Source organism: Ahaetulla prasina, chromosome 4 (assembly GCF_028640845.1).
Source record: "Ahaetulla prasina isolate Xishuangbanna chromosome 4, ASM2864084v1, whole genome shotgun sequence".
Classification (NCBI taxonomy): Eukaryota; Metazoa; Chordata; class Lepidosauria; order Squamata; family Colubridae; genus Ahaetulla; species Ahaetulla prasina.
The window spans coordinates 3,026,182-3,168,482 of record NC_080542.1 but is presented as its reverse complement, the minus strand read 5'-3'; the positions used below and the strand labels follow the sequence as shown (position 1 = coordinate 3,168,482).

General features: G+C 45.5%; 4 protein-coding genes across 4 annotated transcripts in view; 2 read left to right on the top strand and 2 right to left on the bottom strand.

Moving 5' to 3' along the window:
* Nucleotides 1-15,283, bottom strand: part of GUCY2D (guanylate cyclase 2D, retinal) — a 58,648-nt gene extending 43,365 nt beyond the window's left edge. The window contains exons 1-3 of the mRNA XM_058179835.1: nt 13,863-15,283; nt 9,716-10,017; nt 1,414-1,768 (exon numbers count right to left, since the gene is read on the bottom strand). Coding sequence (XP_058035818.1) covers nt 1,414-1,768; nt 9,716-10,017; nt 13,863-14,571 — 1,366 coding nt within the window. The 5' untranslated portion in view covers nt 14,572-15,283. The remainder of the gene's footprint in view (nt 1-1,413; nt 1,769-9,715; nt 10,018-13,862) is intronic.
* A 23,981-nt stretch (nt 15,284-39,264) lies between these two features.
* Nucleotides 39,265-82,667, bottom strand: CNTROB (centrobin, centriole duplication and spindle assembly protein). The gene is made up of 20 exons (XM_058182173.1): nt 82,506-82,667; nt 79,765-80,241; nt 79,587-79,677; nt 79,264-79,345; nt 77,677-77,842; nt 70,712-70,828; nt 69,291-69,407; nt 68,678-68,776; nt 66,380-66,595; nt 58,989-59,135; nt 58,239-58,372; nt 52,325-52,450; nt 50,241-50,421; nt 47,442-47,796; nt 46,352-46,515; nt 45,491-45,584; nt 42,593-42,778; nt 42,055-42,190; nt 41,806-41,884; nt 39,265-40,258 (listed from the first exon to the last, which is right to left on the bottom strand). Exons 2-20 carry the CDS (start codon nt 80,104-80,106, stop codon nt 40,112-40,114), a joined length of 2,979 nt encoding a protein of 992 aa, XP_058038156.1. The 5' UTR covers nt 80,107-80,241; nt 82,506-82,667; the 3' UTR covers nt 39,265-40,111.
* A 51-nt stretch (nt 82,668-82,718) lies between these two features.
* On the top strand, nt 82,719-91,821 carry TRAPPC1 (trafficking protein particle complex subunit 1). Its single transcript, XM_058182171.1, has 5 exons — nt 82,719-82,848; nt 83,039-83,137; nt 89,807-89,877; nt 90,071-90,209; nt 91,418-91,821. Exons 2-5 carry the CDS (start codon nt 83,039-83,041, stop codon nt 91,544-91,546), a joined length of 438 nt encoding a protein of 145 aa, XP_058038154.1. The 5' UTR covers nt 82,719-82,848; the 3' UTR covers nt 91,547-91,821.
* A 16,916-nt stretch (nt 91,822-108,737) lies between these two features.
* Nucleotides 108,738-141,128, top strand: KCNAB3 (potassium voltage-gated channel subfamily A regulatory beta subunit 3). The gene is made up of 14 exons (XM_058183851.1): nt 108,738-109,000; nt 114,965-115,008; nt 115,526-115,563; nt 118,316-118,395; nt 124,193-124,237; nt 124,883-124,927; nt 125,387-125,430; nt 126,848-126,934; nt 134,809-134,894; nt 135,019-135,139; nt 136,088-136,182; nt 137,038-137,158; nt 140,469-140,557; nt 140,858-141,128. Exons 1-14 carry the CDS (start codon nt 108,738-108,740, stop codon nt 140,945-140,947), a joined length of 1,248 nt encoding a protein of 415 aa, XP_058039834.1. The 3' UTR covers nt 140,948-141,128.
* Nucleotides 141,129-142,301: the final 1,173 nt, after the last annotated feature.

The window sequence follows — 142,301 nt, the reverse complement described above, 5'->3', positions numbered from 1 at the left end:
AATTCCTTGTGTGTCCAATCAATAAAAAATTGGCCAATAAAAAATTCTATCTATCTGTGAATCTTTGCTTTTTTTTTTTTTGCTTTGACACCACAAACGATAAAATGTGCCTGTTTTGGGGTTACATTTCTAACATTTGCTAGACATATTTTAAAAACATTTTAGTTAGTCTAGCAGGTGGTGGATGCCATCTATAATCTACCCCAGGGGTGTCAAACTCAAGGGCCCGCAAGCCGGATCTGGCCCATGGGGTGCTTAAATCCAGCCCGTGGGGCCAGCCTGGAAATATCAAAGAACCAACCCATGGTGCCTTGTCTGGCCAAACTGGGCCATGTGCGGGCTGCCCCCACGGTCCGTTTTCAGCTTCCCCAACCTCCTGCAGCACTCTGCTGGCCAAAAATGGGCCGCGTAGAGCAAGGCCTCCGCGCGGGCTGTTTTTGGCCAGCAGAGTGCTGCTGGAACCTGGGAAGTGGGGCTCATGGAGCCTCCACACAGCCCATTTCTGACCAGCAGAGTGCTGCAGGAGATGATGGAGGTCAAAAACGGGCCATGAGGGACCTTGGGAGGCCTCTGTACGGCCCTTTTTTGGCTGGCAGAGTGCTGCTGGAGGCTGTGGAGGCCTAAAACAGGCTGTGTGGGGCCTCGTGAGGCCTCCATGCAGCCCGTTTTTGGTCAACAGTGCTGCTGGAGGCTGGGGAGGCCTAAAACAGGCTGTGTGGGGCCTCGTGAGGCCTCCATGCAGCCCGTTTTTGGTCAACAGTGCTGCTGGAGGCTGGGGAGGCCTAAAACAGGCTGTGTGGGGCCTCGTCAGGCCTCGATGCAGCCCGTTTTTGGTCAACAGTGCTGCTGGAGGCTGGGGAGGCCTAAAACAGGCTGTGTGGGGCCTCGCGAGGCCACTGTACAGCCTTTTTTGGCTGGCAGAGTGCTGCTAGAGGCTGTGGAGGCCTAAAACAGGCTGTGTGGGACCTCGTGAGGCCTCCATGCAGCCCATTTTTGCTCAACAGTGCTGCTGGAGGCTGGGGAGGTCTAAAACAGGCTGTGTGGGGCCTCGCGAGGCCACTATACAGCCCGTTTTTGGCTGGCAGAGTGCTGCTGGAGGCTGGGGAGGCCTAAAACAGGCTGTGTGGGGCCTCGCGAGGCCACTGTACAGCCCGTTTTTGGCTGGCAGAGTGCTGCTGGAAGCTGGGGAGGCCTAAAACGGGCTGTGTAGGGGCTTCATGTGGCTTCTGCGCAGCCCATTTTTGGCTGGCAGAGTGCTGCAGGAGGCATCTGTCCTGTCTTTCCCCCCACCCCCGCTTCCTGTCCCCCTCCCCCACCGGCCCACGGAGGAGAACGACAATGCTGATCCGGCCCTCAAAGAAATCCAGTTTGACATCCCTGATCTACCCTGTCTTGCTTGGCTTCCACACTTACCCCCGGCACAAAGGGTGCCACGGTCGAACCAACAACTGGGGTCCGAAGGCGGCTTGGTATTGTAAGGCCAATGGACGGTCCGTCCTATGAAACGCAGGATCCCAGAAGCCAAGTCGACTTTGTAAGCGGGGTAAAGACGGCTGCCTCTTCCATCCGTGTCCAAGATGATGTACGGGACCTCGGCGCCTCCCGTTTCGTCCGCTGATACCGGCTGGCTAAAGCCTTCCAGCTCAAAGCCCTTGGCGTGCTCGGCAATGGTCGTTCCTACCACCCTCTTCCCGGACAGGCGAGTGTTTTCCACAGCCTTGGCCAGGAAGTAGATGGAATTGAAAATGGTGCCGAACAAAGGATGGACCTGAAAGGAGAAGGAAAAAGAGCTAAGCCAAGATTGCACATTGCACTTTCGCGTCCGTGTACACCAAAGAAGCACGGTGGCGCGGTGGTTAGAAGCGCAGTACTGCAGGTTACTTCTGCGGACTTCTGCCGGCTGCCTGCAATTTGGCAGTTCAAATCTCACCAGGCTCAAGGCTGACTCAGCCTTCCCTCCTTCCGAGGTGGGTCAAATGAAAACCCAGATTGTTGAGGTGCAAGAGGCTGACTCTGTAAACCGCTTAGAGAGGGCTGGAAAGCGCTGTGCAGCGGTAGCTAAGTCCAACTGCTACTGCCAGCTGCTTGGTTTCCTCCACCCTTGCAAGCGTAGAGGTACCATTTGGGTAGGCAGGAATCTTGTGCCTGAAGGTCCCACGGGGCTCAGAGGTAGCTTTGAAGGCACACTCCCAAGACTACAGATAGTTCTCGACTTACAGATACAGGTTTATGCAGATTAACAGTGTTGGAAGGGACCTTGTAGGCAAATCTAGTCCAACCCCCGCCTGAGCAGGAGACCCTCCACCATTTCTGACAAGATGGCTGTCCACTCTCTTCTTGAAAGCTTCCAGGGATGAAGCTCCCACAACTTCTGAAGGCAACTTCTGTTCCATCGGTGGATGGTTCTCACTGTCAGAAAATTCCTCCTTATTTCCAGGTCGAATCTCTCCTTGTTTAGTTTCCATCCTTATTCCTTCATGCGCTTTGGAGAATAGCTTGACCCCCTTCCTCCTCTCTGGAGCAGCCTGTTGTGCCTCGTCCGCTTTCCCCGCAGCCGGGCCCGTCTTATCTGCTTCCGAACGCTGAGGAATGTCCTAGCATGCCTCCCGGCCCCAGCCCTGGTTCCATGCCCAGGCAAACGGAGCAGCTAGACCCCTCCCCCTCCTCCACAGCATGTGAGCTTGAGGAAGGTTTATTTCCAACAGCTGCTGATTGGACTGACCCTCGCGTCAGAAGACTGGATAGGCGGAGGCAACAGAAGGAAGGGAGGGGCAGGCCTGGATACGTGCTGAGTCATGGAGCCACACCCCATGGCCTATATAAAGGATCTGCTTTCTGGCATTCTCTGAGTCAGGCAAAGTCGAACTTATCTTGCTGAAGTCACTTACTGGTCTCCTGCCTGCCTTGAGAACTTTGCTAGGACTTTGGCAGAGCTGCAGAGGCACGCCTGATTCGGATTTCCCTGACCCGGCCGTCAGCGGAGGAGTGGGACACGACACAGCCCCCCCAAATATTGGAAGATGCTATCCTGTCGCCCTTGGTCCTTCTCTTCACTAGACTAGCCAGGCCCAGTTCCTGCAACCGTTCATCTTACCACAGACTTACCACGGAGCCTCACATTTGCGTCGCTAAGCGAGACAGCTGTGAAGTGAGCCTTGCCCCATTGTACGACCTTTCTTCCTACGGTTGTTAAGGGAGTCCGCGCAGTTCTTAAATTAGTCACCCAGTTGTCAAGGGAACCTGGCTTCCCCCACTGACTTTGCTTATGAGAAGGTCGCCCAAGAGGACCACATGATCCTGGAGATATTGCAACCGTCATAAATAGGAATTAGTTGCCAAGCATCTGGATTTTGATCAGGGGACCACGGGGATACTCGCAACGGTCGTAAGTGTGAAAAACGGTCATCAGTCCCTTTTTCCAGTGTTGTTGTGACTGTGAACGGTCACTAAGGGACTATCTGCACAGGCTAAAAAGCTATACTCTTTGTTTAGTTCTGTTGAAATAGTCAATCAATCAATCAATCAATCAATCAGTATAGAGCTGGAAGGGACCTCCGAGGTCGTCTAGTCCAAGGGTCTCCAACCTTGGCAACTTTAAGCCTGGAGGACTTCAACTCCTAGAATTCCCCAGCCAGCTTTGCTGGCTGGGGCATTCTGGGAGTTGAAGTCCTCCTGGCTTAAAGTTGCCAAAGTTGGAGAGCCCCCTGCTCAAGCAGGAAACCCTGGCTTATATACCATTCTCTTGTGACCCAGGCCCAAGTAGGCAGTAGGAAACTCAGTCAGTTTAAAAACAAACAGACTTTATTCGAACAGCTGAGAATTAAACTCATTCTCAGCGTCGTCCAAACTAAATCAAAGCAAATTCTTCCGAACACAATTCTTCAGTCTTATCACCAACCTTGGTCTTCATTAGGCTTAAAAAGCCAAAGGCTTTTCTTGGCAAAAGTTCAAAAGCAGAAGACGCCGATAAGAAATAAATGCAGCAAGACAAAGCTATCAGTGTTGTTTTCCGGCAAAGAGCCCAAATGTCGTTGCTGGTCTTTTAAGCCTTGTGGGAGGGGCCAATCATCTCCTGGCCTTACTCCTGAGTCGTCCTCTCTGCTTGAGCTTCTCTTGGCTTCTGGCAGCTCTTCTCATGCGTACATTAGGAACAGGCTCCTCCTGTTCCTCTGCCTCACTACTGTCAGCCTCTGGAGACTCTGGAGTCCACACCTCACTCCCCGATGGCCCGTCTCTGACGCAGAGCCCTCATCCGGGCCTTCCCCAGCCTCCAGGACTGGCCCATGTTCTTCCTCAGCCTCATCGCTGTCTGACTCTGTTGCCAGCTCCGCAGGCTGCTGGCAGACCACAACACATTCCAGACAAGTGGTTGTCCAGTCTCTTCTTAAAAACCTCTGGTATTGGAGCACTCACAACATCTAGTGGCGAGCAGTTCCCCTGGTTAATTGTCCTCACAGTTAGGAAGTTTCTCCTGAATTCCAGGTTGCTTCTCTCCTTAATGAGTTTCCATCCGTTTTTTCTTGTCCTGCCTTCGGATGCTTTGGAGAATAATTTGACCCCTTCTTCTTTAGGGCAGCCCCTCGAATATTGGAAGGCTGCTATCATGTCACCCCTAATTCTTCTTTTCTCTAGACTGGCCAAACCCAATTCCTGCAACCGTTCTTCGTATGTTTCAGTCTCCAGGCCTTCGTTCGTCTTAATTCCTCTTCTTTGAACTTTTTCCAAAAGTCTCAACATCTTTTTCGGTAACGTGCGGTCCAAAACTGGATGCAGAATATTCCAGGTGTGGAATTGATGTATACATTTTTTTTTTTAAATTTACATTTATATCCCGCCCTTCTCCGAAGACTCAGGGCGGCTTACAGTGTGTAAGGCAATGTATACATTTAAAGATTGCATAGGCAGCTGTGAGCAGGTACCAGTAGAAGAGAATATTTGTAGTTTAGGGGTTAAACTGTGGGCTCCTTGGTGTTTCTTCGTTTTCTTGCAGATGTTGACATGATAGCTGTCTTCCGGTATTTGAGGGGCTGCCCCAAAGAAGAGGGGGGGTGGGGTCAGCTTATTTTCCAAAGCACCCGAAGGCAGGACAAGAAACAACGGATGGAAACTCATCAAGAAAATCATATCTGATTTTACATCTATTGACTGCAGCTAGAATTGTATGTTAAAATGGATAAGTAAACAATTATTATTATTATTATTATTATTTTATTTACACAAAATAGGGCCGGAATAGTTCAGGCTGTTAGAAGCCTGTTATTAGAACACAGCAGCCTGCAATTACTGCAGGTTCAAGCCCGGCCCAAGGTTGACTCAGCCTTCCATCCTTTCTAAGGTAGGTAAAATGAGGACCCAGATTGTTGTTGGGGGCAATAAAAGTTGACTTTGTATATAAGATACAAATGGATGAAGACTATTGCTTGACATAGTGTAAGCCGCCCTGAGTCTTCGGAGAACGGCGGGATATAAATGCAAATAAAAAAAAAACACACATGAAACTCAGTCAACTGAACATTCAAAAATGCATCACAAATATCACTGACTGGTGACAATGGTCGATACGGGTTGCTGTCAGCATCCTAGGTATCAACCAAGTACCTTCTTGAGATGTACGATGTTCCAAGTAGCGCAGTTTTTTGCAGTTCGGCTGGTATTATTGCGGGAAGCTGCAATTTGTTGATGTATCTTATAAAATTCTTGGACATGGTACCAAGTGCCCCGATGACAGCGGCTATCACTGTTACATGTTTCATCCATCGCCGGGTAGTTTCGATGGCCAGGTCGCGATATTTCGTGATTTTTTTTTCCCAGTTCTTTTTCTTCGACTCTGGCGTCTTCTGGTATCGCGATGTCAATAAATTGTACGTTTCGGTTTTCGACAACTGTGATATCTTGCGTGTTGTGTTCCAAGTGACGATACGTCTGTATTCGAAAGTCCCACAAAATCTTCACCTTCTCATTTTCTATAACTTTTTCCACTTTATGTTCCCATGACTTTTGGGATAGCGGTAAGTCGTATTTTTTACATAATGACAGTGGATTAATGTTGTTGTTGTTGTTGTTGTTGCTGTTGTTGTTGTTGTAAGTCATATTTTTTACATAATGACCAGTGGATTAATGTTGTTGTTGTTGTTATTATTTTTATTTTTATTTTTATTTTTTATTATTATTATTATTATTATTATTATTATTATTATTATTATTATTATTATTATTATTATTATTATTATTATTATTATTATTATTATAGAGTCAATACTTTCTGCGCCAACTCAGTAAACTCAAACTGCCCAAGGAGCTGCTGATCCAATTCTACAGAGGAATTATTGAGTCTGTCATTTGGACCTCTATAACTGTCTGGTTCGGTTCTACAACCCAACAAGAAAAACACAGACTTCAGAGGATAATTAGAACTGCAGAAAAAATAATTGCTACCAACTTGCCTTCCATTGAGGACCTGTATACTGCACGAATCAAGAAGAGGGCCGTGAAAATATTTGCAGATCCCTCACATCCTGGACATAAACTATTTCAACTCCTACCCTCAAAATGACGCCAAATGCACACCAGAACAACTAGACACAAGAACAGTTTTTTCTCGAAGGCCATCACTCTGCTAAACCAATAATTCTCTCAACACTGTCAGACTATTTACTGAATCTGCACTACTATTAATCTTCTCATCGTTCCCACCACCAATCTCTTTCCACTTATGACTGTATGACTGTAACTTTGCTGCTGGCAATCCTTATGATTTTGATTATTTGTACCCTATGACTATCATTATGATTCTTGACGAATGTATCTTGTCTTTTTATGTACAATGAGAGCATATGCGCCAAAGACAAATTCCTTGTGTGTCCAATCACACTTGGCCAATAAAAAATTCTATTCTATTCTATTCTATTCTATTCTACTCTGTACCATTCCATTCCATATTTTCTATTCTATTCTATTCTATTCTATTCTATTCTATTCTATTCTATTCTATTCTATTCCATTCCATATTTTCTATTCTATTCTATTCTATTCCATATTTTCTATTCTATTCTATTCTATTCCATTCCATATTTTCTATTCTATTCTATTCTATTCTATTCTATTCTATTCTATTCCATTCCATATTTTCTATTCTATTCTATTCTATTCCATATTTTCTATTCTATTCTATTCTATTCCATTCCATATTTTCTATTCTATTCTATTCTATTCTATTCTATTCTATTCCATTCCATATTTTCTATTCTATTCTATTCTATTCCATTCCATTCCATATTTTCTATTCTATTCTATTCTATTCTATTCTATTCTATTCTATTCCATTCCATATTTTCTATTCTATTGTATTCCATATTTTCTATTCTATTCTATTCTATTCCATTCCATATTTTCTATTCTATTCTATTCTATTCTATTCCATTCCATTCCATTCCATATTTTCTATTCTATTCTATTCTATTCTATTCCATATTTTCTATTCTATTCTATTCTATTCCATATTTTCTATTCTATTCTATTCTATTCTATTCCATTCCATATTTTCTATTCTATTCTATTCTATTCCATATTTTCTATTCTATTCTATTCTATTCTATTCCATTCCATATTTTCTATTCTATTCTATTCTATTCTATTCTATTCCATTCCATATTTTCTATTCTATTCTATTCTATTCTATTCTATTCCATTCCATTCCATTCCATTCCATATTTTCTATTCTATTCTATTCCATATTTTCTATTCTATTCTATTCTATTCTATTCTATTCTATTCTATTCTATTCCATTCCATTCCATATTTTCTATTCTATTCTATTCTATTCTATTCTATTCCATTCTATTCCATTCCATTCCATTCCATTCCATATTTTCTATTCTATTCTATTCTATTCTATTCTATTCTATTCTATTCTATTCTATTCTATTCTATTCTATTCCATTCCATTCCATTCCATTCCATTCCATATTTTCTTTTCTTTTCTATTCTATTCTATTCTATTCTATTCTATTCTATTCTATTCTATTCTATTCTATTCTATTCTATTCTATTCTATTCTATTCCACCCCACTCACAGGTCACTACTACCGGTTCACCTGAACTGGTCCAAATATCATCAGTGAAGAAAACAACCAACCTCAGGGAACATCAAGGACCCAATATTCCTCCTCCTCCACCACCTCCTCATCCTCTTTTTCCTCCTCCTCCTCCTCCTCCTCCTCCTCCATTCCACAAACCCCACTCCCTTCTAACACTGATGACGTTATGTAGTTGGGTCATGAAACGTCTGCAAGAAAACAACCCTCAGAGAGCACTAAGAAACCCCGCAGTCTTCCTCCTTTTCCTCTTCCTCCTCCTCTTCCTCCTGCTCCTGCTCCTCATCCAATCTACAAACCCCTCTCCATTCCGGCACTGATGATGTTCCCTAGTTGGGTTATGAAACGTCTGTAAGGAAACCACCCAGCTCAGAGGGCACCAAGAACTCCACTGTAAACAGGTAGTCACCAGTGGACCTTAGAAATGCCATTGTAGAAAATCTGGCTTCTCCATCAGAGAGCCATCGCATAGCAAAATCCATGCATACCGTAGGAGGAGGAGTTGGAGAAGGCAGAGTTAAAAGAGGCCTCGACCTAGAATCTCTACGCCGCCACCAGCAGACCAAGTCGAACCCCCTCTTGAATTCTCATTGACCTTTATCTCCAGTCGTGGCCAAAATTGTGGAAACCTTTTGGGGAAAAGTGTATTTTTGAGGTTTGATGGGTAATAAATAACACCACATTTTTGGGGGGGTGTTTCAAGAGAATCCTATTCCACTGCTGGAATGGCCTGGGAATAGCTCAGACCTTCACCCAATTCAAAATCTAGGGAGCCGACTCAAGAAACTGGTTAGTCAGAAGCGACCCAGCAATAAAACCCAGTTAATCGAAGCCATCCTTCAATCTTGGTTTCACGTGAGAACAGCTGCAGAACTCAAAGGCTCGGTTCACTCCATGGGAAGACGTTGTAAGGCCGTCATTCATGCTAAAGGTGACCCAACAAAAATATTAACCGACATGGGGATCATTTTTGTAGATCTCGTTTTTTCTACGGTGATCATTTTTGTAGATCTCGTTTTTTTAATGGTGATAATTTTTGTATATCTCGTTTTTTCTATGGTGACAATTTTGGTATATCTTGTGTTTTCTATGGTGATAATTTATGTATATATCTCGTTTTTTTTCCTACATGTTTCGCTTTTCTTCTTTCTACTGTAACTGCTACTTGAATAGCAAATCCTTCATCAAAGTGATTGTGTTACAGTCTCGATTAAATGATCTTTCCGTCGATATATAATTTTATGGCACTGCTCCCCCCCCCAAAAAAAGTGGTCTTATTAGCTAGTTTTAAGAAAATACCCTTTTTCCAAAAAGGTTTCCACAATTCTGGCCACCGCTGTAAATCCTGAGAAGTGCTAGCCATTAGTTGAATAGATTCCTGTACATCAGGCATGGGTAGCAATCAATTAAATTTAACTGGCCCTTCAGGTGGGGACCTGATCTTTCATCCCCCGACATAACCTTTTGCGACCTTCTGACAAGCAAAGTCTCACTTTAACGACACTGTTAGGAGCTCAACAACTTCAGCAGCGGAAATGTGGGATTCAATTGTGGTCGTAAGTCGAGGTCTACGTTTAGGATCCAGATTCCCACCCCATCTCAAACCCCTGTCAGTCGGGCACCTTCTCCGCGCTGAGTTGTCCGGGAATCTCTTTCGTCTTCTGAGCCTCTTCAAAGGCCTCCCGGAAGGAATATTCCGGAGAATCGATGGTGACAGTGAGCACAGCATCGTACGCCTGGCGTAACTTGAGGTTGTCTTCCAGAGCTGCGTAGACCTCCCCCTGGTAGGGGAGGCTGTAAGTCAGGGCATCGTAGGGGATGAAAATGTAGCTTCCTCGGGTCATGGCCATCTCTTCGGCCTTCTCCAACAGGAGGCCCTGCTCCTCCCCACCCAGCAGGACGGAATGCATACACATGATGACCACTGCAGAGGGAAGGGAGGAGGAATGATGGAGGAGGAGGAGGAATGAAGGAGAAGGAGGAAGAATGAAGGGGGAATGGAGGAGGAGGAGGAGGAGACATGAACAAGGAGGAGGAATGAAGGAGGAGGAGGAAGAATGAAGGAGGAGGAGGAATGGAGGGGGAATGGAGGAGGAGGGGAAGGCATGAACAAGGAGGAGGAATGAAGGAGAAGGAGAAGGAATGAAGGAGAAGGAGGAAGAATGAAGGGGGAATGGAGGAGGAGGAGAAGAAGACACGAACAAGGAGGAGGAATGAAGGAGGAGGAATAAAGGAGGAGGAGGAATGAAGGAGAAGGAGAAAGAATGAAGGGGGAAGAGGAGGAGGAGAAGAAGACACGAACAAGGAGGAGGAATGAAGGAGGAGGAGGAAGAATGAAGGAGAAGGAGGAAGAATGAAGGGGGAATGGAGGAGGAGGAGAAGAAGACATGAACAAGGAAGAGGAATGAAGGAGGAGGTGGAAGAATGGAGGAGAAGGCATGAACAAGGAGGAGGAATGAAGGAGAAGGAGGAAGAATGAAGGAGAAGGAGGAAGAATGAAGGAGAAGGAGGAAGAATGGAGGGGGAATGGAGGAGGAGAAGAAGACATGAACAAGGAGGAGGAATGAAGGAGGAGGAGGAATGGAGGGGGAATGAAGGAGGAGGAGAAGACATGAACAAGGAGGAGGAAGGAAGGAGGGGAAGGAAGGGAGGGGGGATGGAGGAGGAGGAGAAGGCATGAACAAGGAGGAGGAATGAAGGAGGAGGAGGAAGAATGAAGGAGAAGGAGGAAGAATGAAGGGGGAATGGAGGAGGAGGAGAAGAAGACACGAACAAGGAGGAGGAATGAAGGAGGAGGAATGGAGTGGGAATGGAGGAGGAGGAGAAGGCATGAACAAGGAGGAGGAATGAAGGAGAAGGAATGAAGGAGAAGGAGGAAGAATGAAGGAGAAGGAGGAAGAATGAAGGAGAAGGAGGAAGAATGGAGGGGGAATGGAGGAGGAGGAGAAGAAGACATGAACAAGGAGGAGGAATGAAGGAGGAGGAGGAGGAATGGAGGGGGAATGAAGGAGGAGGAGAAGACATGAACAAGGAGGAGGAATGAAGGAGGAGGAGGAGGAATGGAGGGGGAATGGAGGAGGAGGAGAAGACATGAACAAGGAGGAGGAATGAAGGAGGAGGAGGAGGAATGGAGGGGAATGGAGGAGGAGGAGAAGGCATGAACAAGGAGGAGGAATGAAGGAGAAGGAGGAAGAATGAAGGAGAAGGAGGAAGAATGAAGGGGGAATGGAGGAGGAGGAGAAGAAGACATGAACAAGGAAGAGGAATGAAGGAGGAGGTGGAAGAATGGAGGAGAAGGCATGAACAAGGAGGAGGAATGAAGGAGAAGGAGGAGGAATGAAGAATGAAGGGAGAATGGAGGAGGAGGAGTAGAAGACATGAACAAGGAGGAGGAATGAAGGAGGAGGAGGAGGAATGAAGGAGGAGAAGGAGGAATGGAGGAAGGGGAGATGGAGGAAGAGGAGGAGGAGAAAGAAGAATGGATAAGGAAGGAGAGGAATGAAAGAGAAGGCGGAAGAAGGAAGAAATTGAAGAAGGAAGAGGAGAGGGGAGGAGGAGGAGGAAGGTGGAGGAGGAAGCATGAAAGAGGAGAAATGAAGGAGGAGAGGAGGAGGCAGGGAGGAGGTGGAAAAGGAGAATGAAGGAGGAGGAGGAAGAGGAATGAAGGAGGAGGAGGAATGAAAAAGAAGGAGAAATGAAGGCGAATGAGGAGGAATGAATGAACGCTCCTCTTTTTCTCTTTGCTGCTACAGCAATTAAAAAGGAGAGATTGGACAAACGGTTTGTCGGAAATGTTTTCAGGATCTTCTGCTTGGTCAAGGGGTTGGACCATCTTAATAGCAAGCCAGGTTAGCATATGGGACCGGAGTGGGGTGATATCTCCCCTTTAGTGGGTGGAGTTGAGATATTTTGGCTGCTCAACCACCTCTCGGAGATCAGTTCCCCTGACCAAGAAAGAAGCCGCTTAAACATTTGGCTGAGTCACACGGCATGCTCCTCGTCTTATAAATTTATAAGACATTTATAAAATCCCAGAGGCAGGCGGGAGCTCTGCAGCCACCGTGTTCAACCCCATCAATCCTGAAATTCAAATCATACTTTCGTTCTATCTTTGAAGCAGGGGTGGGATTCAAAAATTTTAACAATTGGTTCTTTGTCCAGTTGCTGAGTGGGCGTGGCCTACACAGGTGGGAGGGGGGTTGGTTTTTGCCCTCCCTAAGCTCCAGAGGCTTTTCTTGAGCTTCCGGGAGGGCGTAAACAGCCTCTGGAGGCCCTCCGGAGTCCAGAAACGGGCTCGTTTCCAAACTTCCGGAACATCCGGGAGGCCCGTTTTTTTCGCCCTCCCAGAGCCTCCGTGGGGCGCTGCACTTACCTGGCATCCGAAACGGGCCACGTGGAGATTCCTGGGAGGGGCGGGGAGGGGTGAGTGGGGCCGGCAGTCCTTGCAACTACCGGTGCGGCAAACCAGATGTAAAGTTAGCATCCGGTTCGCCGGAAACAGTCCGAACCGGCTGAATCCTACCCCTGCTTTGAAGGCTTCCAATCCAGGGGTGAACTCCAAAATTTTTCCCTACTGATTCTGTGGGCGTGGCTTGGCGAGCGTGGCAGGGGAAGGATATTGCAAAATCTCTGTTCCCGCCCTACTTTGGAGCCAGCCAGAGGTGGTATTTGCCGGTTCTCTGAACTACTCAAAATTTCCGCTACCGGTTCTCCAGAACCTGTCGGAACCTGCTGGATTTCAGCCATGCTTCCAACCCAGGGGAAGTGACCTCTTCCTGGCTCAGTGGCTCCATTGTCCAACTTCTCCTACTACAAAGAAGGTCTTTTTCCCCTCATGGTCTCCTAGGATCAGCTTCGGTTCTAAGAAAAGAGTGCTTCAATCTTTTGTGTGTGTGTGTGTGTGTGGTGATCATTTTTGGAGCAAATGAGAAAGCTGAACTGTCCAACCCAAGCAAGAAGCGAAGAAGCCATCATGGTGGACTTCTTCGCCTCAGAAGGAAGAACGAAAGATAGGTTTCAATCTTCTTCCTGCTGTTGTGTCTCATCCGATCTCACCACAGCCGGGGCCTTCTTATCTGCTTCCGAACACGGAGGAATGCCCTAGTATGCCTCCCGGCCCCAGCCCTGGCTCCATGCCCAGACAGGCTGAAGAGGAGGAAATACCTCCAGCCCCCAGCTCTGGTTCCATGCCCAGGCAAACGGAGCAACTAGACCCCCCCTCCTCCACAGCATGTGAGCCTGAGGGAGTTCAATTGCCAACAGCTGCCGACTGGAGTGACCCTCGCGTCAGAAGACTTGATAGGCGGAGGCAACAGAAGGAAGGGAGGGGCAGGCCTGGATAAGTGCTGAATCATGGAGCCACACCCCATGGCCTATATAAAGAACCTGCTTTCTGGCATTCTCTGAGTCAGGCAAAGTCTAAACATATCTTGCTGAAGTCACTTTCTGGTCTCCTGCCTGCCCTGAGGACTTTGCTAGGACTTTGGCAGAGCTGCAGAGGCACGCCTGATTCGGATTTCCCTGACCCGGCCGTCAGCGGAGGAGTGGGACACGACACCTGCGATTGTTTTTGGAGTAAATTTTGGATTGTTTTCTTCACTTCTTGAACCACCCAAGAAGTGAAGAAACCGCCATTCTACATCTCAGAAGGAACCATAAGGTGACCTGCAGCCCTTTCTCCTATGACAAGACTCCATATCTTTCAAAGCTAAGGTTGAAGACACTTCCGTGAGGTCTCATATGAGGAACATCTACCCACTGCAACCATACCTCGTACATTGTTGGCCTTCTCGATCTTTCGGAGGGCGTCCTCCACCCCACTTGGTTCATCTTTCATGGTGGCCAGTACGGTGACGGGCAGGCCAAAGTTCCTCAGCGCGTCGGCCAACCCTTGTCCCACTTGGACCCAGAGATCTTCTTTAGACGTGATCACGGCCAGTTGGGCCCACTGGAAGTGCTTAAGTACAGTGTAGAGCACAGAGGCGGCGTGAGGTAACGGCCGCACAAAAGTCCTAAAACGGCCAACCTCCGCGTCATCCGTCAAGCAAGCCCAGGAGACGATGGGCTTGTTCCAAGTTTTGCTCAGCATCCCAGCTGCCAGACAGGCCGTCGGGTTAACCGGCCCTACGAAACCAGAGGCGTAATATTCTGCGTTGACTAAGGCCACGAGGGCCTTGGAGGTCTGGCAGTCCTCATTGACGAGGACGTAATCAAACCAGTACCCCTTGTTCAAGGTTGGGTCCTTGTTGATCCGACTAACAGCCAACTTGGCCGCCGCGTCAGGGTAGGCTTGGGCGTAGATGGAGTCACACTTCCAGGGACCTATCACCCCAACTTTGAAGGTAGTTGCGTGGATGGCGAGAGGAAGGCGAAGAAGCAGAGGCCAGAAGAGAAGGGGCCACCAAGGAGGCCTTCTACAGTCGGCCCACCTCGGATGGTTGGCGAGCCAAAGCAGGAAACCCATCCAAATTCGGATCATGTCGTCGTGGTGGACGTAGCAAGCGATCTGGCCGAGTGGCAAGAAAGGGAAACTGGAGAAGGCACAGAACTTCAGTTCCTCAGGGACCAAATCCAGAAATCTTTGGGTCCGTCTCCTGCCATCAACTCGATCCAGGGTGGCTCTTCACCATCAAAAGAGGGTGAGAGGAAGGAAGGAAGGAAGGAAGGGAAGAATGAACGGAGAAGGAGGAAAAGAAAGAGAAAAGGAACGTGAGAGCAGGCTAGAGAAGAATTCAGAGTCCCTCCTGGTTTTTTTCCTACCCTTGCAACTAATCTGATGATATTGGAAGAGAGGATTTTACTTACGGGAAGATGGATAGAGTGGAAAATATGAAATTGCAGTGACCCACCATCTCAATGATGACACGGTACTTAGATTATTGGTAGACAAGAAGATATCGGATCGGTAGCATTAGCTCCATAATAGGTATAACCCTAACCCCAAAAATAGTTGGTCCTCCAAAGATTGACCCTCGTCTACTCCAGGTTTCGACTCCTGCTTTGAATGTTCCTTTAACTCGGCTCTTTGAAGTGATGGGTAACTCAACAAATCTTGACACGGAAATCTATAATGGATCGTGACCCAGAGCTGTGGTCCAAAGGAAAAGACTGGCTTCAAGACTGGTGGATTAGCAAGAAAGCAATGAGGCTCAGAGAACATCAAGGATCCCACAGTCTTTCTCCTTCCCCTTTTCCTTCTCCTTCTCCTCTTCCTTTTCCCCCTCCTCCTCCCTCTCCAACCCCACTCTTTTCTAGCACTGATGATGTTACCTAGTTGGGTCACAAAACGTCTGCAACAAAACAACCAAGCTCAGAGAGGACCAAGGATCCCCCATTCCTCCTCCTCCTCCCCCTCCTCCTCCTTCCCCCTTCTTCTCCATTCCCCAAAACCCCCTCCTTTCCAGCACTGACGTTAGTTACCTAGCTGGACCACCAAACATCTGCAAGTAAACCACCACGCTCAAAGACCACCAGAATCCCCAAGCTTATACCCGGGCACAATTCTTTGGGAGAATTTTCTATACCAATTCCAGGGTGGGTCGAGACAGCTTCAATTCAGAGAGCACCAAACAGGCTTCTAACTACCCTGTTTCTCCTAAAATAAGCCCTCCCCAAAAATATTTAACCGCATGCGTAGCCGGTCCCCGCCCTTACCTCTGGTTAGTGTTAGGGAGACAGAGCTGGAAATCAGGTAAGACGGCAAGAGGAGCCCCCGTCTTGCTCCACATGCCCCCAAATAATAAGACCTCCTCGAAAATAAGGCCAAGCGCTTATTTCAGGGTTCAAAAAAAATATAAGACAAGGTCTTATTTTCGGGGAAATATGGTATGCTACAACGAACTCTTCTCAAACTAGCAGCCTTCAGAAAAATCTGGTACCTGCCAAGACCCACCTGTTGTGGTTCACCAGCAGCCTGGGGAGCTGGCAGCGGAGTCAGACAGTGAGGAGGCTAAGGTGGGCAATGGGCCAGTCCTGAAGTCAGGGGAAGGCCATGCGAGGGCTCTACGTCGGAGGCAGAGATGGGGCTGGGGCCATCAGGGAGCAATGCGTGGACTCCAGAGCCTCCAGTTGGACAGCAGAGAGGCAGAGGAACAGGAGGAGCCTGTTCCTAGTGCACGCATGAGAAGAGCTGCCGAAAGGCAAGAGCAGCTGAAGCAAAAAGGACAGCTCGGGAGTAAGGCCAGGAGATGATTGGCCATTCCAAAGAGCAGCAACAAGCCGTTGGGTTCTTTGTAGAAAAGCAACGTTGATTCCCGTGCTTCTTGTCAGCGTCCCTTGAACTCTGTGGAGTTTTTGCCAAGAAAAGCTTTTGGCAGGTTGCCAAAGACATCAAAGGTTGGTGATAAGGCCTACGGACTGGTTATTAAGAATTTTGTTTTGGACAAAGCTGAGAATGAATGAATTCTCAGCTGTTTTAATAAAATAAGTTTGTTGAGGACTGAATTGTGTTTAGTAACCTGGCTGGGCACGGAAGGGGGCGTGCCCCTTGTTGAGATGTGCCCGCCGGGTTTCCGTGCATTCCATCAGCCGAGGGCTCAGGGTAGGGGTGGGGGGGTGGCGGTTGTGATTAGAGAGAGTCTAGAGCCGAGGGAGACCACTGTACCTCAGATTGCCGGGTGCGAATCCCTCTTTGTGAGATGGGGTCATAGGTGTCAGATGGGTTTGCTGATCACGTACCTGGCTCCTTGCTGCGTGACAGCTGCCCTGCCCGAGCTCCTGGAGGTGCTGGCTGGGGTGGCAGTTGAGACCCCCAGACTTTTAGTCATGGGGGACTTTAACTTGCCATCTTCCGGCTCGTCATCGATGGCAGCTCGGGAGTTCACGGCCTCCATGACGGCCTTGGACCTGACCCAAGTAGTTGATGGCCCTACTCACATTGGGGGTGGCACTCTGGACCTGATTTTTGTCTCTGGTCAGTGGTCGAGAGATCTGGACTTGAAGGAAATAGTCATTGAACCTTTGTCATGGTCAGATCACTCTCTTCTTCGCCTGGACTTTCTGACCGCCATTCACCACCGCAGGGAGACGGAGCCGACACGTTGGTTCCGTCCCAGGCGCCTGATGGACCCGGAGGGGTTCCAGACGGAGCTTGGGCCATTCCCTGAGGGTCTGGCTCACGGCTCGGCTGAGGAACTTGTTGCGGCCTGGGAACGGGCTGCGGCGGGGGCCTTAGACCGTGTCGTGCCTTTGCGGCCTCTGACCCGGCGCAGGTCCCAACCGGCTCCTTGGTTCTCTGAGGAGCTGAGAGGGATGAAGCGCCGGAGAAGACGCCTAGAGAGTTCCTGGAGGTCTAGCCGTTCGGAAGCTGATCGGACACTAGTGAAGTCCTATACTAGGGCTTACCTAGTGGCATTGAGGGAAGCGAGGCGTAGCTACGCCTCCTCCCTCACTGCATCGGCAGATAACCGCCCAGCCGCCCTGTTTCGGGTGACTCGCTCCCTCCTACACCAGGGGGAGCGGGATGACGGGTTGCAGGGACGTGCTGAGGAGTTTAACGGTTATCTATACGATAAAATCGTTCAGCTTCGGGATGGTCTGGACCAAAATTGCGGTGACGCGGGTGAGACAGCTGAGGGTGGTCTTGGTGACATTTTATGGGATGAGTTTGACCCTGTGGCTCCCGAGGACATGGACAGGTTGTTGGGTAGGTTGAATGCCACCACATGTTTACTGGACCCGTGCCCCTCCTGGTTGGTGCTGGCCACTCAGGAGGTGACACGAGGCTGGCTCCAGGCAATTACGAGCGCTTCCTTGGTGGAGGGAGTCTTCCCGGCCGCCTTGAAAGAGGCGGTGGTGAGACCCCTCCTCAAGAAGCCTTCCCTGGACCCGGCTGTTTTAGGTAATTATCGTCCGGTCTCCAACCTTCGCTTCGCGGCGAAGGTTGTAGAGAGTATGGTGGCATATCAGCTTCCCTTACACCTGGATGAAACTGTCTATCTAGACCCGTTCCAGTCCGGCTTCCGGCCCGGTTACAGAACTGAGACGGCTTTGGTCGCGTTGGTGGATGATCTCTGGAGGGCCAGGGATAGGGGATGTTCCTCTGCCCTGGTCCTATTAGACCTCTCAGCGGCTTTCGATACCATCGACCATGGTATCCTGCTGCGCCGGTTGGGGGGATTGGGAGTGGGAGGCACCGTTTATCGGTGGTTCTCCTCCTATCTCTCCGATCGGTCGCAGACGGTGTTGACAGGGGGGCAGAGGTCGGCTCCGAGGCGCCTCACTTGTGGGGTGCTGCAGGGGTCGATCCTCTCGCCCCTTCTGTTCAACATCTATATGAAGCCGCTGGGTGAGATCATCAGTGGCTTCGGTGTGAGGTACCAGCTGTATGCTGATGACACCCAGCTGTACTTTTCCACACCGGGCCACCCCAACGAAGCTATTGAAGTGTTGTCCCGGTGCTTGGAGGCCGTACGGGTCTGGATGGGGAGAAATAGGCTCAAGCTCAATCCCTCCAAGACTGAGTGGCTGTGGATGCCGGCATCCCGGTACAGTCAGCTGAGTCCTCGGCTGACTGTTGGGGGCGAGTCATTGGCCCCGATGGAAGGGGTGCGCAACTTGGGCGTCCTCCTGGATGAACGGCTGTCTTTTGAAGATCATTTGACGGCCGTCTCCAGGAGAGCTTTTTACCAGGTCCGCCTGGTGCGCCAGTTGCGCCCCTTTCTAGACCGGGATGCCCTATGCACAGTCACTCACGCCCTCGTGACGTCCCGCCTGGATTACTGCAATGCTCTCTACATGGGGCTCCCCTTGAAGGGCATCCGGAGGCTGCAGTTAGTTCAGAATGCAGCTGCGTGGGTTATAGAGGGAGCCCCTCGTGGCTCCCGTATGACACCAATCCTGCGCAGACTGCACTGGCTACCTGTGGCCTTCCGGGTGCGCTTCAAGGTTTTGGTGACCACCTTCAAAGCGCTCCATGGCATAGGGCCGGGTTATCTACGGGACCGCCTACTGCTACCTAATACCTCTCACCGTCCCGTGCGCTCTCACAGAGAGGGACTCCTCAGGGTGCCGTCAGCTAGGCAATGCCGTCTGGCGACGCCCAGGGGAAGGGCCTTCTCTGTGGGGGCTCCCACCCTCTGGAACGAACTCCCCCCAGGACTCCGTCAACTTCCGGACCTCCGAACCTTCCGTCGCGAGCTCAAGACACATTTATTCATCTGTGCAGGACTGGCCTAGATTTTAAATTTATAGGGGTTTTAAATTGGTTTTAATATTTATATTTATATTTTAAAATTTGGCACTAGAATAAGTTTTTTAATGGTTATTTTAATGTGTATATAAATGTTTTATTTGCCTGTGAACCGCCCTGAGTCCTTCGGGAGATAGGGCGGTATACAAATATGAATAATAAATAAATAAATAAATAAATAAGTAATCGCTACTTGGTCACAACACTACCACACACACACATACACACACACGGAAAAATATCACAAAACAGGAATCTGTAAAGATTTCCAGCTCACACCCTTTCCGGTTTGATAACCTTTAAGATTCTTTTGGTTCCTGCTTCTTATTAAAGGCTATTTCGCTTTTAAATAGAGCCTGACCCATCTTCTAAATGAGCTTGGAGACATAAGAACCCGGTCGGGGAGATTTAAGGAGTTAATCTGTCCCTTCAGGTCTTATTTGACATCATCAAGCCTTGATAACCAACGAGACTAAAATAACTCGTGCGGGCGGTAAAAGGTTCTATTCTATTCCATTCCATTTTATTCCATTCCATATTTTCTATTCTATTCTATTCTATTCTATTCTATTCTATTCTATTCCATTCCATTTCATTCCATTCCATATTTTCTATTCTTTTATTCTATTCTATTCTATTCCATTCCATTCCATTCCATTCCATTCCATTCCATTCCATTCCATTTCATTCCATTCCATCCATATTTTCTATTCCATTCCATTCCATTCCATTCCATTCCATTCCATTCCATTCCATATTTTATTTTCTATTCTATTCCATTCCATTCCATATTTTCTATTCTATTCTATTCTATTCCATTCCATTCCATATTTTTATTCTATTCCATTCCATTCCATATTTTCTGTTCTATTCCATTCCATTTTATTCCATTCCATACTTTCTATTCTATTCTATTCTATTCTATTCTATTCTATTCTATTCTATTCCATTCCATTCCATTCCATTCCATATTTTATTTTCTATTCTATTCTATTCTATTCCATTCCATATTTTCTATTCTATTCTATTCTATTCTATTCTATTCTATTCTATTCTATTCCATTCCATTCCATTCCATTCCATTCCATTCCATTCCATATTTTCTATTCTATTCCATTCCACTCCCTTTCATTTCATTTCATTTCATTTCATTTCATTTCATTTCATTCCATATTTTTATTTTCTATTCTATTCCATTCCATTCCATTTTATTCCATTCCATTCTATTCTATTTTATTCTATTCTATTCTATTCTATTCCTTTCCATTCCATTCCATTTCATTTCATATTTTATTTTATTTTATTTTCTATTCTATTTTATTCTATTCTATTCTATTCTATTCTATTCTATTCTTTTCCATTCCATTCCATTCCATTCCATTCCATTCCATATTTTCTATTCTATTCCATTCCATTCCATTCCATGCCATATTTTCTATTCTATTCTATTCTATTCTATTCTATTCTATTCTATTCTATTCTATTCTAATTCTAATTCTATTCTATTCTATTCTATTCTATTCTAATTCTATTCTATTCTATTCTATTCCATTCCATTCCATTCCATATTTTCTATTCTATTCCATTCCATTTCATTCCATTCCATATTTTCTATTCTTTTATTCTATTCTATTCCATTCCATTCCATTCCATTCCATTCCATTCCATTCCATATTTTATTTTCTATTCTATTCCATTCCATTCCATATTTTCTATTCTATTCTATTCTATTCCATTCCATTCCATATTTTTATTCTATTCCATTCCATTCCATATTTTCTGTTCTATTCCATTCCATTTTATTCCATTCCATACTTTCTATTCTATTCTATTCTATTCTATTCTATTCTATTCTATTCTATTCTATTCTATTCTATTCTATTCTATTCTATTCTATTCTATTCTATTCTATTCTATTCCATTCCATTCCATTCCATTCCATATTTTATTTTCTATTCTATTCTATTCTATTCCATTCCATATTTTCTATTCTATTCTATTCTATTCTATTCTATTCTATTCTATTCTATTCTATTCTATTCCATTCCATTCCATTCCATTCCATTCCATTCCATATTTTCTATTCTATTCCATTCCACTCCCTTTCATTTCATTTCATTTCATTTCATTTCATTTCATTTCATTCCATATTTTTATTTTCTATTCTATTCCATTCCATTCCATTTTATTCCATTCCATATTTTATTTTCTATTCTATTCTATTCCATTCTATTCCTTTCCATTCCATTCCATTTCATTTCATATTTTATTTTATTTTATTTTCTATTCTATTTTATTCTATTCTATTCTATTCTATTCTATTCTATTCTTTTCCATTCCATTCCATTCCATTCCATTCCATTCCATATTTTCTATTCTATTCCATTCCATTCCATTCCATGCCATATTTTCTATTCTATTCTATTCTATTCTATTCTATTCTATTCTATTCTATTCTATTCTATTCTAATTCTAATTCTATTCTATTCTATTCTATTCTATTCTATTCTATTCTATTCTATTCTATTCTATTCTATTCCATTCCATTCCATTCCATATTTTCTATTCTATTCCATTCCATTCCATTCCATTCCATATTTTCTATTCCATTCCATTCCATTCCATTCCATTCCATTCCATATTTTCTATTCCATTCCATTCCATTCCATTCCATTATTTTCTATTCTATTCTATTCCATTCCATTCCATTCCATTCCATTATTTTTTATTCTATTCCATTCCATTCCATATTTTCTATTCTATTCCATTCCATTCCATTCCATTCCATTCCATTATTTTCTATTCTATTCCATTTCATTCCATTCCATATTTTCTATTCCATTCCATTCCATTCCATTCCATTATTTTCTATTCCATTCCATTCCATTCCATAACTTTATTCTATTCCATTCCATTCCATATTTTCTGTTCTATTCCATTCCATTTTATTCCATTCCATACTTTCTATTCTATTCTATTCTATTCTATTCTATTCTATTCTATTCTATTCTATTCTATTCCATATTTTATTTTCTATTCTATTCTATTCCATTCCATTCCATATTTTCTATTCTATTCTATTCTATTCCATTCCATTCCATTCCATTCCATTCCATTCCATGTTTTCTATTCTATTCCATTCCATTCCCTTTCATTTCATTTCATTTCATTTCATTTCATTTCATTTCATTCCATATTTTTATTTTCTATTCTATTCTATTCTATTCTATTCTATTCTAATTCTATTCTATTCTATTCTATTCTATTCTATTCCATTCCATTCCATATTTTCTATTCTATTCTATTCCATTCCATTCCATTTCATTTCATATTTTATTTTATTTTATTTTCTATTCTATTCTATTCTATTCTATTCTTTTCCATTCCATTCCATTCCATTCCATTCCATATTTTCTATTCTATTCCATTCCATTTCATTCCATTCCATATTTTCTATTCTATTCTTTTATTCTATTCTATTCTATTCTATTCTATTCTATTCTATTCTATTCTATTCTATTCCATTCCATTCCATTCCATTCCATTCCATATTTTCTATTCCATTCCATTCCATTCCATTTCATTCCATTCCATATTTTCTATTCTTTTATTCTATTCTATTCTATTCTATTCTATTCTATTCCATTCCATTCCATTCCATTCCATATTTTATTTTCTATTCTATTCCATTCCATTCCATATTTTCTATTCTATTCTATTCCATTCCATTCCATTCCATATTTTCTATTCTATTCTATTCTATTCTATTCTATTCTATTCTATTCTATTCTATTCTATTCTATTCTATTCTATTCCATTCCATTCTATTCTATTCTATTCCATTCCATATTTTCTATTCCATTCCATTTTATTCCATTCCATATTTTATTTTCTATTCTATTCTATTCCATTCTAATTCTATTCTATTCTATTCTATTTTATTCTAGTCCATATTTTCTATTCCATTCCATTCCATTCCATTCCATATTTTTATTCTATTCCATTCCATTCCATTCCATATTTTCTGTTCTATTCCATTCCATTTTATTCCATTCCATATTTTCTATTCTATTCTATTCTATTCTATTCTATTCTATTCTATTCTATTCCATTCCATTCCATTCCATATTTTATTTTCTATTCTATTCCATTCCATTGCATATTTTCTATTCTATTCTATTCTATTCTATTCCATTCCATTTCATTTCATTTCATTTCATTCCATATTTTTATTTTCTATTCTATTCTGTTCTATTCTATTCTATTCTATTCTATTCCATTCTATTCCATTCCATTCCATTTCATTCCACATTTTCTGTCCCATTCCATTCCATATTTTCTATTCTATTCTATTCCATTCCATTCCATTCCATTCCATTCATATTTTATTTTATTTTCTATTCTATTCTATTCTATTCTATTCTATTCTAATTCTATTCTATTCTATTCTATTCCATTTCATTCCATTCCATATTTTCTATTCTATTCTATTCCATTCCATTCCATTCCATTTCATTTCATTTCATATTTTATTTTATTTTCTATTCTATTCTATTCTATTCTATTCTATTCTATTCTATTCTATTCTATTCTATTCTTTTCCATTCCATTCCATTCCATATTTTCTATTCTATTCCATTCCATTTCATTCCATTCCATATTTTCTATTCTTTTATTCTATTCTATTCCATTCCATTCCATTCCATATTTTATTTTCTATTCTATTCCATTCCATTCCATATTTTCTATTCTATTCTATTCCATTCCATTCCATATTTTTATTGTATTCCATTCCATTCCATATTTTCTGTTCTATTCCATTCCATTTTATTCCATTCCATACTTTCTATTCTATTCTATTCTATTCTATTCTATTCTATTCTATTCTATTCTATTCTATTCCATTCCATTCCATATTTTATTTTCTATTCTATTCTATTTCATTCCATTCCATATTTTCTATTCTATTCTATTCTATTCTAATTCTATTCTATTCTTTCTATTCTATTCCATTTCATTTCATATTTTATTTTATTTTATTTTCTATTCTATTTTATTCTATTCTATTCTTTTCCATTCCATTCCATTCCATTCCATTCCATATTTTCTATTCTATTCCATTCCATTTCATTCCATTCCATATTTTCTATTCTTTTATTCTATTCTATTCCATTCCATTCCATTCCATTCCATTCCATATTTTATTTTCTATTCTATTCCATTCCATTCCATATTTTCTATTCTATTCTATTCTATTCCATTCCATTCCATATTTTTATTCTATTCCATTCCATTCCATATTTTCTGTTCTATTCCATTCCATTTTATTCCATTCCATACTTTCTATTCTATTCTATTCTATTCTATTCTATTCTATTCTATTCTATTCTATTCTATTCTATTCTATTCTATTCTATTCCATTCCATTCCATTCCATTCCATATTTTATTTTCTATTCTATTCTATTCTATTCCATTCCATATTTTCTATTCTATTCTATTCTATTCTATTCTATTCTATTCTATTCTATTCTATTCTATTCTATTCCATTCCATTCCATTCCATTCCATTCCATTCCATTCCATATTTTCTATTCTATTCCATTCCACTCCCTTTCATTTCATTTCATTTCATTTCATTTCATTTCATTCCATATTTTTATTTTCTATTCTATTCCATTCCATTCCATTTTATTCCATTCCATATTTTATTTTCTATTCTATTCTATTCCATTCTATTCCATTCCATTCCATTCCATTTCATTTCATATTTTATTTTATTTTATTTTCTATTCTATTTTATTCTATTCTATTCTATTCTATTCTATTCTATTCTATTCTTTTCCATTCCATTCCATTCCATTCCATTCCATTCCATTCCATTCCATATTTTCTATTCTATTCCATTCCATTCCATTCCATGCCATATTTTCTATTCTATTCTATTCTATTCTATTCTATTCTATTCTATTCTATTCTATTCTATTCTAATTCTAATTCTATTCTATTCTATTCTATTCTATTCTATTCTAATTCTATTCTATTCTATTCTATTCCATTCCATTCCATTCCATATTTTCTATTCTATTCCATTCCATTTCATTCCATTCATTCTATTCCATTCCATTCTATTCCATTCCATTCCATTCTATTCTCTATTCTATTCTCATTCTATTCTATTCTATTCTATTCATTCTATTCTATTCTATTCTATTCTATTCCATTCCATTCCATTTCATTTCATTTCATTCATTCCATATTTTATTTTCTATTCTATTCCATTCCATTCATTCCATTTTATTCCATTCCATATTTTATTCTATTCATTCTATTCCATTCTATTCCTTTCCATTCCATTCCATTCATATTTTATTTTATTTTATTTTCTATTCCATATTTTATTCTATTCTATTCTATTCTATTCTATTCTATTCTTCCATTCCATTCCATTCCATTCCATTCCATTCCATATTTTCTATTCTATTCCATTCCATTCCATTCCATGCCATATTTTCTATTCTATTCTATTCTATTCTATTCTATTCTATTCTATTCTATTCTATTCTATTCTAATTCTAATTCTATTCTATTCTATTCTATTCTATTCTATTCTAATTCTATTCTATTCTATTCTATTCCATTCCATTCCATTCCATATTTTCTATTCTATTCCATTCCATTTCATTCCATTCCATATTTTCTATTCTTTTATTCTATTCTATTCCATTCCATTCCATTCCATTCCATTCCATATTTTATTTTATTTTCTATTCTATTCTATTCTATTCTATTCTATTCTAATTCTATTCTATTCTATTCTATTCCATTTCATTCCATTCCATATTTTCTATTCTATTCTATTCCATTCCATTCCATTCCATTTCATTTCATTTCATATTTTATTTTATTTTCTATTCTATTCTATTCTATTCTATTCTATTCTATTCTATTCTATTCTATTCTATTCTATTCTATTCTTTTCCATTCCATTCCATTCCATATTTTCTATTCTATTCCATTCCATTTCATTCCATTCCATATTTTCTATTCTTTTATTCTATTCTATTCATTCCATTCCATTCCATTTTCTATTCTATTCCATTCCATATTTTCTATTCTATTCTATTCCATTCCATTCCATATTTTATTGTATTCCATTCCATTCCATATTTTCTGTTCTATTCTATTCCATTCCATTCCATTCCATATTTTCTATTCTATTCTATTCTATTCTATTCTATTCTATTCTATTCTATTCTATTCATTCTATTCTATTCTATTCTAATCTATTCTATTCTATTCTATTCTATTCTATTCTATTCATTCATTCCATTCCATTCCATTTTATTCCATTCCATTCATTCATTCCATTCTATTCTGTTCTATTCTATTCTGTTCTATTCTATTCCATTCTATTCCATTCTATTCCATTCTATTCTTCTATTCTATTCCATTCTATTCCATATTTTCTATTCTATTCTATTCTATTCATTCTATTCTTTCTATTCTTTTCCATTCCATTCCATATTTTCTATTCTATTCCATTCCATTTTATTCCATTCATTCTATTCTATTCTATTCTATTCTGTTCTATTCTATTCTATTCTATTCTATTCTATTTCTATTCTATTCTATTCATTCATTCCATTCATTCCATTCCATTCCATATTTTATTTTCTATTCTATTCTGTTCTATTCCATTCATATTTTCTATTCTATTCTATTCTATTCTATTCTATTCTATTCTATTCTATTCTATTCTATTCTATTCTATTCCATTCCATTCCATTCATTCCATTTCATTCTATTTCTATTCTATTCCATTCCATTTCATTTCATTTCATTTCATTTCATTTCATTAGATTTCATTCCATATTTTTATTTTCTATTCTATTGGATTCCATTCCATTTTGTTCCATTCCATATTTTATTTTCTATTCTATTCTATTCCATTCTATTCCATTCCATTCCATTCCATTTCATTTCATATTTTATTTTATTTTATTTTCTATTCTATTCTATTCTATTCTATTCTATTCTATTCTATTCTATTCTTTTCCATTCCATTCCATTCCATTCCATTCCATTCCATTCCATATTTTCTATTCTATTCCATTCCATTCCATTCCATGCCATATTTTCTATTCTATTCTATTCTATTCTATTCTATTCTATTCTATTCTATTCTATTCTAATTCTATTCTATTCTATTCTATTCTATTCTATTCTAATTCTATTCTATTCTATTCTATTCCATTCCATTCCATTCCATATTTTCTATTCTATTCCATTCCATTTCATTCCATTCCATATTTTCTATTCTTTTATTCTATTCTATTCCATTCCATTCCATTCCATTCCATTCCATATTTTATTTTCTATTCTATTCCATTCCATTCCATATTTTCTATTCTATTCTATTCTATTCCATTCCATTCCATATTTTTATTCTATTCCATTCCATTCCATATTTTCTGTTCTATTCCATTCCATTTTATTCCATTCCATACTTTCTATTCTATTCTATTCTATTCTATTCTATTCTATTCTATTCTATTCTATTCTATTCTATTCTATTCTATTCTATTCTATTCCATTCCATTCCATTCCATTCCATATTTTATTTTCTATTCTATTCTATTCTATTCCATTCCATATTTTCTATTCTATTCTATTCTATTCTATTCTATTCTATTCTATTCTATTCTATTCTATTCTATTCCATTCCATTCCATTCCATTCCATTCCATTCCATATTTTCTATTCTATTCCATTCCACTCCCTTTCATTTCATTTCATTTCATTTCATTTCATTTCATTTCATTCCATATTTTTATTTTCTATTCTATTCCATTCCATTCCATTTTATTCCATTCCATATTTTATTTTCTATTCTATTCTATTCCATTCTATTCCTTTCCATTCCATTCCATTCCATTTCATATTTTATTTTATTTTATTTTCTATTCTATTTTATTCTATTCTATTCTATTCTATTCTATTCTATTCTATTCTTTTCCATTCCATTCCATTCCATTCCATTCCATATTTTCTATTCTATTCCATTCCATTCCATTCCATGCCATATTTTCTATTCTATTCTATTCTAATTCTAATTCTATTCTATTCTATTCTATTCTATTCTATTCTAATTCTATTCTATTCTATTCTATTCCATTCCATTCCATTCCATATTTTCTATTCTATTCCATTCCATTTCATTCCATTCCATATTTTCTATTCTTTTATTCTATTCTATTCCATTCCATTCCATTCCATTCCATTCCATATTTTATTTTCTATTCTATTCCATTCCATTCCATATTTTCTATTCTATTCTATTCCATTCCATTCCATTCCATTCCATAACTTTATTCTATTCCATTCCATTCCATATTTTCTGTTCTATTCCATTCCATTTTATTCCATTCCATACTTTCTATTCTATTCTATTCTATTCTATTCTATTCTATTCTATTCTATTCCATATTTTATTTTCTATTCTATTCTATTCCATTCCATTCCATATTTTCTATTCTATTCTATTCTATTCCATTCCATTCCATTCCATTCCATTCCATGTTTTCTATTCTATTCCATTCCATTCCCTTTCATTTCATTTCATTTCATTTCATTTCATTTCATTTCATTCCATATTTTTATTTTCTATTCTATTCTATTCTATTCTATTCTAATTCTATTCTATTCTATTCTATTCTATTCTATTCCATTCCATTCCATATTTTCTATTCTATTCTATTCCATTCCATTCCATTTCATTTCATATTTTATTTTATTTTATTTTCTATTCTATTCTATTCTATTCTATTCTATTCTTTTCCATTCCATTCCATTCCATTCCATTCCATATTTTCTATTCTATTCCATTCCATTTCATTCCATTCCATATTTTCTATTCTATTCTTTTATTCTATTCTATTCTATTCTATTCTATTCTATTCTATTCTATTCCATTCCATTCCATTCCATTCCATATTTTCTATTCCATTCCATTCCATTCCATTTCATTCCATTCCATATTTTCTATTCTTTTATTCTATTCTATTCTATTCTATTCTATTCCATTCCATTCCATTCCATTCCATATTTTATTTTCTATTCTATTCCATTCCATTCCATATTTTCTATTCTATTCTATTCCATTCCATTCCATTCCATTTCATTTCATTTCATATTTTCTATTCTATTCTATTCTATTCTATTCTATTCTATTCTATTCTATTCTATTCTGTTCTGTTCTATTCTATTCCATTCCATTCTATTCTATTCTATTCCATTCCATATTTTCTATTCTATTCCATTCCATTCCATTTTATTCCATTCCATATTTTATTTTCTATTCTATTCTATTCCATTCTAATTCTATTCTATTCTATTCTATTTTATTCTAGTCCATATTTTCTATTCCATTCCATTCCATTCCATTCCATATTTTTATTCTATTCCATTCCATTCCATTCCATATTTTCTGTTCTATTCCATTCCATTTTATTCCATTCCATATTTTCTATTCTATTCTATTCTATTCTATTCTATTCTATTCTATTCTATTCCATTCCATTCCATTCCATATTTTATTTTCTATTCTATTCCATTCCATTGCATATTTTCTATTCTATTCTATTCTATTCTATTCCATTCCCTTTCATTTCATTTCATTTCATTTCATTCCATATTTTTATTTTCTATTCTATTCTATTCTATTCTATTCTATTCTATTCTATTCCATTCCATTCCATTTCATTCCATTCCATATTTTCTATTTTTTTATTCTATTCTATTCCATTCCATTCCATTCCATTCCATTCCATATTTTATTTTATTTTCTATTCTATTCTATTCTATTCTATTCTATTCTAATTCTATTCTATTCTATTCTATTCCATTTCATTCCATTCCATATTTTCTATTCTATTCTATTCCATTCCATTCCATTCCATTTCATTTCATATTTTATTTTATTTTCTATTCTATTCTATTCTATTCTATTCTATTCTATTCTATTCTATTCTATTCTATTCTATTCTATTCTTTTCCATTCCATTCCATTCCATATTTTCTATTCTATTCCATTCCATTTCATTCCATTCCATATTTTCTATTCTTTTATTCTATTCTATTCCATTCCATTCCATTCCATATTTTATTTTCTATTCTATTCCATTCCATTCCATATTTTCTATTCTATTCTATTCCATTCCATTCCATATTTTTATTGTATTCCATTCCATTCCATATTTTCTGTTCTATTCCATTCCATTTTATTCCATTCCATACTTTCTATTCTATTCTATTCTATTCTATTCTATTCTATTCTATTCTATTCTATTCTATTCCATTCCATTCCATATTTTATTTTCTATTCTATTCTATTTCATTCCATTCCATATTTTCTATTCTATTCTATTCTATTCTATTCTAATTCTATTCTATTCTTTCTATTCTATTCCATTTCATTTCATATTTTATTTTATTTTATTTTCTATTCTATTTTATTCTATTCTATTCTTTTCCATTCCATTCCATTCCATTCCATTCCATATTTTCTATTCTATTCCATTCCATTTCATTCCATTCCATATTTTCTATTCTTTTATTCTATTCTATTCTATTCCATATATTCTATTCTATTCTATTCTATTCTATTCTATTCTATTCTATTCTATTCCATTCCATTCCATTCCATATTTTCTATTCCATTCCATTCCATTTCATTCCATTCTATATTTTCTATTCTTCTATTCTATTCTATTCTATTCTATTCTATTCTATTCTATTCTATTCCATTCCATTCCATTCCATTCCATATTTTATTTTCTATTCTATTCCATTCCATTCCATTCCATTTCATTTCATTTCATATTTTCTATTCTATTCTATTCTATTCTATTCTGTTCTATTCTATTCCATTCCATTCCATTCCATTCCATATTTTCTATTCTATTCCATTCCATTTCATTTCATTCCATTCCATATTTTATATTCTTCTATTCTATTCTATTCTATTCTATTCTATTCTATTCTATTCTATTCTATTCCATATATTCTATTCTATTCTATTCCATTCCATTCCATTCCATTTCATTCCATTCCATTCCATATTTTATTTTCTATTCTATTCCATTCCATTCCATTCCATTCCATTCTATTCTATTCCATTTCATTCCATTCCATATTTTCTATTCTATTCTATTCCATTCCATTCCATATTTTCTGTTCTGTTCCATTCCATTCCATTCTATTCTATTCCATTCCATTCCATATTTTCTGTTCTGTTCCATTCCATTCCATTCTATTCTATTCCATATTTTCTATTCTATTCTATTCCATTCCATATTTTCTGTTCTGTTCCATTCCATTCCATTCCATTGTTCTATTCTATTCTATTCTATTCTATTCTAATCCATTCCATTCCATTCTATTCTATTCCATTCCATATTTTCTTTATCCTGTCCTGTCCTGTCCTGTCCTGCCCTACCCTACCCTACCCTACCCTACCCTACCCTACCCTACCCTACCCTATCCTATAATTTTCTCTATTCTACTCTACATTGACTCCAGGATCATTCCAACATTTTGGTGAGGGGAAAGAAGAGAAGACGACACCATCGTGGGTATTCAATCATTATCAAGCGCCAAGTCACAAGAGGACAAAACTCCAGCTCCTGCAGAGCGAGCTGGGATCAAGCTGCGTTCTTAACAACCAGGCTCCCTTCTCCATTGCTTGTGTCTTTTTTCTTTTTTTCTTTTCATAAGCCAGGCACTCTAGCCAGGCAATCTTCTGGCCCTACTTAACTCACTCGGATCAGCCGGAGTCATCTAAGTACATCTGCTATAACTTTCAACTCCTTTTGACCTCGGAGACGCAGCCACACCCCTTCTTGGTCGCCCCTGGGAAGCGATTCATCGTTATTTATTCTTCAGCGTTTCGGTTTTCAAGATCTCAGTCTTGGGTTTGACTGGACGCCCCAAGTCCAACTTGGCCAAATCCCAATAGCTGTTGAACGTCCCACCGATACCCATTGCCAATCCGCTAGATGAGATATTCTCGATCTTGGGGACTTGAAGATGGGTAGGTGGACGTCAGCTCCCGGAATCCCCCAGCCAGCTTGAGAAACATTGGTCTACAGGATTAGCAATGGATATCGGTGGGAAGCTGAGTAGGGGATTCTGGGAATTGAAGTCCGCCCATCGTCATGTTCCCAAGGTTGGAAAACACTGCCATAGAGTATACAAATTGGATCGAAGCAACCTGTAAACTGTGCCAATTGCTTGTTGTGTAACTGCGGGTGGTTGCGTAAACTGTCTCGATGCTTCTCCAGCTGGCTTCCTTATCCCAGAGTCGGAAGACACGTGAGAGGGTCAGGTGGAGTGTATCATAGCCGCACAGATAACACCTGGTGAATGTATTGACGGGCATGGAAGCCCACCAGAGAATCACAGAGATGGAAATTGGACAATCGAAGAAAATCCCCAAACTGGATAGCCTGGCAAATGATTTCTAGAGATTTGTCACGAAAACTACAGGGAACGTTCTCAATGTAATAGGAATTAGGACAAAACGGAGTGCATCGTAAGATCATTGTTTCTTGATAAATCAGCTGCTAAGATCATTGTTTCTTGATAATGATTGGTCTCATTCAAGACAATGATGAATCCGCATATAGACGAGAGGTCGAACGACTAGCCTTATGGTGCAACCAAAACAATCTGGAACTGAACACACTCAAAACCGTAGAAATGGTGGTAGACTTTAGGAGAAACCCTTCCATACTTCCACCTCTCACAATACTAGACAACACAGTATCAACAGTAGAAACCTTCAAATTTCTAGGTTCTATCATATCGCAAGATCTAAAATGGACAGCTAACATCAAAAACATCATTAAAAAAGGACAGCAAAGAATGTTCTTTCTGCGCCAACTCAGTAACCTCAAACTGCCCAAGGAGCTGCTGATCCAATTCTACAGAGGAATGATTGAGTCTGTCATTTGCACCTCTATAACTGTCTGGTTCGGTTCTGCAACCCAACAAGAAAAACACAGACTTCAGAGGATTATTAGAACTGCAGAAAAAATAATTGCTACCAACCTGCCTTCTCCATTGAGGACCTGTATACTGCACGAATCAAGAAGAGGGCCGTGAAAATATTTACAGACCCCTCACATCCTGGACATAAACTGTTTCAACTCCTACCCTCAAAACGATGCTATAGAGCACTGCCCACCAGAACAACTAGACACAAGAACAGTTTTTCCCCGAAGGCCATCACTCTGCTAAACAAATAATTCCATCAACACTGTCAGACTATTTACTGAATCTGCACTACTATTAATCTTCTCATAGTTCCCATCACCAATCTCTTTCCATTTATGACTGTATGACTATAAATTGTTGCTGGCAATCCTTGATTTATATTGATATATTGACCATCAATTGTGTTGTAAATGTTGTACCTTGATGAACGTATCTTTTCTTTTATGTACACTGAGAGCATATGCACCAAGACAAATTCCTTGTGTGTCCAATCACACTTGGCCAATAAAAATTCTATTCTATTCTATTCTATTCTATTCTATTCTATTCTATCAGCTGCTTTCTACATTAACCCTATTTTTTGGCAACCTCAAAAACCGCGGAAAATAAAACAGCCATCCCAGTTTCTCTGATTTTGTAACAATTCTGGCACATGTCACATTTAATAAAACCATGACCAAGTGCAGGCCTGGGAGATATTTTGCCTGGAAGCATTCCTCTCTCTGGGGGTCTTCGAGATATCATTCCCACCCAACGGGCACCTGAGAAGATGCCAGGTGTTCTCGGAGACGAATAAAAAGAAATAAAATAGAAGGGTTTTGGGGTTTTTTTGTTCCCACCGTTTGCTAAGACGTAAAGTGGTTTGCTCGGGCGTAGTAGCGAAATGCCAGCGGTTAATCAACCAGCTAAGATTAAAAAGCATGATGTAACATAATGTGTGAACAGGTCAAGGGGTAAGATTAACCTCTACGGAAGAAGAAAAAAAAGATAGATTTGTAAAGCAGAGGAGGCGACCGCAAGACCTGAAGGTCTGGGAAGGTCTCCGCGGTGAAGGTGAAGGTCGCATTTCAATACCAACACTTCTACTCACACACCCGCTAAGTCAGGTGGGAACAAGGCTGAAGACAGCACAGGAAAAAGAGGGAGAGAAAACCTGGAAGGAAGGAAGGTTTGGTCGATTTAAGAGTTGCAAAAATAAAAACAGTCGGGGAAAGCATTCGCAGACCAACAAATATACGTTTATAAAAAGCTGAAATTTCACAAAGTACCACCTTGGGCCCTGCTTGAAAAGGAACAAATTGCTCGCTCCTGTTAAGTCAACATAAGTTAGAGTCAGGTCGGATGTTGTATTTTTCAATTGAATGCCTCGTTCTAGATGTTTGGGGCGTTGCCTCCCAAAACTGTGGGTGCCCAGTTGGTTTCTTGCAGATGTTTTCATTCCCAAAGCAGGTGACATCATCAGTGTGATGATATGATAGCACTGATGATATTCCCTAGTTGGGTCGTGAAACGTCTCCAAGAAACCCGCCAAGGTCAGAGAGCACCAAAGACCACCACCCCCAATTCAATCCCGCGCTACAATTTTTCTCTTCTATTCCTCCTTCAAGTGTTAGAGAACTTTGCAATCTATAGTTTGAAAGGTAAATCGTTTTTTATCCCAAAAGCAGAAAAGGGATATACACTGCATAACCTCCTTATTTTGCCTCTGGGCTTTGAAGAACGTCAGAATATCCCCAACTTTTGGAAAGAAAACCTACCTTCACCCTCACCATATTCTTATCCTCCTAGGATCACCAGGTTATGTGTCCTGCACGATGTCATTTTTCCTTCTGTTATGGCCAACATTCCTGGTTTACTGCCGTAATAGGCCCTCAAATCCACAAATATTCTCCCTTTTAAAAAACCCGTTCTTCTCAAATCTATTCCCCTTCGGTTCCATCATCACATCCCCCCAAGCTCATTTCCCAACAGTCACACACAATTGAATTTTTCGTAACCCCAAACGTAACCCAGATGTCTGAATTGACAAAGAAATTGCCTTCCATGGAGGACCTGTAGACAGCACGAATCAAGAAGAGGGCTGTGAAAATATTTACAGACTCCTCGCATCCAGGACATAAAGTGTTTCAACTCCTACCCTCAAAACGACGCTACAGAGCACTGCACACCAGAACAACAAGACACAAGAACAGTTTTTCCCCGAACGCCATCACTCTGCTAAACAAATAATTCCCTCAACACCCTAAACTATTGACTAAATCTGCACTACTATTAATCTTCTCATCGTTCCCATCACCCATCTCCTTCCACTTATGACTGTAACTTTGTTGCTTGTATCCTTACAATTTATACTGATATTGTTTCCTGATTGCTTAATTGTAGCCTATGACTGTCATTAAGTGTTGTATCATTAAGAGTTCAATTTGTACCCTATGACTATCATTAAGCGTTGTAAATGTTGTACCTTGATGAACGTATCTCGTCTTTTATGTACACTGAGAGCATATGCACCAAAACAAATTCCTTGTGTGTCCAATCACACTTGGCCAATAAAAATTCTATTCTATTCTATTCTAAAACGGAGCAAAGGTGGATAAACCTTGGAGAATATACAATAAAGACATTCACTGCCCATTCTGTTTGTCCATTCTACGCAAGAAATTGAAAATGATCCCAGTTTATCCCTCTAAGGTTTTTTTTTTTTTGCTGGCATAAGCCACCATTCCTAGTTCCCAGCTCCATCCTGATGCTAATCTAGAGCCAAACTAACAGGCTTGTTATGCTACACATCACAAAGTCTTACCAAATCGGAACGATTCCAAAAAAAAACACAAAAAAACACCAAGCCCCAAAAATATAAATAAATAGAGATAATCAATCCACTTGCTAAAATCCAAAAGGATCCTTCGGGAAACCAAAGTTAGAAATAACGGTAAGGAAAGAAGGCAGCGACGCCGAAAGGAGAAAAAAACAAAACCCAAAATCAATTCCGGCCTTCATCCCCAGTTAAGGGGGAGATGAGCTTGGAGAAAAGGGGGTTTGCTGAGCATTTTCTAAGCTTCGTCCGACCTCCTTGCGGGTGGGTGGGGGTTGTCCAGGGAATGGGCCCAGTGGTGACCCATAGGAGCTGGTCTTCCTTGGATCCAAGGAGAGAAAGTGGAGCAGAAGACTTGGGGGCTTAGAAGCTTCCCGGCTGGTGTTTATGGAGGAGGGGAACGAGTTTTTTTAAACCCATAATCCATGTTCAACGGTCTCTTAATAGCTAATCAGATTAGGTACTCGGGGAGGGGGAGGGGAGGCCGGACTGGCAAATTGGGGGTGGGCAGGAGAGATGCCATAACCTCACGGCCAAGGTGATGGAACGAAGGCCAGTCTAGATGAAGCAGAGAGACAAGAGAGCAGAGGTCGGTGCTGCTGGAAGTGGTCGACCCTTGCAATGCGGTGGGGTTTGCAGAGAAAGGGACGGAGAGCGTGAGAAACGAAGGGCGAAGAAGTTGGAAGAGAATCCAGGAGAGGGAAGAGAAATTTCTACAAGGGGCAGTGGGGGGAAATGGAGCCATGAGCTAAGAGGCAACCCACTGATTTGAAAGATAACCCGTTTGAGAGGAAAATGCTGGTTAGATGTTGGGCAGATCAGCAGGCCACAAACAGAAGGTTTGAAAGAGAAAGCGGCAAGCTGACTTGGAAAGGGATTGAAGTCACCCGCTGTGAGTCCAAAATGCTCTTTTCTTTCTTTTTCTTTCCTCTTTCTTTCCTTTTCTTCCTTTTTCCTTCCATCATTTCCCTTCCTTTCCTCCCTTTTTTTCCCTTTCATTCCTTGCTTCCCCTTCCTTCATCCTTTTCCTTCCTTCCTCTTTCTTCGTTCCATTATTTTCCTTCATTCCCTCCATTTTTTCCTTTCTTCGTTCCTTTCTTTCATCCTTTTCCTTCCACCCTTTTCCTTTGTTCCTTCCTTTCCTCCCTCATTTCTTTCCTTTTTCCTTCCTTCCTCTTCCCTTCCATTATTTTCCTTTGTTCACTCCATTTTTTCTTTCCTTTCTTCGTTCCTTCCTTTCATCCTTTTCCTTCCTTCCACCCTTTTCCTTCCTTCCTTTCTCCCTTTCCTTTTTCCTTCCTTCCCTTTCCTTCCTTTTTTCATTCCTTCCTCTTCCCTCCTTCCATTATTTTCCTTCGTTCCCTCCCTCCATTTTTTCTTTCCTTTCTTCATTCTTGCCTTCCACCCTTTTCCTTCCTTCCTTCCTTTCCTCCCTCATTTCTTTCCTTTCTTTTTCCTTCCTTTTCTTTTCTCCCTTCTTTTTCCTGTTTCTCTTTTCTTTTCTTTTTTTTGCAGGATTGCTAGATAACCAAGAGGCAACGTGAGAAGTAGACCAAACTGAGCCAGCAGAAGGACTTCGGCAGGAGTCAAAATCAAGCCGGCTCTTTCTCTTTTGCACCTAACCCAGCTTCGTTTGCAAAAGGATGTTTGCAACTGAAAAGATCTGCAGACGGGGGAAATTCATCGTCCGCGGAAGAGTTCAGATGACAAAAGGTGGGTGGGGGGAACCCCAAAGTTTTTATTTCGATCTCCGAGATTCTGTGCCTCTTACTATTTTTGAGGGGTGGGGGGAGCACAGAAGGAAGTGAAAGAAACAGAGAAGAAAAATTGCACAGCGGAGCAAGTTTTCAGCCAAAAAAATAAAAAATAAAAAAATGGGTCGCCTCTCCGCTAATACGGAGAATCAGTCCTAGGGACAAGCAATGTTTAAGGGCTGTAAACCTGGTTAATGAGAATAAAGCCTAACATTGTTTTAACGTGTGCTTGAAGTGGTGCGATGGCCTAGAGTTGGAGCTCTCGACTCACAATAAGGAGGCTGGGAGTTCGATCCTAGGTAGAGGCAGATATTTCTCTCTCTGGGCACAACCGAGAATATATCTGCTGAATAAAACTCCGCCCTGGCAACAGGAAAGGCATCCGGCCAGTAAAAAACTCAGCTCCATTCAGCTGCCCAGACTCCATCCCGCAAGGGATTATGGGGTGGTTAAAAGAAGATGATTGTTTAATGTGTGCTTGTCTAATGGAAAGGTGTACTGATTCACATACACGCCTTGTTAAAAGTTGAGCACATTTGCTCCATTGTGTCGTGCAAAGCAATTTCAGATATACCGAAAGCATGCGATCCGGTTTTTGCAACCGTGAAAATAACGGAGTGTGTGCATCTTGCAAATGCTTGTCGGTTGCAGGGGCGCCCAACTACATATTACAGGCAGCCCTCCACTTACAGCGGATCGTTTAGAGACCGTTTGACGATACGACGGCACTGAAAAAAGTGACTTGCGACCGGTCTTTCGCAGTTATGACCGTCGCAACAGCCAGGGCAACAACGGTCGTAAAATCCCTCATGACTCGCTTAGCAAGTGCCCACATAGCAACAGGAATTCTGCTCCCAACTGTGGCCATAACTCGAGGACTAGCTGTATGTACAAAACGCTGAAAAACATTTAAGGATTTAAAACTCAGCAGGACTGTGCCAGTAAGAGAGATTAACTATTTAACTAAAAGGAAGTTAACAGATCTCATCTCTATTCCCCCTCCCCGCCCGCTATCCCTGTATCTGACTCCTTTCTTCGCCATTATATTAATGATTTAATTTTATTTGCTAGTTATCTTACAACTGATTTTTTTAAATGTTTTTATGCTGTAAGCTGTAACTCGGAGTCATTTTGATGCAGGACGGACGGCAGCTAAGTTTCACAATGAATAAATAAAATGAATAAAAACTACTTCCACTTCTCACAACTATTTTCCCTCAAATCCCCAATTTTGACAGACCAGTTTTGAAACAAATTGTTTGGTCCTTCACAGACGTAGAAATTTAACACATTTGTGACGAAAGAACCGCAATGCCAGCGACAAGGAAGAGGAGGGGGGCGGCGGGGGGGGTTGCCCTTTGCTTAAAAACAACTCACAATGTCATTTATTTAAAAAATAACCTTTTTACAAAAATAATGAACTCTGCAAAAAAGAGCAAACGTATAAAGCCAAGCCGGGCGTTCCTAAAACTGCGGTGCATCCAGAAGTAAACACGGCAAATTCAGGTTTAGGATGCGCTTGAAATAAGCCGGGAAAGAAACGCAGGTTGGTTATGGAGAAGGTTGCAAAGGCATCCTTGTAACCTGACACTAAGAAAAAGCTGTGAAACGGAAGACTCCAAATTTAAGACTTCCGGGACTTCAACTTCCCAGAATTCCCCAGCCAGCCTTTTACCAGAATTCAGCATGGATAAGAAACAAATGTGGCTACTAAACTGCCTTTATTGTGGGATTTTTTTTGCCCATGGGATAATTTTCTTAATAGATAGCGGGTATGCGGTCGATGTTATATATCTTGATTTCAGCAAAGGGGGGGGAGAGCTGGCTGGGGGGAATTCTGGGAGTTGGAGTCCACAAGTCTTAAGTGGCTACGTTTGGAGACTTCGGCCAGATTCCTTCTGCAAATGGAGAGCAGAGATGGACCTCAAGAAGAGAAATCCCGACGGATGAGAGTCAGAGATCCCGAGAAGTGGGTGTCCCAAGGGTCTGGCAGCATCTGTTCTCCGTTATCCAGAAAATGACCCCTCCGTTTCTGAATTCTTTGCCAGAGCGAAGGCTTCAAACAACACGAACTTCCGTTCTCGGCAGTATTTTAGATTCCTAGCTGCAGTAGAAAGCAAAACCGGGGCCGTCGTCCACCTGCGTCGATTCAGCGGACAAAAGAGGAAAGAGGGACGGAGAGAAATGGCCCAGTTGCCAAGATGCTATCTCCACACGCTTCCTCCCCGGCTGCTACTGCTGCTGCGAGAGTGGGAGGCCAGCGACCCGGAGAGCTTCTTCCCCGTCTTCCCAGGACCATGGGACTTCTCCCGACCAGGCCCTGAGCTGGCTGACCGCCGGCTGGGAGGGCCCTGAGAAGGAAACAAGGACAGATACTGAAGGAGTATCCTGGGGCGGGATTTCCGTGTCCTGCCTTGCTTTGGGGTTAGGACTCCCCAAGACTAAGCAGGGGGTTGGACTAGAAGACCTCCAAGGTCCCTTCCAACGCTGTTATTCTATTCGATTTCTATTTCTAATTAATTCTATTTCTAATTAACTCTAATTCTAATTCTAAAATTCTAATTCTAATAATTCTAATTCTAATTCTAAAATTCTAATTGTAAAATTCTAATTCTAATTCTGAAATTCTAATTCTAATAATTTTAATTCTAATTCTAAAATTCTAATTCTAATAATTCTAATTCTAAAATTCTAATTCTAAAATTCTAATTGTAAAATTCTAATTCTAATAATTCTAATTCTAATTCTAAAATTCTAATTGTAAAATTCTAATTCTAATAATTCTAATTCTAATTGTAAAATTCTAATTCTAATAATTCTAATTCTAAAATTCTAATTCTAAAATTCTAATTCTAATAATTCTAATTCTAATTCTAAAATTCTAATTGTAAAATTCTAATTCTAATTCTGAAATTCTAATTCTAATAATTTTAATTCTAATTAAAAAATTCTAATTCTAATAATTCTAATTCTAAAATTCTAATTCTAATTCTAAAATTCTAATTGTAAAATTCTAATTCTAATAATTCTAATTCTAATTCTAAAATTCTAATTGTAAAATTCTAATTCTAATAATTCTAATTCTAATTGTAAAATTCTAATTCTAATAATTCTAATTCTAAAATTCTAATTCTAAAATTCTAATTCTAATAATTCTAATTCTAATTCTAAAATTCTAATTGTAAAATTCTAATTGTAAAATTCTAATTCTAATTCTAATAATTTTAATTCTAATTCTAAAATTCTAATTCTAATAATTCTAATTCTAAAATTCTAATTCTAATAATTCTGATTCTAAAATTCTAATTCTAATTCTAATAATTCTAAAATTCTAATTCTAAAATTCTAATTCTAATACTAATAATTCTAATTCTAAAATTTTAATTCTAATAATTCTAATTCTAAAATTCTAATTCTAATTCTAATAATTCTAATTCTAAAATTCTAATTCTAATTCTAATCCTAGCTCGTCCCTGGCTCCAGAAATACAGGTAGTCCTTGACTTACAACCATTTGTTTAGTGACCGTTGGAAGTTACAACGGCAGCAAAAAAGGGGATTTACAAACGGTTTTCACATTTACGACCGTGGCCGCATCCCTGTGATCAACATTCAAACCCTTGGCGACTGGCTCGTATTTATGACGGTCGCGGTGTCCCGGGGTTCCCCTTTTGCGACCTTCTGAACAGGGAAGAGTTGACAAGGAAGCCCGATTCGCTTAACAACCGTGTTGCTAACTTAACAACGGCAGTGCTTTGCTTCACGACCGTGACAAGAAAAGTCGTAAAACAGGGCAAAGCTCACTTAACGAGTGTCTCGCTTAGCAGCAGGGACTCTTTGGGCTCACTGGAGGTCGTAAGTCGAGGACTGCCTGTACGCATCTCGCAATTTGCACCTACCTCTTTCCTCATCGATTCGGACAATTTAGGATCCAGGTTCCGGCGGGCTGGCAGGTTCCCGTCCCCTTTGGTTTCTGGCCTGGATGCAAAAATCCCAAAATACAGAAGGAGGAGCTGTTAGAGCAAAACCCAGCACACACATACACACACACGCTCTCTGGCCCTGGAGAAGTTGGGGCTGTCTCTTCCCTCTGCCCCACGGAGCCCAGAGGCAGGAGGGGGGCGGTCACCCGGAGCGGAGAACCTTACCCGTTCTGCCCTATCCTGTGCAAGTATTTATACAGCTCTTCGGTGGAGGGGACGGGTCTCCCCTTGGCCTGGTACTGCTTCAGCAGAAGGGAGACGGCTGCCACATGGTTGGGAGACAGGATGCCTTCCTCGTGGGCTGGGGGAGAAAGGAGAGGAGAGGGGGGTGAAGAGGGGAGAAGGAGGGAGAGGGACAGAGGGGAAGAGAGGAGAGAAGAAGAGGAGGAAGAGAGGAGGTGAGGAGGAAAAGAGGAGGAGAGAGGAGGAAGAGGAAAAGAGGAGAGGAGGAGAGAGGAGGAGAGAGGAAGAGGAAGAGGAAAAGAGGAGAAGAGGAAAGGAGGTGAAGGAGGAGGAGGAGAAAGAGAGAGGAGGAATCAAAAGAGGAGGAGAAAGAAGAGGAAGGAGAAGAAGGGGCAGGAAGGGGAGAGGGAGGAAACGGAAGAAAAAGCAGCCAAGAGGGGGGGGAAATCAATCGGGGGGGGGCTCCAAGCAGGGCCAACTGGACCCCTAACTCGAGGCCCCACCAGGGATGAGCACGCACCAACATTTTGCTGTTTGGAGGGGCTGACCGGTTCCAGGCTTAAGCAGACAGGTCCAGATTTGGGCAGAGGGACTTTGGTTTTGTGGACGGCGGCGCTGCTGGGCGGCTGGATGCGGATGGTGCTGAAAGAGGGCTGGGCCGGGTCCCAGAGGGCCGTGGACCGTTCGTGGTAAGACTGGGCGTTGCCTGGGGAAGAGAGCCGGGACATCGTCAGCTGAGAAGGAGCAGCGGCCTCAATGGCATCGTGAGTTTGGCGCAGCCACAAAGAGCAGGGATTTCCAACTTGGCGACTTTTAAAGCCTTGGGGACTTCAGCTCCCAGAATTCCCCAGCCAGGAGGGTTTCCCAGAATGCAGCATGGATAGGACAAAAACAAATGTACCTTTTTTTTTAAAAAAATTGGGAAACTTTAGATCGTGGGAACGCGGCAGATGTAACATACCTTGATTTCGGCAAAGCGGGCAGGGGGGTGGGGAAACAACCCATGACAAGTTAAATTAATTATTATTATTATTATTATTATTATTATTATTATTTATTTGATTTTTATACCGCCCTTCTCCCGAAGGACTCAGGGCGGTGTACAGGCAACAATAAAATACAGACACTACAGTATACAAATTTAAAATGCAAGTTAAAAAACTTATTATAATTAGCCTAGAACTTTAAGAATTTATAAAAACCAAAACCCCATTTAAAATTAGTAAAAAATTTAAAATCGATAAAATTTATGTAATTTAAAATTTAAAATTTAAGATTTAAGAAAGCCCCGCGCGAACAAACAAATATGTTTTCAGTTCGCGGCGAAAGGTCCGAAGGTCAGGTATTTGGCGTAAACCCGGGGGAAGTTCGTTCCAGAGTGTGGGAGCCCCCACAGAGAAGGATCTTCCCCTGGGGGCCGCCAGCCGACACTGTTTGGCGGACGGCACCCTGAGAAGGCCCTCTCTGTGAGAGCGTACGGGTCGGTGGGAGGCATGTGGTAACAGCAGGCGGTCCCGTAAGTACCCAGGCCCTAAGCCATGGAGCGCTTTAAAGGTCGTAACCAATAAACGAGTTAGAAGGTGGGACAATTATTAAATGGGAAAGTAATGTGCTGGCTGGGGAATTCTGGGAGTTGCCGAGGCTGGGCATCCCTGCGTCGCTTTTCGCACGGGCTGTTCTCCAAATTCACACACTTCTCACCCTGCCAAGAATTCTGATCCATTAGCACTTGCTTCCTCGTTATTTAATCTTCATCCATTTAAACACAGGTAGTCCTTGACTTACAACCGCTCATTTAGTGACCGCACACTGGGACTGAAAAAGTGACTTATGAAGAGTCCTCGCATTTGCAACCAAGGCAGCCTCCTTGTGGGTCACTTGATCAAAACTCGGGCATTTGGCCACTGGCATGAATTTATGACGGCTGCCCTATCCTGGGATCATGTGATCCCCACTGGCGACCTTCCCAGGTGGCTTCTGACCGGCAAAGAGAATGTGGGGGAAGCCAGATTCGTTCAATCGATCTATCAGAATAGAGCTGGGAGGGGCTTTGGAGGTCTTCTAGTCCAACCCCTTGCTCAAGCAGGTGACTCTGGGACAAATGGCTGCCCTGGCTCTTCTTAAAAACCTCCAGTGAGGAAGCACCCACAATGTCCGGTGGCCATCGGTTCCACTGGTTAATTGCCCTCACGGTTAGGAAGTTTCTCCTCAATTCTGGAATAATTTTACTTACTTTCATGTATTATATCTTTAATTGATAAATGATGAATTCCTCAATGATTTCTGATTAACTCCTTAACAGCCACATGATTCGCTTAAGAACGGCAGTGATTCCCTTAACCCATCGAGGCAGAAAATCAGGTACGCCTCATCTTGCTGAGCGGTAGAAATTCTGGTCACAAGTCGAGGATTTCCTGTATTTAATGTTTTCACCGAGTCCTTTTGCTTTTGCGATGTGGCAAAAGAGGTGGAATACAGCCGGTTCGGGCGAACCCGTAGCTCCGACGATCAGCTGGCCCCGCCCACCTGCCCCCTCCCTATCCTGTCCTTTGTTTCCTGCTTTCTAGCTCATCTTAATCGCGTGGCACAGCTGATTCCCCCCCCCTCGCTGTTCTACCTACCGTTGCTGCCTTGGAAGGTGAGCAGCTGTTCTGTTTCCCTCCCCCAATACTCCCAACAAAGAGTCAGTCAAAGGCCTCCTCTTCTACTTTATTTACATAGATAAATGTCCTGGCCACGTCTACCCACGGGCCTGCCAAGTTTCTGGAGATAACGAGGAAATTATAGATAAGGCCAGAATTACTCACGAATATATTCTTCCCTCCATTGATACAGTTTGCCTGCGCAAATTCATTGCTTTGTCCAAGACAAAAAACCAGGAAGTCCTGCCTCCTATTTATAGTCTCTGCAGATGTCACTGCATGACCATCATTCCTTGGCTTTATCCCAACGCTGCTTCTGCTGCGCGCGCCGGTCACATCTGCGCAGTCTTGCATCACTCCAAAACTGTTCTTGGGGCGTTGCCAAATCAGAAGAAGGCTCGAGAGAATCAGGCCTTGCCGGCCCCTCTTCCTCCCTTTGAGTGGGTGCCAGGGAGGGAGAGGGCCCAAGAGAAGCAGGGCTTGCCAGGTCTTCTCCCGTCCAGGAGTCCGGGTCCAGGAACCTGGGTCACAAAAGCAGCTGAGCTTCTAAATCCTCCATTTTCAGCGTGAATGGCATGCTCACTGAACCAGCTGTTAAACCGGCAGCGTCCCGCCACTGCGTTGGCAAGCTGCCCAGAGGCGCTCGACCGTGAGACGGGTGACATATAAATGTAATAAATACAGAAATATACAAGCAAAGGTCGGAGGAGAACCAGAAGCTGCTGGGAGAGAATGGTCTTGGAAAAGTGGAGGAGGGAGGCTGGCCCAGGGCTTACCGGTTTGTGTCCGATTCGTGGCACGGGGTGGGCTGTCCGTGGCACACAACTCCTGCTGCGGGGCGCTTCTTTCAAAGTCCGAGTGGCTCAGAAGCTGGTGGGGTGGAAAAGGGTGGAAAAGGGGTTAAAACACGAAAGCTTCGCTTCACATACCCCACTCCGGGTCAACAATCAGACAAAAAAAAAGACAAAAAGCCAACATGGTATATAATAAGGTAAATAAACATTGAGGAGAGTTTTTAAGGGAGAAAAGATAAGCGTTTTTAAGCTTTGAAAACTTGCTTTAGTAAGAAAGTGGAGTCACATTAAAGCTACCCTTACATATCACTATTTCTCAGTCTTGGCAACTTTTAAGATGGATGGACTTCTTAAAAGTTGTATCCTGACTGAGGAATTCTGGGAGATGAAGTCGCACACGCCTTAAAGTTGTATCCTGACTGGGGAATTCTGGGATTTGAAGTCCCACACGCCTTAAAAGTTGTATCCTGACTGGGGAATTCTGGGATTTGAAGTCCCATACACCTTAAAATTTGTATCCTGACTGGGGAATTCTGGGATTTGAAGTCCCACATGCCTTAAAAGTTGTATCCTGACTGGGGAATTCTGGGAGATGAAGTCCCACATATGGTATCTTGAAGTTGGATCCTGACTGGGGAATTCTGGGAGATGAAATCCACATATTTTACAAGGCGCTGGGATTTGGGATGTCCCACAAATTTTAACACGCACATCGCCAAGGTTGAGAAACACTGATCTCGATTCTGCTACAATTCCAACCAGCTGACCATATACATACAGACACACACACACACATACGCAACATACACACGTTTTCCCGCAGTCTACACAATGGCTCCTTACCAGGCGCATGTAGTAGTTTAAGTCCGGCTGGAGCCCCTGCACCCCACCCTCCCCGGAGCTGGGCTGAGTGACCTCGCTTTCGTTCCCTGCCAACTCGGGGCTGGAGTCGTCCCTCTCATCCGCAAAGGGGTGTTCGGCCAGGTTTTCCGGGTGGAAATTCAAACCTGAGAAAAGGAGAATGGAAAGAAGGAAGGAAAAAAGGGAAAAAAGAGAAGATGCAGATCTCAATCTTGGTTCAGACAAAAAATCCATCCGTCTTTCTATCCTCAATCTCTATCATATCCATCCATCACATCTATCCATCCATCCATCCTGTGTCTGTCCTATCTCTTTCCTTCTCCCTCCCCCCCCCCGTCATCCATCCATCCATCCATCCATCATCTCTACAGAGGTGGTATTCAGCTGGTTCCCGACGGTTCGTGCGAACTGGTAGCGGCGATTCTGGGTGGGTGGGCCCGCCCACTTGCCCAGACGTAATGCCGTCCTATTTAGCCATGTTTTCAAGGCAGGGCGCATGGGCGGAAGGCACACATGCAAGCAAAGCCCATGCGCAGAAGGCTGGGCACATGCACGGAAGGCAAATGTGCAAAGCATGCGTGCGTGTGGTGAACCAGTAGTAAGAATATGTGAAACCCACCACTGCATCTCTACCTATCTACGTATGTATGTATGTATGTATGTATGTATGTATGTATGTATGTATCTATCTATCTATCTATCTATCTATCTATCTATCTATCTATCTATCTTCTTTTGTTCTTTCTATCTCCATCATTCATCCATCCATCCATCATCTCTACCTATCATCCATTTATCCATCCATCCATTCATCCATCCATCTCTTGCCTTTATTATTTTTACAAAAACAGCAAACAAAAACCTAATATTCCTTCCGCCTTTTCCTATTTTCCCCACCACAAGAAGAAGAGAAATGAAGGGAAGGGAAGGGAAGGGAATGAAGGAGAGGAGAGGAGAGGAGAGGAGAGGAGAAGTAGAAATGAAGGGAAGGGGAGGGGAGGGGAGGCGGGACTAGAACTCAGAGCCTCCTTGTGCAGACACCCTGCAAGGACGGCCTCGGTGCGCCACGTACCTGATCCGGCGATGGTGGTGTCCACCTGGGGGTCCAGCTGCTGGAAGCCCTGCTGGCTGAGGAGGCTGGAGTTGAGAATGTGGCTGAATTCGGAGGAGAGGCGCCCCACGTCCGGCACTAGAGGCAGAAACTGCCGGGGAGGCTCCCGGAGACATTTTTCGGGTCCTTCCGAGCCCCCCTGCAATTTGATCTGCTGATGGAGGATGGGCTGCAGCGGCCCCACCTTGTCCCACGCCGGCTCCTTGCAGTCGCCCATGCGGGCATTGCCGCAGAGAGTCTCCCCTTTTAGGGTCTTCTTGTGCGGGTCGGAGGGGGGCAGAAATCCCGACTCAGAGTCGGGGTCTACTTCAGCCTCCTAACAAGGTCAAGGGGGAGAAGAAAAATGTGTTTAAAGCAGAGGCTTTTTTTTATTGGGTATTTTCCCGGAGAGGTATAGCAAAGAAGACACGTATTTAATCATACACATAATAACAGCAGCAAGAACTGTATTTGCGCAAAATTGGAAGGTAGGGGGAAAAAAAATCCCGTCAGAAGATGGAGTAATAAAGAAGATTCTGGATTGCGCGGAAATGAACAGATTAACCTTGAGAATCAAAGATGAAGAGGAATCGGCGTATTTCAAGACGTGGGGACGATTTTATGCACAGTTAGAAAAGAATTACGAATATAAGATGACAGATTAATGAATCAGACAAGGTAAAGGTAAATGAGAGAGAAGACAAAAGGAAATAGAAACTCAGAGGACACCAGTGTAAATGGAAAAGGGGGACGGGGGAGTGAAAGAAAGAATGTTGTTATATAAATGTGCAATTATGATGATAGATGTGTAATTTATTTATTTATTTATTTATTTTGTCACAACAATATATGTAGGTATCATACAAAAAGATTATATAGTAAATAAACACATATATGAGTAAATATAAGGAGGTATAAGCATATATATATATATGAAGAAGAAAAGAAAAACAATAGGACAGGAACGGTAGGCACGTTTGTGCGCTTATGCACGCCCCTTATGGTCCTCTTAGGAATGGGGTGAGGTCAATAGTAGAAAGTTTTTGGTTAAAGCTTTCAGGATTATGAAAAGAGACCACAGAGTCAGGTAAAGTATTCCAAGCACTGATGATTCTGTTACAGAAGTCATATTTTCTGCAATCTAGATTAAAGCGGTTGACATTAAGTTTAAATCTGTTGGTTGCTCTTGTATTATTGCAATTAAAGCTGAAGTAGTCTTTGACAGGAAGGACATTACAATAGATGATTCTGTGAGTTAAACTTAGGTCTTGTCGAAGGCGACGGAGTTCCAAGTTTTCTAAGCCTAGGATTTCAAGTCTGGTGGGATAAGGTATTTTGTTGTTTTCAGAGGAGTGGAGAACTCTTCTTGTAAAATATTTCTGGGCACATTCAATTGTATTGATGTCAGAGATATGGTGAGGGTTCCAGACAGGCGAGCTGTATTCTAGAATTGGTCTAGCAAATGTTTTATATACTCTGGTTAGTAGTGTGGTGTTTTTGGAAAAGAAGCTACGCAAGATTAGGTTTACAACTCTTAGAGCTTTTTTTGCTATGTAGTTGCAATGGGCTTTGGCACTTAGATCATTTGATATGAAAACTCCAAGGTCTTTAACAGGGTGGGGATTATCTGTAAGGTAATGCCCATCAAATATGTACTTAGTGTTTGGGTTCTTTTTTCCTATATGTAAGACTGAGCATTTGCTGGTTGAGATTTGGAGCTGCCAAGTTTTAGACCAAGCGGTTAGATGATCAAGGTCATTTTGAATGATAGATGTATTGTCTGTGGTGTTAAATAGTTTGACATCGTCAGCAAAGAGAATGGTAATGGTAATGGTAATGGTAATGGGTAAAATTGAAATGAAACTGAAAAGAAAGTATATGTTAATAGAAAATTGGGGCTGCTCGGATACCAAATAGGGGAAATATTGGACAACAAAGGAGAAAGAAAGGAGAGGAGTAGAGGGTAAGATAGGAGAGGAGAAGGAGAGAGAGAGGAATGGAAGAAAGGGAAAAGGAGAGGAAGAAAGGATAGGGGAAAAGAATAGGAGAGAAGGTTAGAAAGGGGGAGAAGAAGGGAGGAGTGGGGGAAAGGAGGGGGAAGGAGGGAAGAGGAAGGAGAGGAGGAAAGAAGAAAGTAGGAGAGGAGAGGTAGGGAAGGAAAAGAAAGACAGAAGGAGAAGAAGGTTTGTTGTAAAATGAGGGAGAAGAAAGGGTAGAAGAGCAACCCCAAATGTAGTTTAAATTTTTTTTCCTTTCTTTAGAAAGTATATGTATAAGTGTGGTTAACTGTGACTAAGAGAATGTACATTTACAATATATTTATAAGAAATAAAATAAAAAAACTTTAAAATAAAAAAATAAAGCAGAAGCATCCAACCTTGAAACACTTTAAACCTGTGGACTGCAACTCCCAGAATTCCCCAGCCAGCTCTTTCCCTCCCCACCCCCCCACTTTGCTGAAATCAAGATATATTACATCGACCGCATATCCGCTATCTATTAAGAAAATTATCCCATGGGGGAAAAAAAACGCAATAAAGGCAGTTTAGTAGCCACATTTGTTTCTTATCCATACTGAATTCTGGTAAAAGGCTGGCTGGGGAATTCTGGGAAGTTGAAGTCCACTAGAACAGGGGTCTCCAACCTTGGCAACTTTAAGACTTGTGGCCTTCAACTCCCAGAATTCCTCAATCTTAAAGCTGCCAAGGTTGGAGACCCCTGCAGTAGAAGACCTCCAAGGTCTCTTCTAGCCCTCCCCTCCCGCCTATCCTATTCTCTCACCTGGTGCGGGGCTTTCGGCGAGGGCTGGAGGGAAGGGCGGCCGATGGCGAAGAGCCGGAGGGCCTCGTTCCAGTGGGATTGCATCATGGCCTGGAACTGGCTGACCATCTCGGCCCGCTGAGCCTCCAGGCGCCGGTACCTGGCCTTGAACTCCCGCAGGTCTTCCCGCTGCTTGGAGAGCCTGAAAGGGGGAAAAAAGAGGCGAGGGGAAATCAACCGGTCAGAAGCACCGAAGGCGATGGGCCGCAGCCCTTTTCTTTGTCAAATCCTCGACTCACGAATGTTCATTTAGTGAACAGTTCAAACTTACGATGACACTGGAAAAAGGGACTCGGAACCATTTTTCACACTTCACGGCCGTTGGATCCAGGGACTGAGGGACCTGCCTTGGGAATACAGGCAGCCCTTGACTTGCGAACATTTGCTAACTGGCCCTCATTTGATCTTATTCCAGGATTCTCAGATCAGGGCCACTATATTATTTGGGCATATATTCCAAGGCCTCTGATAACCACTAGGCTTCATTTCCAAGATGGCGGATCGCAGCAGATCTCTTTCCCGGGCTTCTGCCTCGCCCTCCCAAGGACACCTTACTAGCGTGGCTCCTCCCTCTCACAAGAGCAGATCCAAATCAAGGGCCTCTGCCACCAAATCCAAGTCTTCTACTTCTCTCCAAACCTCTGCTGCTGCAGAGAGAGATGCCTCCAGAAGACAACGGGCCTTGGATAGGCAATTTGATAAAGCAAAACAAAGATGAGCAGAGGAAGGCAGGGAAACTTCTGTTCCACTAACTGAAGATTCTCCTCTATTAAATCAGCCTGGATGGTCTCCCACTATCCCTAGTGGTTCAGGAGAAAACCAGGAAACAATCTGTACAGTTTTTGGAGATTCTTCTAGAGCCATGCCTGAGCCTCCACATCAGGCACCTTCTGCCACCTTCACTCCCACAGCAGCGGGAGTCTCCCATAGAGAAGACAGTAATCCTGCCATTGAGTCCTTCGGGAGATAGGGCGGTATATAAATATGATTAAATAAATAAATAAATTTCTCAGGATATACGTCATCTTATTATGCAAACCATTTCTCAAGGCATTGACAACGCTTTCACTCAGAGAGGTTTCCCAGCTCCATCTCCTTCGGGCAGCTCTGACCAAAGACCCCATTCTGAGAGCCACCCACCCAGACTATGCGCGCTGCGCACACACTCTCCAACCCCTTCACACCATAGTGAGGACTCCTTTAGGGACCATTCAAAGTTACGACAGCACTGAGGGACTCGGGACTGTTTTTCACACTTAATGACTGTTGGATGCAAGGGCTGATGAATCTGCCTGGCTGTCCTCGGCTTAAGACCATTCGTCTAGGGACCATTCGAAGTTACAACGGCCCTGAATAGCTAAGGACCGTTTTTCACACTCATGACCGTTGCAGCATCTCTGCGGTCAGGCGATCAAAATTGAGATCCTTGATAACTGGCTCGCATTTATGACGGGACGGTCAGAGTGCCCGTTTGATTGCCTTTTGCAACCTTCTGATGAGCAAAGCCAATGGGGAAGCCGGATTCACTTAACAACAGTGTGGCTAACCACTGCAGTGATTCACTTAACGACTGCGGCCAAAGGTCGCCAAATGGGGCAAAATGGCGCTTAACAAATGTTTCACTTAACAGAAAAGTTGGGCTCAGTTGCGGTCGTAAGTCGAGGACTACCTGTGGTACCACGGCCAAGCCTTTAAAAACCACCCCATTGTGAGCTTTGCCCCCATTTTACGACTTTTCTTGCCACTGTTGTAAAATGAATCACTCAGGTTAAGTTACTAAGACGGTCGTTAAGTGAAGCAAGGTTTCCCCACCGGCAGAAGGATGCAAAAAGGGATCAGGTGACCCCAGAGAACTGCGACCAGTGAGTCAGTTGCCAAGCGTCTGAATTTTGATCACGCGACCACAGGGTCGTAAGTGTGAAACACGGTCGTAAGTCACTTTTCCCCCCGATGCCGCTGTAACTTCGGTCACTGTGTGAACTGTTAGACGCCGAGGACCACCCGCGAAGAGATTTCGGTGGCACCGCAAACTTTGGGAAGGCTACCTATGTTCGTAGTCCTCAGTGAGGTGCTTCTGCTGCGCCTCCTTCTCAGCTAGATCTAATTTGAACTGAGCCAGCTGTTTCGCCAACTCTTTCTCGTGGTGGCTGCTTAGGTCCAGCAACTGCTTCCTGCAAAAAAAAAAAAGGGGGAAATAAAAATGAACATAAAAGGTCTTTTCCACCAAGAAAATAAAAGATATCTTTGCAAATTCCAGAAAGTAGCCGGCAAGAAACTGGCTTATTGCAATCATCACCTTCTTTTAACGACTTGCGGGGTGGAGTCTGGCCGACTGAATGGAGCGGAGTGTTTTAATGGCCGGATGCCCTTCCCGTTGACAGTGCGGTATTTTGTTCAGCAGATTATATTCTCACTGTGCCCAGAGAGAGAAATATCTGCCCCTACTGTTAAGCTACTGAAGTTCGCAGACCAACAGTGATTGGTCTCATTCCAGACAATGACGAATCCGCATATAGACGGGAGGTCGAACGACTAGCCTTGTGGTGCAACCAAAACAATCTGGAACTGAACACACTCAAAACCGTAGAAATGGTGGTAGACTTTAGGAAAAACCCTTCCATACTTCCACCTCTCACAATACTAGACAACACAGTATCAACAGTAGAAACCTTCAAATTTCTGGGTTCTATCATATCGCAAGATCTAAAATGGACAGCTAACATCAAAAACATCATTAAAAAAGGACAACAAAGAATGTTCTTTCTGCGCCAACTCAGTAAGCTCAAACTGCCCAAGGAGCTGCTGATTCAGTTCTACAGAGGAATTATTGAGTCTGTCATTTGCACCTCTATAACTGTCTGGTTCGGTTCTGCAACCCAACAAGAAAGACACAGACTTCAGAGGATAATTAGAACTGCAGAAAAAATAATTGCTACCAACCTGCCTTCCATTGAGGACCTGTATACTGCACGAATCAAGAAGAGGGCCGTGAAAATATTTGCAGATCCCTCGCATCCTGGACATAAACTGTTTCAACTCCTACCCTCAAAACGACGCTATAGAGCACTGCACACCAGAACAACTAGACACAAGAACAGTTTTTTCCCGAAGGCCATCACTCTGCTAAACAAATAATTCCCTCAACACTGTCAGACTATTTACTGAATCTGCACTACTATTAATCGTTTCATAGTTCCCATCACCAATCTCTTTCCACTTATGACTGTATGACTATAACTTGTTGCTGGCAATCCTTATGATTTATATTGATATATTGACCATCATTTGTGTTGTAAATGTTGTACCTTGATGAACGTATCTTTTCTTTTATGTACACTACTTGGTGTAGTATGTGCATATGCACCAAGACAAATTCCTTGTGTGTCCAATCACACTTGGCCAATAAAAATTCTATTCTATTCTATTCTATACCTAGGATCGAACTCACAGCCTCTTGATTGTGAGGCGAGAGCTCCACCTCTGGGCCGCCGCGCCCCTCCCCTTGGAGAATCAATCTAAAAGAGAGAATCTACTTCTAAAAGTAGTAGAAAAATGTTTATATGTAAAAATAAGGATTGTTTATCCCTCACTCAAAAGGAGATCCTGTCTTGCAGCCCATCTTGGATTGCCCACCGGTATTTTCTGCATTTTAGAACAAAATAGAATAGAATAGAATTTTTTATTGGCCAAGTGTGATTGGACACACAAGGAATTTTATTGTCCAAGATAAAGATTTTAAAAAAAAATAAAAAAAATAAAGGCGCTTTAGCAGGAATTAACAAGGAACAAAGGTGCCTTGTTAATTCTCAAATTGCTTTTTGTATCTCCTTAAAGCTATAAACCACAAAGCGTGGAATTCTTGTTTTTACGGATGTTTCCCCATCTCTCCAAATCCTTCTGGGTAGATTAGAGAATAAATACTGTAAATAAAGTTTTGAATGGATCTCGGCTCTTGTCTAAAGCCGTTTGGATTAACAAATCAAACCAACAGCAACAGACGGATGAATCCGTGCAGCGAAACGGCATTAAGAGCATTATTCTGAATTTTGATATTTTGAGCAACATTCTGAGGATTTTCTCCTTGAGTTGTTAGATAACTCCCCAAAAACAGGGACGATTTAAGAATATTGGAGTGATAAGAGAATAGGGAGAAAATAATGAATCATCAATTAATTTTGATGAAGGAGAATAAGACATTTCAAACTCTGTTTTGGGAAATAAAAGGTTTTGGCTCTGAAGGAAGAGACTGGCCAAACATTTGAATTTTGGAAAAAAGACTTCTCTTTAAAATTCCTCAACTGGACTTTCAAGAAAAGTCATAATTGGCCGGGGGGGGGAGGGGGGGAGGGAATAAGCGTTCCCTTTTTAATGTCACACCCTGTGCGATGCTAGTCCTCACTGGGGAATATTTCTATGCCACAACTATTTATTATTTATTTATTTATTTGATTTTTATACCGCCCTTCTCCCGAAGGACTCAGGGCGGTGTACAGGCAAGATAAAACAATACAATATACAGATTAAAATACCATTTAAAAAATTTATTTAAATTAGCCTAAAATTAAAAAATTTCCATACTAAAAACCCCGTTTAAAAATTGATAAAAGATAAAATTCAATTTAAGACAGCCCCACGCAAATAAAAAGATGCGTCTTCAGTTCGCGACGGAATGTCCGAAGGTCAGGTATTTGGCGTAAACCCGGGGGAAGCTTGTTCCAGAGTGTGGGAGCCCCCACAGAGAAGGACCTTCCCCTGGGGGCCGCCAGCCGACATTGTTTGGCGGACGGCACCCTGAGAAGTCCCTCTCTGTGAGAGCGTACGGGTCGGTGGGAGGCATAGGGTAACAGCAGGCGGTCCCGTAAGTACCCAGGCCCTAAGCCATGGAGCGCTTTAAAGGTCGTAACCAACACCTTAAAGCGCACTCGAAAGGCCACAGGCAGCCAGTGCAGTCTGCGCAGGAGCGGTGTTACATGGGAGCTACGCGGAGCTCCCTCTATCACCCGCGCAGCTGCATTCTGGACTAACTGAAGCCTCCGAGTGCACTTCAAGGGGAGCCCCATGTAGAGAGCATTACAATAATCCAGGCGAGAGGTAACGAGCGCATGAGTGACCGTGCACAAGGCATCCCGATCAAGGAAGGGGCGCAACTGCCGAACCAGGCGAACCTGGTGGAAGGCCCCCCTGGAGACGGCCGTCAAATGATCTTCAAACGACAGCCGTTCATCCAGGAGGTCACCTAAGTTGCGCACCCTGTCCTTTGGGGCCAATAACTCGCCTCCAACAGTCAGCCGCGGCTGCAGCTGACTGAATCGGGGTGCCGGCATCCACAGCCACTCTGTCTTGGAGGGATTAAGCTTGAGCCTGTTTCTCCCCATCCAGACCCGTACGGCTTCCACGCACCGGGACAGCACTTCAACAGCTTCATTGGGGTGGCCTGGGGTGGAGAAGTACAGCTGGGTGTCATCAGCGTACAGCTGGTATCTCACCCCAAAGCCAAAGCCAAACTAAAATGCCAGTCTGCCACTTGGCTGTTGTACAAGTCATAAAAGGGGGATTAAGTTAGAAGGGAACGGCAGTCATAGAAGTTATAAGGCTGGAAGGGACCTTGGAGGTCTTCTAGTCCAACCCCCAGGGCCCCAAGGCAGGAGTCTCTCATCATACCAACTGTCCAATCTTTTCTTGAAAATAGATAGATAGATATAGATAGGTGATTAATAGAGACGACAGATAAATAATAGGAGATAGATGATAGGAGATGGATATAGAGAGATGATAAATAGAAGAGATGGATGGATGGATGGATGGATGATATAGATGATAGACAGACAGACAGATGATATAGATGATGATGATAGATAGATAGACAGACAGATAGATAGATAGATAGATAGATAGATAGATAGATAGATAGATAGATAGATAGATATAAGAGATAGATAGATAGATAGATAGATAGATAGATAGATAGATAGATAGATAGATAGATAGATAGATAGATGATAGACAGACAGAGATGATATAGATGATGATGATAGATAGATAGATAGATAGACAGACAGATAGATAGATAGATAGATATAAGAGATAGATAGATAGATAGATAGATAGATAGATAGATAGATAGATAGATAGATAGATAGATAGATGATAGACAGACAGATGATATAATGATAGAAGATAGATAGATAGATAGATAGATAGATAGATAGATAGATAGATAGATAGATAGATAGATAGATAGATAGATGATAGACAGACAGATGATATAATGATAGAAGATAGATAGATAGATAGATAGATAGATAGATAGATAGATAGATAGATAGATAGATAGATAGATAGATGATAGAGGGAGCACCGCGTTGCTCCCATATAACACCTATCCTGCGCGGCCTGCACTGGCTGCCGGTAGCCTTCTGGGTGCAATTCAAGGTGCTGGTTACCACCTTTAAAGCGCTCCATGGCTTAGGACTGGGGTATTTGCGAGACCACCTTCTGCCACCGATAGCCTCCCAACGACCTGTGTGCTCCCACAGAGAGGGACTCCTCAGGGTGCCTTCGACCAAACAATGTCAGTTGGCGACCCCCAGGGGGAGGGCCTTCTCTGTGGCGGCACCAGCCCTTTGGAATGAGCTTCCTCCGGGGTTACGCCAACTCCCCGACCTCCGGACCTTCAAACGGGAATTGAAGACTTTATTATTTCATCGTGCGGGACTAGCCTAAGTATAATTTTAATTGTAATTTTAAATGGGTTTTATTGTAGGTCTTTGACCGTTTTAGTTGATCTGGCCTATAAATATGTGGTTTTAATTCGCTTTTAAAATTGTTATTTGTACTTGGTGTTTTAATATGGCTGTAAACCGCCCTGAGTCCTTTGGGAGAAGGGCGGTATAGAAATTAAATTATAAATAAATAAATAAATAAATATAGACGATAGATATGGATAGATAGAAAGAAAGATAGATAGATAGATGAGAGAGAGAGGGAGAGATGATAGATTGATGAGAGAGAGATAAGAGAGAGAGATGAAAGATAGATAGATAGATAGATAGATAGATAGATAGATAGATAGATAGATAGATAGATAGATAGATAGACAGACAGACAGACAAACAGATAGATAGATATGGACAGACAGATAAGACAGACAGACAGACAATAGATTAATGGATAGATGGATGGATGGATGCGGACAGACAAGCAGATAGATCATAGAATCATAGGACTGGAAGGGAGGACTTGGAGGTCTTCTAGCCCAACCCCCAGGACCCCAAGGCAAGGATCCTTATGCCCTCCTGAACAAATGGTGGTCCAATCTTTCCCTCAAGTCCACCTTCTGCCATTTTTATGTAGGGCTTCCCCAAGCCCCGAAAATTATTGCAAGGTTTCCTCTCCAGGTTGAGAAACACTACTTTATAGAGAGTAATCTTATTAACTGCCTTTGCAAAAAAACACATTTCTACGCCCCCTGTAGCTAAGGAGGGAAAGAGGAGAATTGTGGCTTTGCGAGTCGCGGAACCACAACTCGCAAGCCCTCTAGCCAACCGAGAGCGAGAGACACACCCCGCAATGGTGCCTGGACAGACAGACCCTTTGAATTTTGAACGGGGGGGGTGGGGGGAATGGCAAAATGTAACTTCCATCATTTGAAAGAAGAACTGCAGGCAGAAGGGAAGGAAAGGAGGACCAGATAACCCCACCTACTCAATTCACAAATGGGAGGAACTCGGATTCAAGGACCTGGACTTTTGAAACAGAAATAAAAGGAAGATATTTTTTTTCTTTAACCAGAAAGTAAAAATAAAGAGTTAAGATTTGAGCTCTCGGGAGCTCTTTCCTAGAAGGGACTTCCAAATTCCAAAACGATGTCAACTGCCAATCAAAGCAAAGAAGGCCAGGAAAGAAATGGGGGGGGGAGGGTGAAACGGAGGGAGATGGGCCGCCACCACGTCCTCCCACCTGTGTTGTTCTCGCACAGCGGTCATTTGGCGCAAGCTGTCCTCGTGAACCTCGGCCAGCCGCTCCGTCACCCGCTGTTCTAAGGCCACCTTCAGCTCCGACTCCAGCTTGGCCTTCTGGGTCTCGAAACGGGCCTGCAAAGAGAAAGGAGGAAGACCGACATTGGGGGGGAGGGGGGTTTGTCCTTGGTGCTCTCTGAGCTTGGTGGTTTTCTTGCAGACGTCTCATGGCCCAGCTAGGGAATGTCATCAGTGCTAGAAGGGAGTTGGTGGAGGACTGTGGAGTCCTTGGTTGCTTTCTTGCAGACGTTTCATGATTAATGACCCAACTAGGGAATGTCAACAGTGCTGGCAGGAGGAGGAGGAAGTGGGGAGGAAGAGGAGGAGGAAAGGACTGTGGCGTTCTTTGTGCTCTCCGAATTTGGTTGCTTTTTTGCAGACATTTGATGACCCAGCTAGGGAATTTCATCAGTGCTAGAAAGGAGGAAGAGGAGGAAGAGGAGGAGGAGGAGGACGACGACTGTGGGGTTCTTGGCACTCTCTGAGCTACGTATCTCTTGAAGACCTTTCATGACCTTACTAGGTAACATCATCAATGCAACTGTGGGGATTCGCTCCTTGTCTTGCCAGTGGTGGTGAGGATGTGCTCTACATTGAATTTCATTGTTAGTTAGATTTCATTTCGTTAGTTAAATTTCATTTTTTGAACTAGTTAATTCAAAAAGGTTGCGCCCCCCCCCCACCGTTTTACCTTCAGCAAGCTCATCTCCATCTTCAAGGTGTCTCTCTCGCGCCGCACGGCCTCCAGGTCGGCCTGCAGGCCTTGCATTTCTGCCTGCGCCGTAGACAGGACCTGTTGGGCATCCAGGGCCTTCTGAGCTTCCCGCTGGGCCACCATCTAGACGGGGGACCGAGAAAAAGCGGAGTGTCAACCCTGAGGTTGGCCAAACTGTGGCCGTTTTTTTTCAAAATTTTGGTAGTTTTATCTCTTCCCGCAGCTTCAGGGCTGAGACCGCTGGGGTGTCGTAGCCTAAATAAAATTCTTTCCCCTGGGAGTCAAGGACGTTGGCAGAGGGGGTCCGAGAGGTGGAGACCGAGGTCACCTAGCAACCGGACCGCATGCTGATTGGACCGGGTGACTGGTGACTTGGGGAAGGGGGTGGGACGAAGTTTGACTTTTAATCGGGTGTAAAACTGACGGAACCCCAAATCCGGCTTTGTGCCGATTTTGATACGGCCCAATAAAATATATGCCCTTTGAGGAATTTGCCTGCCTCGGAATTCTCATTGAAGGAGGAAGTATTATTTGGAATCCTGACATTAAACCGGCTCGGGGTTCCTGCCGGTTTTGGACGCTTGGCTCGTGTTTATGACGGCTGTTGTAGTGTCCAGTGATTTCTTGCCCCCGCCCCCCTTTTGCGACCTTCTGATGAGTAAAGTCAATGGGGAAGACAGACTCGCATGATTCACTTAACAACTGCAGGGGAAAGGTCGTAAAAGACGGGTGACACTCACTTAAGGACTGCCTTGCTTGGGCTCTATGGCGGTCGTTAGTCGAAGGCTACCTAATATACACGCCATTTGGAGAAAGAAAAGCCATTTTCATTAGCTATCTCCATTTAACAGATGAACAGAGTTGGAAGGGACCTATCTATCTAGACCCGTTCCAGTCCGGCTTCCGACCCGGGTACAGCACTGAGACAGCTTTGGTCGCGTTGGTGGATGATCTCTGGAGGGCCAGGGACAGGGGTTATTCCTCTGCCCTGGTCCTATTAGACCTCTCAGCGGCTTTTGATACCATCGACCATGGTATCCTGCTGCGCCGGTTGGGGGGATTGGGAGTGGGAGGCACCGTATATCGGTGGTTCTCCTCCTATCTCTCTGACCGGTCGCAGACGGTGTTGACAGGGGGGCAGAGGTCGACCCCGAGGCGCCTCACTTGTGGGGTGCCGCAGGGGTCGATTCTCTCGCCTCTCCTGTTCAACATCTACATGAAGCCGTTGGGTGAGATCATCAGTGGCTTTGGGGTGAGATACCAGCTGTACGCGGATGACACCCAGCTGTACTTTTCCACCCCAGGCCACCCCAATGAAGCTGTTGAAGTGCTGTCCCGGTGCGTGGAAGCCGTACGGGTCTGGATGGGGAGAAACAGGCTCAAGCTTAATCCCTCCAAGACGGAGTGGCTGTGGATGCCGGCACCCCGATTCAGTCAGCTGCAGCCGCGGCTGACTGTTGGGGGCGAGTCATTGGCCCCAATGGAGAGGGTGCGCAACTTGGCCGTTCTCCTGTACGATCGGCTGTCGTTTGAAGACCATTTGACGGCCGTCTCCAGGGGCGCCTTCCACCAGGTTCGCCTGGTTCGGCAGTTGCGCCCCTTCCTTGATCGGGATGCCTTGTGCACGGTCACTCATGCGCTCGTTACCTCTCGCCTGGATTATTGTAATGCTCTCTACATGGGGCTCCCCTTGAAGTGCACTCGGAGGCTTCAGTTAGTCCAGAATGCAGCTGCGCGGGTGATAGAGGGAGCCTCGCATAGCTCCCATGTAACACCGCTCCTGCGCAGACTGCACTGGCTGCCTGTGGCCTTCCGGGTGCACTTTAAGGTGTTGGTTATGACCTTTAAAGCGCTCCATGGCTTAGGGCCTGGGTACTTACGGGACCGCCTGCTGTTACCTTATGCCTCCCACCGACCCGTACGCTCTCACAGAGAGGGACTTCTCAGGGTGCCGTCCGCCAAGCAATGTCGGCTGGCGGCCCCCAGGGGAAGGGCCTTCTCTGTGGGGGCTCCCACACTCTGGAACGAGCTTCCCCCGGGTTTACGCCAAATACCTGACCTTCGGACATTTCATCGCGAACTCAAGACTCATCTTTTTATCCGCGCGGGGCTGGCTTAAATTGGGATTTTAATGTTAAATTTATTAATTTTAAACGGGGTTTTTTAGTATGGTAAATTTTAATCACTGGGCTAATTTAAATAAGTTTTTTAAATCGTATTTTAAACTTGTATATTGTATTGTCGGTTTTATTATGCCTGTAAACCGCCCTGAGTCCTTCGGGAGAAGGGCGGTATAAAAATCAAATCAAATAAATAAATAAATAAATAAATAATAGTCAAACCCCCCAAGGACGTTGGCGGAGGGCGTCCGAGAGGTGGAGACCGAGGTCACCTAGCAACCGTACCGCGTGCTGATTGGACTGGGTGACTGGTGACTCGGGGAAGGGGGTGGGGGGGAGGGACGAAGTTTGACTTTTAATCGGGTGTAAAACCGACGGAAACCCAAATCCGGCTTGGTGCCAATTTTGATACGTCCCAATAAAATATATGCCCTTTGAGGAATTTGCCTGCCTCGGAATTCTCATTGAAGGAGGAAGTATTATTTGGAATCCTGACATTAAACCGGCTCGAGGTTCCCGCCGGTTTTGGACGCTTGGCTCGTGTTTATGACGGCTGTTGTAGTGTCCAGTGATCTCCCGTCCCCCCCCCTTTTGCGACTGCATGATTCACTTAACAACTGCAGGGGAAAGGTCATAAAAGACGGGTGACACTCACTTAAGGACTGCCTTGCTTGGGCTCTATGGCGGTCGTAAGTGTAAGGCTCCCTAATATACACGCCATTTGGAGAAAGAAAAGCCATTTTCATTAGCTATCTCCATTTAACAGATGAACAGAGTTGGAAGGGACCTTGGAGGTCATCTAGTCAAACCCCTCCCCCCTCACCCGCCCAAGCAGGAGACCATGAGGGACAACGCCTCACAAAATTCATTAATAAGCCTTAAAAAAAGGCATAAAAGATTTCTTTCCATCCCTACCTCCGTGAGGGACACATGAATGAGGACTCCTGGGTTTATCAACCTGGCATTTCATGCCACTGAAATTCCATCTGCAGGGTAGGTGTGCATGAAGTCCTCGATTTACGACCACAGTCGGGACTAGGATTTATGCTGCTAAGCCAAGAGGTTGTTAAGGGAGTCACATGCAATTCTGCGACATTTTTGGCTCCGACTGCTAAGCAAATTACTTGAATCGCTTGTTACGTGAATCGTCAGGTGACTTTGGATCAATCACCAGGAGACGGTGAGTTCTAGTCCTGCCTGAGGCATGGAAGGCGGCTGGGTGACTTTGGATCAATCACCAGGAGACGGTGAGTTCTAGTCCTGCCTGAGGCATGGAAGGCGGCTGGGTGACTTTGGATCAATCACCAGGAGACGGTGAGTTCTAGTCCTGCCTGAGGCATGGAAGGCGGCTGGGTGACTTTGGACCAATCTCCAGGAGACGATGAATTCTAGTCCTGCTTTAGGCAGGAAAGAAAGTTAATGACTTTGAACCAATCACCAGGAGACTGGGAGTTCTAGTTTCACCTTACAGATGAAAGCCAGCCAGGTGAGTTTAAGCCAGTCCCTCTCTCTTAGCCCTACCCACCTCACAGGGTTGTTTTGAGGAAATTAGGAGGAGGAAGGCGTATTAAGTACGTTTACCACCTTGGCTTATTTCTAAAAATAATGAAGGTGGGGTTGTAAAGAAATGAATAAAAATTAAAACAAGCCAAGGTTTGTGGCAACAACGGTTACCACAAACTGGTATAAAATACAACAAAAGTATTGTATAAAACAGGGATCTCCAACCTTGGCAACTTTGAAGTCCACAAGTCTTAAAGTTGCCAAGGTTGGAAACCCCTGGTATAAAATACATTTTATAGAAAACATTGCCCCTTCCCGAAGGGCTAGACTACAGTCCCCAGTATCCCCAGCCAGCCCATTTCCAGGAGCGTTGAGGGTGATGGTAAGTACAGGTAGTCCTTGCCTTATGACAGTTCATTTAGTGACCGTCCAAAGAGATCACAGCAATGCAAAAAGGGACTTGCGACCCTCTTGCACGCTTAGGCCCGTCGGAGCATCCCGTGAGTTACGTTCGGATGCTCGGCAGCCAACTCACGTTTACGACGGTTGCTGTGTCCTAAGGTCACGTGATCCTCTTTTGCGGACTTCTGACAAGCCAAGTCGGGGGGGGGGGTGAGGGGGGAACCAGATTCATCTGGGAACCAGATTCACTTCCAGACCTCCGAACCTTCCGTCGCGAGCTTAAAACACACCTATTTATCTGCGCGGGACTGGACTAGTTTTTAAATTTTATAGGGGTTTTAATTGGTTTTAATATTTATACTATTTTTAATAATTTGGCTTTTGAATAAGTTTCTTAATGGTTTTCTTAATTTGTATATATATGTTTTTTTATTTGCCTGTGAACCGCCCTGAGTCCTTCGGGAGATAGGGCGGTATACAAATACGAATAATAAATAAACAAATAAATAAATAAATGTGTGACTAACTTAACAACTTCAGTCATTCAATTAACAACTGTGGCCAGAAAAGTCGTAACATGGGGCAAAACTCACTCAATGAATTTCTCACTTAACAACGTAAAATTTTGGGCTCCACAGTGGCCGTAAGTCGAGGACTATCTAGCCATATTCACATTCAGACCCACAATCTGGCATTATATCTTTTTTAGGCCCTCCAGAAACCAGCTGAGCCAATAAAGCAATGTTCCTCCATTGTGGCAGTTTGAAGATGTGTAGACTTCAACTCCCAGAATTCCTCAGCCAGCCAGCCCCACCCCACTCCAGTATTCCCAGCCGGCTCTGCTGAGGAATTCTGGGAATTGAAGTCCCACTGCCAAAGTTGAGAAACACAGCAAATAAAGAACGTTGCTCCCTTTAAGAAACTTCTTAAAAGCTCTCAGGAAGCAGTTTAAAGCTACACGTCCTTATTTTCAACACCTTTATTTTTTTTTCCCCCATCATCCTGCCTTTCCTCTGAAGCTCAAATCACTGAGGACTAGAAACTTCCCAGAGCAAAACCTGAAAGGCAGGTAAGGCACACACACACACAATATCACTCTATTTATCCAGACTTGGGTTTATTAGTATGCATTAGGTTTTTTTATCCTGTCTTTACAAGTAACTCAAGATGGTGAATATACTTGCTCTCCTGCTCCTATTTTCCCCACAACAACCCTGTGAGGTGGGTTGGGCTCAGCGAGTGTCACCCAGCCAGCTTTCACACCTAAGATAGGACTAGAATTCATCCTCCCCTGGTCACCTAAGTCACTTAGCCAGCTTTCATGGCTAAAGCGGGACTAGAACTTCCATCTCCTGGTGATTGGCCCAAAGTCACCTAGCCAGCTTTCATGGCTAAGGCAGGACTAGAACTCCTGTCTCCTGGTGACTGGCCCAAAGTCACCTAGCCAGCTTTCATGGGTAAAGCAGGACTAGAACTCCCATCTCCTGCTGATTAGCCCAAAGTCACCTAGCCAGGATTCATGGCTAAGGCAGGACTAGAACTCCCGTCTCCTGGTGACTGGCCCAAAGTCACCTAGCCAGCTTTCATGGCTAAAGTGTGACTAGAACTCCCAATCTCCTGGTTTCTAGCCTAGTGCCTTTATCACTATACCACATTGGCCCTTCGCTGTTGCTGGGACTCTAACTTCACTTCCAAACCTGTTATCCTCGGCTTAATGACGGGTGAGCGGTTTGACCAACCGGCCTCTTTACCTCCAGTTTGCGAGCTGGACCGATTCCAAAGGGGAGACCTGGTCACCACCGCCACCACTTACGGTTTGGGAAGGCCGCCGTTTTTCCACCTCGCAGCGGGGCCCAATCAGCTGCAATTCCTCCCAGACCTGATGCTCCATTGCAAAGCCAAGCCTTCCCTGGGACAGCAGTCCCAGGAATGGAGTTTTTCAAGGTGGGGGTCAAGGGGTAGCCCGGCCAGGAAAGGCCATCACCGTGCCAAATTGGATGGGTGTGGCTCCTTTTCTCCTCTGGGGAGCCAGCTATCTATCCCCAGCTGCTAGGATACAGGAAGTCAAAAAAAAAAAGAAAAGAAAGAAAAGAAAAGAAAGAAGGGAAGAAGGAATTTAGGGAGTCTGCAACCAGCTCAGGAAGATTGGGATAACAAGGGGTGAGTGAGAAAGCTGATGGGTTGACAATAAGAATATATATTGTAAGAGTGCAGGAAAAAGATGCTAATCTGATGGGCTGGCTCTCGTGCAATTCATTCTCCAATTTCCTTATTTGTCTCCTGCCTTCCTTATTTTCACGAATAACTCAAGGTGAGGAACATAGCCAACAACCCTGTGAGGTAGGTGGGGCTTAGAGAAGAGGGAATGGCCCAAGGTCACTAAGCCAGCTTTCATAGCTAAGGTGGGAGTAGAATTCACCGTCTCCTGGTGATTAGCTCAAAGTCACCCAGCCGGCTTTTGGGAATAATGCGGGACTCGTAGTCTCCCGGTTTCTAACCTGGTGCCTTAACCCCTCGACAAAACTGGCTCTGATAGAAGAGGATATTTGTAGCTCAGGGTTGGACTGTGGGGTCCTCGGTGCTCTCTGAGCTTGGTGGTTTTCCTGAAGACATTTCATGACCAGACTAGGTAACATCATCAGCGCTAGAAGGGAGTGGAGAGGGAGGGGGAGGAGGAAGAGGAGGAGGAGGAAGGGGGGGAGGAGGGGGAGGAAGAAGACTGTGGGGTCCTTGGTGTTCTCTGAGCTTGGTTGTTTTCTTGCAAATATTTCATGACCCGACTAGGTAAGGAAGGGATGAAGAGGAGGAGGAGGAGGGAGGAGGAAAAGGAGGAGGGGGAGGAAGAGGAGGAGGGGGAGGAAGAAGAGGAGGAGGGGGGAGGAGGAAGAGGAGGGGGAGGAAGAAGACTGTGGGGTCCTTGGTGCTCTTTGAGCTTGGTGGTTTTCCTGAAGACATTTCATGACCCAACTAGGTAACAACATCAGTGCTAAAAGGGAGTGAAGTTTGCAGAAAGGAACAGCAGGAGGACGGTGGGGTCCTGGGCGCTCTCTGAGTTTGATTGGTTGCCTGCAGACGTTTCATGACCCAACTAGGTAACATCATCAGTGCTCAAACTGGCCTCTTAGCTTTACGCTGTGGTCTTTCGCTTTACCAAAAAAAAACACCAACCAAGCGGCCTTCTTGGACGTCAACCTTAAGAGGGGCTAACTCTCTACTCCCTCCTTCCGCAAAGATGGATGCAAAGATGGTAACTCCTTGGGCCGTGTTCAAATTGCGCTTTTGGCTGCCGAGAGCCACACGCCACCCCGACAAGGCGGGCCGAGAAGAGGCTGTCGCCCTCACCTTCTCCTTCTCGAGGTGAAGCCGGCTCTCCTCCTGCAGGGTCTGGTGCCGCTCTTCCAGCTCTTTCTCCCGCTGGGCCCAGCTCCTCTGCTGCTCCTCCAGGGTGGCCCGCAGGACGTCCTGCTGGCGCCGTTCCAGATCCCACTCGGCCTCCAGGTTCTGCACCCGGACACGTTCGGCCTCTAAGCTGTAGGACAGGGTGGTCTTTTCCTTCTCCTGGGGGTGGGGGGGGGTGGGTCGGGGGAGGGAAGAGAAGTGGGGTGGGAAAATGAGAGAGGGAAGAAGAATAAGGCTCAGCTTCGGGCAGCTGGTTTGCAGACCTCAAGACTTATTCTTAGCTCTCTTTTTTTTTAGGTTTAACCCTGGTTTACCGAGTAACAAGAATTGGAAGGGACCTTGGAGGTCTTCTAGTCCAACCCCCTTCTCAAGCAGGAAACCACTGTGCCGTTCCAGACAAACGGCTGTCCCGTCTCTTCTTTAAAAACCTCCAGTGTTGGGGCGCTCACAATTTCCGGAGACAAGTCGTTCCACTGATTAATAATAATCAGGGAATTAGCAGTGAATTCCTGTTAGTAATCACTTATTATTAAAGAGTGGGTAAACCTCCATTTTTTACAACAGGGTTCTCCAAACTCAGCAACTTTGAAGACTCGTGGACTTCAACTCCCAGAATTCCCCAGCCAGCTCTCTTTTTTTCCTCACTTTGCTGAAGTCAAGATATATTACGCTTACTGCATACCCACCCTCTATGAAGAAAGATACTCTACGTGGTTGGCTGGGGAATTCTGGGAACTGAAGTCCACCCGGCTTAAAGGGGCCAAGGTTGGAGACCCCCGGATTACAGATTGCAAGGTTGGGCTCTACCTGTCAGGTGAAATCTTTAATGCAAGGTCAGCCTCAAAATCAGCCCACCCACCCACCCTCCCTCCCTCCCTCCCTCCCTCTCTCTCTCTTTCTCTCCCCTTCTCTCTCTCTCCCCCTCTCTCTTCTTCCCTTTTTTTTCTCTCTTTCCCACACTTTCTGTTTCTCTCTCTTTTTCTCTTTCCGTCTCTCTCTCTCTCTCCCCCGTCTCTTTGTCTCTTTGTTTCTTTCTCTCTCTCTCTTTCCCACACACTGTTCTCTGTTTCTCTCTTCCTCTTTCTCTCTTTTTTTCCTCTCTGTCCCCCGCTCTCTGTCCCTCTCTCTCTCCCTCCATCCCTCCCTCTTTGTCCCTGTTTTTCTCTTCCTCGCTCGCTCTCTGTCCCTCTGTCTCTCTCCTTCTCTCTCTCTCTCTGTCCCTCTGGTTTTTTTTCTCTCTCTCCCTCCATCCCTCCCTCTCTGTCTCTGTTTTTCTCTTCCTCACTCTCTCTCTGTCCCTCTCTTTCTTTCTCTCTCCCTCCCTCTTTGTCCCTGTTTTTCTCTTCCTTGCTCTCTCTTTCTGTCCCTCTCTCTTTCTCTTTCTCTCTCTCCTCTCTCTGTCCCTCTGTTTTTCTCTTTCCCCTCCATCTCTTCCTCTCTTTGTCCCTCTCTGTTTTTCTCTTTCTTTCTCTCTCTTCCTCCCTTTCTCTCTGTCCCTCTCTCTTTCTCTCTCTCTCTCTCTCTCTCTCTCTCTCTCCCCTCTCTTTCCCTTTTTCCTATCTTTCCCACACTTTCTGTTTCTCTCTCTTTTTCTCTCTTTCTTTCTCTCTCTCTCTCCCCCATCTCTTTTTCTCTTTGTTTCTCTCTTTCCCACACTCTTTCTGTTTCTGTTTCTCTCTTCCTCTTCCTCTTTGTTTTTTTCCCTCTCTCTGTCCCCCGCTCTCTGTCCCTCTCTCTCTGTTTTTTTCTCTCTCTCTCCCTCCATCCCTCCCTCTCTTTGTCCGTTTTTCTCTTCCTCGCTCGCTCTCTGTCCCTCTGTCTCTCTTTCTCTCTCTCTCTCTGTCCCTGTTTTTCTCTCTCTCCCTCCATCCCTCCCTCTCTTTGTCTCTCTGTTTTTCTCTTCCTCACTCTCTCTCTGTTCCTCTCTTTCTTTCTCTCTCCCTCTCTCTCTGTCCCTCTGTTTTTTCTCTCCCTTCACCCCTCTCTCTTTGTCCGTTTTTCTCTTCCTCGCTCTCGCTCTCTGTCCATCTCTCTTTCTCTCTCCCCCTCTCTCTCTGTCCCTCTCTGTTTTTTCTCTCTCCCCCTCCATCTCTTCCTCTCTTTGTCCCTCTCTCTGTTTTTCTCTTTCTTTCTCTCTCTTCCTCCCTTTCTCTCTGTCCCTCTCTCTTTCTCTCTCCCCCCTCCCTCCCTCCCTCCCTCTCTCTCTCTCTCTCACACACACACACACATATCAGCTCTTACCAAGATCTCTTTCTCCCTGCAGTACTGGCTGGCCAGCTGCTGATCCCGGTTGAGGGAGGACAAGGCCTGCTGGAGTCGCCCTTCCAGCTCCGACATTTTCTAAAGAAGAACAAAACCAACATGGAAGATCCTTCAGGACAGATCCAACCTGGAAGCACAGGTAGTCCTCCATTTACGACAACAATCGAGGCAAACATTTATGTCACAAAGCGAGACATTTGCCCCCGTTTTACAACCTTTCTTGCCGTGGTTGTTAACTTAGTAAGTTGATCGTTAAAGTGACTCTGGCTTCCCCCATGATGACTTTGCTGGTCAGAAGGTCGCAAAAGGGGACTCAGGTGACAAAGGGACGTGGCGACCGTCATAAATACGAGTCGGTTGCCAAGCGTCTGAATTATAATCATGTGATCGGGGAAGGGGGCGCTGCAATGGTCGTAAGTGTGAAACATGGTCCTAAGCCACTTTTAAGTTCAAACGGTCACTAAACGGACGATTGTAAGTCAAAGACTACCTGGAAATAAAGGTCAGCTACTGTGAAGAAGAGAGGAGGGGAGGAGGGGTTCTCCCGTGCGCAAGGGCAGGGGATGATGGAGCCCTGCCCCAAAAGACCCACCTCCTTCTGCCTCCCCAGCCCCTGCTCGGCAGCCTCCTTCTCGGTCTGCAGCCTCCGCAGGGACACCGTCCGCTCGGCCTGCTGCTGGTTCCAGCCTTCCACAACTTTAGCCAAAGTCTGGCGAGAAAAAGGAAAGGAGAATCGGTTTAAAAAGAAACCACGTTTCTCGTCACCTAGAAAACCTTTTTTTTTTTTCTTCCTTCCTCCAGGGAAGAGAGACTACTACGCCATCCATGCTCCCCAGATAGCCCAACCATGATTGGGGTGGATGGGAGATGGAACCTGAAAGATTTTGCAGAAGGTTTTTGGACTAGGAAGGTTCTCTGACTCAGGAAGACAGAAGAGAGGGTGAGGTTCTGGCATTGAGAGACAGTTTGGTCTAGTGGTTAAAGCATCAGGCTGAAAAAAAATGGGAGTTCATGAGTTCTAGTCCTGCCTCAGGCATGAAAACCGACTGGGTGACTTTGGGCCAATCACTAGGAGACGGTGAGTTCTAGTCCCACTTTAGGCATGAAAACCAGCTGGCTGACTTTAGGCCAATCACTAGGAGACGGTGAGTTCTAGTCCCACCTTAGGCATGAAAACCAGTTGGCTGACTTTGGGCCAATCACTAAGAGACGGTGAGTTCTAGTCCCGTCTTAGGCATGAAAGCCACTGGGTGACTTTGGGCCAATCACTAGGAGACAGTGAGTTCTAGTCTTGCCTCAGGCATGAAAACCAGCTGGCTGACTTTGGGCAAATCACCAGAAGACAATGAGTTCTAGTCCCACCTTAGGCATGAAAGCCAGCTGATTGACTTTGGCCCAATCACCAGAAGATGGTGAGTTTGAGTCCTGCCTTAGGCATGGAAGCTGGCTGGATGACATTGGGTCAATCCATAGGAGACGGGGAATTCTAATTCTGCCTTAGGCATAAAAAAAACAAAGGGATTGGGCGAGGAGGAGGAGGAGGAGGAGGAGGAGGAGGAGGAGGAGGAGGAGGAGAACGAAACGACTGTAAGGTCCTTATTGCTCTCTGAGCTGGGTGGTTCTCTTGCAGATGCTTCATGACCCAACTAGGTAATATCATCAGTGCTGGTTAACCCCACTTCCTTCCGGCACTGATGTGTCATCTAGCTGCAAAAGTCTGCAAATAAACAAAGGAGCTCAGAGATCACCCAGGAGGCCACATTCCTCCTCCTCCTCCACCCCCTCTCCTTCTCCTCCACATTGCAAACCCTTCCAGCACTGATGATGTTACCTAGTTGGGTCACGAAATCCCTGGAAGAAAACAACCCAGCTCAGAGAGCCCCAAGGACTCCCCAATCCACTAAGCGTAACCTCCTGCGGAGACCCAGCCGAGCCTGCCCCCCCCCCCTTGCAGAAATTCTTCTCCCCTTGTCTCCTCCTGCCCCCGGCCCCCACCGTCCAGCCGAGGCTCACCTTATCCAGCTGCTCGATCATGCCGTCTTTCCTCTTGTCGGCCGAGATGGCCACCGCCAGCTGTTGCTGCAGTTCCAGGATGCGGTTCTGGAGGACCTGGATGTGCCGCTCGCAATGCTGAGAAAAGACGGGAATAGATTAGAATAGAATAACTGAGTTGGAAGGGACCTTGGAGGTCGTCTAGTCCAAACCCCTGCAGAATAGGATAGGATAGGAAAGGATAGGATAGGATAGAAAAATAGAACAGAATAAAATAGAGAATAGAATAGAATAGAATAGAATAGAATAGAATGGAATGGAATGGAATGGAATGGAATGGAATGGAATAGAATAGAATAGAATAGAATAGAATAGAATAGAATAGAATAGATGGAATAGAATAGATGGAATAGAATAGAATAGAATAGAATAGAATAGAATAGGATGGAATGGAATGGAATGGAATAGAATAGAATAGAATAGAATAGATGGAATAGAATAGAATAGAATAGAATAGAATAGAATAGAATAGAATGGAATGGAATGGAATGGAATGGAATGGAATAGAATAGAATAGAATAGAATAGATGGAATAGAATAGAATAGAATAGAATAGAATAGAATAGAATAGAATAGAATAGGATGGAATAGATGGAATAGAATAGAATAGAATAGAATAGAATAGAATAGAATAGAATAGATGGAATAGAATAGAATAGAATAGAATAGAATAGAATAGAATAGAATAGAATAGAATAGAATAGAATAGAATAGATGGAATAGAATAGAATAGAATAGAATAGAATAGAATAGAATAGAATAGAATAGAATAGAATAGGGCTAATGAATGGAACGGAACGGAACAGAACAGAACGTAACGTAACAGAACGGAACAGAATAGAAAATATGGAATGGAATGGAATGGAATGGAATGGAATGGAATGGAATAGAATAGAATAGAATAGAATAGAATAACAGAGTTGGAAGGGACCATGGAGGTCCTCTAGTCCACCCCCTGCTGACTAGACTAGACTAGACTAGACTAGACTAGACCAGATTAAACTAGAGTAGAATAACAGAGTTGGAAGGAATCTTGGAGGTCTTCTAGTCCAGGGGTCTCCAACCTTGATAACTAAGAATTGTGGACTTCAACTCCCAGAGTTCCTCAGCCAGCTGTGCTGGCTGAGGACCTCTGGGAATTGAAGTCCACAAGTCTTAAAGTTGTCAAGGTTGGAGACCCCTGGACTAGTCCACCCCCTGCTGAATAGAATAGAATAGAATAGAATAGAATAGAATAGAATAGAATAGAATAGAATAGAATAGAATAGAATAGAACAGAACAGAACAGAATAGAAGCAGAGCCGAGCAGAATAGAATAGAATAGAATACAAATAGAAAAACAGAGTTGGAAGGGACCTTGGAGGTCTTCTAGTCCAACCCCCTGCTCAGGCAGCAAATGGTTATCCAATCTCTTCTTAAAAACCTCCAGTGTTGTGGCATTTACAACTTCTGGAGGTGAGGGAGGGGGGAGGGGCTTGGATTGGGGGCAGCAGGAGGGAGGCAGGGAGGAATGAAAGTGGGGGATGCTGCGGGACACCCCTTCCTCAATTAATCCCTCTGTATACCGCCCGTTTATATCTCTCGGCCCTGCACTGAACAGAGGATGCAATGAAGGGTCTGGATTGAGTTCAACAGATAGTCCTTGATTTACAACCGTTGGTTTAGCGTCAGTTGGAAGTTACAACGGCACTGAAAAAGTGACATGGGATCGTTTTTCACCCTTACGACCAACTGTTGCAGCATTTTCCCCTTATGGTCATGCGATCCAAATTCACATGCTTGGCAACCGGCACGTATTTTACGACAGTTGCAATGTCATATAAAGGTCATACGTGATCCCCGTTTAGGGGAAAGCCAGATTCCCATTTAACAACCGTGTGACTAAGTGAACAACCGCAGGGCTTCACTTAACAACGGTGGGAAGGAAGAGTCGAAAAATGGGGGCAAAACTCACTTCACTGTCTCGCTTAGCAACGGAAATGTTGGCCTCCATTGTGGCCATAAGTTGAGGGCTCCCTGGAAACACCTGTCTATCCATTTATTAATATCCCACATCTAATATTTTTATAAGCAACTCAAGGCGGTGAATACACATCATACTCCTTCTTCTTCTTTGGAAGAAGTTTGGTCACTAAACAAACTGTTGTAAGTCAAGGACTTCAACAGTTCGAAGTCATTTAGTGACCAAAGTTACGACGTCCCTGATCACAGGCTCGGCAACTGACTCGTGTTTATGACGGTCGCAGTTTCATGTGATCGGTTTTGGCGGCTTTCTGGGGAGCAAAGTCTAACTTAACAACTAAACTGGGGCAGAAGTCCCTTCTCAAGTGTTTCACTTAGCGGCAGGAATTTGGGGCTCACCTGTCGTAAGTCGAGAGGCAGGAAAACACTGAAAAATGGGGCAGAACTCCTTTCCAAAGTGTTTCATTTAGCGGGCAGGAATTTGGGGCTCAATTGTGGTTGTAAGTTGAGGGGCAGGAAAACGCCGTAAAATGGGGCAGAACTCCCTTCCCAAGTGTTTCACTTAGCGGCAGGAATTTGGGGCTCAATCGTAAGTTGAGGGGCAGGAAAATGCTGTAAAATGGGGCAGAACTCTTTTCCAAAGTGTTTCATTTAGCGGGCAGGAATTTGGGGCTCAATCGTAAGTTGAGGGGCAGGAAAATGCTGTAAAATGGGGCAGAACTCTCTTCCAAAACGTTCCACTTAGCAGCAGGAATTTGGGGCTCGATTGTGGGTCATAAGTTGAGGGCTACCTATATCCTCATTGGCCACAGGGCGATTCTTCCCCTATGGCAAGTGGACGTGGGCAGGTAAGGGGCGGTGAACCAGGTGCACAAGGACCGCCGGAAAGGTCACCGGAGGCCACACGAGCCGGCTGAGCCGAGGAGCTTTGCTTAATGTCCTAACACCACCTGACCTCCCCTAAGCCAGGCCTGCCTGTGGCTGCAAGAAAGCACCCGGCTGGTAACGCCAAGCAATCGCTTGTCCCGTTTCGAAGCCGCTCCGGGGGGGGGGGAACGTCTGCCGGAACCCCCTGTAGAGGCCGTGTGGAAGACCGTCGTTGTTGCGAGGAATCGGTGACCTTAAGCCTTTGGGAGGAGTTCAGAGATGAGCAACTAAGATGATTAAAGGCCCGGAGACTAAAACCTAGGAAGAACGGCTGCAGGATTTGGGTTTGGCCAGTCTAGAGAAAAGTGGGGGACATGATAGGAGTCTTCCAGTATTTGAGGGGCTGCCCCTCAAAGAAGAGGAAGGGGTCCACCTATTCTCCAAAGCCCCGGAAGGCAGGAGAAGAAACAACAGATGGAAACTCAGCAAGGAGAGAAGCAATTTGGAATTGAGGAGAAACTTCCTAACAGTGAGGACAATTAACCAGTGAAACTGCTTGCCACCAGAAGTTGCGGGTGCTTCTTCATTGCAGGCTTTTAAGAAAAGACTGGACAGTCACTTGTCTGAAATGGCACAGGGTCTCCTGGCTGAGCAGGGGACTGGACTAGAAAACCTCCAAGATCCCTTCCAGTTCTTTTTTTTCCTTCCCTTTCCTTCCTTTCCCTCTTCCTTTCCTTTCCTTTCCTCTCCTCTCCTCTCCTCTATCTTTCTTTCCTTTCCTTCCCTTCCCTTCCCTCTATCTTCCTTTCCTTTCCTTTCCTTCCTTTCCTTTCCGTTCCTTTCCTTTCCTTTCCTTTCCTTTCCTTTCCTTCCCTCTTCCTTTCCTTCCCTCTTCCTTTCCTTCCCTTTTCCTTTCCTTTCCTTTCCTTTCCTTTCCTTTCCTTTCCTTTCCTTTCCTTTCCTTTCCTTTCCTTTCCTTTCCTTCCCTCTTCCTTTCCTTTCCTTTCCTCTCTATCTTCCTTTCCTTTCCTTTCCTCTCCTCTCCTCCTCTCCTCTATCTTCCTTTCCTTTCCTTTCCTTCCTTCCCTCTATCTTCCTTTCCTTTCCTCTCCTCATCTTCCTTTCCTTCCCTTTCCTTCCTTTCTCTCTATCTTCCTTTCCTTTCCTTCCTTCCCTTCCTTTCCTCTCCTCATCTTCCTTCCTTCCTCTATCTTCCTTTCCTTTCCTTTCCTTCCCTTCCTCTATCTTCCTTTCCTTTCCTCTCCTCATCTTCCTTTCCTTCCTTTCCTTCCTTTCCTCCTCTTCCTTTCCTTTCCTCTCCTCTATCTTCCTTTCCTTTCCTTTCCTTCCTTTCCTTTCCTTCCTTCCTTCCTCTTCCTTTCCTTTCCTTCCTCTCCTCATCTTCCTTTCCTTTCCTCTCCTTTCCTTTCCTTCCCTTCCCTCTATCTTCCTTCCTTTCCTCTCCTATCTTCCTTTCCTTCCCTTTCCTTCCTTTCTCTCTATCTTCCTTTCCTTTCCTCTCCTCTATCTTCCTTCCTTCCTCTCCTCTCTCTCCTCTCCTCTATCTTCCTTTCCTTTCCTTTCCTTCCTTTCCTCTCCTCTCCTCCTCTCCTCTATCTTCCTTTCCTTTCCTTCCCTTCCCTCTATCTTCCTTTCCTTTCCTCTCCTCTATCTTCCTTTCCTTCCCTTTCCTTCCTTTCTCTCTATCTTCCTTTCCTTTCCTTTCTCTCATCTTCCTTTCCTTTCCTCTCCTCTCCTCTCCTCTATCTTCCTTTCCTTTCCTTTCCTTCCCTTCCCTCTATCTTCCTTTCCTTTCCTCTCCTCTATCTTCCTTTCCTTCCCTTTCCTTCCTTTCCCTCTATCTTCCTTTCCTTTCCTCTCCTCTATCTTCCTTTCCTTTCCTCTCCTCTCCTCTCCTCTATCTTCCTTTCCTTTCCTTTCCTTCCCTTCCCTCTATCTTCCTTTCCTTTCCTCTCCTCTATCTTCCTCTCCTTCCCCTTCCTTCCCTTCCCTCTATCTTCCTTTCCTTTCCTCTCCCCATCTTCCTTTCCTTCCCTTCCTTCCTTTCCCTCTATCTTCCTTTCCTTTCCTCTCCTCTATCTTCCTTTCCTTTCCTCTCCTCTCCTCTCCTCTCCTCTATCTTCCTTTCCTTTCCTTTCCTTCCCTTCCCTCTATCTTCCTTTCCTTTCCTCTCCTCTATCTTCCTTTCCTTTCCTCTCCTCTATCTTCCTTTCCTTTCCTTTCCTTCCCTTCCCTCTATCTTCCTTTCCTTTCCTCTCCTCTATCTTCCTTTCCTTCCCTTTCCTTCCTTTCTCTCTATCTTCCTTTCCTTTCCTCTCCTCTATCTTCCTTTCCTTTCCTCTCCTCTCCTCTCCTCTCCTCTATCTTCCTTTCCTTTCCTTTCCTTCCCTTCCCTCTATCTTCCTTTCCTTTCCTCTCCTCTATCTTCCTTTCCTTCCCTTTCCTTCCTTTCCCTCTATCTTCCTTTCCTCTCTCTCCTCTATCTTCCTTTCCTCCTCCTCCTCTCTCCTCTCTCCTCTCCTCTATCTTCCTTTCCTTTCCTTTCCTTCCCTTCCCTCTATCTTCCTTTCCTTTCCTCTCCTCTATCTTCCTTTCCTTTCCTTTCCTTCCCTTCCCTCTATCTTCCTTTCCTTTCCTCTCCTCTATCTTCCTTTCCTTTCCTCTCCTCTCCTCTCCTCTCCTCTATCTTCCTTTCCTTTCCTTTCCTTCCCTTCCCTCTATCTTCCTTTCCTTTCCTCTCCTCTATCTTCCTTTCCTTCCCTTTCCTTCCTTTCCCTCTATCTTCCTTTCCTTTCCTTTCCTTTCCTCTCCTCTATCTTCCTTTCCTTTCCTTCCCTTCCCTTCCCTCTATCTTCCTTTCCGTCCCTTCCCTTTTTTCCCCTTCCTTTCCTTTCCTTTCCTTTCCCTTCCCTTCCCCTAATTCTAATTCTACTTCTAATTCTACTTCTGTTCTGATTTTTTCCTCCACTTGAAGGAAAGTCTAGATATTAACTTGTTTTCGGGGTAAAGAAAAGGGGAGTTGAAATATTCACATACTTGAATCGAATTGAATGCTTCATTTGTCCAAGTGTGCTTTAGGAACACACAAGGAATTTATCTCCGGTACAGACAGTCCTCGACTGACAACAGTTCATTTAGTGACCGTTTGAAGGTACAAAAAATGACTTATGACCACCATTCACACTTACGACTGTGGCAGGATCCCATGGTCATGGGATTTACATTCGAATGCTCGTCGACTGACTCACATTTATGACGGTCGCAGTGTCTCGGGGGCCACGTGATCCCCTTTTGCGACCTTCCGACCAGCAAAGTCAGTGAAGAAACTCGATTCACTTAACAACCGTGTAGGATAAATTTAAGAACCGCAGTGATTTGCTTAACAACTGTGGTGAGAAAAATCGTAAAATGGGGGCAAAACTCAACTGAACAAATGTCTCGCTTAGCAACGTACGTTTGGGGCTCAATTGTGGTTGTAGGTTGAGGACTGAGAACTAACGGTCTGGGCACCCAATCGCTGCCCTGGATCCTTGGCCAAATGCCCTCCACCTGAAAACGACTTTAGGGTAGGAGTGCCAGTCTTGGAACATTTAAGACCTGTGGATTCAACTCCCAGAATTCCCCAGCCAGCCATATGGGGTAACTTTCTTAATAGATGGTGGATATGCAGTAAGTGTAATATATCTTGACTTCAGCAAAGTGGAAAAAAAGAGAGCTGGCTGGGGAATTCTGGGAGTTGAAGTCCACGAGTCTTAAATCAGGGCTCTCCAACCTTGGCCACTTTAAGACTCGTGGACTTCAAGACTCCCAGTATTCCCCAACCAGCCACATAGGGTAATTTTCTTAATAGATGGTGGGTATGCAGTTAAGCGTAATATATCTTGTTAAAGTCCACAGGTCTTAAGAGTTGCCAAAATTGGACACTCTGTCTCATGGGGTTACGGTTTAGGACAAACAAGGCGCCCCGAACTAGCATTCTCAATCCCAGTTAGGAAAGCACTTAGTTCAGGTCAATGTGGCCTCGCTTACCCACGATCCTTTGCAACCCCGCGGTGATCCCCCCCAGTCCAACTCACTTTCCGCCGGGCCTGTTCTTTCTCCAAAGCGTCTTTTAGCAAGCGGGGATCCAGTTGGGAGACTTGATCGTGGAAGTGACCCAGGCGCAGGCTGGTGTAGCGGGGGAAGAGATCCTCGAAGCTGGCCAGGGATCCCGGAGGGGAGACTTCGTGCAGAGGACGGGCGCTAAACGAAGCCAAGGGAAGCAAATTTAGCAAGGAGAAAAAGGCCAAAGGCAACAAGGAATCCAGCAGGAAGTTGCAAATTGTGGTTGTTTCCTTAATGGACAAAGCGGAAGTGATATAAACTGAACACCTCCACATGACATTTCCCATCGTACTACTTAGCGACTGATTTGCTACTGGTTGTTACGTGAAGACTACCTGTAACGGAATCTTGTAAGAACTGGTAAGTCCTCAATTAACAACCCTTTAGTGACCATTCAAAGTTACAACGGCACTTATGACCGATTTTCACACTTACGACCATTGCAGCATGCACGTGGTTACGTGATCAAAATGCAGACCCTAGGCAACGGACTCGTATTTATGATGGCTGCAGCGTCCTGGGGTCACGTGGTCCCCTTTTGCGACCGTCGGATGAGCAAAGTCAATGGGGAAGCCAGATTCACTTAATAACAGTGTTATTAATTTAACAACTGAGGCAATTCACTTAACAAACATGGCAAGAAAAGTCGTAAAATGGGGCAAAGCTCATTTAACAAATGTCTCACTGAGCAACGTACGTTTTGGGCTCAATTGTGGTCGTAAGTCGAGACTACCTGTATTGTTTCTCTGGGCTTTAAAAAATTGGTTAGGGAACACTTCCTGCCTATTTGCCTTAAGGTTATAAATTTAAATAAATAAGTAAATAAATTTGGTATTTATTTACTTATTTCTTTTGTGGTGTATATTGGAGGTGGTGACCCTTTGAAAGCTGCGTGCAATGAAATTTGATTTTAATGTATGCTGATTAGTGTACATTCTACTGAATCTATTCTATTCTACTCTACTCTAATTCTAAATTGTGTTCTGTTCTGTTCTATTCTAATTCTAAATTGTATTCTATTCTACTCTACTCCTGTTGTTCTGGTTCCGTTCCGTTCCGTTCCGTTCCGTTCCGTTCCGTTCCGTTCCGTTCCGTTCCATTCCATTCCATTCCCTTCCCTTCCCTTCCATTCCATTCCCATTCCATCCCCATCCCCATCCCCATCCCCATCCAATTCCATCCCATCTCCATCTCCATCTCCATCTCCATCATCTCCATCTCCATCTCCATCTCCATCTCCATCTCCATCTCCATCTCCATCTCCATCTCCATCCAATTCCAATTCCAATTCCAATTCCAATTCCAATTCCATTCCATTCCATTCCATTCCATTCCATTCCATTCCATTCCATTCCATTCTAATTCTATTCTATTCTATTCTATTCTATTCTATTCTATTCTATTCTATTCTATTCTATTCTATTCTATTCTATTCTACTCTACTCTACTCTATTCCTTTCTGTTCTCTATTGTATTGTATTGTATTGTATTCTTTTCTTTTCTATCTTCCTTACTTTCTGCACTTAAAGAGACCACTGACTCGGCTAAGGCCGTCTTACTTGAGCAAGGCACTCGTGCTGTCACTCTCAAAGGAATCGTCATCTTTGCGTTCCAAGGACTCGAGCGTGATCGCCGGACCCCCTGCAAGGAGACAGCACAAAAAGGACAGCTGAAAGCAGGCACGGCTTTCAGGGGTACTTCTATAGGGGAAGAAGTGGCAGAAGGCTGGGCGGGGTCAAAAAAGGGCTAACTGTTAGTTAGAAGATTCCCGGGCAGAGGCTTTCAGCAATAAAGCAGTTTAGTTAGTCGGAATAAGAAAAAGGTTTTATTTATCCCTCCATTTCCCATCCCATCCAGGCCATTCCCCTTTCCCCACTCTCACCAGGCCCATCTCTGGATCCCCGCAGCATACTCTGCAGGTGGCACCGGACGTTCTCCATCTCCGAAATGTGGCGGGACTCGGCCACGGCGGCCTACAAGAAACAGAGAGGCTTAGCCACCGAACATTTACTGCAATCTGGGGGTGGGGGTGGGGGTTGTCCTAGAAGTCACTTTCTTACCTGCCTAAATGTGCTGGCCTCCACGCCGGCGGAAAGCCGATGGCTTAGCTCTTCCGCCAGAGTGTCGAGATCAACGTCGGCCTCCATGGCTTTCCTAGCCAGGGCCGAGCCGTGCTGTCCCTCGAGCCGAGAAGAGGCCAGAGCCTCGGCTTGCCGGCTCTGGTGAAGAGAGGCGTAGAGCTGGGTGGTGACTTTGGAGGTATAAGGGGTGGCCAGCTGAGAAGAGGGCACCTGCTGCCCAGGGGTGGGGGGGTCCGAGGCTGGCAGCAGCTCCATGTCGCTTAAGAGATCATCGCTGTGGAGGGAAGAGCTCAGTGCTCTCCTGAGGCCCTTCTCAGCCATGGTCCCGGGGTCCGAAGCGAGGGGCTGCAGTCAGCACAAGCATTCTGAGCTCACAAGGCTGGAACTTTTGTCATAATGGAGCCCCAAACGCCGGCAGCAGGAGGCTGGAACCACCACCAGGAAAGCAGCTGGTCCCTGGAAAATAATAATAAGAATAATAATTTTAAAAAAGCAGTTTAAATTCAGAACACAAAGGAAGAAAGCAAGGGGGACAAGTCCTGCCTTTCCCTGGATGTTTTTAAAATGATCTGTCAGGATGGATTTTGGTAGTTTTGTCTAACTATCCAGCCCTGCCCAATGATCTGGAATAGCCAGATGTGGGTGTTTTGACGGCATCAGGGGAGCTCTCGCCTCACAATCGGGAAGCTGTGAGTTCAATCCTTGGTAGAGGCAGATTATTTCCCTCTCTCTCTGGGCACACCGAGAATATATCTGCTGGGGGGGAAAAAAACCACCACATTGGCGACAGGAAGGGCATCCGGCCAGTAAAACGCTCAGCTTCATTCAGTTGTTGAAGATTCCACCTCGCACGGGATGACGGGGTCATTCAAAGATGATGATGAGTTGCAGGATGTCAGCGGTTTCAAGCCAAGCTGCCTTGTGTAATTGACTAATGGGGATTTTTGTCAATGCCGACGGTGTTCCAGTGGCTGGCTCCGGATGTTTTGGGGAATCGCCTCCAAGGCCCTTGTGAGCAGTGGCGCTCCCTTGTTTGCTTCCTTGCGCCACCGTCATTCCGCTGCTCTTGGCGTTTTCACGATCAGACTATTTACTGAATCTGCACTACTATTAATCGTCTCATAGTTCCCATCGCCAATCTCCTTCCACTTATGACTGTATGACTATAACTTGTTGCTGGCAATCCTTATGATTTATATTGATATATTGATCATCAATTGTGTTGTAAATGTTGTACCTTGATGAACGTATCTTTTCTTTTATGTACACTGAGAGCATATGCACCAAGACAAATTCCTTGTGTGTCCAATCACACTTGGCCAATAAAATTCTATCTATCTATCTATCTATCTATCTATCTATCTATCTATCTATCTATCTTCTCCTCTTCTTTCTCCTCTCTCCTGCCGACTCTTCCGCCGCCTCCGCTCTCCAAGATTTTTTCGGTTTCATTCAAATTGTCGGGAAGAAATGTCCCTGCGTCGGTTCCCCAGCTGGGAAGCAGAGAAGAAACAGACACGGAAGCCAGCTGCCGGAAAAGGGGATCCTTTAATTTCAGGAAGGCAAGAAAAATAAGCGATGCAGCTCGAGCGTTGCTGGATTGCGCGGAGGTTGAAATAATGGGCGTCTTCATCTTCTTCTTTTTTCTTCGTCTCTGGTTTCCTCCTCAGCCCGGCCCAGAATCAGCCACCCAGCTTTTGAGAAAGCTCCTCCATTGGGGAGGGAGAGGGGATGGGGGACCACCAGGTAATCCCAGGACGGGCTGAGAAGACGAGGGGAGCAGCGAAAGCTCCCCCAACCCCCTATATTGTGCCCTGGGCTCCAAAATGGCTTCCTGAGGATGGACCCCTCTCCCCTCAGGACCACCCCCCCAACCCACCTTCCCCTTGAACCTCCTCTGCTCACCCCCCCGCCCTGCCTTGGACTCCATCTCCCATCATCCTCAGCGAGCTCACCCAGACTCCCCCAGGGAGGACAATCATGGGAGTTGGAGTCCTGCACATTTGGGAGGGGGGAGGAAAGGGGCACCCCTCCCCCACTCCTGAGGTAAACCGTGTCCCCCCTCCCCCACTCCTGAGGTAAACCTTGTCCCCCTCCCCACTCCTGAGGTAAACAGTGACCCCTCCCCACTCCTGAGGTAAACAGTGACCCCTCCCCACTCCTGAGGTAAACCGTATCCCCCTCCCCACTCCTGAGGTAAACCTTGTCCCCCTCCCCACTCCTGAGGTAAACCGTGTCCCCCTCCCCCACTCCTGAGGTAAACCGTGTCCCCTTCCCCATTCCTGACATAAACAGTGACTCCCTCCCCACTCCTGAGGTAAACAGTGACTCCCTCCCCACTCCTGAGGTAAACAGTGATCCCTTCCCCACTCCTGAGGTAAACCGTGTCCCCCTCCCCACTCCTGAGGTAAACCGTGTCCCCCTCCCCACTCCTGAGATAAACAGTGATCCCTTCCCCATTCCTGACATAAACAGTGACTCCCTCCCCACTCCTGAGGTAAACAGTGACTCCCTCCCCACTCCTGAGGTAAACAGTGATCCCTTCCCCACTCCTGAGGTAAACCGTGTCCCCCTCCCCACTCCTGAGGTAAACCGTGTCCCCCTCCCCCACTCCTGAGATAAACAGTGATCCTCCCCCACTCCTGAGGTAAACAGTGTCCACCCCCCCCTCCCCGTCATTTTAGCGGGCCCCGCTTCGGGTCCTCGCTTTTGAGACCCACTCTGCTGCCCCGCCAGGCCTCTAGGCCGCCATCCCCGCCGTTCCGGTCCTCGCCGGGGGCCCCGCTCGGCTTCTTTCGCCCCCCGCGCACCGCCAGGCAAAGCCTCGGGGGCGGGAGTGGGGTGAAGCCGACGCCGCCATTTTCCTTCCGGGCAAGTGTTTTTTGTTTTTTTTACCTCCCCCCCCCCGGTCGTACGGGCACGGGCGCGCGCGACGGCGCATGCTCGGGGAGAAAAAGGCGGGCTGAAAGCGAGACGGGCCCAATCAGCGATCGGCGTCGCATAGGCGGAAGCGGAGGACGTCGGGCCTGCAGGTTGTCATAGAGACGGGGAGCGGCGGCTGAGGTAAATATTTGAGGGGGGGGTGTGCCTCGAAAAATCTGGGGTAGTGGATGATGGGCGGCGTTATCCTCAGGACGGGTGTATTGAGCTCCCTCTGCGTTGTGGGGAGGGGGCTCTCCCGCAGCCTGGCTCTAACTTGGGGGTCTCCTGCCCCCCGCCCCACTTTGTCTCTCTCTCCCCCCGCCACCCCCAGATGACGGTGCACAACCTCTACCTCTTCGACCGCAACGGCGTCTGCCTGCACTACAGCGAGTGGAACCGCAAGAAGCAGGCCGGCATTTCCAAGGAGGAGGTGAGACCCCCCCCCACATGGGCCCCTCATGGGATGGGGGGCGGAGGGGGGGGAGAACTGCCCTCTGCACGCGCTCAGAGGCCTCGGCCAGGCTCTTTTGCCCGCGTGGGGGGAGAGGGGGTTGTTCTCTTGGGCGCCAATAATAATAATAATTATTATTATTATTGTTATTATTATTATTATTATTATTAGAGTATACACAGCAAACGAGATAACTATGCTGGATTTCGTATTATTATTATTATTAATAATTATTATTATTATTAGTTTTCTGAGGTTTTCGCGGGTGTTTGTATGTAGGTCTTTGGTTATTCGGGTTTTCTCCCGCGTAAAATTGGAAGTGTCTTGGCGACGTTTCGACGAAGTCTCATTCGTCATCTTCAGGCTTCAGCTTCGTGCTCCCGGAAGCACGAAGCTGAAGCCTGAAGATGACGAATGAGACTTCGTCGAAACGTCGCCAAGACACTTCCAATTTTACGCGGGAGAAAACCCGAATAACCAAAGACCTAATAATTATTATTATATACTTTATTCATTAAACATGAAACTATTATTATTATCTCTTTCAGTCATTAAATATTAAACTCAGTCAACTGAACATTCAAAAATGCACACGCAAACACCATTGACTGGTGGTATTATTATTATTATTATCATTATTATTACCATTATTATCTCTTTTATTCATTAAATATGAAACTCACTCACCTAAACATTCGAAAATGCATCACAAATACCATTGACTGGTATTATTATTATTGTTATTATTATTATTGTTTATATACTTTATTCATTAAACATGAAACTCAGTCAACTGAACATTCAAAAATACATCACAAATACCATTCACTGTATTATTATTATTATTATTATTATTATTATTATTATCTCTTTTATTCATTAAATATGAAACTCAGTCAACGGAACATGTAAAAATGTGTCACAAATACCATTGACTGGTATTTTTTTTTATTATTATTAATATAAACTTTTATTCATTAAACATGAAACTCAGTCAACTGAACATTCAAAAATACATCACAAATACCATTCACTGGTATTACTATTATTATTATTATTATTATTATTATTATTATTATTATTATTATTATTATTATTATCTCTTTTATTCATTAAATATGAAACTCAGTCAACTGAACATGTAAAAATGCGTCACAAATACCATTGACTTGGTATTTTTTATTATTATTATTAATATAAACTTTTATTCATTAAACATGAAACTCAGTCAACTAATCATTCAAAAATGCATCACAAATACTATTCACTGGTATTAGTATTATATTGACTGGTATTTATTATTACTATTATTATTATTATTATTATTATTATTATTATTATTATTATTATTATTATTATATACTTTATTCATTAAACATGAAACTCAGTCAACTGAACATGTAAAAATGCGTCACAAATACCATTGACTGGTGCTGATGGTTGATATGGGTTGCTGCCAGCATCCTAGGTATCAACCAAGTACCTTCTTAAAATATATATTTTAATCACTTATTATTATTATATTGTTATAGAGCAGATGGTTATAATTCATTTGTTATCATTATAATGATAAGGAATTAATATTATTAATTAACCTTAGAAAATCACAACAGAAGCCCAGGGTAGTAGTCCTCAACTTACGGCCACAATGGACCCCTCACCCTCCCAACATTTCTGTTGTTAAGTTAGGCACTTGTTAAGTGAGTTTGGCTCCATTTTATTACCTTCCTTCCTACAGTTGTTAAGCAAATTGTTGCAGTTGTTAATAATAATAGAACTTAGCAATAGCATTTTTAGACCTAAATGCTGCTTTATAGTGCTTTTACAACCCTCTTAGAGCAGTTTAGAGTCAGCCTCTTGCCCCCAACAATTTCGGGTCCTCATTTGACCCATCTCAGAAGGATGGAAGGCCAAGTCAGCCTTGAGCCTGGTGAGATTCGAACTGCTGGCTGCGGGCAGGGTCAGCCTGCAATACTGCACTCTAATCACTGCACCAAGATGACTTCCTTCCTTCCCCTTACCGTCCTGTCCTTCTCATCTTCCTTCCTCCCTTCCTTCCTTCCTCAGCAATAGCACTTAAGACTTATATACCGCTTTACGGCCCTCTCTAAGCGGTTTACAGAGTCAGCCAATTGCCCTCAACAATTTGGGTCCTCATTTTACCGACCTCGGAAGAATAGAAGGCTGAGTCAACCTTGAGCCTGGTGAGATTCGATCTGCCAAATTGCAGGCAGCCCGCTGTCAGCAGAAGCAGCCCATGGTACTGCACTCTAACCACTGCACCTCCGCGGCTCATATAAGTTGTTAAGTTAGTGACACGGTCGTTCAGTGAATCTGGCTTCAGACTTTGCTCTTCAGAAGGTCACAAAAGGGGGATCCCATGATCCACTGCAACCATCATAAATATAAATCACTTGCCAAGCCTCTAAATTTTGACCACAGATGCTGCAGCGGTCATTAAGTGTGAAAAATGGTCATAAATCAGGTTTTTTTTGATGCCACTGTCACTAAGTGAACTGTTGCAAATCGAGGACTACCTCTATTCAGATTATTCAATCATTTAAATAATTTAATGTATTGGCCGCCCGTCTTGCGAAAGGATAACTTTGGGTGGCTTAACAACATTGAAAAGGTAAAACTCTACAAAACCTTCAGGCAAGGTAAACACAGGTAGCCGTCGACTTAGAACCGCAATGGAGGCCAAAATTTACGTGGTTAAGTGACACGTTTGCTAAGTGAGTTTTGCCCTGTTTTACGACCTTCCTTGCCTCAATTGTTAAGTGAATCACTGCAGTTAATAAGTTAGTATGTCTGGTTGTTAAGTGAATCTGGCTCCCCCCCCCCCCGATTGACTTCGCTTGTCAGAGTGTCACTAAAGGGGATCACATGACTTTGGGACACAGCAGCGGTCGTAAGTACGAGCCAGTTGCCCAGCAGCTGAATTTGGATCGCGTGACCCCAGGGATGCTGCAAAGGTCGTAAGTGTGAAAACAGCCCAAGTCACTTTTTTTCGGTGCCGTTGTAACTTCTAACGGTCGCTAAGCAAACTGTCGTAAGTCGAGGTCTATCTGCGATTTTAACTTGCTGTAAACCCACCTGGGGTCTTTTTGAGTTGAGTGGGCTATTAAAATTGTGCTAGAAATAAATAAAACTCCCAACTTGTAGTTAGAGGACTTGCATCCCGTTAAAGCCACGGAAGCTTTCCAGAAAACCCAGTTTGCACTTTTCTAGCCGCGGAATGTGGGAGGATGGGAGTTATAGCTCCATTACCCCTAGGAACAAAACCCATGTCGTGAAGTAGATGGACCGTTTAAAAAAATCTGCTGACTAAATCGATTAAAAACAAAACAAAACACCTCACTTGGGAAACGGCCTTTGATGCGACATCCCCAAAAACTGATTTCAGCTTCAACGCTTGCCGATAAAGTGTTATTTCAGTTTGACCGGGGTTTTAAACAAACGCCTCTTTCTGATTGGGTGGCCTCAGTCGCCGCTAATCTCGCCCGATATGAATCTTTCAAAAATTTGGTGGGGCTCCAAGGGAGCAGGGCTTAGCCGTTAATGGATTAAAAAAAAACACACAACCCTTTAAGCTGATTGAATGCCATGCTTACATGTGCTTCTGCAGCTGCCGCTGGCCGCAGAGAGGCAAAAGGAGCGGAGGGGCTAAGCTTTGTACTTCTGCTTTTAGCCAGGTATCAGAGCTTCTTTAACTACTGCTCTTTATCCTGTGTGTAGAGGGCAGAGGAAAAGCAGGCGGGAGTAGGAACAGAAATCCAGAACTGGATAGGATGGTATGGCCCAGGAATCCACCGTCTTGCCCGGTGCAGGAATCTCAATCCAACGTCCCACGGCTGGCTGGCCAACCCCAGCTGGACACATCCAGTGAAGAGGACGGGTCATTGGTTTCACCCTTGAACCGCTCTGAATTGTGAAGGAAGTATCGGGGGACATGATACAAATGAGACGCGGTGGCTCGGGGGCTAAGACGCCAAGCTTGTCGATCGAAAGGTCGGCCGTTCAGCGGTTCGAATCCCTAGCACCATGTCACGGGGTGAGCTCCCATTACTTGTCCCAGCTTCTGCCAACCTAGCACGTTAAAAAATGCAAGTAGAAAAATAGGAACCACCTTTGATGGGAAGGGAACAGCATTCCATGCCTTGAGTCATGCCGGCCACATGACCACGGAGACGTCTTTGGACAGCACTGGCTCTTCGGCTTTGAAACGGAGATGAGCACCGCCCCCTAGAGTCGGGAACGACTAGCACATATGTGTGAGGGGAACCTTTATCTGTTTTCAGGGGTGAAGAACCAGACCCACCCATCTAAGGTTCAAGCCAACTACTTTGTTGTTCTCCGCCTATAGCACAGGAATCTTCCCCAGACCGGCAGCGTTCGCGTGGGAATGGCCAGATAAGGCTCTAAGATGAGTCCAATGTTGGAAACTTTTAAGACTTGTGGACTTCAGCTCCCAGAATTCCCCAGCCAGGAGGGTTTACCAGAATGCAGCATGGATAGGATAAGAACAAATGTACCTGTTTGTTTGTTTTTTTTAAATTGGGAAATTTTCTTAGTAAATAGATGTGATGTACCTTGATTTCAGCAAAGTGGGGAAAAAAATAGCTCAGGACAAATTAGATTAATAAACGAATTAGAGGTGGGCTAGATGGTGTGACAATTTAAAGGGTGTGAAAATAATGCACTGGTTGAGGAATTCTGGGAGTTGAAGTCCACAGGTCTTAAAAGTTGCCGAAGTTGGACACACACATGCACGTGCGCGCGCACACACAAACATCTACCTACCTCTCTAAGGCATTCATGGGAACTTAGACCTAACCAGTGGTGGGATTCAAATAATTTAACAACCGGTTCTCTGCCCTAGTGACTGGGTGGGTGGGTGTGGCCAGATGGTGTGTGACAGGCAACACTCGGCTTCCTGCACACCCCTGGGAGCAAAAATGGGCCACGGGGGGGGGGGGCACACCGCACCCTCCCATGCCCCGTTTTGGGCCTAGAGGCCTCCCTGAAGCACCGAAATGGGACAAGTGGGGGGCTCATGAAAGGGGCGGGGCAGGAAGGGGCAGAGCCAGCCAGCGATTTAACTACCGGTTCTCCCGAACTAGCTGAATCCCATCACTGGACCTAACCCTCTTGTGTTTACATAGTGAGTCCAGGCTAATTCCCCACTTGACCCCCTCCTCCCCTCTGGGATTCTAGCTCTCCAGCAGAACATTTGGGGTGGGATCTGCCGTCCCCTAATTTTAATTCACAATTCTGGGTCCTGCACCCCATTCAAGACCTAGATCTATATGCAGGAAGGTTTTAATAGGGTTGCCCCATGGTGCTCAGCAAGGGAAGGGTTAACCTTGACAGACAGTCTCTCAGGTCTCCTTTTAAGACTTTCTAGAGCCCCCACTGGGCCCTGCCTGCCGTCTCTGGAGCTGTGTGTTTTTTGGATGGAAGCCTTTAATGCTTGGATAAAGAGAAACAGCACAATGTTCCCTTGTCTTGAATTGCCTTCATTTGCATAAACTTGGTGCAGTGTGGTGCCAGAGTATTACGAATCGGCTGAAAAAGCCTGGCCTCTCGCCCCTTCCCGGACTTAGCATTTTAAAATTAGAATTTAACTGAGAATTAAGGAGAAAATCCCTATCAGCGAGAATAATTGCAGGCAGTCCTGGATTTAAAAACCACCACCCTTGAGCTCCAACATTTCCCTGGCGATGCGAGGCAGTTCTTCAGTGAGTTTTGCTTGCCCCGTTTTACGACTTTTATCTTGCCATCGCCGCAGTTGATAAGTTACTAACATGGTTGTTAAGTGAATCTGGTTTCTCCCCACCCCCACCCCTTGACTTTGCTGGTCAGAAGATCGCAAAAGCAGATCACGTGACCTTGGGACACCGTGACAGTCCAAAATACAAACCAATGGCCAAGCCTCTGAATTTTGATTGCTAGACCCTGGGGATGCCTTGACGTTCGTAACTCTGAAATACGGTCCTAAGTCACATTTTCCAATGCCATTGTAGCTTTGAATGTCACTAAACAAACTCTTGTAAGCCGGGGACCACCTCTATTAAGGCTTAGAACTTTTAGAATAACTTTATTGTTGCTCTGAATGTACACTCATCAGCATACATTAAAATGAAATTTCGTTGCATGCAGCTCTCGAAGGGTCACCCCCTTGGATATGCATTACATAACCATGACAGAAAGAAAGAAAAAGAGAGGGAGGGAGGGAGGGAGGAAAGGAAGGAAGAAAGAAAAAGAGAAAGAAGGGAGGGAGGAAGAAAAAAGAAAAGAGAAAGGGAGGGAGGGAGGAACAGAGGAAGGAAAAGAGGGAAGAAACTGGAGGGAGGGAGGAAAGAAGAGAAAAAAAAGGAGAAAGAAGGGAGGGAGGGGACGAAGGAAGGGAGAAAGGGAGGGAAGGAAGAGAGAAAGAAAGGGACGGAAGAACTGAGGAAGGAAGAGAAAAAGAGAGAGAGAAAGGAGGGAGGAAAGGAAGGGAGGGATGGAGGAAGGAAGAGAAAGAAAGAAAGTTAATACAAAATTATGCATATGCCCACCTGTGTTATAGGACCCAGAGCGACCTGTTTTCTGTATCCCATAACCGCCTCTCATCCCTTCTCTCTCTCTCTCTCTCTCCCCCAGGAGTTCAAGCTGATGTATGGGATGCTCTTCTCCATCCGCTCCTTCGTTAGCAAAATGAGCCCTGTGGATATGTATCCTTTTCCTCCTCCTCCTCCACCCCTCACTGGACAATCAAAGGGGAGGGGTGGGAGTAGGGAAAGAAAAGGACCCCACGGGGGGTTTTTCTTCCTAATGCACCCCTAAAGCTGCACTTTGCAGGACTTGACACCTGGCAGGAGGGCGAAGAGGGCCGTTTGTTTCCCTTAACGTCCCGCTCCATCGCAGGAAGGACGGCTTCCTCTCCTTCCAGACCAGCAAGTACAAGCTGCACTACTACGAGACGCCCAGCGGACTCAAGGTGGTGATGAACACCGACCTGGGAGTGGGCAACATCCAGGACATCCTGCACCAGATCTACAGCTATGTGAGGATTTGTGGGTTGCTGTGTCCCGCTTACTCTACAAGTGGTCCTCGTCTTACGACTTGGAACCGGGCCCCCGAATGGTCTACCGCTAAGCAAGCCGGCCGCTTGTTAAAATGGAGCCGTGCCCAACAGAATGGCCGAGTTATTTAAGGCTTGGAAGAACCAAGAAAAAGAAAAATTTTGCTCGGCGGTCGCTTCCAGTTTTCCTGCGGAAATTGGAAAAGGCCTCTTTTTTTAAAAAAAAAAAAAAAAAGAAGTCTCAGCAAGTTTAGGAAATCTTTTTGCACAGTCATCTAAACTGACCAGGGAATCTTAATAAGCGGAATGAAAAATGTTCCGGCAATAGAAGAAAAATATTTGTAGCTCAGGGTTAAACTGAGGTCCTTGGGGGCTCTTTGAGCTTGGTGGTTTTCTTGTGGAGAGGAGGAAGACGACGACTGCGGGCTACTTGGTGGTTTCTGAGCTTGGTGGTTTTCTTGCAGACGTTTCATGACCCACCTAGGGAACGACATCGGCGCTAGAAGGGAGTGAGATTTGCAAAGAGGGGGAAGTAGAGGAGGAATGTGAGGCCCTTAGTACTCTCTGAGCTTGAGACGTTTCATGACCCACCTAGGTAATGTGATCAGTGCTAGAAGGGAGTGGGGTTTGCAGAGAGGAGGAGGAGGAAGAGCAGAGTGAAGAAGAGGAGGATAAGAAGGAAAAGAGGAGGAGGAGGACTGTGGGCTCCTTGGTGCTCTCTGGGCTGGGTGGTTTTTCTTGCAGACGTTTCATGACCCGCCTAGGTAACGTCATCAATGCTAGAAGGGAGTTGGGGGGCTTGCAGAGCCGAGGAGTGGGAGGACGGTGGGCTCCTTGGTGCTCTCTGAGCTTGCCGGTTTTGCATGCCGACAATTCACTACCCTAGCAGGTAACAACATCAGTGCTGGAAGGAAGCGGGATTTGCTCCCTTAACGGAGGAAACTGATGAGGTTATCTAGTCAGGTGATGAAACGTCCAGCAGTTAAAATTATTTCATTCCTGCCGGGAAGATTCTACACTATCAAATGCCTTCTTCATGGGGGAAAAAAATAAATAAAAAGACCAACTGGGCCCTTTGAAGGCCCCATTTTTCCTCTCTCGGGGATTGGGGGGGCGCATTAGGTGGGCTCGGGGAGGGGGAAGGACTCCCAGCTTACCGCCCCACCTCTGTTTCTCCCCTCTTCTCTTAGATTTATGTGGAGTACGTGGTCAAAAACCCCCTCTGCAGCTTAAACGAGAGCATCCAGAGTGAGCTTTTCCGGAACAAGCTGGACAGCTTCATCCGGGCTTTGCCCTTTTTCTCGGCTCGTGCTGGCTAGGTCTCTCTCTTTTTGGGTGGGTGGGGGGGCACTCCCCCCCCCCAAGGACTCCGTGGAGCATCCAGAAATAGCAAGCCATCCACCATTTCCCATGATGCTGGGCATTTGCACCTTTTCCCCGAGGAATTGTACCTCTGGCGGGAGCCGTTTTTCCCTCCGAAGAACCAGATCTGGATGGTGCTCCATCGCCGGGTATCGCTCTTATTTATAGTGGAATCTTCTGATTTATTTTATTTTTTAAAAAATAAATTGGATCTCAGTCGTTTCGGGATATTCGGACCCGTTTTCTCTCTCGGGATTGGGGGCGATTAGGTGGGCTCGGGAGGGGAAGGACTCCCAGCTTACCGCCCACCTCTGTTTCTCCCCTCTTCTCTTAGATTTATGTGGAGTACGTGGTCAAAAACCCCCTCTGCAGCTTAAACGAGAGCATCCAGAGTGAGCTTTTCCGGAACAAGCTGGACAGCTTCATCCGGGCTTTGCCCTTTTTCTCGGCTCGTGCTGGCTAGGTCTCTCTCTTTTTGGGTGGGTGGGGGGGCACTCCCCCCCCCCAAGGACTCCGTGGAGCATCCAGAAATAGCAAGCCATCCACCATTTCCCATGATGCTGGGCATTTGCACCTTTTCCCCGAGGAATTGTACCTCTGGCGGGAGCCGTTTTTCCCTCCGAAGAACCAGATCTGGATGGTGCTCCATCGCCGGGTATCGCTCTTATTTATAGTGGAATCTTCTGATTTATTTTATTTTTTAAAAAATAAATTGGATCTCAGTCGTTTCGGGATATTCGGACCCCGTTTTTCTCTCTCTGCACCATCTTGGCCCGTTCGGGACTTGCCTTTTGGGGTTTGTCTTTGAGGAGCCGGTCGTCAGTCTCTTCGTTCGACTTTTAAAACCGTCGCTGAACGGGACGGCCGTGGGGCTGCGTCGAAGGAGGTTGGGAGTTTTTACGCGGCTTTTTTATTATTATTTTTCTTCTCCTGCTTGTTGATTTTCTTGGGCTTCGAGGCCCAGAAACGGAAAGAAAAAAGATTGAAGCATTTCAGTAGCAGAAGGAAATGCAGTCTCGCATCTTCGCTCAGAAAAATAAATATATAGCTGGGTGACTCCTTTGTGTGTATCTTTTTATTCCGTGTATTTTTCGCTCTGGGGATTCGGAGCCAGGCTTATTATTCCCTGTGTCTTGAATACGGGTGCTCCTCGACTTAATGACAGTTCATTTAGTGACCGAAGTTACAACAGCGCCGAAAAGAGTGAAACGACAACCGTTTTTCATCCTTAACAGCAGCATTAATTGCGGCATCCCCAGGGTCAGGGGATGAAAAGTCAGGCGCTTGGCAACCGACTCATATTTATGACGGTCGCAGTATCCCGGGGGGGAGGGGGGTCACACGATCCCCTTTGGCGACCACCTCGCCAGCAAAACCCATGGGGAAATCAGATCCACTTAACGACCGTGTTTGTAACTTTTTAATGTTACTGCAGCGATTTGACTTTGCTGCCGTGGCGAGGAAGGTCGTTACCACTCGCGCCGCTGTCTCACTTAACCACAGCAACGTTGGGCTCGGGTGTGGTCGTAAGCCGAGGACTCCCTGTCCCCTTGGCCCATCTGAGAGAGAACGGATGGCAGCCTTCGGAGGTTCCACGTGGGGCAGTTGCCAGCAGGATGGGAATGGGGCAATGCCCCAGGAAGCTCCCCACACGAAATACCGTACCATGGTTCTTGAAATCTCTGCTTTTGTATTTTTCGGCCGTTGTTTTTCTCCCTGCGGTACATTGGTTGAGCCTCTGCAGGTGATAGAAGAAACTCGCAGAATAATAACACAGTCGAAAGAGACCTTGGAGGTCTTCTAGTCAAACCACATAGCAGTGATGATGGGTAACCTTGTAGGCACAGGGTGCCCAAACCAAAAGGCTCACAAGCCAGAGTGCTGGGAACTTCACCAGCTGGCCGGGACTCGTGCGCCTCGGAAACCCAACGACCAGCTGACTGAGCTGGGGGGCGACGACGTGCACCATAGGTTCACCTTTGCGGCCATGTACCATTTGGAGCAAGTGGCTGTCCAGACTCTTCTTCAAAACCTCCAGTGATTGTGGAGCACCCACAGCTTCTGGTGGCGAGGAGTTCCACTGGTTAATTGTCCTCACTCTCAGGAAGTTTCTCCTTCGTTCCAGGTTGTTTCTCTCCTGGATTAGTTTCCACCCATTGCTTCTTGTTCTACCCTCAGGTGCTTTGGAGAATAGCTTGACCCCCAAATCTTCTTTGGGGAGCCCCTGAGATATTGGAAGACTGCTATCGTGTCTCCCCTAGTCCTTCTTTTCATTAAACTAGATATTCCCAATTCCAGCGACCGTTCTTCATACATTTTAGCCTTCCGTCCCCTAATCATCTTGGTTGCTCTTCTCTGCACGCTTTCCATTTAAAAAAAAAAAATGCATCTAGAAATGTCTTTCTGAGTTCCGGCAATGCATAATTCAGGCTTAATCTCTTCTCGCTTCTTCTTTGAAATCTGCAGGATGTTTTAATGCGAGCTGGGCCTTTTGATCTCCCGTCGGCCTATTTCCCGTATTTTATTTTGTCAGAAATTTCTTGACACGCCCTGCAAAGGAGATTATGCAAGAGTTACAGCTGTGGCCAAAATTGTGGAAACCCCTTTGGGGAAAAGTGTTATTTTCTTAAAACTAGCTAATAACATCACTTTTTGGGGGAGCAGTACCATAAAACTATCTTATCAATGGAAAGGTAATTTAATCAAAGGTAATTTACATAATTTAATCATGTAATGCAATCACTTTGAGGAAGGATTTGCTATTAGAATAGCAGTTACGGTATAAAGAACAAAATGAAACACGTAGAAAAAACGAGATAGACAAAAATGATCAGTTTAATCCTTCATTGGGCAACCTTTAGCATGAATGACGGCCTTACAACGTCTTCCCACGGAGTGAACCGAGCCTTTGAGTTCTGCAGCTGTTTTCACATGAAACCAAGATGGAATGACGGCTTCTATTAACTGGGTTTCATTGCTGGGTCGCTTCTGACTAACCAGTTTCTTGAGTGGGCTCCCTAGATTTTCCATTGGGTGAAGATCTGGGCTGTTCCCAGGCCATTCCAGCAGTGGAATAGGATTATTCCATAATAGAACTTCCCCCCAAAAAAGTGGTGTTATTAGCCATCAAACCCCAAAAATACACTTTTTCCCCCGAAAGGTTTCCACAATTTTGGCCACGGCTGTAGGTTTAAGGCCACCCAGGTTGATTTACGGCCTCAATTGACTCCCACAAAAATAATTTTGTTGCTAAGCGAGACATTTGTGATGGGAGTTTTGCCCCGTTTTACGACCTGCCTTCCTTGCCCCGTTTGTCAATTTGCCCCCACTGCGACCCGTCATAAGTACGAATCATTTGCCCAGCGTCTGAATTTTGATCGCATGAGCATGGGGATGCCACAATGGCCGTAAGCGTGAAAAACGGTCATAAGTCACTTTTTCCAATGCCGTTCTAACAATAGAATAGAATAGAATAGAATAGAATAGAATAGAATAGAATAGAATAGAATAGAATAGAAAATATGGAATGGAATAGAATAGAATAGAATAGAATAGAATAGAATAGAATAGAATAGAATAGAATAGAATAGAAAATGTGGAATGGAATGGAATAGAATAGAATAGAATAGAAAATATGGAATGGAATAGAATAGAATAGAATAGAATAGAATAGAATAGAATAGAATAGAATAGAATAGAATAGAAAATATGGAATGGAATAGAATAGAATAGAAAATAAGGAATGGAATAGAATAGAATAGAAAATATGGAATGGAATAGAATAGAATAGAATAGAATAGAATAAAAAATATGGAATGGAATAGAATAGAATAGAAAATATAGAATAGAATAGAATAGAATAGAATAGAAAATGAATGGAATAGAATAGAATAGAAAATATGGAATAGAATAGAATAGAATAGAAAATATGGAATAGAATAGAATAGAATAGAATAGAAAATATGGAATGGAATAGAATAGAATAGAATAGAAAATATGGAATAGAATAGAATAGAAAATATGGAATAGAATAGAATAGAATAGAATAGAATAGAATAGAATAGAATAGAATAGAAAATATGGAATGGAATGGAATAGAGTAGAATAGAATATGGACAGAGTTGGAAGGGACCTTGGAGGTCTTCTAGTCCAACCCCCCTGCTCAGCCAGCCCTCTACCATTCCAGACAAGGGGCTGCTCAGATTCTTCTTAAAAGCCTCCAGTGATAAGAGCACCCACAACCTCTGGTGGTATTCAACCGGTTCGGCCAAACTGGTAGCAGAAATCGCGGGTGATCCCGGCCACCCGCCGTAGCTCTATGCCATCCTATTTAGGCATGTTTTTGAGGCCGAGTACATGCGCAGAAGGCGCGCGAGAGACCAAAGCCATGCGTGGAAGGCCGGCACGTGTGCTCACACGGGGCAAACATAATGTGAAACCCGTGGCTAACCGTGTTACTAACTTAATAAGTGCGGCAATTCACTTAACAACTGTGGCAAGGAAGGCTGTAAAATGGGGCCCAAAGTCCCATTTTGCCCCTGGCCCAAAGTCAGTTCGCCGCTGTCTCACTTAACCACCAAAAAAACAAAATGTGGGGCTCCATCGCCGTTCTAAATCGAGGACTCCCCGGCCATTCCGAGACGAGCAGCCGGCGTGTCCGGCGAGATTTTGCCCCTGGGACATAGCTGCTTTCAAAAGCTGAGCTCAAGGCAAAGAGTTTGCCTTGAGAGCGAAAACCGACCCCTTTCTCACTTCCCCCCCCCCCGGTGAAAAAAACGGGGCGCTCCAATCGCGTCGTCGGACCCCTTTGCTGACCTGCATGCAAAAGGACCTTCCCCCCCCCCCACAAGAAAAAAAAAATCCCGAGGAAATTAATCACAACCGCCCCCACCCCCAGGAAAAAGGGATTAGACACCAACCGGGCGATCAAAAGGCTGCGAGACCAGGGGAGGGGAAAGCAGGAGGACCCGATGGACAACACCCGCACAGAGACCACACTCAACAGCTGCTAGCCGTACAAATCCCCCCACGTGTTTCTCCCCCACCCCACCCTGCAGCCCAGAAAAGCCACTCTGTGGTTGTTCCACCCAGGCTGCTGTCCTCCGTAGGGTGCTGGTTTTCCCCCCCACTCCGCCTCCCACTCATGTTTGCTAGTTCTTCCCGTGGGGGTCCGGCCCCCATGGGACGGGGGTCTACCGGAGCGGGAGGTAAGTTCAGCCTGGAGGAACTCTACGGCCTGAATAAGAAGAGCAAGACGCGAGGCGGGGACGGCGGACAGCGGCGAAGCCCCAAGAGACAAGGGGTCCCTCTGGGCTCAGATGCGGAGGCCCTGAATTCTCTCCAGGGAGCGGAGGCCACCAGGTGCTGCATGGAGAAACGGCGGATGGAGAGCTACCTTATGGAGGCCGGGATGACGGCGGAGGAAGCCGAGAGGAGCCAGAGCAACATGAGACACAGGTAGGATGGCGGGCGGGGTGTCATCTGGAGTTGGGGTGCCGCAGAGAGAGAGTTGCAATGGCCCTAGAATCCTAAGACTGGAAGGGAGCCTAGTCCAACCCCCGGCTTTATGGCTTGATGGCTCCCCTCCTCAAACGTTAGCATGGAAAAATGGGGGAAAAGAAAGAAGGAATTGTGCTTTTTTTTCTCCTTCTTCCCATCCATGTGATGCTCGTTCTCCGTAGGGACCAGATTTCCCGGCCGGGCTGGAGAGACGCCGGAGTCCAGCCACATGGGTAACCTGGTGGTCCGTCCCCTCTTGAAAACCAACACTGAGATGTGTAAAGGGAAGAAGGCTATGGGTCTTTTGGGTGGCTGTCCTACGTCGCCTAGACCTGGCTGGCTGGGAGTGATGGGAACTGCAGTCCAACACTGGAAGACGCCAACCAGGAAAAAGTCCAAAGGAGATCTAAGCAGCTCCACCCCCCCCCCAAAAAAAGAAATGACAGTTCTTTGGCCGAAGGTCTCAGTGAGAAAGAGAGAGAGGGAGAGGGAGGCGGAGGGAGGGAGGGAGGGAGAGAGAGATCATAGAATCATAGGGCCGGAAAGCACCTTAGAGGTCTTCTAGTCCAACCTATGATAGATAGATGAGATAGATATGATAGATAGATGGCATATAGGGATGAGAGAGAGACATGACAGATAGATGAGAGAGAGGGAGAAAGAGAGAGAGAGACAGAGAGAGACAGATAGATTTCCAGTGTTGGAATATTCACAACTTCTGCAGGCAAGTCGTTCCACTTATTGATTGTTCTAACTGTCAGGAAGTTTCTCCGTAGTTCTAAGTTGCTTCTCTCCTTGATCAGTTTCCACCCGTTGCTTCTTGTTCTACCCTCAGGTGCTTTGGAGAATAGCTTGACTCCCTCTTCTTTGGGGCAACCCCTGAGATATTGGAACACAGCTATCATGTCTCCCCTAGTCCTTCTTTTCATTAAACTAGCCAGGCCCAATTCCTGCAACCGTTCTTCATATGTTTTAGCCTCCAGTCCCCTAATCATCTTGGTTGCTCTTCTCTGCACTCTTTCTAGAGTCTCAGCATCTTTTTTACATCGTGGCGACCAAAACTGGATGCAATATTCCAAGTGTGGCCTTACCGAGGCATTATAAAGTGGTATTAACACTTCACGTGATCTTGATTCTATCCCTCTGTTTATGCAGCCCAGAACTGTGTTGGCTTTTTTGGCAGCTGCTGCATGTATGTATTTATGTATGTATATATCACGGGTGAGTTCTATTTACCTTTACTACCAGTTCGCATCGTGCCCGCGCATCGTAACATCCAGGTCTGCAGAGGTATCTTCAAAAACATTCCAATCAGTGCAGTCAAAGCAAGCCTGTAGCTTTAATTTTGCCTCGTCAGTCCAGGTCTTCACTGATCAACAAGTCAATCAACAAGTAATATATTTTGAGAAGGCAAAAATAAGCCTTGGAAAACTCAGCATTCACCTGGAAACTATTAATTTGGATAACAACATTTCCAACCGAATGCTGCTGGCAAGCCCATAATTGAAAGCCATTATTTGGTTAACCTTGAAGAGTTAATGTCTGAAGATACAATTGGAGAAATTGCAGTGTGTTATGTGTAAAGCTCAGGAGGAAATTAAGACATCAATAAGCAGAGGAGGGCCGGATCGGTTCAGAAAAGAAGCTTGCAAGAAATAAGGAATGACAATCCCACACAACCAATCAGAAGAGCTTGGAAACTTAGTAGCAACGGGAACGCAAAGGCATTTTTTAACGAAAGGGGGGGGAAAAAACAGCACGGGGCATGGTTCAAATTCATTCAGGGTTTGCCAGTCACAAGCCAACATTCGCTAAAGCCAAACCAAGTTTCCTTTCAAACCACGATGCTGTTGGATCTTGCAAAAAAAGGAAGGAACAGAAACTGCCTTCGGAAGTTGTGGGAGCTTCATCCCTGGAGGCTTTCAAGGAGAGACCGGACGGCCATCGGTCAGAAATGGTGTAGAGTCTCCTGCTTGGATGGGCGGAGGGGGGGTTGGACTAGATGACCTACAGGGTCCCTTCCCATCTGTAAAACCTGCATTGCAAAATATGCCAGCTTGACCAAAAAAAAAACAACCAAAAAATCTGCAGATTTGGAGAGGAGAACCCGAAGCCTAAGAAAAGTCGGGGTCGTGCCCATCCCTGGAGGATTTCAGGCGGGGAAAAATAATACAGGTACTGCTCGATTTACGACCCACAAACGGGGACCAGGTTTTCCGTCGTGAATCGAGGACTTGTTACGCGAGTCACGCCCGATTTTGCCACCCTCTGTGCCAAAAGCGATGAAGTAAAATCCCTGCCAGCCGTTAAGCGAAGCATGCCGTCCTTAAGCAAAACCGACATCCCTCCCCATTGAGTTTTCTTGTCCGAATCTGGCTTGGGGGGGGGTAGGAATCACAAACGGTGATCACGTGACCTCAGGAGACCTCGACCGTCGCAAATTTGGTAAGTGCCTGAAGTTTGATCGCAGAACGGGATGTCGCGACGGTCGTAAGCACGAGGACCGGTTGGAAATCACCTTTTTCGGCGCCGTTTGTCACTTTGAACAGTTGTTAAAACGAATGGTTGTTAAGTCGCCGACCGATAGGGGCTAGGAAGATGGGGAGGCCCGCTAAAGATGGATTGACTCCTCTAACCTTGGAGGGAGAGGTACAGATTTAGATTAACAGAGTTGGAAGGGACCTTGCAGGTCATCTAGTCCAACCCCCTGCCCATCCAAGCAGGAGACCCTACACCATTTCTGACCGATGGCAGTCCAGTCTCTTCTTGAAAGCTTCCAGGGATGAAGCTCCCACAATTTTTTTTTTTTAAATTTGCATTTATATCCCGCCCTTCTCCGAAGACTCAGGGCGGCTTACACTATCTTAGCAATAGTCTTCATCCATTTGTATATTATATACAAAGTCAACTTAATTGCCCCTAACAATCTGGGTCCTCATTTTACCTACCTTATAAAGGATGGAAGGCTGAGTCAACCTTGGGCCTGGTGGGACTCGAGCCTGCAGTAATTGCAAGCAGCTGTGTTAATAACAGACTGTCTTAGCAGTCTGAGCCATCAGAGGCAACTTCTGTTCCATGGGTTGATGGTTCTCACTGTCAGAAAATTCCTCCTTATTTCCAGGTTGAATCTCTCCTTGATCTGTTTCAATTCATTATTCCTTGTCTGGCCTTCGGGTGCTTTGGAAAATAGCTTGACCCCCTTCCTCCTCTCTGGGGCAGCCCCTCAAATATTGGAAGATGCTATCCTGTCTCTCCTGGTCCTTCTTTTCCCTAGACTAGCCATGCCCAGTTCCTGCAACCTTATGTTTTAGCCTCCGGTCCCCTCATCATCCTGCTTGCCCTTCTCTGCACTCTTTCTAGAGTCTCAACCTCTTTTTTTACAATGTGGTGACCAAAAACTGGATGCAGGACTCTAGGTGTGGCCTTACTAAGGCTTTGTAGAGTTGTATGAGTACCTCCCTTGATCTTGATTGCCTCCCTCGGTTAATGCAATTTAGGACTGCGTTGTCCAGGTAGCACTGCAACTGTGCTACCGTATGTTCCCTGGCTGGGGAATTCTGGGGATTGAAGTCCATCCATCTTCAACTTGGCAAGGGTGGACAAAGCGCAGTTTGTGTGAACAGCTTGTTTGATTCACTCCCGTGTCCGACAGCTGGGTGCGCTCCCAATCCCGAATTGGCGACACCCAAACGCTCCAGCCGATAATCCAGATTATTGTCCTCCGCCGTGTAAATCCGTCAACCTGCGATCCGAGCGCCGTGCTTTTTTTTGAGGAGCGGGGAAAAGGCCAGGCCACCGTCCTGGCCAGCCGGGGGTGGGTGGGGTGGGAATTCACCCAGTCGTCCTTCTCCAGCCTTCCCGCTGAATCCCCAAACCTCAGGAAAGAGGCTTAACCGGACAGATTAAAAAGACGGAAATGGCTTCCCAAATGGGATGAATTAATCTCCCGCGGCTTGGCCTCAATTCATTCATTCCCATTCAAGTGCAAGGAAGGAAGCTTCGGGGAAGTGTGGGGGGGTGCTTAGGATGTGGTTTGGGGCAGGGGGTGAAAATGCTCCTGGTTCGGACCGGATCGGCCAATCCGGTAGCGATGGCGGCGGGTGGTTCGGAGAACCGGTAGCAAACAATCCTTGCCTCCCCCCCCCCATGCCCAGCTGAGCCATGCGATCGTCAGAGCCTTTTTTTGTTGTTGTTGTTTACTTTTAAAAGCATTTTTTTTAACAACCTCTTCGGCCGAAAAGATTGTTTAAAAAAATACTTTTCAAGGGTTAAAACAAGGCTCTTGAGGATCCCGGCTGAGGTGCCTGACTGTCAGAGGCTTTTTTTGTGTTTACTTTTAAAAGCAGTTTTTAAAAGGTAAAAAATAAATTAAGAAAGAGAGAGAGGAAGGAAGGAAGGAAGGAAGGAAGGAAGGAAGGAAGGAAGGAAGGAAGGAAGGAAGGAAGGAAGGAAGGAAAGAGAGAGAGAGAGAGAAAGAAAAAATTAAGAAAGAGAGAGGAAGGAAAGAAAGAGAGAGAGAGAAAGGAAGGAAGAGAGAGAGAAAGAAGAAAGAAAGAAAAGAAAGAAAGAAAGAGAGAGAGGGAGAGAAAGAAATAAAGAAAGAGAGGAAGGAAGGAAGGAAGGAAGGAAGGAAGGAAGGAAGGAAGGAAGGAAGGAAGGAAGGAGAGAGACAGAAAGAAAGAAATTAGAGAAAGGAAGGAAGGAAGAAAGGAGAGAGAGAGAAAGAAAGAAATTAAGAAAGAGAAAGAGAGAGAAAGGAAGGAAGGAAGGAAAGAGAGAGAGAAAGGAAGGAAGAGAGAGAAAGAAAGAAAGAGAAAGAAAGAGAGAGGGAGGGAGGGAGGGAGGGAGGAAAGAAAAAGGAGAGGAAGGAAGGACTACAAATCTGGCACTAGACGCACCTTCAGAGGATAATCCAGGGCTGGAAGGGACCTGGCGGTCATCTAGTCCAACCCTGCTCCAGCAGGACATTGTTAGTGAGTTTCTGTCTTTTGATCCCCCAGTCACATAGCCACGCCCACCCAGTCACATGACTCCCGCACCAAGCCACGCCCACCAAAGAAATTTAGATTTCACCCCTGTTTTAGGGGAAGGGGGACCTACAGTGGGGAGAGCCAGGGTCGAACTGGTTCCCAAAGAGGGGAGCGTTGCTTGAAATTCGGGGGTGTCCGCGGCACAAGCAGCCGTCGGTGGCCATTTCACATGGCCATTTATGGAGAATTGAGAATTGAGACCATGAATTGTCTCCTTCCTTAGGTCATCTGCGGGCACAGGTGTGTGTGTGTGTGTGTGTGTGTGTGTGTGTGTGTGTGTGTGTATGTGTGTGTGTGTGTGTGTGTCGGGCCTTATGTTTGGATTACAGGTTTCACTCAGCCTTTAGCTCTGGAGTCCAGCCTCCACGCAACGGAGCCCAAAAGTTTCGAAATTTCGTGACAGCCAGAAGAATTCTTGTCTTGTTGTGGTCCGTCAGCAGCCGACGGAGTTGGTAACGGAGTCGGACAGCGATGAGGCTGAGGTGGGGCCAGGGCCATTGGGGAGTGAGGTGCGGAGTCCAGAGCCTCCAGAGACTGATAGTAGTGAGGCGGAGGAACAGGAGGAGCCTGTTCCTAATGCAGGCATGAGAAGAGCTGCCAGAAGGCAAGAGCAGCTGAAGCAAAGAGGACGACTTGGGAGTAAGGCCAAGAAATGATTGGATTCTCCCATAAGGCTTAAAAGACCAGCAACAACGTTTGGGGTCTTAGCTGGAAAACAACACTGATAGCTTCGTCTTCTGCTTCATCTTCGTCTTGCCTTTCTTTTTGTGACTTCTGAACGTTTGCCAAGAAAGGCCTTTGGCAGTTGGCCTAATTGGACCAAGGTTTGTGATAAGACTGAGGAATTTGTGTTGGGAGGAATTTGTTTTAATTTGAGTTGAACGACGCTGGGAATGAAGTAATTCTCAGCTGTTCGAATCAAATTTGTTTTTTTTCACGGACTGAGTTTCCTACTACCTACTTGGGCCTGGGGCACAACGTCACCAGTGGAACGGCCCGCCTCCAGAAGTCGTAGGCGCTCCTCCCATCACCGGAGGGTTTTGAAGAAGAGATTGACCCTCCGCTCGTCTGGAATGGGAGAGGGTCTCTCCTGCCTGAGTGGGAGGGGAGGGTTGGACTAAATGACCTCTGAGGTTCCCTTCCAGTGTTCTCCTATTAAGGAGTGGAATGATTTGACTTCAGAAGTGCCGGGTGCTCCAAAACTGGAGATTTTCAAAAAAAGAGAGAGAGAGAGAGAGAGAGAGAAGACACCCATTTGTCTGAAATGGTTTAAGGTCACCTGCTTGAGCAGCGGGTTGGACTAGAAGACCTCCGAGGTCCCTTCCAATTCCGTTATTTTGTTAGTCTGACAAAGAGAAGGACTAGGGGTGGCAGGACAGCAGCCTTTCGATGTTTTGAGGGGCTGCCCCAAAGAAGAGGGAACCAAGCTATCCTCCAAAGCCCCCAAAGGCAGGACAAGAAGCAACGGATGGAAACTGACCAAGGAGAGAAGCAATTGAAGAGAAATTTCCTAAAAGCGAGGACAATTAACCAGTGGGACAGCCTGCCACCAGAAGTTGTTTGTGCTGTATCACTGGAGGCTTTTAAGAAGAGACTGGACAGTCACTTGTCTGAGATTGTATGGGTTCTCCTGCCTGAGGAGGGGGCTGGACTAGAAGACCTCCAAGATCCCTTCCAGCTCTATTCTGATTCCTATTCCTTATTCTATCCTATCCTATCCTATCCTATTCTATTCTATTCCATTCCATTCCATTCTATTCAACAGGGGGTTGGAGGTCCCTTCCAACTCTGTTATCCTATCCTATCCTATCCTATCCTATCCATTCTATTCCTATTCTTCTATTCCTATTCCAGTCCATTCCATTCCATATTTTCTATCCTGTCCTGTCCTGTCCTATCCTGTCCTGTCCTGTCCTGTCCTGTCCTGTCCTGTCCTATTCTATTCTATTCTATTCTATTCTATTCTATTCTATTCTATTCTATTCTATTCTTCTATTCCATTCCATTCCACATATTCTATTCTATTCCATTCCATATTTTCTATTCTATTCTATTCCATTCCATTCCATATTTTCTGTTCTGTTCTGTTCTGTTCCGTTCCGTTCATTAGCCCTATTCTATTCTATTCTTCCATTCCATTCCATTCCATTCCATTCCATTCCACATATTCTATTCTATTCCATTCCATATTTTCTATCCTATCTATTCTATTCTATTCCTATTCTATTCTATTCTTCTATTCCATTCCATTCCACATATTCTATTCTATTCCATTCCATATTTTCTATCCTATCCTATCCTATCCTATCCTATCCTATCCTATCCTATCCTATCCTATTCTATTCCTATTCCTATTCCTATTTCTATTCCTATTCTATTCTTCTATTCCATTCCATTCCATATTCTATTCTATTCTATTCCATTCTATTCCTTTCTATTCTATTCTATTCTATTCTATTCTATTCTATTCTATTCTATTCTATTCTATTCTTTTCTTTTCTTTTCTTTTCTTTTCCATTCCATTCCATTCCATTCCATTCCATTCTGATGCAGGGGCTTCTGGCAGGCGCCGTTTCCCCATCACCCTTAAGGACCCCTTTTCCGATTTGCTTTCATGAAGAGCCGAAGTGGATGAGGCTGATTAGGCCACCCAGAGACCCCCCATGTGCCATTTTCATTTCCGAGAGCCGAACGCCCTTCGGACAGAGTGGAATTATTTCCAGACGAGTGATTAAACGGAGTCATTTATTTTCACGAGGAGAAAAGTTTAATTCCCGCTTTAGCTGTCCCCGAGGAGCTGTTCCTCTGTTTGCAAAGCTTAATCAAGGCAGCTAATGGAGCTTCGACTCTCTTTTTCCCATTGAGTTGTGACCGGGGAACGGCGCTCCCTATGGGGCCAAGGCAAGCGACGCCGTGGGGCGAGGGAAAGGGCCCCCTTGAGCCTGGGTTTTGAGCAGGCGCTATGTCACTGGCGGAGTCGCGGCGTTTGATTTATTCGGATTTTAGTTCTGTCCTGACTTTTATTAGTTTTGGCCAATGAATCAAGGCGGCGGACATAAGACAGGAATTCCTCCTCCTGTTTTCCCCATAACGACAACCCGGTGAGGTGGGCTGGGCAGAGAAAGAGAGAGAGAGAGAGAGAGAGAGAAGGAGGGAGGAACTGGCCCCAAGTCACCCAGATGACTTGCGTGTGTAAGGTGGGGGTAGAACTCCCTGTCACCTGGTGATTGGCCCAAAGTCAGCCAGCCATTTTTTTGTGCCTATTGTGAGACTAGAACTCACTGTCGCCTGGGTGACTTTGGGCCAATCACCAGGAGCTTGGGAGTTCTAATCCCACTTTAGGCATGAAAGGCGGCTGGGTGAATTTGGGCCAATCACCAAGAGACTGGGAGTTCTAGTCCTGTCCTGCCTTAGGCATGATGGGTGGCTGGGTAATTTTTGGCCAATCACCAGGAGACTGGGAGTTCTAGTTCTGCCTTAGGCATGAAAGGCAGCTGGGTGAATTTGGATCAATCACCAGGAGACTGGGAGTTCTAGTCCCACTTTAGGCATGAAAGGCGGCTGGGTGAATTTGGGCCAATCACCAAGAGACTGGGAGTTCTAGTCCTGTCCTGCCTTAGGCATGATGGGTGGCTGGGTAACTTTGGGCCAATCAAGAGGAGACTGGGAGTTCTAGTCCCGCCTTAGGCATGAAAGGCGGCTGGGTGAATTTGGGCCAATCACCAGGAGACTGGGAGTTCTAGTCCCGCTTTAGGCATGAAAGGCGGCTGGGTGAATTTGGGCCAATCACCAGGAGACTGGGAGTTCTAGTCCCGCTTTAGGCATGAAAAGCGGCTGGGTGAATTTGGATCAATCACCAGGAGACTGGGAGTTCTAGTCCCGCTTTAGGCATGAAAAGCGGCTGGGTGAATTTGGGCCAATCACCAGGAGACTGGGAGTTCTAGTCCCGCTTTAGGCATGAAAGGCAGCTGGGTGAATTTGGATCAATCACCAGGAGACTGGGAGTTCTAGTCCCGCTTTAGGCATGATGGGTGGCTGGGTGAATTTGGGCCAATCACCAGGAGACTGGGAGTTCTAGTCCCGCCTTAGGCATGATGGGTGGCTGGGTAATTTTGGGCCAATCACCAGGAGACTGGGAGTTCTAGTCCCGCCTTAGGCATGAAAGGCAGCTGGGTGAATTTGGATCAATCACCAGGAGACTGGGAGTTCTAGTCCCACTTTAGGCATGATGGGTGGCTGGGTGAATTTGGGCCAATCACCAGGAGACTGGGAGTTCTAGTCCCGCCTTAGGCATGAAAGGCGGCTGGGTGAATTTGGGCCAATCACCAGGAGACAGGGAGTTCTAGTCCTGTCCTGCCTTAGGCATGATGGGTGGCTGGGTGAATTTGGGCCAATCAAGAGGAGACTGGGAGTTCTAGTCCCGCCTTAGGCATGATGGGTGGCTGGGTAATTTTGGGCCAATCACCAGGAGACTGGGAGTTCTAGTCCCGCCTTAGGCATGAAAGGCAGCTGGGTGAATTTGGATCAATCACCAGGAGACTGGGAGTTCTAGTCCCGCTTTAGGCATGATGGGTGGCTGGGTGAATTTGGGCCAATCACCAGGAGACTGGGAGTTCTAGTCCCGCCTTAGGCATGAAAGGCGGCTGGGTGAATTTGGGCCAATCACCAGGAGACTGGGAGTTCTAGTCCCGCCTTAGGCATGAAAACTGAGTGGGTGGCAACAACCTTGTTAACTGAGTTTTGCCCCATTTTACAACCTTTCGTGCCGCCCTTGTTAAGTGAGTAACCGCAGTTGAGAAGTGAATCACACGGTTGTTAAGTGAATCGGGCTCTTCCCCCTTGACTTTGTCAGAAAGTCGCAAAAGCGGATCGACGTGATCTTGGGACCCGGCAACGGTCATAAATACGAGTCGGTTGCCTGGCGTCTGAATGTTGATCCCGTGACCCTGGGGAGGCTGCCACGGTCGTTAAGTGTGAAAAATGGTCCTAGGTCCCTTTTCTAACGGTCGTTAAGTGTGAAAAATGGTCCTAGGTCCCTTTTCTCAGTGCTGTCGTAACTTTGAACGGTCACTGCTGTAAGTCGAGGATTCCCGGTGTTTTTCCTCCACCTCCACCTGTAAAGCTTTTCACCTGTACCGCAAGGCTCCAATCTCTGGGCAGCCCCGTAACTTCCTCCCCCATCCTTATCCTGCACAAGGGGGGGGGGACCCTCAGCCAGGTGGGTCTGACCCCCTCCCTGCCAAACTGCCCACCTGGGGGGTGGGATCTAGAACCCCCTCCCCAAAAAAAACACCCTGTCCTTCCCTGCCAAGGACGCCCTCTGCAGTTTGAAGAGAGGGAGGGACTCGGGATTCGGGGGGGGGGGAGAGGAAGAGAGGGGTGGGTGGGTGGGTGGAATCACCCCCGTTTCCTTGGGGTCGGGAGGAGGAGGGGGGCCTGGGAGGAGAAGCCCACCCCCCAACTTTTTCATTGAGCCCAGGGCGCAGCGACGGCGCAACCCTTCCCATCCGCCGCCGAGAGGGGGCAGCGCAGACTCGCGATTCTAATCCTGCGCTTTGAGCCGTCCCCCTCCCCTTCATCCTCCCCCACCGGACCTCATTTATCCTTATTCCCCACCCCACCCAAGAAACGCCTGTTCCCCCCCCTCCCCCTCCCTCCCCCGATGTGCGTAACTCGCAATCCTTTCTGCCTTTCCCAGGGATTTTCCAAGAAAGGAGAGGAGGGGGGAGAGGAGGATGGAAGCGCTGCCTGTGTGTGTCCCCCTCCCCTTTTGGGGGGGGAAGGTGGGGAGGGGGCTCCCCGCAGCTGTTCTCCCCCTGCGGCTTCCCCTCCTTTCTCCAAGTCCTGGGATTGCCCCATCCATCCATCCATCCATCCATCCAAAGCCCGTGAAGTCCTGATGTGGGTCGGGGGGTCTCTGAGTCCTCGCAGCATCTGCTGACCCGGATCAGCCCCCTCCGGTCGTTCCCCACCCCCACCCCAGCTTCTCTTGTCTTCCCCCCCCCCACTGTGGGCGGAGCAGGGATGCAAATGAGGCCGGTGCGGGGCGCAGCGCGGGCGGGGGGCGCCCGCCATCCCGAGCCGCGCCGGCTGCTGCCAGGGCTCCGTCCCGTGGCGCCCCGCCGGCAGCCAGCCAGAACCCCGAGCCTGGCCAGCTTGCCCTGCCTGGAGTCCCTTTCCCCGGCTCCGGAGCGACCCTCCCGGAGCCAGCCATGCAAATCTCTATCGCTTGCACGGAGCAGAACCTGAGGAGCCGCAGCAGCGATGACCGACTCTGCGGGGGCGGCGGGCGGGCGGCGGCGGCGGCGGCTGGGGTCAGGGGTCTCTGAGTCCTCGCAGCATCTGCTGACCCGGATCAGCCCCTCCGGTCGTTCCCCACCCCCACCCCAGCTTCTCTTGTCTTCCCCCCCCCCACTGTGGGCGGAGCAGGGATGCAAATGAGGCCGGTCGGAGGCGCAGCGCGGGCGGGGGGCGCCCGGCATCCCGAAGCGCGGCGGCTGCTGCCAGGGCTCCGTCCCGTGGCGCCCCGCCGGCAGCCAGCCAGAACCCCGAGCCTGGCCAGCTTGCCCTGCCTGGAGTCCCTTTCCCCGGCTCCGGAGCGACCCTCCCGGAGCCAGCCATGCAAATCTCTATCGCTTGCACGGAGCAGAACCTGAGGAGCCGCAGCAGCGATGACCGACTCTGCGGGGGCGGCGGGCGGGCGGCGGCGGCGGCGGCTGGGGGTCCCGGGGGTCCCGGCCAGGGGAACAACGGCGCTTTCCAGCCGCCGGTCAAGGGGTCCCGGCTGGCGGGGGGCGTCCGGGCGTCCGGGCAGACCCTACCCCACCAGCTCGCCTTCCTCCTGCGGGAATCCACCGGGCGAGCCACCGGCATGAACTACCGGTAAGCGGGCTTCTGGGGGGGAGTTAGGGGGGTTTGCGGGGGGAAGGGATATCTGTCTCCCAAGGGACTACAAAGCCCATCGGCCGCGCAGGATTTGGCCAGCGGCCGGTGACCCTGAAGGTTTGGAGCCTGTGGTTGTCTCCCTACGGCGGGGAGGAGGGTCGAGCTGTAATGAGCCCCCTCCCATCCTCGAGGGATGCCGGACTACAAAGCCCATCGGCCGCGCAGGCTTTGACCAGCGGCCGGTGATGCTGAAGGTTTGGCGTCTACGCTTGTGGCGGGAGCGGGGGGGGGTTGATTAGGGCGGCCGGGGGAGAGGATCGCCCTGGGGGAACACCCCTCCCCAAGGGTTGCCGGACTACAAAGCCCATCGGCCGCAACAACTTGACGAGCGGCCGGTGATGCTGAAGGTTGAAGTCTGTGCTTGTGGGGGACGGGGGGGAGAGGGGGTGCTGATTAGGGCGGGAGGGGACAGGGTCGACCCGGGGAACACCCCTCCTCTCCAAGGGGATGCCGGACTACAGATCCCATCGGCCGTACCGGACGAGCCGAGCTGGCCGGTGGGTGGTTGCAGATTGCACGGACTAAGATGCGGGAGGATTGCGGTGAGAGAATTGATCTGGGCGCGATGGGGGGGCAGAGAAGCGAGCCGGATGGTGGGGGCGTGTAGAGTGTGCGGAAAAGGGATGCCGGACTCAGATCCCATCGGCCGCTGAGTACCTGCCGAACTGAGCGTTGCAGACAGTCTAATCGGCCCCTTAAGGTTGTGGGGGAAGGAGTCGCGTTGCGCCAGTCCCCAGGGATGCCTGACTAAATCCCATAAACCGCACAGTTTGAAGATTGCGGTCTAAGGTTGGGGGGGTCCCATTGGCTGCTGGGACGGAGATAGGCAGGGAGATGGAGACCAATATGAGTGGAAGCGGGGGGGGGGTGTTTGCTGGGTTCCAGTCCACTGGATTTCTGGGACACTTTGACAGCAGGGAAAGGGGGGGTCGTCCCCCCTTATCAGAGAGTGTCGGGGACGAGGAAGGAATAAAAGTGGTTTCTTATTTTCTTGATAATTTGGTTGTGGGGGGGTCACGGAACGACAGTCCAGATTCTGGACTTCTTTCTTTCTAGAATAGGACAGTAAAACAAGGGGTCGAGGGGTGCTGAACCCCTAAAACATAGACAAATCAGATTCCCAGGCGATTCCTCCTGGATTCAGCCTAGCGGAGCCCAAAGTCGCCGATGCAAATATTTCAGAAGGGGAAAACAAGTCTCCAGGAGTCCCAAAAGGTTCCTGCAAAGCCGACCCCCCCCCCCAAAAAAACACCCCACATTCCTCCCCGCTTGCCCCCCAATTTCCAAAACCACTCTGACCTCCTGCTTTGTTGTTGTTGCTTTTTGCCGTTTTCATGAAAGTGAGATGTGGGGATTTTTGGGAGGGGGTGTGTGTTGTGTGAATGAACCTGAAAGTTAATTGTCTCGTTCCAAGAAGGGCAGAGAGAAAAAAGGGGGGGTTCTTTGCAGATGGGGGCATGGGAGGGGGAGGGGGAAGAACGATCCAAGACTTTGGGGTTCCCCTGTAAAAAAGAAAGGGGGCTGGGGAGGGGATAGGGAATAAAAAAAACCCACGCATTTCCCTAAAGAGATGCGCCTTGAACGCATCTTTCTCCCACCTGGTCAGGTGTGAAATCCAGATGTGCTGGATTTCCGCTCTCTCCTGCCCTGTGCAAGAGGTAGCAAAGTGTGTGTGTGTGTATGTGTGTGTCTAAAAGTGTCCCAAGTTTGCCTTCTGCTCCATTCCAGACCCCCAGAGGAAAAAATTTCCCTTCGCAGAAGACTTGCATGCCCCAAAGAATATTGATAAGGAATCTCTTTGCGGGCTGCCTTTGTGGTGAGGTTGCGTCCTTGTGTGTTGTGTGTGTGTGTGTGTGTTTGCAAGAGGTGCAAATGGGGGAGGGAGGAGGAGGAGGGAGAGGCACTTGGCATGCAGTGGGGAAGAGAGGGGGGGGAAGTGATGGGTGCCTCTAAAAGGATTAAAGGCAGGCGGCATCGTGCCAGGAGAACAGAGGGTAAGGGTCCCCCCCCCATGGGAATCAGGCCTGGGGGAGGGGAGGGCTTGGTGGGGGGTTGGCTACCAGCCCAGCTGGGAGATCCAGTTCTTTCAAATCAGATCGTTGTCGGGATCTGGCCAGCTTACAAACCAACCTTCCCAATTTGATCCTAATCGCTGCTATGGTGCATCGCTTCGGGAACGCGGCCAGGCGGGCAGATTAAAAGCCGGTGTTGACAAACTTTTGACGTGTGGGGCACGTTGGGTTGGGTGAGGGTGACCGGAGGGGTGGGGTGGGCAGGACCCACGTCCAGCATCTGGGACAGATGAAGGTCACTGAACGGGAACCCCGGCAGCGAGATCCGACCGCATTGTCCTGCGAGAGGTTGAGACTCGCTCAAGGTCCTGCCAACCCCATCTCGTTTCTCTTAAAGACGGAAGAGGGGAGAGGGGGAAAAACCCAGGATTTAATGTCGGGGGTGGGGTGGGGATGCGTGCCCCACTTTTAAATCTCCGTGGGTTGCTGTGGGGGTTCCCCCCCCACTTTTCAGAGGATTAATATATGTTGTGTATTATGGTAATAGGATATATAGATATATAAAGGATTGGAGCGCAACATCACTAAACAAGAAATGAAAATAGCTGCCCACATGAAACCAGGGTGGCTGTTGGCCTGTTTTCCTCCCGGCAATTAGAAGCAGGAGTGACTTGGTTTCGAAAGCGCCAGGCGCAAACCAGCATCTATTTTTAACTTTGTTATTGCTCAGAAGAGTGACTCCCTAATAAAAACAGGCAGAAAGTCACCCTGGGCACCAATCACGGAGGAACAGGGCCCAGAAGGAGCAGCCGCAGCCTTTTGGGGTGCGCTGGGAACTTCCAGGGACCCGTCTATTCCTGGTTTGTCCACAAAGCAACGAACAAATGGGAACGCAGTTTGCTCACCCCTTGAGGGTGTTCTGGCCTGGATTTCTCCTCTAAATATATTGGACTACAAGTCCCAGCATGCTGGGCAGCAGCAGAAGAACGTTGCGTGCTGCATGGAGGGCGGCACACTGTCCTTTAGAAAAAACAACAACACAATTTTGTGTTGGTGGAGAAAACCTCGCACAGGAAAACAGGTACAGGTAGTCCTCGACTTACGGCCGTTCGTTTAGTGACCGTTGAAAGTTACAACTTTCAGCAGTCAAAAGTGTGACTGTTTTTCACACTTAGGACGGTTGTGGGGGGATCCTCATGGTCATGTAGATCAAAATTCAGACACTTGGTCACTGACTCTGTATTTATGACCTTTGCAACGTCCCGGGGTCACGCGATCCCCTTTTGTGACCTTCTGACAAGCAACGTCCATGGGGACCCTGGATTCACTTAATGACCGTGTCACTAACGTAACAACCGCAGTGATTCACTGAACAAATGAAAGGCCGAGAAAGGCTGTTAAAAAATGGGGCCAAATTCACTGAACAAATGACCCGCTTAGCAACAGAAAATTGGGGGTTCGATCGTGGTCGTAAGTTGAGAACTATTTTTAATGGCATGTGCTAATGATCTGGGGGTGGGGTGGACAGGAAGAGCTGCAGGCGAGGCAAGAGGCAGCTGAGAGGCAACTGAGCCCACAGAAGGAATGGGGACATGGGAAGAAGCCAGTGGTGAGATTCAGCCGGTTCTGCCCGGTTCGGCCGAACCCGTAGCGGAGACTCCGGTAGTCCCCGCTCACCCGCCGGGATGTAATGCTGTCCTATTTTGCCACGTTTTGGAGGCCGTGCGCATGCACGGAAGCAAAGAGTGTGCGCGGAAGGCTGATCATGCACGGAAGGGGGTGCGTGCAAGCGAAGCGAGTGAACGCACACGCGCTCTCACATTTGCGAACCGGGAGTGAATTTAAGTGAATCCCTCCTCTGGAAGAAGCTTCTCGGAAGACACCCTCCCTAGTTTCTTGGAATGTAAACGTGGGGGGGGGGGATATGTACTTTCAGCCTTGCAAGATTCGGCTAATTTCACCGAAAAATTAGAATTTGTACATCCAGGTCTTTTTCCTATCTAAACTCCCTGGTGTCGGCAGAAATGTCCATCTGGGTTCGGTTCCAAGTGGGAAGGAAGACACTGGAAACATGGAGGGTGATTGGAAAGATGGTTTTCAATGGTGGAAAAGGACCACGTGGTTTCAGGTCCTGGGCAATCGACCGCGTGGAGTGGAGAGTGAGATATATTTATACCAGAGGTGGGATTCAAAGACTGTAGCAACCGGTTCGCTCAGCGTCGAAAATGTGAGCGCGCGCCGGTGCGTGCGGCGTGACAAAATACGGCAATTTGCTCACGCGTGCCATCTGCACATGCGTTCGAGGGCCAAAAACACAGCGATATAGGACGGGATTGTACCCTGGTGGGTGGGTAGGTGGGTGGGTGGCTACCCGCAGGTCGCCACGATCGGTTCGCCCGAACCGATCCGAACCAACTGAATGCCACCTCTGAGTTATACCCTCTCTTGGGCTTTGAACTTGCATCCTGTTCCTGTGAAAGAAACGTTATTCTGATGGGTTGGTCAGACTCCCATGGGGCCATGCAAGGGGCAACTCTGTAGGTTGTCTTGAGTCCCGAGCTTGGTTGAATCCCGGTGGGTGATGTGTAATCTTCCCAGGTGCCCTGCGGTGAGATGGGTAGAGGGCTAACCCTATTATGTCCTGAGGGTGACGGTCCTTTGTGTTGTAGATAAGCTGGCCCAGCCTTTTGTCCTGTAGATGAGATGGCCCAGTCTTTCTGGGGGATATTAGCAAAGCGGGGCCTGCTTTCCAAGAACATATTTCTCCTTTTCTCATCCAGGGAGGTCTAAGATTCTGCCTTTTTAATATTTCCTAGAATAATTCATTCTTTTAGGAGAAGGATGGGTGCTGCTAACTTCCTACACTGGTAAGGCTGACCTCCCTCCTGAAAATATGTCCTATAGGTGCTTTTTTTCAAAAGGCAAACTGGACTTCCTGCTTTTTCTTTGAAGATCTTTCGCTTCTCATCCCAGAAGCTTCTTCAGCTCTGACTGGAAGGTGGGGAACGGAAGCTTTTATATACTCCTTGCAGGCAGCTGGTCATTTGCGGTCTTTGAAGCGAAGCGTCTTGTGTCTGAGGGCTCAGCTGCCTCTCTTTTTTTTATTATTTCATTTTGTCACAACAGTATATACAAACATCAAGAAAACAACACATCATAAGAGAAATATATATATATAAGTAAAAGTATGCAACAGCTATGTTAATTTGATATAATGAAGGGAACAATAGGACAGGAACGGTAGGCACTTTTGTGCTCTTACGCACGCCCCTTATAGTCCTCTTAGGAATAGGGTGAGGTCAATAGTAGACAGTTTTTGGTTGAAGATTTTGGGATTTTGAGTAGAGACTATGGAGTCAGGTAATGAGTTCCAAGCGTTAATAACTCTGTTGCAGAAGTCATATTTTCTGCAATCAAGTTTGAAGCGGTTGACATTAAGCTTGAATCTATTTTTTGCTCTTGTAATATTGCGATTGAAGCTGAAGTAGTCTTTTACAGGAAGGATATTGCAATAGATGATTTTGTGTGTTAAGCACAGGTCATGTCGAAGTCGACGTAATTGTAAGTTTTCTAATCCCAGGATCTCAAGCCTGGTGGCATAAGGTATTTTGCTGTTTTCGGAGGAGCGAAGAACTCTTCTAGTAAAATATTTCTGGACGCGTTCGATTGTATTTATGTCAGAGATGTGGTATCGGTTCCAGATGGATGAGATGTATTCAAGAATAGGTCTGGCAAATGTTTTCTTGCTTCCATCTGCAGCTATTCTTCCTGCCTCCCAAGGCCATTTCCACAGCCCCTGACAGGCTGCTGTTGCCATCCCCGGGGTCAAAGGCTTAAATTGAGAGTTGCACCCACCCCAATTTCACCTCCCCGTTTCTTTCCGTTGCAGGAACCTCGGGAAGTCCGGTCTTCGTGTCTCCTGTCTGGGCCTCGGTGAGTTCCGGAGCTTGAGAAACATGAGCTGGGTGGGCCTCGGGGGGGGGGGGGGTGCAGAATCCTTCTGAAAAGGTGGGAGGTTCCCAACTTTCTTGTTGGCATGCTTGTCGCTTCATCCTTTGCCAACCAGCTTCCAGCTCCGCCAAAGATAAGGTGTAAAAAGAGTCTGGGAGTTGAAATCCACGAGTCTTAAATCAAAGGTCTCCAACCTTGGCCACTTTAAGATGCGTGGACCTCAACTCCCAGAATTCCCCAGCCAGCCACGTAGGGTAACTTTCTTAATAGACGGTGGGTATGCAGTAAGTATAATATATCTTGACTTAAGCAAAGTGGGAAAAAAAAAGCTGGCTGGGGAATTCTGGGAGTTGAAGTCCACAAGTCTTAAAGTGGCCACGGTTGGAGACCCCTGGACTAGATGACCTCCAAGGTCCCTTCCCATTCTTGTGATTAGCAGGAGGGGGGGGGAGGCGACCCAACCGATAATCCTATTTCAAAAGCCCGTTTTCTCTTGTAGGTACTTGGGTAACTTTCGGATCCCAGATCTCCGATGAGGTGAGTTTCCAGCTTCGCCCGGCTACCCATTTCACGACGGCAGAGGACAGATGGAACGGCCGTAAAAGACAGGAAGGAGATCTGGCCACCAAGGCAGTGGACAGAGGAGAGGGACTCCGGTCTCAGCCAAGAACGTAATAGGAGAAACCATCTCAGCTAAACCCCTCCCTCGTTCAGACAGCCATAAAGCGCATTCAGACGTGCAAGATTCTTTAGAATAAATAGAATTTATTGGCCAAGTGTGATTGGACGCACAAGGAATTTGTTTTGGTGCATATGCTCTCAGTGTACATAAAAGGAAAAAAAATACCTTTATCAAGGTACAACATTTACAACACAAATGATGGTCATAGGTTGCAATTTAACCCTTAATGATAGCAACAAAAAGTTACAGTCATGCAGTCATAAGTAGTGTAGATTTAGTAAATAGTTTGACAGCGTTGAGGGAATTATTTGTTTAGCAGAGTGATGGCCTTCGGGAAAAAACTGTTCTTGTGTCTAGTTGTTCTGGTGTGCAGTGCTCTATAGCGTCGTTTTGAGGGTAGGAGTTGAAACAGTTTATGTCCAGGATGCGAGGGGTCTGCAAATATTTTCACGGCCCTCTTCTTGATTCGTGCAGTATACAGGTCCTCCGTGGAAGGCAAGTTGGTAGCAATTATTTTTTCTGCAGTTCTAATTATCCTCTGAAGTCTGTGTCTTTCTTGTTGGGTTGCAGAACCGAACCAGACAGTTATAGAGGTGCAAATGACAGACTCAATAATTCCTCTGTAGAACTGGATCAGCAGCTCCTTGGGCAGTTTGAGCTTTCTGAGTTGGCGCAGAAAGAACATTCTTTGTTGTCCTTTTTTGATGATGTTTTTGATATTAACTGTCCATTTTAGATCTTGCGATATGATAGAACCTAGAAATTTGAAGGTTTCTACTGTTGATACTGTGTTGTCTAGTATTGTGAGAGGTGGAAGTATGGAAGGGTTTCTCCTAAAGTCTACCACCATTTCAACAGTTTTGAGTGTGTTCAGTTCCAGATTGTTTTGGTTGCACCACAAGGCTAGTCATTCGACCTCTCGTCTATATGCGGATTCATCATTGTCTCGAATGAGACCGATCACTGTTGTGTCATCTGCGAACTTCAGTAGCTTAACTGATGGATCATTGGAGATGCCGTCATTGGTATACAGAGAGAAGAGAAGTGGGGAGAGCACACAGCCTTGGGGGGGCCCTGTGCTAATTGTACATGTATTTGATGTGATCTTGCTTAGCTTCACCTGCTGCTTCCTGTTTGTTAGGAAGCTTGTGATCCACTTACAAGCCTGTTCCGGTACCTGTAGCTGGTTTAGCTTAGTTAGAAGAATGTCTGGAATGATGGTATTGAATGCTGAACTAAAGTCTACAAAAAGGACCCTTGCATAGGTCTTTGGAGACTCAAGATGTTGTAGGATGTAGTGCAGAGCCATATTAACAGCATCATCTGTTGATCTATTTGATCGGTATGCAAATTGCAAGGGGTCTAACAGCAGATCCGTGATGGTTTTCAAGTAGGAAAGCACTAGCCTTTCAAAGGCTATAGCTATAACTGTTAAAAAAATCCTGATTTTTATGGATTGGTCTACCTTGTTGGGCTCTTGCAGCAGTGAGATCCTTCGGCCCTGTGGCCCTACGACCATCAGGAGGGATCTATTTTGATTTGGCAAGGATTAAGAAAAATTAAAGGTTTTGTAGGCTACACACATCTGGCTTCTCTTGAGGTCCTCTCCTTGCCCTTCGCTGAGTTTCTTCTGGTTTTCCTAAAATGGGGTGGCCAGAACTGGGCACAATATCAGATCAGTGTTTCTCAAAGCTGGCGGCTTTTAAGATGGGTGGACTGCAACTCTCAGAATTATCGAGCCAGTCATGTATGGGTAGCTTTCTTAATAGATGGTGGGTACACAGTAAGCGTAATATATCTTGACTTCGGCAAAGTGGGGAAAAAAGAGCTGGCTGGGGAATTCTGGGAGTTGAAGTCCACGAGTCTTAAACCAGGGGTCTCCAACCTTGGCCACTTTAAGACTTGTGGACATCAACTCCCAGAATTCCCTAGTCACCTATATAAGGTACCTTTCTTCATAGATGGTGGGTATGCACTAAACGTAATATATCAACTCCAGCAAAGTGAAACGAAAGAGCTGGCTGGGGAATTCTGGGAGTTGAAGTCCACGAGTCTTAAATCAGGAGTCTCCGATCTTGGCCACTTTAAGACGGGTGGACTTCAACTCCCAGAATTCCCCAGCCAGCCATGTAGGGTAACTTTCTTAATAGACGGTGGGTACGCAGTAAGTGTAATATATCTTGATTTCAGCAAAGGGAAACAAAAGAGCTGGCTGGGGAATTCTGGGAGTTGAAGTCCACCCATATTAAAGTTGCTAGGATGTTTGTTTCTTTTTAAATTAAGAGGTCTAGCTTGACCTCTGCTTCCTCTCCAAGTCTCAGAATTGAAAAGGCCTTGCTCCCTAGCCCAAACACACACACACACACACAATTGTGTGTCCCTGAAAGCCAAGAGAGATAGAGAAGTTGCTAAAAACTTTTTTCCCCCCCCTTCCTCCTGAACGGTTAACAGGCAAGGAGTTAACCGGTTGGTGGCAGATTTTTCTACCTGTACTTTTTCTAGGAGTGAGCGGGAGGGGCAAGAGTGAAGCCTCTCAGATTTAAAAAGCCCCCCCCCCATCTCTTTTCCCAAACCTCCCCCCCCCCCCATTTGTCTGTCTGCTTTCAGGTGGCTGAAAACGTGCTCACCATCGCTTACGAAAACGGCGTCAACCTTTTCGACACAGCCGAAGTCTACGCTTCTGGCAAGTAGGTTTGGCTGCTGCTCCCTTGGCTTTCTTGGGGTGGTGGGTGGTGGGTGGGTGGGTGGGAGAAAAGGGGTGTGTGTGTGGGGGGGGGTCACAGACAGGATCCAGAGTATTTGCCGACTGAGCTGCAGCTGCGTCACTTGGGCAGGGAAGAAATGCATTCAGTATAGATTCTCTCTCCCTTCGGGGGGTTTGAATTGGGAGATTGGATGTAAGACTGCGTGGTTTTTCCACCCAGCGAGCTGAAATAGGGGGTTGGACTAGAGGACCTCTGAGGCCTCTTCCAGCCCTGGGATTCTGCGTTCTATTGTTCTCTCCTGATCCAGAAGCGGGGGCAGGCGGGGGGGCGGGGAAGGAATATTTCTCCATTGCAAAAGGAACTGAATTGTCTCGGTGTTGCCGAATGAACTCTCATCTGGCATTGCCAAGGGGGCACCTCAACCACAGCCCCCCCATCCCCACGAGGCGTTCCGGGGGCCACCCAGCCGTAAGCCAACCCCTTCCTTCTGTGCCTGGCCTGCCAGCTCCTCCCAAGCATTATAAATCGAATAATCAAAATAAAAAGATAAAAGCTTTCAACTCGCCCCAACCCCCCGGGGGCTATTTTTTGCGTTAGGGGAGATCTATCAAATAGCCCTCACCGCGTTTCACAAGCTGTCACTGTGCATGGATGGGGAGGGGGAATGCTTTTATTATGCTCAGGAGCCCTCTTGTGCACCGTGCATGGGGGAAAAAAGCGCTTCTCCCATGCTCAGAGACCCTCTTGGCCGCTTTGCAGGGAGATAAGGTGCTTTTCCCATGCTCCAAAGGTGGTTCCCCCCCTCCCCGCACCCCCGGCATGCTCAGAGGCCCTCTTATCTTTAAGGGCTCTGTTCTAATCCAGATGGTTGATCCCTGCTGGAGCCATCCGTCTTTCCACGAGATGAATCTCGCCCTGGGTTTGTTTTTTTTCCTTGCATGTCACTTTGTAAGCCAGGCATTGGCTGGGAGCGTTTCCCTTTAAAATGTGGCCAATTTCAGAGTCGGTGACACGATTCTGTCATTCCGGATTTGGGGATCGGTCCAAACGAAGTGTGTGTGTAAAAGAGAGAGAGAGAGAAAGAGGGAGGGAGAAGGAGAGAGAACGAAAGAGAGAGAGGAAGAGAAAAAGAGGAAGGGAAAAAGAAAGAAAGAGAGAGAGAAAGAGAAAGAGAGAGGAAGAGAAGGAAAGGAGGGAGGGAGAGAGAGAGAGAAAGAGAAAGAAAAAGAGAGAAAGAAAGAAAAATGAGAGAGAGAGAGAAAGAAAGGGAGAAAAAGAAAGAGAGAGAGAAAGAGGTAAAGAGAAAAGAAAAAGAGAGAGAGAAAGAGAAAGGCAGAGAAAGAGAAAAAGAGGAAGAAAGAGAAAGAGAGGAAGAGAGAGGAAGAGCAAAAAGAGAAAGAAAGAGAGAAAGAAAAAGAGAAAGAAAGAAGGGAGGGAGAGAGAAAGAAAGAGAGAGAAAGGAGAAAAAGAAAGAAAGAGAGAAAAGAGAAAGAGAAAGAGAAAAGAGAAAGACAGAGAAAGAGAAAGAGAGGAAGAGAAGGAAAGGAGGGAGGAGAGAGAGAGAAAGAGAAAGAAAAGAGAGAAAGAAAGAAAATGAGAGAGAGAGAGAGAGAAGGAGAAAAGAAAGAGAGAGAGAAAGAGGTAAAGAGAAAAGAGAAAAGAAAAGAGAGAGAAAGAGAAAGGCAGAGAAAGAGAAAGAGGAAGAAAAGAGAAAGAGAGAAAGAGAGAGGAAGAGAGAGAAAGAAAGAGAGAAAGAAAGAGAAAGAAGGAGGAGAGAGAAAGAGAGAGAAAGGAGAAAAGAAAGAGAGAGAAAAGAGAAAGAGAAAGAAAAAGAGAAAGAAAGAGAAAGAGAAAGAAAAAGGAAGAGAAAGAAAGAAGGGAGGGAGAGAGAGAGAGAAAGAAAAAGAAAAAGAGAGAAAGAAAGAAAAATGAGAGAGAGAGAGAAAGAAAGGGAGAAAAAGAAAGAGAGAGAGAAAGAGATAAAGAGAAAAGAGAAAAGAAAGAAAGAGAAAGAGAGAAAGAGAGAGGAAGAGCAAAAGAGAAAGAAAGAGAAAGAAAAGAGAAAGAGAAAGAAAGAAGGAGGAGAGAGAAAGAAAGAGAGAGAAAGGAGAAAAGAAAGAAAGAGAGAAAGACAGAGAAAGAAAGAGAGAGGAAGAGAAGGAAAGGAGGGAGGAGAGAGAGAGAGAAAGAGAAAGAAAAGAGAGAAAGAAAGAAAAGAGAGAGAGAGAGAGAAAGAAAGGAGAAAGAAGAGAGAGAGAGAGAAAGAGAGAAAGAGAAAGAGAAAAGAAAAGAGAGAGAGAGAAAGAGAAAGAGAAAAGAGGAAGAAAAGAGAAAGAGAGAAAGAGAGAGGAAGAGCAAAAGAGAAAGAAAGAGAGAAAGAAAAGAGAAAGAAAGAAGGAGGAGAGAGAAAGAAAGAGAGAGAAAGGAGAAAAGAAAGAAAGAGAGAAAGAGAAGAGAAGGAAAGGAGGGAGGAGAGAGAGAGAGAGAAAGAGAAAGAAAAGAGAGAAAGAAAGAAAATGAGAGAGAGAGAGAGAGAAAGAAAGGAGAAAAGACAGAGAAAGAGAGAGAGAGAGAGAAAGATGAGGGAGGAGGAGATAGAGAGAAAGAGAAAGAAAAGAGAGAAAGAAAGAAAATGAGAGAGAGAGAGAGAAAGAAGGAGAAAAGAAAGAGAGAGAGAAAGAGAAAAGAGAAAGAAAAGACAGAGAAAGAGGAAGAGAGAAAGAAAAAAAAGTAAGAAAGAGAGAGAGAGAGAAAATATATATATATATATATATATATATATATATATATATATATATTTGTTTTCTGTATATATATATACACAGTTTCCCAAAGGATGATGGAAGGTTGATTCAGGTGGAGCTGAACTGACAAATTGTAGCCCACAGGGTTTGCACACACACACAAACACACACACACACACACACACACACACACACACACACACACACACCCCAATGCATGGAACGGGCATCGATCAACCAGAAGGCTTATTATGGGATTGCAATTTCAGCTGCTTAGCAATTGCTGCCAAACGCTGTCGTGTCGTAAGAGGAAAGTTGTGTTCATTCGCAATGCTAAAACAACAACAACAACAACAACAACAACAACCACAACCATCAGGATCCCGGCAGCAGCTTTGCACCAAACCTGCTTCTGTCCTGGAATAAAATCGGTCGTCAGAAAAGGAGGTTCTAAGGACTAAGGCAATAGCAAGAGTCGGAAGGGGGCCTGGGAGGTCTTCTAGTCTGACCCCCCTGCTCAGGAAGGGAGGCATTATTTACTGTGTGTGTAAGTCTTGTGGGGGGGGCAGGCTTTCTTCTCCCCCCACCCCCCCCCCGCCACTGGAAACCACCCACAATTTCCCAAGACAGCGGCTGATTGAGGAAGCCTCTTGCGGGGCAGGGAGGGGAGGCCTCCAAGCGATTTTCTGTCAGCCAGGAAGAGCTTCAGAGGACGGGGGGGGGGGAAAGAGGGGAGGGCGGAAAGGGGGAGGAAGACGAGGGAGGAGGATGGAGTGCGCAAAGGACTCCTTTGATCAGGGCAGCTTCTGGTGTCTGTGTGTGTCTGTGTGTTGTGTGTGAGAGAGAGAGAGAGAGAGAGAGATAGAGATGTTGCAGTTGGGCTGCTGATATCAGGTCGACTTCAATAAAGGAGAATAAATGACAGAAACTGGCAAATATATATATATATATGAAGGAGGTAGATTGCAATTAAAATCATTACAGGTATTAAATGAAGAAGGGAGGAATTATACTTGGTTTCAATATGGGCAAATAAGTGCTAAATGGAAAGAAGATCAAAAAATTGGTATAATGCAAAGGGAGGAAAATTTAATAAAGCAAATTAGAAATCAGACCCAGGAGCATATAAAGAGATTGTATAATGTGTTGCTTGAAATAGATTCGGAAAAGGATTTGGTAAAGGATTGTATGATAAAATGGGCACAGAATATTCAGGAACCAATAATGTTGGAAACATGGGAGAAAATTTGGGTTAGAAATGTTAAGTTTACACAAGCACAGAATTTAAGGGAAAATTTTTATAAGATGTTTTATAGATGGCACTTAGATCCCAAAAAATTATCATGTATGTATCCTAATATCCAAGCGAAATGTTGGAGGTGTGATTGTGATGATGCTACATATTTTCATATTTGGTGGACTTGCAAGAAAATTAAGGTCTTTTGGATAAGAATTTGGTGGATTATTCAAAATGTACTGAAGAAGAAGATAAAGTTCCTGCCACAATTTTTCCTTTTGGGAATTATAACGGATTGTACAGGGATTGAGACTAAATTGATTCTGAATTTAATAACAGCAGCAAGACTGTTGATTGGACAATACTGGAAGAAAGAAGAGATACCTACAATAGAAGAATGGATATTGAAAGTTATTAATTTGGCTGAGATGGCTAAAATCTCAGCTTTTTTAAAAGACAATACGCAGGAAAGATATTTAATTGAATGGAAAAATGGATTGATTATCTACAAAACAGATATCAGATTAAGAAATATCAGATTGCCTTTGAATAATTAGAAAGTTATTTTATGTAATGGGAGGGGTTGGGAGATGAAAAGCTTTGGATGTGGTTATTTGGATTGAAGGAAAATTTTATTCTATGTTTGGTTTATGTATAACAATACCTTGTGATTGACCCGGAAGCCGGGGGAGGAGGGGAAGGGTTTTTGGGAGGAGGGGGAAAAAGGGGAGAAATGTTTTTGTTTTTTAAAACTCTTTCAATAAAAAAAAATAAAAAAAGGCCGCACACCTTCAAGGTGCCTGTCAAGTGGAAAAACACCCACCTGTTCTCAGGTGAAGTGAGCAGGAGCTCCTGCAAGTTTCTGCCTTTTAATAAGACTCCCGATTCTCCTTCCTTCCTTCCTTCCTTCCCTTTTTCCTTCTCATGATCATCCCTATTTTATTCCTTCCTTCCTTCCTTCCCCTCCTCTCTCCCTCGTTATCGTCCATTTTTCCTTCCTTCTTTCCTCCCTCCCTCCCTCCCTTCTTTCTCTCCCTCTTGGCCATCTATTTTATTCATCGTTTTTCCTTCCTTTCCCTTCCTCATTATCATTCTTTTTCCTTCTTTCCTCCCTTCCTCCTTTCCTCCTCTTCTCTCCCTCCCTTCCTTATCTCCCCCCCCATGACCATCTATTTTATTCCTTCCTTCCTTTCCCTCCCTCCCGTCCTTTCCCCCTCTCCCTTCCTCCTCATTATCATCCTTTTTTTCTTTCCATCCTTCCTTCCTCCCTCTCTCCCTAATTCCCTCCTTCTCATGAATATGCCTGTTTTTCCTCCCTCCCTCCCTCCCTCCCTCTCATCCATTTTTCCTTCCTTCTTTCCTCCCTTCCTTTCCCTCCCCTCTTCTCTCCCCTCCCTCCCATCCTTTTCCCCTCTCTCCCTACTTCCCTCCTTCTCATGAATATGCCTGTTTTTCCTTCCTTCCTTCCTTCCTTCCTTCCTTCCTTCCTTCCTTCCTTCCTTATTTATTTATTTATTTATTTATTTGATCATATTTATATACCGCCCTATCTCCCGAAGGACTCAGGGCGGTTTACAGGCACTTAAAAACACATAAATACAATATAAAAGCAATTAAAAAACTTATTCTAAAAGCCCGATAATTAAAAAATATAGACATAAAACCCAATTTAAAACCCATAAATTTAAAATCTAACTTCCTTCCTTCCCTCCCTTCTCTATTTCCTTTCCTTCTTTCTTTCCTCTTTTCCATATCCTTCCTTCTACCTTTTTTCCTCTTCCCTTTTTTTTTTTTCCAGAGCAGAAAAAACTTTGGGGAATATCTTGAAGAGCAAAGGATGGAGGTAAGGTGCCCCCCCCTCGGTCCCTGCTGGCAGATGGCACCAATGATGCCCCAAACCCAGATTGGCAGCTGGGTTCTGGGTTGTGAGGTCATCGAAGGGGGGCGGAGTCACAGCATCGGGATCCGTGGCTAATTTAGGGGGTTTCTCTGAAAGTTTGTACCTTTCGCGAAATTGCATACAGGTAGTCCTTGACTTACAACCAGAATAGAGCCCAATTTGGTTCATGTGATAAGCGAGACAGGCGTTCAGTGAGCTTGGCTCCGTTTCACGGCCTTTCCCGCCACCGCGGTTAAGCGAATCTCCGCGGTTGTTAAGCAAGTCGCGGGGTTGTGCCGTGACTCTGGCTTCACTGGACGTTGCTTGGCGGAAGGAAGGTCGCAAAAGTGGATCACCCGGGGACGCCGCCGCCGTCATAAATATGAGTCGCCTGCTAAATGTCTTGAGTTTTGATCACGGGCATTTCACCCTGGGGATGCTGCAGTGGTCGTAAGGGTGAAAAAAAAAATGGTCGTAAGTCCCTTTTTTTCAGTGACGTAACTTCCGACGGTCGCTAAATGGATCGTTGTAAGTCGAGGACTGTCTGTATTTCTCGCGGTAGGGTTTGGAGGGCCTCCGTTTTGACTATTTTCTTCTCTTTTTTTGCAGGCGTTCCAGCTACGTGGTCACCACCAAAATTTACTGGGGAGGCCAGTAAGTGTCCCGAGGGGGGCTTGGGAGGAAATGGGGGGTCAGCCGTGCAGTGGGAAAAAGGGAGGGGGACCCCCCCCATCCCCCACCCACCCCCGTCTCCCAGACCTGCTTGTCTGCAGCAAAATCAGATTTCTCCCCTCCCTTCAGTGTAGTCTTTCCCAAAGGTCGCTTTCGATGGCATTGGACTACAAGGACCATCCTCCCCTGACAAGTGGTAGCTGGGGGTAGGTGGGGGAAGGGCCCTGCATGCGAATAGGGCTGTCTTTTTTATTGTGTCGTTGTGGAAAACAGGAACTGAGCCCCCCCCCCTCACACCCTCGCAGTATTTTTCTAGGGGACACTCCCCCCCCAAAAAAAACACCATCTAACTGCCCCTTGGGGATTTGGGGGTTGCAGGGGTGGCAGCTGGGCCTGGATGTGAATCTTTTCACCCTTTTTTTCTTCTTCTTTTCTTCCAAGGGCTGAGACGGAAAGAGGTTTATCGAGGAAACACATCATTGAGGGTGAGAAGGGGGAAGGGGCAATTCCAATTCATGGAAAGGGGGATCAGCTTTAAGTAGGAGAGGAGGAAGGGAGAAAAATAAGAGGGAGAGGGAGGGAGGGAGGGAGGGAGGGAGGGAGAAAGATAGATAAGAGGGAGGGAAGGAAGGAAGAAGAAAAATAGAAGGGAGAAGAAAGAAGGAAGGAAGGAAGGAAGGAAGGAAGGAAGGAAGGAAGGAAGGAGAAAAATAGATAAGAGGGAGGGAGACGGGAAATAGAAAGGAGAGGAAAGAAAGAAGGAAGGAAGGAAGGAAGGAAGGAAGGAAGGAAGGAAGGAAGGAAGGAAGGAAGGAAGAAAGGAAGGAGAAAATAGGTGAGAGGAAGGGTGGGAGGGAGGCAGAAGAGAAGTAGAAGAAAGAAGGAAGGAAGGAAGGAAGGAAGGAAAAGAGATAGGGAAGGTGAAGAAAATAGAAGGAGAAAGAAGGAAGGAAGGAAGGAGAAAATAGGTGAGAGGGACGGTGGGAGGCAGAAGAGAAATAGAAGAAAGAAGGAAAGAAGGAAGGAAGGAAGGAGAAAAGAGAAAGGGAAGGAAAAGAAAAAAAGAAGGGAGAAGAAAGAAGGAAGGAAGGAGAAAAATAGGTGAGGGGGAGGGTGGGAGGGAGGCAGAAGAGAAATAGAAGAAAGAAGGAAGGAAGGAAGGAAGGAAGGAAGGAAGGAAGGAGAAAAAGAGATAGGGAAGGTGAAGAAAAATAGAAGGGAGAAGAAAGAAGGAAGGAAGGAAGGAGAAAAATAGGTGAGAGGGACGGTGGGAGGGAGGCAGAAGAGAAATAGAAGAAAGAAGGAAAGAAGGAAGGAAGGAAGGAAGGAGAAAAGAGATAGGAAGGTGAAGAAAATAGAAGGGAGAAGAAAGAAGAAGGAAGGAAGGAGAAAATAGGTGAGAGGACGGTGGGAGGAGGCAGAAGAGAAATAGAAGAAAGACGGAAGGAAGGAAGGAAGGAAGGAAGGAAGGAAGGAAGGAGAAAAAGAGATAGGGAAGGAGAAGAAAAATAGAAGGGAGAAGAAAGAAGGAAGAAAGGAAGGAGAAAAATAGGTAAGTGGGAGGGAGGGAGAAGAGAAATAGAAGGGAGAGGAAGGAAGGAACAGTGGTTGGATGGATGGAAGGATTTAAGTACGGAAGAGTGGGTGGGTGGAGGGGATGGATGGATGAACAGATGAAAGGATGGAGGGATGGAAGGAAAGAAGGATGACTAGAAGGATGGATGAAGGGGCAGAAGACTGGATGGGCAGGTGGAAGAGTCAATGGAGAGATGGCAGGATGGACTACAAGCTCCACAGTCCCGGATGGGGACCCCAGCTCCCATCATCCCCAGCCCCCCAACTTTGGCACTTCTGATTCCAACATTTCTCCTCCCTCCCTCCCTCCCTCCTTCCATTTTCCAGGGCTCAAAGGGTCCCTGCAGAGACTCCAGCTGGGCTACGTCGACATCGTCTTCGCTAACCGGATGGATGCTAACAGCCCCATGGAAGGTGGGTGGGGGGCTTCTAAGCCTTTCTTCTGATCTTCTTTTCCCCCCCCTACATACACCCCCCCCATCAAACTTTAGGGGTCAGGATTAAGGGCCCCCCCAATTTCCCAGCCTTCCCATTTTGAGTAAAGGCTCTGCTTCCTGTGCCTACCCCGAACGAAATACCTTTTTATCACTTTACCGCCACAATTAGAGGGGAAAAAAAAACACCAAACATTTAATGATTTGTCTCTCCAGGAAAACAACACAACAGACAACACACACACACACACACACACACACTATCCGTCAAAACAGCACACTTCGGATCGTCGGCGGAGGCCGAGCTCAAAACAAAATATTCCAGAAACACAGTTTGCAGGAGGGAGTTGAAAACCATCAAGATGGTGTGGTGGCCAGCTTGACTTTTTTGACCGGATCTCGCAGCGCTGTGGCCGCGACGCTGCGTTCCGTTCGAGAGGCAGAAACTATGCGGAAAAGAAAGAAGAAATAGGGACAGCCAAGAACTTAGGGTGCGCAGGAAGAAAGAAGAAGAAAGGGAAAAGGGGGCTAGGGTTGTGACTTATGACCGGTCCTTGCACTTACGACCAGGTCGTCATAATTTGGGGGGGGGGTGGAGGACAACCAGCCGGTCTCTACGACAGCTCATGCAAAATCCCCATTTATAGGATGACTTTCTCGGCCGGAAGCCAGATTTGCTTCATGAAAATGTACGGTTCGCTTAACAACCTTCAGGAAAATGGTCGTAAAACCAGATGTGACTCCCTTAACAACCGCGGTTTTCCTCTGCTCTTGCGGATACGTCCTTCTTGACCGAAGCCAACGGCCTCTGTTCCCCCCATATTGTTCACACACACACACCCCCGCCCCAAATTTTAGCCAACTCCAGCCCATCTCACTGGTTCTCTCCTTCCTGCAGAGGGCGACCTGAACTTCCGCGTGTTCTTGCTGGAAGGTACTATAGATCCCCCACCCCTTGTGAGCCCCCCTCCCCAATTTCCTGCTCCCCCTCTTGTCTCTCGCACCCCGAACCTCTCAAGCCTTTAGAAAGGGGAGGGGGTGGGCGAACCAAAAACACCAACAACGTTAGGTGGGTAGAGATCAGCCTTTCTCAACCGCTCTGTCCCTTTAAGAAGACGGGTGGACTTCAGCTCCCAGAATTCCTAGCCCGGCTGGGGAATTCTGGGAGTTGAAGTCCACCCGTCTTAAAGGGGCAGAGGCTGATGAAACCACAAATTTGCAGATGCTTTTAAAGCTGCATTTCCCCCCCCCCAAGAGCGAATGGCATTCTAAGAAGGGGGCATTCTGGGTGGAGGTGGGGTCTTTGGGAGTCCCTCTCGATGGGGATTTCCCCCACAACTTTTAGTAGAAAGCGGTTAAATTCAATGGGTCGGATTTAAATGTATTCGTTTTACATTTCAGCCAGGAATTTTAAAAAGGGCCCTATTTCTATTTTTTACTATAATTACGGTATTATTATTTATTGGTCTGCTGTCTGAACTCATGCTGATTAGGGGCCGGGATAGCTCAGGCTACAGAGAAGCCTGTTATTAGAACACAGAGCCTGCAATTACTGCAGGTTCGAGCCCGGCCCAAGGTTGACTCAGCCTTCCATCCTTTATAAGGTAGGTAAAATGAGGACCCAGATTGTTGGGGGGGCAATAAGTTGACTTTGTAAAAATATACAAATAGAATGAGACTATTGCCCTATACATTGTAAGCCGCCCTGAGTCTTCGGAGAAGGGCGGGATATAAATGTAAACAAAACAAAAAAATTATAGGTAGCTGGAAGGAATGGAATGAAGTGGAATGGAATAGAATAGAATAGAATAGAATAGAAATAATAGAATAGAAACAATAAAATAGAATAGAAATAATAGAATAGAAACAATAGAATAGAATAGAATAGAAATAATAGAATAGAATAGAAAAAGTAGAATAGAATAGAAATAGAATTAATAGACCAGAACAGAATAGAATAGAATAGAATTAGAATTAGAATTAATGGAATAGAAATAATAGAATAGAATAGAAATAATAGAATAGAATAGAAATAGAATTAATAGATAGAATAGAATAGAATAGAATAGAATAGAATTAGAATTAATAGAATAGAATAGAATAGAATAGAATAGAATAGAATAGAATAGAATAGAATAGAATAGAATTAGAATTAATAGAATAGAATAGAATAGAATAGAATAGAATAGAATAGAATGAGAGATGTGGAATGGAATGGAGTAGAATAGAATAGAATAGAATAAAAATAGAATTAATAGATAGAACAGAACAGAATAGAATAGAATAGAATTAGAATTAATAGAATAGAATTAGAATTAGAATTAATAGAATAGAATAGAATTAGAATTAATAGAATAGAATTAGAATTAGAATTAGAATTAATAGAATAGAACAGAATAGAATAGAATTAGAATTAATAGAATAGAATTAGAATTAGAATTAATAGAATAGAACAGAAAGAATAGAATAGAATAGAATAGAATAGAAATAATAGAATAGAATAGAATTAGAATTAATAGAATAGAACAGAAAGAATAGAATAGAATAGAATAGAAATAATAGAATAAAATAGAAATAGAATTAATAGATAGAACAGAACAGAATAGAATAGAATTAGAATGAATAGAATAGAATAGAATTAGAATAGAATAAAAATAAGAGAATAGAATAGAATAGAATAGAATAGGAATTAGGAAACAAGAGTTGGAAGGGACCCTGGAGATCCTCTAGTCCTAACCCCGTAAACCATTTCAGACCAATGGTTCTCCAACCTCTTCTGAAAAGCTTCCAGCGTTTGGGGAAGGCTCTCAGACTGTAATTAGGGCTTTTGAGTGCAGTCAAAACGGCCATTGTGAGTGCGACCAAACCTATTCCTGTTTCACGGGCTTCGCTGTTATGACCGTCCCTTTCCAAGACAAAGGCTGTGAGATGGGAGGCTCTTTCGAATCAATTTACAACCGTTCATTTAGTGACCATTGGAAGTGACAAAAAGCGATTTAGGACCCTTTTTCACCCTTTTTGACCGTGGCAGCATCCCCAGGGTCACGTGTTCGAAATTCGGACGCTTGGCAACCGGCTCGTATTTGTGACGGTCTCCGTGTCCCAGGCGGGGTCACGTGATCCCCTTTCGCGACCTCCCGACGAGCAAACCCAATGGGGAAAGCCAGATTCACTTAACGACCGTGTGACCCACTTAACAACGGCAGTGCTCCACTTAACAACGGTGGCCCAAAAAAGGGTCGTAAAAATGGGGCAACGCTCTCTTAACACTTAGCGGTGAAATTTTCCAAGGAGTCCCGGAAATAATTTGCGTTGCTTTTCAAACAATCGCAGGGGAAAAAAAAGAAAGATGAAGACATACTACTTATCAGAAAATATAAAAGAAATCAGAAGGACTTAAAAACAAGGGGAAAAAAAATACAGATAGCCCTCGATGTACGACCACCTTTGAGCCCAAAATTTACGCTGCTAAGTGAGAAATCCGTTGAGTTCTGCCCCCTTTTATGACCTTTTTTGCCACGTTTGTTAAGTGAATCTCTTCAGTTGTTCAGTGAGTAACCCGGTTGTTAGAGTGACTCGGCCTTCCCCTTGACTTTGCTGGTCAGAAGGTCACAAAAGGGGATCGCGTGACCCCCCGGGATACGGAAACCGTCATCAAATGTGAACCGAGTGTCAAGCACATGTCCGTGGGGATGGAGTGGTCGTAAGTGTGAAAAACGGTCATATGGCACGTTTTCCAGGGCCGTTGTAACTTCGAATGGTCATTAAATAAATTGTTGTAAGTCGAGGGTTGCCTGTAGTAGAATCTGGGATCCGGCTTGAGAGGTCTGTCCTGCCTTTTCCTCTTCTCTTGAACCCAGGACTTCTCTTTACTGTCCATAATAGCCTCCTAGCTGTAGCCAGCCGTAGTTTCTAACCCCTTAATTCACTGTTTCCCAATCTTGGCCCCTTTAAGACGGTTGGACTTCAACTCCCAGAATTCCACAATCAGCCATTTAGGGTAACTTTCTTCATAGACGGTGGGTATGCAGTAAGCATAATATATCTTGACTTCAGCAAAGTGAAACAAAGAGCTGGCTGGGGAATTCTGGGAGTTGAAGTCCACAAGTCTTAAATCAGGAGTCTCCAACCTTGGTAACTTTAAAGACTTGTGGACTTCAACTCCCAGAATTCCCCAGCCAGCCACGTAGGGTAACTTTCTTAATAGATGGTGGGTATGCAGTAAGTGTAATATATCTTGACTTCAGCAAAGTGAAGAAAAGAGCTGGCTGGGGAATTCTGGGAGTTGAAGTCCACAAGTCTTAAATCAGAGGTTCCTAACCTTGGCTACTTTAAGACGGGTGGACTTCAACTCCCAGAATTCCCCCAGCCAGGCCTGTAGGGTTAACTTTCTTAACAGATGGTGGGTATGCGTAATATAGCTTGACTTCTGTAGAGTGGGGGAAATAAAGCTGGCTGGGGAATTCTGGGAGCTGAAGTCCACGGGACTTAAAGTGGCCAAGGTTGGAGACCTCTGATTTAAGATTTGTGGACTTTCAACTCCCAGAATTCCCCCAGCCGGCTCTTTTCTTCATTTTGCTGAAGTCAAGATATATTACGCTTACTGCATACCCACCGTCTATGAAGAAAGTTATACTACGTGGCTGGCTGGGGAATTCTGGGAGTTGGAGCCCACCGGTCTTAAAGTGGCCAAGGTTGGTGACCTCTGATTTAAGACTCGTGGATTTCAACTCCCAGAATTCCCTAGCTAGCTCTTTTTTTTCTCACTTTGCTGAAGTCAAGATATATTACGTTTAGTGCATACCCACCGTCTATGAAGAAAGTTACACTACGTGGCTGGCTGGGGACTTCTGGAGATAGAAGTCCACCCGTCTTAAAGGGGCCAAGGTTGACAAACCTCCCTTACCCTTCTATGTAGGAAGCAGACGTGCGTAGTGTGTAGTTGCAAGCTTTGTGCTCCCTCCCCCCGTCTGAAGTTGTGTGTGGCTTGTGTCGCCAAACGACAACCAGAGACTTCGGCTTAGCTGCTTTTTATCGTTTCAGCCACTATTTCAATAATCCAGAAATCCCGATCGCAAAAAAACGTCGTTCTGTCTGGAAAGTACCTTGTGGTGAAATAAGTACCGTTACTCCTTCACTTAAACCTGTTCGCTTAGTGACCGTTCCAAGTTACGACAGCACTGAAAACGGTGACTCATGAGCCTTTTTCACGGTTACGAGCTTTCCAGCATCCCCATGATGCGATCAAAATTCATACGCTTGGTATCTGATTCGTATTTATGACGGTTCTGGGGTCACGCGATTCCCTTTCGCGACCTTCTAACAAGCAACACCAATAGGGAAAACAAATTCACCTAACCAGCGTGTGACTAACTTATAGTGATTAACGACTGTGGGAAAAAAAACTGTCGCCAAATTCACTTAAGAGGTGTTTCACTTAGCGACAAAAATATTGGGTTCCACTGTGATCGTAAATCGAGGACTATCTGTAATAAGTGAAACATAAGTAAAATACCCTGTTGTGTTTTTAGGATTAAAATCAAGCTGTGGTGATTAGGATGAGGAGTTGAAAGAATTGGCAGCTTTATAGGGTGTGTTTCTGACCAGAGGTTAAATGCAAACTTTTATTGCTTGGGTTGTTTTTTTAAGTGGACTCACCCACATTTTGCAATGTTCTTTGTGAAGATTTCTTTGAAATGCATTTCACACTTCCTCTTCCACTTTCTTGATTTTTCCCTAAGGGAAAAAAAAGGATTAAAAAGAGGTGGTGATTATTTTCTTTATGAAAAGTGATTTAAAAAAAACAGCAACAACACCTCCACCCTGTTTTTCATTAGGTGGTGCTAAATTGAAAATATAAGGTGGCAATGGACTCATGCATTCATGCATTAAACTCAGGTGTGTGTGTGTGTGGTGTTGTTTTTTTTGTCCAAACTGTGGTTTGTTGAATCAACCCCAACGTTTGGGTTCATTCACCAAAACAAGTCCTGTTGATGCATAAATAGAATAGAATAGAATAGAATTTTATTGGCCAAGTGTGATTGGACACACAAGGAATTTGTCTTGGTGCATATGCTCTCAGTGTACATAAAAGAAAAGATACGTTCATCAAGGTACAACATTTACAACACAATTGATGATCAATATATCAATATAAATCATAAGGATTGCCAGCAACAAGTTATAGTCATACAGTCATAAGTGGAAAGAGATTGGTGATGGGAACTATGAAACGATTAATAGTAGTGCAGATTCAGTAAATAGTCTGACTGTGTTGAGGGAATTATTTGTTTAGCAGAGTGATGGCCTTCGGGAAAAAACTGTTCTTGTGTCTAGTTGTTCTGGTGTGCAGTGCTCTATAGCGTCGTTTTGAGGGTAGGAGTTGAAACAGTTTATGTCCAGGATGCGAGGGATCTGCAAATATTTTCACGGCCCTCTTCTTGATTCGTGCAGTATACAGGTCCTCAATGGAAGGCAGGTTGGTAGCAATTATTTTTTCTGCTGTTCTAGTTATCCTCTGAAGTCTGTGTTTTTCTTGTTGGGTTGCAGAACCGAACCAGACAGTTATAGAGGTGCAGATGACAGACTCAATAATTCCTCTGTAGAATTGGATCAGCAGCTCCTTGGGCAGTTTGAGCTTACTGAGTTGGCGCAGATAAATACGTTGTCAGCGGGGACTTTCTAACTTTGGTCTACAGAGAACTTGGCACAAAGGTTTTGCCGATTTCCTAGAGTTTGCTAAAAGTAGAGATGCCCCACAAAAGTTGCTCGGAAACGTAAAGATGGATTTGTGATTGCTGTCTTGAGTTTTCGATCCCCCCTCCCTTCTGAATGTTAACAGTCAGGCTGTCCATTTCGAAGCAGTCGCTTAAAATCGGGGTCCACTTGAAGGTTCCTGGGAGTTGAAGTCCAACAAGTGACCAACAAGTGAAAAAAAAACATTTGTCTTTTCCAACTTCTGGATGGGGTGGGGTGGGGTGGGAACTACAACTCCCAAGAGGCTCGGCATCAGCGGGACTCCTGGGAATTGGAGTCCACTCATCTCGAAGTGGCTCTTTTGGGAAAAGCTCTTAAAACTCCTCTCTGCGTGTCAGGATGTAATTCCCGCCAATTTCTGGAGCTGAAGCAGAACAAGATAGACCTTCTAAACCAGAGGTCTCCAACCTTGGCCACTTTAATCCTGGAGGACTTCAGCTCCCAGAATTCCCCAGCCAGCAAAGCAAAGCTGGCTGGGGAATTCTGGGAGTTGAAGTCCTCCAGGCTTAAAGTGGCCAAGGTTGGAGATTCCTGCTCTAAACAATATTCAACGGATTTTTTCCAAAGCACCAGAAAGCAAGACAAGAAACGACGGAGGGAAACCAACCTAGAAACGAACATTTCCGGACGGAGAGAACAATTAGCCGGCGGAACTGCCTGCCTCCAGAAGTTGTGGATGTTCCATCATTGGAGGCTTTCAAGAAAAGACTGGACAACCGCTTGTCTGGAATGATCTAGGGCAGTGTTGGGGAAACTTTTGGGCACCGAGGGCCGAAACGGGAGCGGGCACATGCCACTTCCGGAACTGCGAGCCGTAGATTCCCCATCACGGATCTAGGGTTTCCTGCTTGAGCAGGGGGTTGGACTAGAGGACCTCCAAGGTCCCTTCCAACTCTGTTCAGATGAACTTCTGCATCAAGCTACAGTACTTGCCTTCGTTCCCTTTTTTCCTCCAGCCTGACCTGTTTTTCTGAATACGAAACACTCCCCATCTATCGATCTGCGAGGGGAAAGATACTTTCGTGCTGAAGTACTCTTTGCTTTAGTAGTGCTTTACTAGTGCTTTAGTACTCTTTGCATTTCCGTTCTTCCCGCCAGAGATCGTCCGAGCCATGACTTACGTGATCAACCAAGGCATGGCCATGTACTGGGGCACTTCTCGATGGAGCGCCATGGAGATTATGGTAAATTCTGATGGGGGGTTTTTTTGGTGGTGGTGGGGGAGCCACAGTAGAGAGGTTGGTTCCTCTCTTTTTATTTCTCCGATCTCTTCTTCCTTTCCCCTCTTTCTTCTCCTCCGCAACCTAGGAAGCCTACTCGGTAGCCCGGCAGTTCAACCTCATCCCTCCCGTGTGCGAACAGGCGGAATATCATATGTTCCAGAGAGAAAAGGTGGAAACGCAGCTTCCAGAATTGTACCACAAGATAGGTACGAAGGAAGGAGGAAGAAGGGCCTGGGGAGGAGGAGGAGGAGGAGGAGGAGGAGGAGGAGGAGGAGGAGGAGGAGGAGGAGGAGGGGAGGAGTGGGTCTCAGGGAGAGAGCCCTTCCCCCGCCCCTATTTTGCCCTCCTGCATGAGAAGGTCCTTCCTTGTCCTCCTCTCCCATCTATTCATTGCAACCCTGCTTTGACCTAGATCAGTGGTTCATGGGCCACTTGAAGACTTGTGGACTCCAACTCCCAGAATTCCCCGTAGGGTAACTTTCTTCATAGATGGTGGGTATGCAGTAAACGTAATATATCTTGACTTCAACAAAGTGGGAAGGGCTGGCGGGGAAATTCTGGGAGTTGAAGTCCACATGTCTTAAATCAGGGGTCTCCAACCTTGGCCACTTTAAGACTTGTGGACTCCAACTCCCAGAATTCCCCCAGCCAGCCACGTAGGGTAGCTTTCTTCATAGATGGTGGATATGCAGTAAACGTAATATATCTTGACTTCATTCAGCAAAGTGAAACAAAGAGCTGGCTGGGGAATTCTGGGAATTGAATCCCAGCCCACCTTAAAAGTTGCCGAAGTTACTGACCTCCATGTTGATTGGGGAATTCTGGGAGTTGAAGTGCAACCATCTTGAAAGATGAGTTGGGAAACGTTGACCTACATGAGGAGTTCAGTTGTGTTTTCATGCGTTTTCCTACCCTAAGAGACAAACCATGATCCCTAAACACAGCGCATTGCAGAAGTGAGGAAGGTGGCTTATTTTAAACCCAAGTTTAATGGGCTAAGCACCTTCAAGCAACTGGCTGATGCTGGAAGGATCTGGAGTCCCCTTGCTGTAGGGTCACAGTAAGCTTGAAGGAAGGCTGTGAGTGATACCTGAAGATTCAGCAAGAGATTTGTTCTCCGTCCTGACCCCACCTGCCCCATTTACCTTCTTCAGGTGTAGGAGCCATAACTTGGTCTCCATTGGCGTGTGGACTCATCACAGGAAAATATGAGGATCGCGTGCCGGAAAACTGCCGGGCAGCCATGAAGGTAGGATCCTGACCATTCTTGACCGCCAAAATACAGACACAATCTCTTCCAGTTGGGTTTCTCAAGTCCTCCTTGAAAGCTCAGAATCTCCTCGCCAAGAATTTTGGGGGATTGAAGGTGGGTCTTCTACTGTAGGTGGGGAGGTCTCCCAGAGTCTTCTGGTTAGCGTGGCCAAAAGCTGAGAATCCTGGGGTGGGGGGGTCCATAACCACCTCTGGAATTTGCTGAGGTTGGGTCCTTCTGCCTTCGACGGTGAAGATGATGGAGTGATATCCATTCAGTCGTGTCCGCCTTTTGGTGATTCTGTGGGCCAGGTCTCTTCCCCATCTTCCTCCGGTGACGTTTCTTGTTTCCGTCGGAAGTATAAAATGCAAAGGAAAATAAAACACAGGAAATGAGGGGAAGGAAATAGAGAGAGGACAAGAAAACATGAGTGACAAGGAGGGAAAGAAAAAAAAACAACCATTGACTTCCAACTCTTTTTAAGCACTCTTTTTGGTTTTGGACACGTCCTCCACATGTGGTGGTATGTGCCTGGAATTTGATCATATTTCCAACACTGAGCGGGCATTTTTTTAAACATTTTGGCTACTCTTGCCGGTAGTAAGTGCTACCTAGTGAAATCCCCTCTTAAGCCCTCCTTCCTCCACACCCCAAATTCTGTCTTGGAGATACGAGAGCCTTCGTCGTATCTCCAAGTCTCACATCTTACTCATCAATCAACGTAGGAGATCCTTTTGAATCCCCCCGGCCGGAAGGTGGGGTGGTTTTACTCCAAACAGATGCTTGGTGGCTGGGCTGAGGGTTACGCCCTGCTATTCCGGTGATGGTCTTGGCCCCCTCCTCCTCTTTCAGGGCTACCAGTGGCTGAAGGAGAAGCTGCAGAGCGAAGACGGGAAGAAGCAACAGAGCAAGGTGAAAACGCTTCAGCCCATCGCCGAACGCCTGGGCTGCACCGTGGCGCAGCTGGCCATTGGTGAGGACGCCGGAGGGCGGGTCTCTGCGCGCGTGTCTTTTTGTATCTGTAAAGTCCCAGAGTTCACCTGAGTCACCGAGGTGCCAAAGATAGTGAGACTCATGAAGAGGCATGAAAAAGTAACAGCTTTCATTCGTACAAAGAAGAGCTGGGTGAACTTGGTCCATATGCCTATAGACGACAAAAAGAATGCAAGGAAAGAAGCCGCACCTAAGCGAGTTAGCCCCAATTTAACCAATCAGAGACAAAAATTTAGAATAGAATAGAATAGAATAGAATAGAATAGAATAGAATAGAATAGAATAGAATAGAATAGAATAGAATTTTATTGGCCAAGTGTGATTGGACACACAAGGAATTTGTCTTGGTGCATATTTGTTACCCAACGTGGGCAATGTCTTGGCCATGTTGTCATCCATCCCCCCACATTATCCATGGAGGGTTCTTTGTCCACGCTCTGTCCATGCTCTTTTGTTCTCTTACAGAACATTCCTTGTAGCCTTGCGTGTTCGTTTTCCCCTATCTCTGGCCCCGTTTATCTATGGAGCAGGATATTCCTGGGTAACGGTTTTGCTCTATCGCCAAGGATGTGCCTAGCTTTTACAGAAGCGAGAAACCAGATAGCAAACGGTACAATTCCTAACAAGCGAGGGCTACAGAATTAAGACCTAATAAATCATTCCTAACCGGAGCAAAATAGCACGAGTAACCGGAGCAAATAGCAAAGGTTAGATTGATTTGTGGCACTACCTCCCACCTATGGGGAACGGGGCCCAGACCCAGCTTTTTCAGGGTAGCCACACTGCCCCTAGGTCAGGGGTCAGCAACCTGCGGCTCTGGAGCCGCATGTGGCTCATTCATCCCTCTGCTGCGGCTCCCTGTCGCTAGTCGGGTCCACAATTGATAGGGCTTTCGGTTAGGAGAGGTAGAGGAAAAAGGACGCTGCGCTAGGAGGGGACACTATGGTGGGGGGAACCGGACTTCCGGTTGGCTCCAGAATCGAACGGGGGGCGCTTCCGGTTAGGGCCTTTGTGGCTCTCTGAGTGTTTAAGGTTGCCGACCCCTGGCCCAGGTGAAACGTTCTCCAAGCAACGTGTTACGTCTTTCAAAACTTGATTCGAAGGGGTGCAGAACTGCAGGCTGCCCGTGGGTTCTCTGGCGCGGCCATATTTATCATTGTGTTTCTCAGCGGGTGTCGGTTTAAGAAACGACTGGACGGCCGTTTGTCTGAAGCGGTAGAGGATCTTCTGCTTGTGCAGGGGGTTGGATTAGAAGGCCTCCAAGGTCCCTCCCGTTATTCTGCTATTCTGTCACTCTAGACATATTTTTTTGCGGGGGACAGCAGAATGAAAAACACTGTCCCAGAGGTGAATTAGCAGCTCCTTAAAACCACAGGTCTCTTTTTGGGGGGATTGTGCCAGGGAGTGCATTTAGGGGGTGCATTTAGTAGTAACTGTGAGAGGGATCTTGGAGTCCTAGTGGACAACCATTTAGATATGAGCCAGCACTGTGCAGCAACTGCCAAAAAAGCCAACACAGTTCTGGGCTGCATAAACAGAGGGATAGAATCAAGGTCACGTGAAGTGTTAATACCACTTTATAATGCCTTGGTAAGGCCACACTTGGAATATTGCATCCAGTTTTGGTCGCCACGATGTAAAAAAAGATGTTGAGACTCTAGAAAGAGTGCAGAGAAGAGCAACAAAGATGATTAGGGGACTGGAGGCTAAAACATATGAAGAACGGTTGCAGGAACTGGGTATGTCTAGTTTAATGAAAAGAAGGACTAGGGGAGACACGATAGCTGTGTTCCAATATCTCAGGGGTTGCCCCAAAGAAGAGGGAGTCAAACTATTCTCCAAAGCACCTGAAGGCAGGACAAGAAGCAATGGGTGGAAACTAATCGAGGAAAGAAGCAACTTAGAACTAAGGAGAAATTTCCTGACAGTTGGAACAATGAATCAGTAGAACAACTTGCCTGCAGAAGTTGTGAATGCTCCAACACTGGAAGTTTTTAAGAAAATGTTGGATAGCCATTTGTCTGAAATGGTGTAGGGTTTCCTGCCTGGGCAGGGGGTTGGACTAGAAGGCCTCCAAGGTCCCTTCCAACTCTGTTGTTGTTGTTGTTGTTGTTATTATTATTATTATTAGGGCTCGGCGTGCCCTGAAGATTTTTTCCCCCCCTTGAAACTGAAGGTGTTTGCGCAGCGCTGGTGTAGAATAGTCACAACTACAGAAATAATGATAAACCGAAGCGAGCGAAAGGGAGACAGATCGTTCCAAGTTCAAGGAGAGAAGACATCAACAGCTTCTCAGATGGAAGTTGGGCTGGTCTTTCTAAATTGCTGGGTTGGTGGCAGCTGGTGGGTTATTGGGAAGGGGGACCAGAAAATGTGTGTGTGTGTGTGGGGGGGGGAAATCATAGGTGACATTCAGCTGGTTCATACCGGTTCAGGCGAACCGGTAGCGCCCTCCACTCACCCCGGCGCTATGCCATCCTATTTAGCCACGTTTTCGAGGATGGGCACATGCGCGGAAGGTGCATGTGTATGTGAAGCGAACGTGTGTGCCCGCCCACGGCAAACCAGTGGGTAACAATATATGAAACCCACCTGGGGGGGGGGGAGATCCCAAAATTGGCAGTAGCGAGTCACTTCCATGCTCGTACCTAGCAAGCCTCATGTCCATGTGGTTCCTTATTGATTTGGGCTGTTCTTGACAAGCTAAGGAGAAATTTCCCGACAATGAAGAGAACAATTAACCCGTGGAACTGCCTGCCTGCCTCCGGAAGTTGTGGGTGCTCCATCGCTGGAGATTTTGAAGAAGGGATTGGACAGCCATTTGTCCAAAATGGTGCAAGGTGGCCTCCTGCTTGCGCAGCGGGTTGGATTGGAAGACCTCCGAGGCCCTTTCGAACTCGTGATATTCTGTTAAGCGAGGTGGGACTTGGGCATTTGGATGGGAGGCCACCAGGAGAAGCGACTGGGGAAGTGGAAAATCGGTTAAGAATGGTGATTCCAAAGAGCATCCGAGATGAGGGAAAGTGTGAACAGATGTAATTATATCAGAAATATGTATTTTTTGGGGGGTTTCTGATGCTTTAGCTGTGAGCCTTTTTTGGGTGGAGAAACCAGCGCAGCCTCTGGAGCAGATTCACAGCAAGGAGGGACCTGCAGAAAACGGGCTCTGAACGCTCCAGAGATGATCACACTCACACCTAACACAGGCACCAATTTTAGAAAGGTGGGGAGAAGATGCTAAACTCGTTCCTTTTCTGACCTATTTCGTGGGAATCCTCTTTTCCCAACAGCCTGGTGTCTTCGCTCAGAAGGGGTCAGTTCCGTGCTTCTGGGGGTCTCTAGCGCCGAGCAGCTCATCGAGAACCTGGGATCCATTCAGGTGAGGAGGAGGAGAAGGACTGTGGGGTCCTGGGTGCTCTCTGAGCTTGGTAGTTTTCTTGCAGACGTTTCATGACCCAGCTAGGTAACACTATCAGCGCTAGGAAGGAGTGGGGTTTGTGGAGATGGGAAGGGGAAGAGGAGGCGGCCAGGGATCTGGCGATCAATCACTCAGTGGGAGAGGGAGGGGCTGCGTTTAACCCCGTAAAAGCGGAGGCTATATAGATGTAACGCTTGGGGGGGGGGGGTCACGCGCCATTTTTTTCATGCTGACCCCCCCCCCTTCTTTCTCCTCCAACAGGTCCTCACCCAGCTGACCCCTCAAGTCATCCAGGAAATCGACGCGGTCCTGGGGAACAAACCCAACGCCAAGAAGGAGTCCCGGGCGTAGTAGGGCCGGCGTGGCCCCCACCAGACTTGCCTCCCTCCTGCTCCTCCGTGGACCCCCGCGTCCGTGTCCCGTGTCCATCCGTCCTGTCCTCCCCCGCCCGCCCGCCACCCACCAGCTGCTGCCTTTGACAAGGGCGGGGGTGAGCCAAGAGGAGCCGCTTTGCGCATGAACCAAATATCCGTATTCTTCCAAGACAGGTGAAGCGCAACGTTTCATCCTGGCCCTCCGGGAAGGCTGCTTAGTCTCGAGTTCAAATCTACGGCATGAGCAATCGCGCTTTGGCGGCCTGACACCCATTCACCCCGCCGCCGCCTTGGCCTGGCTGGGCCAGTGCCCTGGCTGCTGCAACCCCTTTCCGTACGGAGGGGTTGTCGGAAGGGGTGGGGAAGTGGGGGAACAAGCTAGAGAAATAAGCACAATCTCGGTCTAAGAGAACCTCGATCCGTCTGGGGTGTAAGATAACCTCGATTGACCTGCAACCCGCTGTCCCTCGCGTGGGACCCCCCCCTACGCCCCATTTCTCTCTTTCCCGTGGCTTGGTTTTCCTCCTCCCTTGGCGATTTGTGGCACGTGGCAATCTGCTTTCTCCCAATTGGGGGTCTCCTTTCTGGATATGCCGGGCGAATGGGGGGCATCCCGGAGGTCGTAGTCCCAACGCATGTCTGAAAGGCGCCAGCTCGAGGCACCGCAAAACGGTCACCATTTGCAATACAAGTCCGGGATGAAGACCAGCGGCATTGCCCGAGGGTTAGGTGGGCCTAGCAGCATTCCAATCTCTCAGGAGCTGCCCCAAAGAAGAGGGAGTCAAGCTATTCTCCAAAGCACCTGAGGGTAGAACAAGAAGCAATGGGTGGAAACTAATCAAGGAGAGAAGCAACTTAGAACTAAGGAGAAATTTCCTGACAGTTAGAACAATTAATAAGTGGAACGACTTGCCTGCAGAAGTTGTGAATGCTCCAACACTGGGAATTTTTAAGAAAATGTTGGATAGCCATTTGTCTGGTGTAGGGTTTCCTGCCTGGGCAGGGGGTTGGACTAGAAGGCCTCCAAGGTCCCTTCCAACTCTGTTATTATTATTATTAAATCAGGATGAAAATCCCACAGACTGTGGCAGAAAAACAGAAAAACCCCCCCCCCACTCCTCCCCTTAAACTCCCAATTTAATAATTTTTTTTTCTGAGTTTGCCTTTTTTCCGATCAGTTTTTTTTTGGTTTTTTTTAAATAGTCTTCCTGGTTCTTCTTTCCGTCGCTCGCAAAAATAATTTGTCCCGCAGAGCTTCGGGATTTCTCCTTTCCGTTCTTAATTGTTTCCTACCCACCCACCCCCAAAAAAGGGGGGGGAGCAAAACTAAC

What these genes read in the sequence shown, in the direction of transcription:
- CNTROB (XM_058182173.1), bottom strand. Translation starts at nt 80,106, where the DNA reads ATGGCTGAGAAGGGCCTCAGGAGAGCACTGAGCTCTTCCCTCCACAGC. An exon ending in GCAGGGAGAAAGAGATCTTG is followed by an intron (nt 66,596 to 68,677) that starts GTAAGAGCTGAT and finishes CCCCACCCCCAG; the next exon opens with GAGAAGGAAAAGACCACCCT. An exon ending in TTCACCTCGAGAAGGAGAAG is followed by an intron (nt 59,136 to 66,379) that starts GTGAGGGCGACA and finishes TCCCCCGTCTAG; the next exon opens with ATGGTGGCCCAGCGGGAAGC.
- TRAPPC1 (XM_058182171.1), top strand. Translation starts at nt 83,039, where the DNA reads ATGACGGTGCACAACCTCTACCTCTTCGACCGCAACGGCGTCTGCCTG. An exon ending in AAAATGAGCCCTGTGGATAT is followed by an intron (nt 89,878 to 90,070) that starts GTATCCTTTTCC and finishes GCTCCATCGCAG; the next exon opens with GAAGGACGGCTTCCTCTCCT. An exon ending in TGCACCAGATCTACAGCTAT is followed by an intron (nt 90,210 to 91,417) that starts GTGAGGATTTGT and finishes CTCTTCTCTTAG; the next exon opens with ATTTATGTGGAGTACGTGGT.
- KCNAB3 (XM_058183851.1), top strand. Translation starts at nt 108,738, where the DNA reads ATGCAAATCTCTATCGCTTGCACGGAGCAGAACCTGAGGAGCCGCAGC. An exon ending in GCCACCGGCATGAACTACCG is followed by an intron (nt 109,001 to 114,964) that starts GTAAGCGGGCTT and finishes TTTCCGTTGCAG; the next exon opens with GAACCTCGGGAAGTCCGGTC. An exon ending in GATCCCAGATCTCCGATGAG is followed by an intron (nt 115,564 to 118,315) that starts GTGAGTTTCCAG and finishes GTCTGCTTTCAG; the next exon opens with GTGGCTGAAAACGTGCTCAC.